This window comes from Suillus subalutaceus, assembly GCF_016647625.1.
Source record: "Suillus subalutaceus strain FC151 chromosome Unknown DFJ58scaffold_152, whole genome shotgun sequence".
Taxonomy (NCBI): domain Eukaryota; kingdom Fungi; phylum Basidiomycota; class Agaricomycetes; order Boletales; family Suillaceae; genus Suillus; species Suillus subalutaceus.
In genome coordinates this window covers 1-126,948 of record NW_024540401.1, presented here as the reverse complement: position 1 = coordinate 126,948, position 126,948 = coordinate 1, and the positions used below count along the sequence as shown (strand labels likewise).

The 126,948-nt window shown below is 42.8% G+C and overlaps 24 protein-coding genes across 24 annotated transcripts; 10 read left to right on the top strand and 14 right to left on the bottom strand.

Annotated features, from left to right (window-relative positions):
• Positions 1-3,875: 3,875 nt before the first annotated feature.
• Positions 3,876-4,601, top strand: DFJ58DRAFT_845915 (uncharacterized protein; the record flags this gene model as incomplete). Its single annotated transcript, XM_041393221.1, has 1 exon — positions 3,876-4,601. The coding sequence occupies one exon, from the start codon at positions 3,876-3,878 to the stop codon at positions 4,599-4,601; it is 726 nt and encodes a 241-aa protein (XP_041238354.1).
• Positions 4,602-5,467: 866 nt separating this feature from the next.
• Positions 5,468-6,249, bottom strand: DFJ58DRAFT_845914 (uncharacterized protein; the record flags this gene model as incomplete). The annotated part of the gene is made up of 3 exons (XM_041393220.1): positions 5,468-5,874; positions 5,929-6,211; positions 6,241-6,249. The coding sequence occupies 3 exons, from the start codon at positions 6,247-6,249 to the stop codon at positions 5,468-5,470; spliced, it is 699 nt and encodes a 232-aa protein (XP_041238353.1).
• Positions 6,250-11,909: 5,660 nt separating this feature from the next.
• Positions 11,910-13,752, bottom strand: DFJ58DRAFT_668129 (uncharacterized protein; the record flags this gene model as incomplete). The annotated part of the gene is made up of 2 exons (XM_041382670.1): positions 11,910-12,008; positions 12,958-13,752. Coding segments are annotated over 2 exons (894 nt in total), but the record flags the coding sequence as incomplete, so codon positions are not given.
• A 3,617-nt stretch (positions 13,753-17,369) lies between these two features.
• DFJ58DRAFT_845911 (uncharacterized protein) lies at positions 17,370-20,945 on the top strand (the record flags this gene model as incomplete). The annotated part of the gene is made up of 15 exons (XM_041393219.1): positions 17,370-17,399; positions 17,430-17,517; positions 17,821-17,906; positions 17,944-17,985; positions 18,345-18,404; positions 18,924-18,998; positions 19,045-19,150; positions 19,377-19,475; positions 19,529-19,591; positions 19,645-19,707; positions 19,764-20,253; positions 20,363-20,382; positions 20,519-20,556; positions 20,591-20,790; positions 20,861-20,945. 15 exons carry the CDS (start codon positions 17,370-17,372, stop codon positions 20,943-20,945), a joined length of 1,545 nt encoding a protein of 514 aa, XP_041238351.1.
• Positions 20,946-21,625: 680 nt separating this feature from the next.
• On the top strand, positions 21,626-24,426 carry DFJ58DRAFT_845910 (uncharacterized protein; the record flags this gene model as incomplete). The annotated part of the gene is made up of 12 exons (XM_041393218.1): positions 21,626-21,757; positions 21,780-22,188; positions 22,239-22,393; positions 22,643-22,995; positions 23,055-23,094; positions 23,598-23,640; positions 23,702-23,736; positions 23,969-24,037; positions 24,071-24,139; positions 24,190-24,231; positions 24,288-24,353; positions 24,400-24,426. The coding sequence occupies 12 exons, from the start codon at positions 21,626-21,628 to the stop codon at positions 24,424-24,426; spliced, it is 1,440 nt and encodes a 479-aa protein (XP_041238350.1).
• A 1,429-nt stretch (positions 24,427-25,855) lies between these two features.
• Positions 25,856-26,350, bottom strand: DFJ58DRAFT_845909 (uncharacterized protein; the record flags this gene model as incomplete). Its single annotated transcript, XM_041393217.1, has 1 exon — positions 25,856-26,350. One exon carries the CDS (start codon positions 26,348-26,350, stop codon positions 25,856-25,858), a length of 495 nt encoding a protein of 164 aa, XP_041238349.1.
• Positions 26,351-27,268: 918 nt separating this feature from the next.
• DFJ58DRAFT_845908 (uncharacterized protein) lies at positions 27,269-29,709 on the top strand (the record flags this gene model as incomplete). Its single annotated transcript, XM_041393216.1, has 11 exons — positions 27,269-27,460; positions 27,616-27,697; positions 27,888-27,916; positions 27,956-28,021; positions 28,064-28,104; positions 28,154-28,262; positions 28,469-28,551; positions 28,761-28,946; positions 29,026-29,068; positions 29,211-29,242; positions 29,511-29,709. The coding sequence occupies 11 exons, from the start codon at positions 27,269-27,271 to the stop codon at positions 29,707-29,709; spliced, it is 1,062 nt and encodes a 353-aa protein (XP_041238348.1).
• Positions 29,710-39,551: 9,842 nt separating this feature from the next.
• DFJ58DRAFT_668126 (kinase-like domain-containing protein) lies at positions 39,552-40,637 on the top strand (the record flags this gene model as incomplete). Its single annotated transcript, XM_041382669.1, has 3 exons — positions 39,552-39,600; positions 39,670-39,944; positions 39,996-40,637. Coding segments are annotated over 3 exons (966 nt in total), but the record flags the coding sequence as incomplete, so codon positions are not given.
• A 10,354-nt stretch (positions 40,638-50,991) lies between these two features.
• On the top strand, positions 50,992-52,067 carry DFJ58DRAFT_845906 (uncharacterized protein; the record flags this gene model as incomplete). Its single annotated transcript, XM_041393215.1, has 6 exons — positions 50,992-51,019; positions 51,072-51,100; positions 51,286-51,443; positions 51,497-51,599; positions 51,693-51,834; positions 51,886-52,067. The coding sequence occupies 6 exons, from the start codon at positions 50,992-50,994 to the stop codon at positions 52,065-52,067; spliced, it is 642 nt and encodes a 213-aa protein (XP_041238346.1).
• A 4,803-nt stretch (positions 52,068-56,870) lies between these two features.
• On the bottom strand, positions 56,871-57,651 carry DFJ58DRAFT_627362 (uncharacterized protein; the record flags this gene model as incomplete). Its single annotated transcript, XM_041381135.1, has 3 exons — positions 56,871-57,146; positions 57,187-57,324; positions 57,400-57,651. Coding segments are annotated over 3 exons (666 nt in total), but the record flags the coding sequence as incomplete, so codon positions are not given.
• A 1,207-nt stretch (positions 57,652-58,858) lies between these two features.
• DFJ58DRAFT_718667 (uncharacterized protein) lies at positions 58,859-62,883 on the bottom strand (the record flags this gene model as incomplete). The annotated part of the gene is made up of 17 exons (XM_041384506.1): positions 58,859-58,962; positions 59,513-59,585; positions 59,610-59,882; positions 59,938-59,993; positions 60,032-60,110; positions 60,153-60,461; positions 60,519-60,592; positions 60,629-60,698; positions 60,750-60,792; positions 60,826-60,846; positions 60,898-61,055; positions 61,111-61,318; positions 61,385-61,578; positions 61,627-61,806; positions 61,870-62,073; positions 62,125-62,489; positions 62,721-62,883. 17 exons carry the CDS (start codon positions 62,881-62,883, stop codon positions 58,859-58,861), a joined length of 2,574 nt encoding a protein of 857 aa, XP_041238344.1.
• Positions 62,884-65,624: 2,741 nt separating this feature from the next.
• Positions 65,625-67,124, bottom strand: DFJ58DRAFT_845903 (uncharacterized protein; the record flags this gene model as incomplete). The annotated part of the gene is made up of 6 exons (XM_041393214.1): positions 65,625-65,691; positions 65,752-65,827; positions 66,010-66,159; positions 66,203-66,277; positions 66,567-66,717; positions 66,738-67,124. 6 exons carry the CDS (start codon positions 67,122-67,124, stop codon positions 65,625-65,627), a joined length of 906 nt encoding a protein of 301 aa, XP_041238343.1.
• A 2,499-nt stretch (positions 67,125-69,623) lies between these two features.
• On the bottom strand, positions 69,624-70,279 carry DFJ58DRAFT_845902 (uncharacterized protein; the record flags this gene model as incomplete). Its single annotated transcript, XM_041393213.1, has 4 exons — positions 69,624-69,668; positions 69,789-69,976; positions 70,009-70,173; positions 70,267-70,279. 4 exons carry the CDS (start codon positions 70,277-70,279, stop codon positions 69,624-69,626), a joined length of 411 nt encoding a protein of 136 aa, XP_041238342.1.
• Positions 70,280-72,202: 1,923 nt separating this feature from the next.
• DFJ58DRAFT_845901 (uncharacterized protein) lies at positions 72,203-72,736 on the bottom strand (the record flags this gene model as incomplete). Its single annotated transcript, XM_041393212.1, has 4 exons — positions 72,203-72,300; positions 72,340-72,397; positions 72,418-72,435; positions 72,599-72,736. 4 exons carry the CDS (start codon positions 72,734-72,736, stop codon positions 72,203-72,205), a joined length of 312 nt encoding a protein of 103 aa, XP_041238341.1.
• A 6,562-nt stretch (positions 72,737-79,298) lies between these two features.
• DFJ58DRAFT_733594 (uncharacterized protein) lies at positions 79,299-79,988 on the bottom strand (the record flags this gene model as incomplete). Its single annotated transcript, XM_041386314.1, has 2 exons — positions 79,299-79,559; positions 79,629-79,988. The coding sequence occupies 2 exons, from the start codon at positions 79,986-79,988 to the stop codon at positions 79,299-79,301; spliced, it is 621 nt and encodes a 206-aa protein (XP_041238340.1).
• Positions 79,989-83,895: 3,907 nt separating this feature from the next.
• On the bottom strand, positions 83,896-85,349 carry DFJ58DRAFT_845900 (uncharacterized protein; the record flags this gene model as incomplete). Its single annotated transcript, XM_041393211.1, has 7 exons — positions 83,896-84,228; positions 84,275-84,407; positions 84,444-84,531; positions 84,586-84,597; positions 84,622-84,825; positions 84,986-84,998; positions 85,080-85,349. The coding sequence occupies 7 exons, from the start codon at positions 85,347-85,349 to the stop codon at positions 83,896-83,898; spliced, it is 1,053 nt and encodes a 350-aa protein (XP_041238339.1).
• A 15,744-nt stretch (positions 85,350-101,093) lies between these two features.
• DFJ58DRAFT_845899 (uncharacterized protein) lies at positions 101,094-102,611 on the bottom strand (the record flags this gene model as incomplete). The annotated part of the gene is made up of 7 exons (XM_041393210.1): positions 101,094-101,198; positions 101,250-101,534; positions 101,591-101,893; positions 101,962-102,169; positions 102,254-102,286; positions 102,329-102,434; positions 102,491-102,611. 7 exons carry the CDS (start codon positions 102,609-102,611, stop codon positions 101,094-101,096), a joined length of 1,161 nt encoding a protein of 386 aa, XP_041238338.1.
• A 416-nt stretch (positions 102,612-103,027) lies between these two features.
• DFJ58DRAFT_733590 (uncharacterized protein) lies at positions 103,028-103,442 on the top strand (the record flags this gene model as incomplete). The annotated part of the gene is made up of 2 exons (XM_041386313.1): positions 103,028-103,334; positions 103,384-103,442. 2 exons carry the CDS (start codon positions 103,028-103,030, stop codon positions 103,440-103,442), a joined length of 366 nt encoding a protein of 121 aa, XP_041238337.1.
• A 1,132-nt stretch (positions 103,443-104,574) lies between these two features.
• On the top strand, positions 104,575-106,600 carry DFJ58DRAFT_718665 (uncharacterized protein; the record flags this gene model as incomplete). Its single annotated transcript, XM_041384505.1, has 10 exons — positions 104,575-104,643; positions 104,692-104,897; positions 104,967-105,089; positions 105,135-105,251; positions 105,331-105,495; positions 105,557-105,653; positions 105,705-105,759; positions 105,796-106,047; positions 106,117-106,167; positions 106,443-106,600. The coding sequence occupies 10 exons, from the start codon at positions 104,575-104,577 to the stop codon at positions 106,598-106,600; spliced, it is 1,293 nt and encodes a 430-aa protein (XP_041238336.1).
• A 3,668-nt stretch (positions 106,601-110,268) lies between these two features.
• On the bottom strand, positions 110,269-111,130 carry DFJ58DRAFT_733588 (uncharacterized protein; the record flags this gene model as incomplete). The annotated part of the gene is made up of 3 exons (XM_041386312.1): positions 110,269-110,559; positions 110,657-111,019; positions 111,077-111,130. 3 exons carry the CDS (start codon positions 111,128-111,130, stop codon positions 110,269-110,271), a joined length of 708 nt encoding a protein of 235 aa, XP_041238335.1.
• Positions 111,131-117,078: 5,948 nt separating this feature from the next.
• Positions 117,079-117,620, bottom strand: DFJ58DRAFT_718664 (kinase-like domain-containing protein; the record flags this gene model as incomplete). The annotated part of the gene is made up of 2 exons (XM_041384504.1): positions 117,079-117,378; positions 117,435-117,620. The coding sequence occupies 2 exons, from the start codon at positions 117,618-117,620 to the stop codon at positions 117,079-117,081; spliced, it is 486 nt and encodes a 161-aa protein (XP_041238334.1).
• A 1,895-nt stretch (positions 117,621-119,515) lies between these two features.
• DFJ58DRAFT_733585 (uncharacterized protein) lies at positions 119,516-119,945 on the bottom strand (the record flags this gene model as incomplete). Its single annotated transcript, XM_041386311.1, has 3 exons — positions 119,516-119,552; positions 119,600-119,754; positions 119,808-119,945. The coding sequence occupies 3 exons, from the start codon at positions 119,943-119,945 to the stop codon at positions 119,516-119,518; spliced, it is 330 nt and encodes a 109-aa protein (XP_041238333.1).
• Positions 119,946-123,736: 3,791 nt separating this feature from the next.
• On the top strand, positions 123,737-124,183 carry DFJ58DRAFT_625869 (uncharacterized protein; the record flags this gene model as incomplete). Its single annotated transcript, XM_041381109.1, has 1 exon — positions 123,737-124,183. A coding segment is annotated over one exon (447 nt), but the record flags the coding sequence as incomplete, so codon positions are not given.
• Positions 124,184-126,658: 2,475 nt separating this feature from the next.
• On the top strand, positions 126,659-126,829 carry DFJ58DRAFT_640426 (uncharacterized protein; the record flags this gene model as incomplete). Its single annotated transcript, XM_041381340.1, has 1 exon — positions 126,659-126,829. A coding segment is annotated over one exon (171 nt), but the record flags the coding sequence as incomplete, so codon positions are not given.
• Between the last annotated feature and the right edge of the window lie 119 nt (positions 126,830-126,948).

Below are 126,948 nucleotides of genomic sequence, written 5' to 3'. Positions count from 1 at the left end.
CCTCCTCCATGTCAGGAATATCATCTAGATCTGGTGTTTCTCCCCACCATAGCACCCGACTCCGAAACAATTGACACATCTGCCATCACGCTCGCCAGTCCATCACCATCCAAGTCTGGGATATCATCGATCTCGCCTGGGTTTGCAGCAGAGTCCACTGTGGCATTTGCCCTGCATGCGTTTCTACCCACTCATCGGCTGTGCCCAAAGAATCTCCGAAGGAGAGAAGTCGCTTGGCATCTTCATCGGCATCTGTGTAAGTGAGTGAAGTTGCTCGTCGAAGGCAGGGGACACCATGAGTATGAGGTATTGTTTTTCAGCAGGGAGGTAATCATGGGCTTCGGACGCATCTCCTTTTTCCCTGGAGTATGGGGATGGGGTTTGGTGGGCTGTACTAGGATTGAGGAAGTGGTTGCATGCACCATGTCCATACTGGAACTTGTATGATAGGAAGTCTCCTGCTGTGACGAATTCCTCTGAAAGCGATGTGAAAGAGAAATAGTGACTAGGCTGTTTAGAAACTAGTGCTACTTATCCAAATAGGCATGAGTGTAGTATTCGACCCAAGAGGACTGCTATTGAAGCAACTCCCTACTAATAAGCAAGGGGAGTGATAGTGTGAAGGGCTAAAAACCTATAGCGACCTAAGACTAAAAACTAATGAGTAGTGCTGTAGCGATCAGCTACAAGTGAGTTCTGACAGAGAAACGTGCATATAAGTGAGAGGCACTATGCAAGTTGTTTTATGCAATAGTGCTGTGTGACGTCCGACTAGCGACAGCAAGAAGAAATCAAAGAGAGCGAGAGCAGAAAGTAAGATATGACAGTGCAAGTGAAATGCCTGGTAGCGACTAGATTGTAGCGTGACTACCGATAGCGATCCCGACATTGCGAAGTCAAACTTAAGAGGGAATCCTTAGCAACACGCACTTAAAGCAAGTCAAGCGACACGCGATCAAAGAGATTGGCAAGAGTGGAATCGATTGCTCCAAGACTAAGATATAGCGACTAAGGCAACTCCGACACACCAGCAAGGTCCGGGGAAAGGAAGTGATGTACTGTATGTGCAATGGGTCATTTTATGATACTGCGTAAGAGTTTGGAATTGCGTAGGAGAGTATAGTAGTGACACTGGCGAGGGCACAATGTAGCAACAGGTAATAAAACATGCAGGCCGCGGAACATGAGGATACAGGTAATAAGACCTGTGACTGATCAGTAGTGACATGTAAGGACAAATAACGCACCAGTGGAGGTAGGTGGACATAGGCAGGACATGGGAGGACGGAATACCTAGGTGTTGGACCAGGTAGCGCACTATGGGAGAAAAGTGGTTCCAAAGCGGAGAGCTTGGGAGTTGATAGCGCTGGTGACTAGCACTTTACTCTTTTCCTCTAGACAAGGCAAAACATGCCTATGACACTCATACGCGCCTAGCACTGGTATGATTGTCACAGCGAGATCAGGATGGGTATGCTTGTGGTTGGTGAAGATGGAGTATGTACCGGGAGTTATGCGTACATGTTCTTTGAACTTGCTTTCTTTGAGGACCTGGGTATTGCTTAGAATTAGCGATAGACAAGTGCAATGGCACGCACTGGGCTGAGATAGTCGCGAATGGCCCAATATTGTTGCTAGAAATGACCTTGAGCATCTTCGAGCATGATGCACTTTGGTCACCCCATTTCAGGTACCTCTTAGGTTGTATTATACCTATAAGGGTTTTCACCTAGGGGGTGCTTTCCAGGTGGTCTGGCCAATGTTTTCTGGTCTTTTCCCAAGTGCATAGGGTCCAAGATGAAATGTGTTGGGCATGGTCCCGGATCAAAATAATTTTTGTATGGGAAAGACCGCCAGCCAACATTGGACCACACATACATGGGAATTTCCCATGGTGTAGGGGTGTTAGGGGTCCTATTATGACCAAAAATTTTGCCCAAAAAAAAAGAAAATTGTAGGTTTTTTCTTGGTCCCCAAGCCAAGCCAAGCCAATGTGTCCCATAATGACTACAATGCCTATGAGATATTTTTCCAAAATAGGGTCAGAAAACTGAAAAATGATCATTCATTCACCCCACCCCCAGCCCAGGATCCCTCTCCCCTGAAAATCTTCACTCATTTACCTCACATCTATGCCAGCTGAACCAGGATGCTGCATGGGTTTTATGTGCCATGTTACCAATGTATAGCTGCAAACTGTCACACTCTAAAGGCCAATATAATCATGCTGCAACATGCCCAGAAACCTTTGTTGCCTACTAATACTGCTCATTATGCAGCTCACTTTAGGTGCATTTTTATCAAGTATGTATGTACACTTACCAGTTATATGTTCACACTTGTTTGACCCAAGTAAATGCACTTGAACTGTATCCTCCTAGTTGATCAGCAGCACTTGCACACTCTACTCACACCCCTTGTCCAAGTCATCAATGATGTCTTTATGCCATGATAGCATTCACAGTTGCACTTGTCATCACCCATGCACTGATTCGATGCCAAAGCTGCTTGCACTCCAATTCTGTGACAACATGCAGATAGGCATTAGCACGGGTCATGGGTAAGAGTACTGGTGGGTACGGGTGCGGGTCAGGATTTTGAGACCCATGACCTGTGTACCTGTCACTTCCACATATGGTCATCTGCTGCTCACCACCAAGGCAATGGTGAAGGCTTGGATCAGGCTATCGCCCTTCTCATGGAAGCACTGGCCTTGCACCTGGTCAGTCACACAGATCAGTCCATGTCATTAAATAACCTTGCAGTTCAACTCTCCACCCACTTTGACTACTGAGGCAATGATGAAGATTTAGTTACTATTATTGATCTGTAGTGACTAAATGTTTCCTAGTATAGTTTGAATCTATACCCACATGTTTACTACCATACCTGCGCAACCTGCCAATACCTGTTGGTACCCTTTGATACACAGGTACGGGTATATGGTATGTATGGGTGTGGGTAGGGCTCTGTACACCTGTATGTTTACTCATGCTAATCCCTACACGCAGATCCCTAAGCTGGATCCAGAATGATGACAATCTTGAACTTGAGGTTGACTATGGACAGCATGCAGATGCCAAAAAAAAACAAAAATATCCATGTACCTCCTTCAGATGCAATTGAATTGATGGATGATGAAAAAGTGTTTGATCATCTGGTTTGATCATCAGCATTTGTCGAGAAGATGAGAGAGACACTTACCTGCATACCGTGATTACTGCAGAATTCATAGGATCTGTTCTTTGATCTAGCCATTGGGGAAACAGTCTGCGAGACCACCAATGAGGCCATATCTTCCATCATTGGCCAAACATTGATGGATGAATTTGAGGATGCTGGGTACATGAGGGAGTAGACCAAGGTAGATTCTTGATCGGGTTGGGCCTGCTCAAAGTTCATGTGCACTTTACACACATGAAAGGGGTGAATTCCAGAGGTTGAATTTGATGATTTTGTTGTAGCATTGCACAAGAGCAGCACACAATAACAGAGTAATGCAAGCACATCACAGATGAAGTAGTCTCCTGGTCACTAGTACACATCATCATCAGTTTCTTCCATGTCTTAAGGTAGTATGGTGGTAGAATGGCAAAGAACATAACATTAGAAGGAGCGTAATTATGGAAGAGCCAGATTTCAGATTAGGGTGACATGGACAAAATGTTTGAAAGAAGCACGGTGGTGGAAGGGGCCAGATCTCCATGGTTGACACACACAAAATGTTGGAAGGAGAATGGTGATGGAAAGGACCAAATTTATTAGGGTTGACAGACACAGGAGGACCGCACTGCATGGAAAGCCCATAGTCAGACAGGGGAAGGACACAGTGCATAGGAAAGGCCCATAATCGGATATGGGAAGGACCACGGTGGATGGGAAAGGCCCATAATCAAATATGGGAAAGGCCACAGTGGATGGGAAAGACCCATAATCAAATACTGGAAGGACCACAGTGGATGGGAAAGGCCCATAATCAGATACGGGAAGGACCACGGTTGATGGGAAAGGACCATAATCAGATATGGGAAGGTCCACGGTGGATGGGAAAAGACCATAATCAGATATGGGAAGGACCATGGTGGATGAGAATTGCCCATAATCACATGTGGGAAGGACCATGGTCGATGGGAAAAGACCATAATCAGATATGGGAAGGACCACGGTGGACAGGAAAGCACTATAATCAGATACGGGAAGGACCATGGTCTATGGAAAAGACCAAAATCAGATATGGGAAGGACCAGTGGATGGGAAAAGACCATAATCAGATCCGGGAAGGACCATGGTGGATGGGAATGACCCATAATCACATGTGGGAAGGACAACGGTCGATTGGAAAAGACCATAATCAGATATGGGAAGGACCACGGTGGACAGGAAAGCACTATAATCAGATACAGGGAAGGACCACAGTCATGGGAAAAGACCAAAATCAGATATGGGAAGGACCACAATTGATAGGAAAGGCCCATAATCAGATTCAGGAAGGACCATGGTGGATGGGAATGGCCCAAAATCACATGTGGGAAGGACCACAGTTGATGGGAATGGACCATAATCAGATCCAGGAAGGACCATGGCGGATGAATGGCCCATAATCACATGTGGGAAGGACCACAGTTGATGGGAATGGACCATAATCAGATATGGGAAGGACCATGGTGGACAGGAAAGCACTATAATCAGATACGGGAAGGACCATGGTGGATGGGAAAAGACCATAATCAGATATGGGAAGGACCAGTGGATGGGAAAGGATTTTGTGGGGTTGACATGGACAAGAATTTTGGAAGAAGCACAGTGATGGAATGGGCTAGATCTCTGAGGGTTAATATACACCTGAATTTGGAAGGAGTGCGTGATGGAAACAACCAGTTGACATGGACAAGAATTTTGGAAGAAGCACGGTGGCGGAATAGGCTGGATCTCTGAGGGTTGATATACACCTGAATTTTGGAAGGAGTACAGTGATGGAAATAATCAGTTGACATGGACAAGAATTTTGGAAGAAGCACGGTGGCGAATCTGGATCTCTGAGGGTTGATATACACCTGAATTTTGGAAGATGCACAGTCTGTCAGTTGATACAGAGTAGAATTTTGGACGGAGCATGTAGTAATTGACCAAGTGAACATACTTATCTATATATCACATATCAAGTGTGATGGATAAGACTCAGGGGCATTCAAATAATTTATAGTTGATTCAGGTTGAAGACCCAACTCAAAAATCAGAGTCAGGATCAAGGTATGAACCACTAAGTCTGACTCCCACTAATAACACTATGTAAGGGCATCAAAGCTTTGATTAATATAATCAACTGGCCTCCCTAACATGGGAGTAGGGGATGTTATAGCAGCGGCGTGGCAGTATGTTGACTACGTAAGCTAACTAACACTATGTAAGAGCATCAAAGCTTTGATTAATAATCAACTGGCCTCCACTAACATGGGAGTAGGGAATGTTATATGCAGCACCGTTTTTTAAGTGACAATTTGGTAGGTGATGAAGGCATAAAACTATCCTCAATATCATCAACAAAATCCTCATCCTGATCCCTGTACTCATCAGCTAATGCAACCTCTTCAATTGCATCCATTAGTTCATCATCTCCAACCTCACAATATGCCGGATCACCTTCCTTGTCACTTTCTTCCTCTACTCCAACACTCTCATCATCATCGTCGTCCTGGAAAAATGATGAGTGCACCTGGTCTTGAGCAGCTCGAAGTAAGTCTTCATTTTGAGGACCCCAACTCTTGACTGGCCACACACAAGGGATCTCTCGAACTTTCTTCTTCCAGACAACACAAATGTGAAGAAGTTCGTCTGCGCGGCCCTGGATGTGGAATGACATTACAAGATCATCAGCTGCCAACAAATTAAGTGTGATTCACATTCACTGTCTACTGAGACTAGACACACCCGCATCCCTCAACACAGTTTTTATGGCCTCCCACTCTGTGAACATCCACTCCTGCATCACAGACCACTCTTGCATCAAACGAGTTTCTTCCTCAACGCACCAATCCACTTCAAGTTGTAAATGAATACCAGACCTAGTGGCCTCATCCAATAACCATGCCGGTGCATGCATACCATCGTCGTCAAGGCCAATATCCTGCCAGATCTTGTCATCAACATTGAGTAGAAAGATGCCCTCATGAGCAATAGGGTGAGGTGGAATAGCAGAGGGGGGAGCTCTTCCCTGATGTATGAGAGACTGTAGCTGAGTACATAGGCCATTGTAAGTCGAAACCAGTTTGAGAATCCCGGGTTCTCGGTGTTTGATTGAATACTGGGTGTTCACGTGAAGCTTATGTTCCACTGAAAACACATGAGACGTGCTGAGAGGAAGGCCAAATAGCATTAATGTACCATTAACTGTTGCTCAATATGATCTCTCTAGCCTCTCCAATTCAAATTTGCGTTGACGGAGACAGTCCCGAATACGAGTTTTTACTGCGTGAGCATTCAAGCGGACTGTAAGATAGATGTCGTTCTTCATCGTCTTAAGATTGGCCTTTCCTTGCGTTCCAAGAGCAGCTGTATGACGTCAAAGGGTATCTGCAATTTTGGCATGTCATGACCGAGCATCGGCGAGCTGCAGATTGAACTCCACAACATTAGCAACAGAGCCTACATAAAGCTGCATCTTTAGCTCACGGACAGAAGTCTCGTGAGCATCCAGGGTCTTCTCCAGTGCAAGGATAGTTGTGATGACCTCCGCCGCCTTGTTCTGGGATTGCCCTATACAATATAATCAGTGAGGCAGCGAGAACACTAGTAGAACTCTTACATGGGGTGGTGTTAAGACTGTACTCAAGAGGTATCGGATCCGAAGGGCTTTGGCCTCAGCTCGTGCACTGTGCCCCTTTCCCGAGTCTTACCCCTTATTTCAGAGTACTAGAGTATTGTGTCTAGTGAGATGGATAAGTATCATAACAGATCCATTAAGGCTTCTGGATATCGGACATGTAGAGTAACGGCTAATCCAGATCAGATCTGAACTAGAAACTAACAGGTGAGGACTGTCTGAAGACAGAGGCGGATATATAGACTATAGGAATCAATCCTAAGTCTCGGAGTAGACAAGAGTATTGTACTCAAGTCCGGACGGATAACAGAAGGACTTAGAGTCCAGATGGAATGAGTGCAATCTAAGAAGATATTCAAACTGATCTACTACAGTGCATGTACAAGGGTTTATATACTACGGATAACTAATGGAATGATCAAGAAGCAAAGGCACGAGGCTATGTACGAAGTATAAGCAAAATATGTGCACAGTGTATTGGTAAGTCGGATGGATCACAAATCATGAACCAGGAATGAAGTATAAGTTAAAGTGGATCAGTAAGTGTAGCGGATCAGTAAGCATAGCGGAAGTAAAGGATAACTGGTATACCGGTGTACAGGAATACCGAAAGGAGATGAACGCTAGTTAGAGTTATATGAACAGGACATGAAATAAGAATCAGATTGGATCTGTGGACTGGACGACAGATATGTCCATTGGATCTGAGATCTGGATCTTTGGATCTGTACCCAGATATATTGTCATATCCCGTATTCCGGACCTTCGTCCGATGATGTTCCCATGCCTTCCGGACGCCTTCCGGATGCACATCCGGACCTCCATACCCTTATCCATGACTCCATACCCTTATCCATGACTCCATACCCTTATCCATGACTCCATACCCTTATCCATGCCTTCAGTCCTCCAGTCCACTATTGGTTTGAATCCGTACACCTTCGTACATCCATATATCAATACCTTCGGACCTCCGCAGCTAAGCCTGCTTCATCCACCCTTGGTCCTATCGGATCCGAGCTCATTCCATCTCGGACTCTACCTTCCCTAGACTATCGGTCTATATCCATGATCCATATCCTAGTCTCGTATTCAGCTAGATCTCCGGATCCACTCATCCGATATCCAGACGCTTCATCCGATATCTCTAGACCTCCGGATCCGACCTATACTCATATCCGAGGCCCAAACCTTAAATCAGCGCCTATCTCCTTATGGTAATCCCCTTGACTCCGGACTTCGGTTATCTCTGTTTCCGTCTTGCTTATTGATCCTTGTACTCTGTTCATATCTGAGTTCATTTACTTATGTTCCGTTCATACTTACTAATATGTTTCCACATGCTCGTACATAGCATTTGTGTTCAGCTTACCTGATCCTCTCGGATCGCGTCCAGTATATAAACCTCTGTACAACTCCTGTAAAGTTTCCTTAGTTCGAATATCGCCTTAGACTTTGCTCTGTCTCAACATAGACTTGCTCTCTCGCACATTAGACTTCACTCATTCTTGTCTCGGACTTTGGTCCATCTGAGTTCTGCCTTTCCATTAAGGCCTAGGGATGGATTCCCTAGGCCGGAAATCCAGACCTTCAGATTTGTCCCCTATGTCTCTGTTCTGAAGTCTAGGGATTGATTCCCTAGACCGAAGTTTTGCCTTTCCGGCACTTCCTGTCTTTCCGAGACTTCTGTCTAAACCCGTCTATCCGACTCTACCATAGTGTAGTCTACCTCTGTTTGTTTCTACTCTGGACCTTGTCCATAGTAGCCTTTCCCCTCCTGTCCTAATCCTGTCCGCTCCTCCGGTCCTCGTAAACCTTCGGACCTTCGGACATCGTAACCTTCGGACGTCGTAACCTTTGGACGACGCAACCTTGGACGACGCAACCTTTGGACGACGCAACCTTTGGACGATGCAACCTTTGGACGACGCACCCTTTGGACGTCTTAACCTTCGGACCTCCGGACGTCCTGTCCTTCAGACCACTCCTCCTATCCTATCCTGCTTTGGACTCTGTCCCTTGCAGCCTATCCTCTATGTGTTTCTATCTAGGGAACTTACCTTGGGAAGTCTTACCTTCGGATCTGATACAGCGGATGAAACTCCTCTGGAGTTTCCTATACTCCTCCGGAAGTTTCTCGCACTCATCCGGAAGTCCTCTAGCACTCTACTAGAGTAGCCAGCCTCCGGAAGTCCTTCGGACTTTGTTGGATTCCATCTGGACTTCATTCTGAAATTAAGGGCATGTACTCGGGTAAGGGGCACAGCGCACGAGCTGAGGCCAAGCCCTTCGGATCTGTCTACCCTTGAGCTACGGTCTTAACATATATGGTATATGACAGGTGGGTTTGTGTCTGGTGAGCAATTTGCGCCTTCCATTCAGCACAAAGGATATCCTCGTCAATGTCTAAGTCCAGTAAACTGTCCAGAGCTGCGTTCTTCTTTGTCTGGCAATGTAGCCATCGCCGATGGAGCCAATGCCCGTAGCCTTGGATGGATTTTGTGTCCAGGTGGTGAATTTGAACATCGAGGATGAAAAGATGTTGATGGAACTACAGTAGAGTTAGAGATGCGATATAATACATGAATGTAGACTTACCCCAGAAACGCGCAACAATGGGATGAGTTGCTTAAGAGAACTCCACAATCATTCGCATCCCTCGCCATCAGACAATCCAAAAACCCTCACGCTTCCTCGGGTGGTAGATGACCTGACAGGGCCATTGATGACCATACGCATGGAATACCGCAACAGCGAAGGATATGCGCAATAGAGTGTTGTTATCGAGAAGTTTCCATTTTCGGCAGCTTCATTCGAGTTGACATCTGATGTCATAGAGAAGTCCTATGGTCATCTGAGGGGGTAGATGCTTGAACAACTGGTCCAGGAGAGCGAGTGCGTAGTGTTGCTTCTCTCCCCGCTGATGTGAGGTTGGCAAGCCAGAGCACACGGTCATGTCTACATAGCAGGGCCATCAGGCCTGTGTCGGTAAAAAAAACGAGTAGTGGCCTTTTCACACTTTTGTCTGCAGCGACAAAGGATTCTCCGCATCCATTCAACACAGACACTGGCACACGCATCCCTTCTTCATAGCAATCCTCGTCCCCTTCCACTCTAAAGGCCCGCATTTGACGTCTTTCTCTGCGACAACTTTGCACAAAATCCTCCATCACTTTGACATCGTCATTCGACAGAAAGAAGGTCGGAGTTGGATTAGGAGGGTTGATACTGCTAGCACCACAAGGATTAGTTGAACACTTTTGAGTAAAGCAAGCATCTATGCAAACAATAACGTCTGGGCTGGTATCATCAATTAAATGTGGTAGAATACGACCTGAGACACAGACTTACATGGAACGAGCATCTGCTCCATGGCAAACATTTCCTCCAAAACAAAGCAGGCAACAAGAACGAAGGTATCCATTTGGCTGATCGATGAGTGGGAGACGCGCCTGGCCCTTCCGAACGTCGGCGATGAGAGCAGAAATGTGATTGTGAGCCAAGATGCTCAGCACTCGGTACCAGTGAAAAGCATTGCCAAAACGACGATGCAAGTTATTCTGATGAAAGACTAAGCATCCTTGTACGCAAGAAGATTTGAAAGGCTAACCTTGCATGACAACTTGTACCCCATTCCATCTAGAAAGGTTTCCACCGCATCACACCACACGGTTTGGTTGGGAGACTGGCGTACAAAGAGAAGACGGATGAACTCTAAAATGCGCAAGTCCACTGCGAGTGAGGGAGTGATAGGAGCACATGGAAACAGACCACGACAAAGGAGTTGGAGGGGGGCAGGGAAACAAGGGCATGTGATGATGTTAATTTCTTTCAATGCTGGAGGGTACATGAGATAGATTGTGGAGAAGAGTGATAAATAACATACCGTTGAAGTGCACACATGCAACTGCAATACTCCGAGTCCTACATCCAGCTTGGCAAACTCCAAGATGTTGCTGAGTTTGTCCTGGCACGTTGGTATAACGTAGCGCCGAAGTTTGTTGGATATAGGATAGATATGGTACAAGGAGTGACAGAATGACATCTTGTGACCATCTACGCCACTTGTTGGCCCTTTTCTATGAGCTGGTGAGACGAAGGCGGATAGGATCATTGTAAAAATGTAGGGAGTCACTGAAGAGAACCTCGTCGGTGGTATGTTCTTGTGTTGCCATTGCCCTGGACACAGACAACGGATGGCAGACATTTTGCTGCATGAGGTGTTGGCGTCCGGGCAAGACCAACACAGGAGGCAGGGTAGGGAGATATAGGTCGAGCTTTCTAGTCTGACAAGGACGTTGCCATGCCGTGTTCATCCAAGACTCACAGACAATAGTGACTGGCTGCGGAATTGAAGGGCATTCTTCCTGTGTGAGGGATATCACCTTGGAGGTTGATGGTTCATGATGGCAGGGCTTTGGACGATGAACAGCTATAATGAATGCCGTGGACTCGAAGTCACATGGAAGGCCACCAACGACACAAAGTCAGTTGGAGGAACTGTCCACGGGCGCGCAGTCTGGGATAGTGCAAAGGAGAACAAATCTGAGGGGGATTAGTACTGGGGATTTGACTGACTGGCAGACTCTACTCTAGGAGTTAATGAGGGTGACGATAACGTCAAATTAATGGAAGAGAAAACTTACTGAATAACATAACTGCATAGCGGATGCTTTCGCATCTCCTGCCATAAGTATCGTAATGTAGGTGTTAGTGGAAATGTGAGTAGAGAAACATGCACAGTCAATCCCGATTTGCATGAGCGAATAGATCAATAATGGCTATGATAAAAATGAATAGAAAAATACAATAGCAGGACGACATGGATCACTGGCTATGACTTGGGAGTAAGATGCCTACAAAAACACATCAGATCGGAGTTAACTGAAGGAAGCACTCACCTTGCCACTAAATTGGGACTAGGGGACACTGCAACATATCCTACTAACACAAAGTATAACCTTATCTGACAGCACATTATGGTGATCAATAAGTAATGAAACATAGCAAAATTGTCATTTATAGTAGAAACTTAGAACGAAAGGGAATAAATGCTTAGTACAAAAGTGCTGCAATTATAGAGTATTGATTACAAAGGGATGGAATGGGGAACGATGGGGGGCCTGCCAAACCGACGAAAGAATGTCTCCACATAAAAGGCAGTCGCAGCATGCATGACTTCCCAATACTTAAGGTAGAGGTCTTGTGGATTCGACCAATGTCATGTGACAAAGTGTTACATTGAGTGACAAATTACAAAACGGAGGTTAACTGTTCAACCAGGAAACGAGAACAAAATCTGTAATATCAGAGGGTAGACAATGCATTTATGCAGACATTGATATTTTCTGAATGAGCAGAAGTGGAGATATGAGTTAGTTAACTATGTTTCAATAAATTCACCCTCCTAGCGGAGGCTTAAAGTCTGTCAAGACTCCGCATGCAGAGGTGCCGTGATGCTGAGAGTGTCACCCGGTGCAGAGCTCATGGTTGAACATTGAAACATTGACCAGCCGCACGCACGAAAGCATTGTGGTGCAGGCCTTAAAGCATGGTGGGCATCCAAGGAAAAAAAATAAGTTCAGACACCTCAGAAAATGATAAAAATGTGAGCAGCTCAACTTCCAATGCTACAAAAATGGCTGTATCGGGTGAAGGAGCAATTCTCATCAGAAGATGCTCTCAAGCGCAATGTTATTGCATCACTCGACGCTGTTCCATTGGAGTCGATACGACGGTGAGTGACTTCAATCCCACTTGAAAGTTGAAATTCAGGGGTTGATAAATATTTTGATCTTTGACAACCAATCTTCAGCTTCGCCATGCGGTCCACAAGATTTATCGAAGCTTATCATAATGGCCTCAACGGCGCACAGGCTGCGTGGGCAATAAAAAAAATTTCATGGTCATCGTGTTCTCCCGCAATCAAAACAAATTAGTATTCCACTTTTCTGAAACTCATTTGTTATTATGCAACCTCTTAATCTACCTTAACTTCACCGTGCCAAAGTCATTACACTTCTACTGTACTTACTGTAGCTTGGCATACCATTGCCATACATTCGGCATGGCTTATGCATGCAGTGTCACACCATGTCACACACACGTGATGTTGGTCGAATCCACAAGTCCTCTACCTTAGTATCTGTGAAGTTACCTGGGGTCAGTGGGGCAACCAGAAGCGGCAGAGCGTCGTCCCAAGCACAGATGAGTTTGCGGAATTTCTCCAGGTAAGGCAGGACACCAATTAAGGTGTTATTCCACATGCTGTAGTTGTCCTCCGGAAATTGCTCTGACCACATGACCAAACCAGCCTCACCCGGGAAGATAGAATGAAGAAGCTGCTCGCGACCAATTAGATCATCTGCCCAATGTTTGTGGGCCAGGTAGTGATCAAGATCCCTCAGCTCATAATGGAATCCAAGCTCAAACAGCTCCCATGTGATCCTTTGGGCGAGACACCGTGGAGGGTTAGCGAGACTGGCAACCGACACTTGTTCGCCGTGAAATTCTACCGATCCTTCTGGTGCAAACAGATCTCCCTGAGTCTCCAACACGTCATCACCAAATAAGTCCCTCATTACGGCCTTTCGCTTCTCCGCCGCTGTAAGACCCTTCTTTTCAGGATCCTTGCCTTTGGGCGCTGCGCCAAGCAATTGGGTTGTAAGTCCGCTGCCGAGGAAGTCGCACCAGAGCTGTGGCGAAGGGTAGTTGCGTGGCGGGTCATGATCAACTCGGCTGATCCATAGCAGACGACAGGTGAGCCAGGCGGCAATATAACCCTGGAGATGCTCTGGCAGCTTGGGACTGAGGAGGAGAGCAGGTTCAGGGAATCTGTATCCCCGATCAATGGTGTAGGGCATGTGCACGCGAGATGAATCCTTGTTGCAAGTCTTGAGGGCATCATCCCAATGCAAAAGAGAGGGCGGAAGATATGGGCTCTCAGAGTCTTTCCACTTGTCCCTGGATTCCCCTGACTGGGAGGGCTGGGTAGGCCGAGCCTCTTTTACATCTGATACAGTAGTAAGTAACGTAAAGCAATTAGTAGGGGTTCACTTACAAGGTTGTTGCCTATACTTTTTATTAGTTTTTTGGGGTGCTCTTCCAGCAGCAGATGGTTGAGAGGATGGCGCAAGAGCAGAAGAATTGGGGATAGAGATACTGCTTGATGAAGTGAATGAAGGAACTGTGACGTCGGGATTTCTGAAAGTTGTGCCGCAGTACAGGCAACGGACGTGAAGTTGGTGCTGGTGGCCACCTTGGCCACAATGAATAATGTCGTAAGGGTGGATTCTATTGCCCTCTGCATACATCGAGATGATGATGTCATCCGGATGTGTGATTAATGCAGGTTTGATCACCTTCATTTTAGCGGGTATGTACGCCATTGTACAGACATACCAGACAGGGACACTGGCCATATGGAGCTTGTTGCACATGTCACTCTCGTGCATGAAAGCGCCCATCCATTCCGAATTGACGGTGACAGTCCCGACGCCAGAGGAGATGCAAGGTTGGGCAATGAGAACCAATCCATAAAGGAGTAAATTTCGAGGAAGAGGCGTTGGGCATCCATGACGAAGATGAGGAGATCGCGAAGGGTCAAGGGATGTTTTTTGAGCCGGGAGATACCATGTCAAAGAGAGATGACGCAATTGACAATGACATCCTTTTTACCTTGTTGATTGGCCCTCCAGTCCTGTACACGCTTGTCTACCAATTTCAGGAGCGACTCCAATCCTTCGACCTTGTCAGAGGCAAGCATGCCTACAGGAAATGAATTGCCTGGAATGATCTTGAAGTCCTTTTGCTTGGGGGTGAACCACGCCCAGTGAAGTGGGTGTGGGAACGGGTAGACCTCCTTACGAGGAATGCAGACAGAATTGCAAAAGACATTATCATAGGCTTGAGGCCATTGAAAGCAGTCAACGACACCGAAACGACCATCGGCACAGTGTCATGCATGGTATGCAACTCATACCATGACAGATACACAAGAGGTGTGATAAGGAAGGTATAATAGACCCTACTGTATCCTATCACCAAGTTACCCCATCATTTTCCCCTTAGTTATTAGCTAGTATTTTCACTTTCAAACTTCACTTCCATTTTTCCATGTATTTCTATTTTGTTCTATGACATTCCATCTCTTTCTATTTTTCCTCAGGCATATTCAGCCAACAGACTTTCTTTTCAGCCACCAAGCATGTTTGTAAGCATGTCATGTGACTGGTAGATATCATGATTTGTAAAGATTGAGCTTGACTCATCATGTTTTGTCATGATTTGTCATGCTTTGTAAGATTCCTAACTGTATTTATAAGCTACTTAGTAAGAAGGCTGATTCAGCACACCAAATGGCATTGTTAGTAAGCACGTCCTTACCAATCCATGTGATGACTCATGCCATGATTTGTCATGCTTTGTAAACTACACTGTATATATAATGTAAATTAGTAAACAGGTTGACTCAACACACCAAATGGCATTGTTAGTAAGCACATTCTTACCAATACATGTGATGATTCATGCTTTGTAATCAGGGCCTCCAAAAGGTATATAAGGAGCCCAATTTTGCCATGTAATAAATGGAGCACTTCCCACCTTCACTCATCTCAAACAGTGTGAGATTAAGTAAGAACCTAAGTACAGGCAAATCATTAGCCTCAAAGTAAGACTAAGAAACATTTACTCAATTATATACTACCTTACAGGGGTTGATTATATAATCTATCAGCTAATCTAACTAAGTTTAACCCATACTATTTTCCTCTCTCTTTTACAGGAAGGGAGACATGATTCACGCTACACGATTCATGCTACACGATACACGAGCACGCTAACTCTCAGACACAATTCATACCGTAGACTCAGTATACAGAATCAAATTGTTTTAAACTAACCAAGGAACAAGGAAAGAAGGTATATTGAAATAAATCCTCCCAAGAACTCACACATTATCTACCACGAAAACTAGAAAAGTCGTAGACCATGTACTTAAGGACTGGCAATAAGTCTTATCCTATATAGTTGTGTTGTCACTATATAAGCGGCGTACATAAGACCCTTAAGTAAGAGGACAGCGGGCTTGTATGTTTTCTTCTTCGAAATGGTGGAACTTAGGAACAAAGTCCATGTTGGGCGTGGTGATGACTAAGTTGCCCTGGATGGCGATGGCGAGGGCATTGAAAGATTGTAACCAAGCTGCAGTACGCATGCACGTAAGTAAGTTAGAACGCTAAAAGACAAATATCACATACATGCACAAAGTGTCGGATCACCCTTGAACACTGTCAGAGCATTGGGCATGATGGGAAACTGCAAAGTAGTTTAGGAGGTGTGCTGACAGGCACAAGGCAAACACACCTCAGGATTTGATATGGTATGGTTAGAGTCTAAGCGCTGGTCAGTATACAATGAGTGATATAATGAAAAGGACACTTACCAAAAAGGAAGACGTAGCTAAAGTAATGAATGCTATAATGGGTGAAGTACGAAGATGCATCAGGAGACTATTATAGATCAAAGATATCGATAACTCACCAATTAGACCGACAAGTGAAATATGAATAGATTGGCACACCTGAAATATCAGAGAAAGTCTGCAGTAGTGTGTAGCACACCAGGCATAGGCCTAAGTGCAAAGATACAGCATGCCCAAGAGGGTCTTCAATCCCACTGGCGCAGCAACATATGAGCAACTGGGGCGACCCTCCAGACGTGAAGTCTAGGAGTGGAAGATCAGCGATGCGAAGTCAACTGATCAATGAGTGAACTGGCATGAAGCCAATTCAAAAGAGCCAGGGACCATTGTTGTTGGATCTATCGCAGTGATGAGCTTCATGAGCTGAGCGATGAGAGTGATGAGGGATGCGTGAAAGTTGTGATCTGAGGGCAATGAAGGAACTTTAAAGGAACTATGGAAAGGGAATGCAGAGAAGGAAATAGACGAGAAACAAGATTGTGGGAACTTCCAAATTGAGTCAAAGTCCAGTTGAAGTTTGCAGAAGTTTGTGGACCTGTGGGAAAGTCCCACAATGCAACACATTCACAGTTTCACTCATTGATAGAACATTTCATCCACATCAATAACACTCCGTCCTTTATACTATCCTCGCCACCCTTGATTATATCCTTCCCACCCTCAATCAGCTCATCACCGCCCTCGATAGATCCAACAACAACATTCCCTGGCGCTTTTGAACTGGCTTTGTGCCATTCACTCATTGATCAGTTGACTTTGCATTGCTGATCTTCCACTCCTAGACTTCACGTCTGGAGGGTTGCCCTGGTTGCTCATATGTTGCTGCGCCAGTGGGATTGAAGACCCTCTTGGGCATGCTGTATCTTTGCACTTGGCTTATTTCTGGTGCGCTACACGCTACTGCAGACTTTCTCTGATATTTCAGGTGTGCCAATCTATTCATATTTCACTTGTCGGTCTAATTGGTGAGTTATCGATATCTTTGATCTATAATGTCTCCTGATGTACATCGTACTTTACCCACTGTAGCACTTGTTACTTTACGATACCAAGTCCAATCTCACAATGAATCTTATACATTTATCTACATCATCGGTGAGTCACATCTGCGCTTCATTCGCTTAGCAACATCCCATTCACACCTCAACGCAGGATATCGCTGTCTTCCAAACCACCCAGCTACTTGGTGATCCATTAAAGACTTCACTAATTGGTGAGTGTATTTACTTTATTCACTTGCGACAAGCGCATAGACGTGACAGTTTAGGATACTGCTATCTTCCAACTCATCCGATCAATGTCACAAGTACCTGCGTCATGGTAAGGCCTCTTCAAATCATCACATACATCTTACACTTTGGCCATGCTAATGTCTTGAGCAGCCACCTCACACATAATTGCTCAATTGTTGGCCAAGTTCAACTGTGTACATCACACTCTTGATCTTATATTGTAACGTCCTGACTTATTCTTAGGAAATTAGCAGCCTTCCCATCTCTTGACGTTCATCTGCTAGTGGCTGGTGCTCAGCCAGGTATATCTTACACGGTCCCGCATATACTTTTAGCATCTGAGTTATTCTTAAGCAATCGGCAGGCCTGGGTGTGTCTCTGACCATCATGATATGCTGACCTACCAGCAATCTGTCTTCAAGATTCTAATTAGGCAGTCTTCTCAAAATGTAAGTTCTCAAAGCAGTTAGATTTTAGTCAATCATTGTTTGACTGTCAGATCTGTCCCGCTCATTTTTATATTAGTCAGGGCTGCCCTCCCAGAGATTCTCTTCCATTGGCCGATCTTGCTGTCAGGGTTGTATATCAGTGGGCCTCGACCTCTACAGTCTTGCGATCTCATTCCAGACTAGCTTTCATCTATGCATTTGTAATGTAGCTTTGTATGTGCTCATACCTCTGATCTGTCTATCCACTGACTTTCCTTGACTGCCAGATACAGTTCTCATTAGCTCATCTCCCAGCCAGAGACTCGTTTCTAAGACTTGACTGATCAATTACAATTTTTCTTTTTCTACTCGCATCAAAGGATCCGGCACTATACGTAGCCACCACCTCCAATCCACCATTGAAGACCAGTGTGGCCAAGGTCACCCTATTGCAATCATGGTTTCATTCTTTAGTGCTAACCAGGTTTAGCTTCAGGGCTATACCCTAATACTAGTAGCGCTGATGGCAACAATGTCCGTAGTTCAAAGTATAAAGGTAACGAGTCTCTCAAGTCCGATTGCGTCAAATTCTACTTTCTCAATCCAATATTGTTTGCAGTTTACCATCTTATATTATTCATACGTTGTCTGACTTTGTGTCGACCAAATATTGTTGAGCAAACCTTGAGCTCTCAACTTGTATTCCACGTATCTCCGTGATCATAGGAAATGCATCCCGTTACTACCCACTCAGGTTGTCATCTTAGGCATCCACCTCTGCCTGATACATGCAAGGTATTATTTTTCTTTCCTTGACATCTTCAGCAGCTGACTCCTCTGTCATGTGGAGACTCGCAGCAAGGCAGCGGACATTCATACCAAGTCTGATGCAGACAACATTGAGGCAAGTCTTCTTGTTGCAAAGTTTGTCAATCATGGTTGATTTTTCATTACTTTAGTCCCCTGACCCTCCAAAACGCCACCGCACCCGCCATCACGCTAGCCCCAAGAGTGTTGTCGATGATCCAGAAGAGGTAAGCTATGTCTGCCAATATGCTGGTATCCACACTAACTTCTTAGTCTTTTGCAACTTGTCATCGTCCTCCACCCAAGCCTCGTCCGCTTGCATGGTCCAAATGTTCTGGCCCCATGACTTCATCTGCTGAGGAGGAGATTTTCGAGGCCAGTTTCTCAAGGCACTCATCAATGATCCAAAAGACTCCCAATGTCGCTACAGATCAACAATCCCGCCCATCTCATGTTCAACTTGCTGATGGCACTTCATTGACACATGCCGAATTCTGCCTCCTTGCAGATGAATAAGTACCTACTGACATCCAAGATGGCAATGTAGAATCAAGTAAGGCTTTGATTGTGGTGTGAATGTCCTGCATTGACTTGTTGCTTACCAGCTCCTGCATTGGTTGCTGAAGCAAACACCACCGCTGCGAGTGAGGATCCCAATACTACCACCCAAAGTCAGTCAAACAACCCCAATGGTGGGACTTCAGGTGAGACAAAGTCATTCTTTCGTACTTCATAGCTGAACTAATCGTGAATGTAGCTACCTCTACCGAGTCACACAATGCAGGGCATGGCAGCAATGATCATTGCAAGGATACTTCAAGTGAGCCATAGTCATTCTTCTGTATTTAATAGCTCAACTAATTGTGAATGTAGCTATCTGTGCTGAGTCACACAGCACAGAGCATGGCGGAAATGATGATGGCCAAAAAACTTCCAGTGCGTCATTAACATCTTTCTATTTCATAGCTTAACTTAACTAATATCAAATGCAGCTACTTCTGCCAATGGCTGCCCATGTAGGTCAGGTGGCATCAAGTCATATGCACCTGATCGGAGCAACAGTGGAGAGAGCTCCCCATCTGACAGTGACTGGGCTGCCGGTCAAGAGCAGCTGAAGAAAGCATGGCAAGCTGCTGCCAATGCCGGTGTGAATGATGGTGACAATGATGAGGGCTCCCCTGCAACTGACCCTCCATCTCCACCACGGTTGACTTCCACGCAAAAGCAAAAGTCCAAGGTGATGGCGGAGGTCAATGAACATAACGGCAGCAAAGACGATGACGATGAGGATTTTGTGAAGACCAAAGGAAGATTACCTCAAGCAGGTATCTTGAAGGCACAGGAGCTTGGGAAGAATACATTGGAAGCCGCCAGAGCACTCGGCAAAGAATATGGGAAGAGTGTGAGGACAATCCTAATCGAGGCTGGGTTGACGATGAAGGCCACCCACCAGGAGTCTCCATGGAACCAACATCAGACGTGGTATGTGGCTGCCTGCCCCCCCACCCACCTAAAGGAGCATCAGGAGCTGTGTCGCCAGGTGTGTTGTCATCCTTGTTATTGTTCTAGTTGGTCCTAATGACTTTTGCAGTGGATTTAAAGGCTTGGAAGGTGAAGCAACAAGCTCATTACAAGGCCCACCCACACAGTGACCCTGAGCATGCATCAGTGTAGAAGGAGATCCAGGAGAACTAGGATCGTGCCGTCGTGGGTTCAACTGAGGACCTTACATCAAGATCTGCTGCAGGTCTTATGATGGCTGTTTGTGATGCCTTCACAAAATCGGTAAGTGTTGTATTCATGCGACCTTAATCCAAAGACTAACTACGATCAAGGCTGCGTACTGGCACCGCACCCCATGGCATTCACATTGCCGGTTGTCGCAATATTCCCTGGTGACGAAGAGGCAGGCTGCCAGGCATCAGGACTGTTCGCTGGCTCTGACATGGTCAAAGCCCTCATCAACTCACATCAACTGGATATTAAGCATTGGTTAGATGAGCTCACCACAATCCTTAAGTGCGCTGTAGAGACTCGATCCTGGGTAGCCTCACAATGGCACATATTGCAACATAGGTCGAGTCTACAGTATCATGCATGTAACACGACACTTGCGCGATAAACGCGATGTTCGCGTGACGCGCGCGACTTTAGGCGACACTTCCGCGACATAGGCGACACTTGCGCGACTTCCGCGCGCTTTAGGCGAATTTTCCCGCGCCTAAGCGCTATAGGGCGCCTGACTTCCCACTGTGTTTCCCATGTCCAACCAAGTTCCCAGGTATGCATTTCTCCATTTATCATTTATTTCAACATCGTACCATGTTTATTTTCGCTTGGTACACATTTTTCATTACACATTTTTTTTACTTTACACAACACACATTACCACGGACCACCATCATCATAGACAGTCACCATCTCCGAGTTTTTATTATGTTTTGAATAAATCATCACAAGCCCTAGTAGCAGTTAGCTCTAGTGGCCATATCCGCATCAGTTGTCTTATCAGCATCTCAGTACACGTCTTAACATCTCACTATCGCTCGCATACCGCTTTCACCCAGTTCCGCTTTTCGACGCGCGACTTTCCCCGCGCTTCGCGCGCCTATAGCGCCTTTGTTCCCGCGCTTTCGCCTTATCACACGCTTTGCGCATTCCCCTAGAGTTGACCAGTGGATATTTGCTTTCTTCGCTTCCCCTAAGGGACGAACATATCGCACTCATATTTTCCTCCCTTCAACAATTATATCAGCTGCAACCATCAGCTGAGTTGAAGATCCTTCAGCGCCTTTTGTTAATTATAGGGGTCGGTACTAAATCACTTCCAGGTACAAAGACTTGGAGGCCACACATGCTGAAGGCAAACACTTTCAGTTTGCTCCCCCCTTCTTCCACCACTCCAAATGGTACCCTTTTGTGCAACGGCAAGCCTGCCAGGGATAGGAACAGAAAGGTGGCGCCCATGATAACAGTGAGAAATTTGGTAGGTTTTTTTTTTGTTGCAGTATCCTTCTAATCTACTGACCAAATGTTGGGTAGCTGAGGCCGGTCACCTGCTTAAAACCTTGAACAGCAGGTGGTTGACCATGTTGGACATCTTGTATGCCGAGAAGCTTTGCATCCATGACTGGCCCGCCGGTGTTCCCCCGCCCGGCCCCGATTTTGATCTAAAGGCTTTATCTGCAAGTCAACTATGTGTGATGGTGGCTCCATATCTCAGGATTCATCTTGGAGCAATGTATGAGGCCAAGTTAGGTCTTGATGATGATGATGACGACAGCAAGGCGGAGGCAGCGAAGGCGAAGGCGAAGAAGCACAAAGGCAAGCCCAAGAAGTCAGGTGACAAGGGAAGGAAGAAGGGGCCGACAGTACAGGAGCCAAGTGTTGTATTGCATATCAGTGGATGGCCTGAAAGTATGTTTTTGCTACTGTAAATCATACATGAGCTGATATAACAACCACAGGTGATATTATTGCTCTTGAGACACAGGCCACAAACATGTGCCTCATCCCACTTGTCTTCAACACTGACGGCAGGGTCGTTCACTCCCTCCAAGACTCAGAGAAGTTCGTCAAGGACCTTCCACAAGACAACACTGTTAGACACCACACCAATCAGGTAACCAAAAAACCTCCAATGTCTAATCCAGCAGCTTCGCGCTCAACTGTGAGGGCTTCGTGCTCAACTATAGGAGCTTTGCGCTCCAATCAGGAAGCTTTGTGCTTCAGCCAGACAGCCTTGCGCTTCAGCCAGACAACTTCGCACTTCAACCATGAAGCTCTGAGCTCAAACCTTGAAGCTTCGCGCTCTCATCACCATACTAACTGAGCTATCTATGAAAATTACCCACCTTCGTCGCCACCCCAGGAAGCCCCACACTTGTGTCATCCTACTGACCGAGTCTTTGAGGAGCTCCCGCCTTCATCACCACCAACACCATCTTCGCAGTTCTCGTCTCCCCCTCCTATTTCACGCCAATCAAGTCCTGTGCCACCCTTGGATTATTCGCACATCCAGGACACGACATATTCCTCCTGCTCTCGATACAAGTGTTCACACGAAGAAGCACTTCGATATCAGCATCCATATGACGATGTTATGCCAACCTATAATCCAGATACTCGCAAACGGACTCGACCTCGTTATGAATCTGCTTGGGAGACTGAAGACTTGGAGCGTGAAATGGTAGAGGAGAGGCACCATGCCAGGGTGCATGACAAGTGTGTTGCTATACTCTGACTTTTAAGTGCATTTGCTAAATGTCAGACTATTGTATTAGTTCCCGTATACTGTCAGGCCAAGCCCAATCGCAGGCACATGTAAATTCAGTACAAATGGCTAGCACCTCTTGTTCTCGGTTGCCATTGTGTTCCTCTGTTGTGCCGACCTCCCATACTGGTTCCTCGCAGCGCCGCCATTATTCAACTGTCAGATCTCCGCATATCTGCCCAGCATCTCCCGATCGCCATCCAATCGTCGAGGAAGATGAGTCTTACTAACTTTGTAGCCCTTGTTCCTGCCCACTTTCAGTAACATCTACTAATTGTGCTCATCCCTTGCTTATGTTTTTGTATGTTTTTCTTATGCTTTTCTTATACTTTTCTTATGCTTTTCACATGTTTGTCTCGTCACTTATGCTTCGAGTTACTCATGATACATGTAGGCCTTATGCTCATTTCATTTCCTTGGACCTTACATTAGAATTTTGTCTTTGCTTAACAATTGATTGACATTGGGTGAGAACTCAATAATTTTGATAGATTTTCAAAATTACCGAGTTCTTGCACAATCTTACCGTGATTTATTTCTGACGTTTACCTAGTCTCTCGTCAAGCAAAGCATATCACATCCCATCTATTTCTCATGTACGTCTTGTCATTGCCGCCATTTATCTTTGCTTGTCATATCCATCTACCTTTACTTTAGACAACCATATCCATTTCACCCCGTCTATTTCTCGTGTACATGTGCTCATTGCCATCATTGATCTTTGCTTGCCATCCGTCCACCTTTGCTTTAGACAGCCATATCCTTTTACTTTGCTGAGAATCTACATAACTTCGCTAACTCTACAATCACCATCATCTCCTGTCTACACCAGCTATACAAAATGATTGAAGACATAACATATTTGGTTCATAAAACCTGTTCTACTCTCTCATTGTGAACTTGGTTTGACGTCTTTCGCTACAGGGAATGTTGAAGCCTGAAGACAAATCAGTCTGGAGTATGGACGTCGATTCGGACATCATAACCATTCATGTACCTATCCTACTCTGCCATATACTAATGTAGTATTGTTCGCTCCAGGAGATACCATCAGTCTGGAGTATGGACGTTGATTTGGACGTCATAATGGTTCATGTACCTATCCTACTCTTTGCCATATACTAATGTAATATTGTTCGCTACAGGAGATACCATCAGTCTGGAGTATGGTCGTCGATTCGGACGTTGTAAGTGCAGTTTCCTATCCTACTCTTTACTACTAATGTAACATCATTTACTACAGGAGACACCACTAAAGCCAGAGGAGGGATCAGACGGATGCATGAATGTTGATGGAGATGTCATAATGGTATCCCCTACCTCTACTCTTCTGATTTAGTTTAATATTGCTACAGGAAATACTTAAGCCGGAGGACGAATAGGAGGGGTGTATGGACGTCGATGTGGACATCATCACAGGTTAGCGCGTCTCACTCTATTCCACTGCCTGCAATTTACTACTATTTTAATTTTTGGCAGGAAAACATGCTTATTGAACAGATGGTGTAAAGTGTCATTGACGAATACATCCAGAAGATGAACGGTGAGTCTTACATATATTAACCGAAGTCTAAGTGCACAATAGTGTCCTGTATTCTACTCGGTTTCATACTCTATATATTTGTCTTGACATCTATATGGATATCACACACCCCACTCTTACATTTGCCCAGTTAGTCTTCGCTGCAGATATTACACCCCACTCATGACTTTAATTTTGTTGCCTCATGCTCATCAATACTTCCATACAACCAATGGTATTCAACCCCATCGATTTTGACTCTGTGTTGTGTTGAGAAAACATTATAGTAAGTACTAGCAAAATCAGAAAGTTCTCAACAATTCTAACAATTCTATATACATATACAGTATATAATCTTATCATGACTTTGGACCGCAGTGTCCACCCGCGTGCGTCTCACGTGCCAAAGCACGTACTTCAAGCCCACCACTCCACTATGCCTGCTGGAGGCCGATTACTATATTTTACTTTTGGAATAGCTTTTCTCCATCTTGCTCCAGCTCTAACAACATACTGCCACGGCACTGCATATAACATAGGCCGGTTGATTATTAATCAAAGCTTTGATGCTCTTACATAGTGTTAGTTAGCTTACGTAGTCAACATACTGCCACGCCGCTGCATATAACATCCCCTACTCCCATGTTAGTGGAGGCCAGTTGATTATATTAATCAAAGCTTTGATGCCCTTACATAGTGTTATTAGTGGGAGTCAGACTTAGTGGTTCATACCTTGATCCTGACTCTGATTTTTGAGTTGGGTCTTCAACCTGAATCAACTATAATTATTTGAATGCCCCTGAGTCTTATCCATCACACTTGATATGTGATATATAGATAAGTATGTTCACTTGGTCAATTACTACATGCTCCGTCCAAAATTCTACTCTGTATCAACTGACAGACTGTGCATCTTCCAAAATTCAGGTGTATATCAACCCTCAGAGATCCAGCCTATTCCGCCACCGTGCTTCTTCCAAAATTCTTGTCCATGTCAACTGATTATTTCCATCACTGTACTCCTTCCAAAATTCAGGTGTATATCAACCCTCAGAGATCCAGCCTATTCCGCCACCGTGCTTCTTCCAAAATTCTTGTCCATGTCAACTGATTATTTCCATCACTGTACTCCTTCCAAAATTCAGGTGTATATCAACCCTCAGAGATCCAGCCTATTCCGCCACCGTGCTTCTTCCAAAATTCTTGTCCATGTCAACTGGTTGTTTCCATCACCGCACTCCTTCCAAAATTCAGGTGTATATTAACCCTCAGAGATCTAGCCCATTCCATCACTGTGCTTCTTCCAAAATTCTTGTCCATGTCAACCCCACAAAATCCTTTCCCATCCACTGGTCCTCCCATATCTGATTATGGTCTTTTCCCATCCACCATGGTCCTTCCCGTATCTGATTATAGTGCTTTCCTGTCCACCATGGTCCTTCCCATATCTGATTATGGTCCATTCCCATCAACTGTGGTCCTTCCCACATGTGATTATGGGCCATTCTCATCCGCCATGGTCCTTCCCGGATCTGATTATGGTCCATTCCCATCAACTGTGGTCCTTCCCACATGTGATTTTGGGCCATTCCCATCCACCATGGTCCTTCCTGAATCTGATTATGGGCCTTTCCTATCAATTGTGGTCCTTCCCATATCTGATTTTGGTCTTTTCCCATCGACTGTGGTCCTTCCCGTATCTGATTATAGTGCTTTCCTGTCCACCGTGGTCCTTCCCATATCTGATTATGGTCTTTTCCAATCGACCGTTGTCCTTCCCACATGTGATTATGGGTCATTCCCATCCACCATGGTCCTTCCCGGATCTGATTATGGTCTTTTCCCATCCACTGGTCCTTCCCATATCTGATTTTGGTCTTTTCCCATAGACCATGGTCCTTCCCGTATCTGATTATAGTGCTTTCCTGTCCACCGTGGTCCTTCCCATATCTGATTATGGTCTTTTCCCATCGACCATGGTCCTTCCCACATGTGATTATGGGCAATTCTCATCCACCATGGTCCTTCCCATATCTGATTATGGTCTTTTCCCATCCACCGTGGACCTTCCCATATCTGATTATGGTCCTTTCCCATCAACCGTGGTCCTTCCCGTATCTGATTATGGGCCTTTCCCATCCACTGTGGTCCTTCCAGTATTTGATTATGGGTCTTTCCCATCCACTGTGGCCTTTCCCATATTTGATTATGGGCCTTTCCCATCCACCGTGGTCCTTCCCATATCCGATTATGGGCCTTTCCTATGCACTGTGTCCTTCCCCTGTCTGACTATGGGCTTTCCCATGCAGTGCGGTCCTCCTGTGTCTGTCAACCCTAATAAATTTGGTCCTTTCCATCACCATTCTCCTTCCAACATTATTGTGTGTGTCAACCATGGAGATCTGGCCCCTTCCACCACCGTGCTTCTTTCAAACATTTTGTCCATGTCAACCCTAATCTGAAATCTGGCTCTTTCCATAATTACGCTCCTTCTAATGTTATGTTCTTTGCCATTCTACCACCATACTACCTTAAGACATGGAAGAAACTGATGATGATGTGCTACTAGATGACCAGGAGACTACTTCATCTTTGATGTGCTTGCATTACTCTGTTATTGTGTGCTGCTCTTGTGCAATGCTACAACAAAATCATCAAATTCAACCTCTGGAATTCACCCCTTTCATGTGTGTAAAGTGCACATGAACTTTGAGCAGGCCCAACCCGATCAAGAATCTACCTTGGTCTACTCCCTCATGTACCCAGCATCCTCAAATTCATCCATCAATGTTTGGCCAATGATGGAAGATATGGCCTCATTGGTGGTCTCGCAGACTGTTTCCCCAATGGCTAGATCAAAGAACAGATCGCCTATGAATTCTGCAGTAATCACGGTATGCAGGTAAGTGTTCTCTCTCATCTTCTCGACAAATGCTGATGATCAAACCAGATGATCAAACACTTTTTCATCATCCATCAATTCAATTGACATCTGAAGGAGGTACATGGATATTTTTGTTTTTTTTTGGCATCTGCATGCTGTCCATAGTCAACCTCAAGTTCAAGATTGTCATCATTCTGGATCCAGCTTAGGGATCTGCGTGTAGGGATTAGCATGAGTAAACATACAGGTGTACAGAGCCCTACCCACACCCATACACACCATATACCCATACCTGTGTATCAAAGGGTACCAACAGGTATTGGCAGGTTGCGCGGGTATGGTAGTAAACATGTGGGTATAGATTCAAACTATACTAGGAAACATTTAGTCACTACAGATCAATAATAGTAACTAAATCTTCATCATTGCCTCAGTAGTCAAAGTGGGTGGAGAGTTGAACTGCAAGGTTATTTAATGACATGGACTGATCTGTGTGACTGACCAGGTGCAAGGCCAGTGCTTCCATGAGAAGGGCGATAGCCTGATCCAAGCCTTCACCATTGCCTTGGTGGTGAGCAGCAGATGACCATATGTGGAAGTGACAGGTACACAGGTCATGGGTCTCAAAATCCTGACCCGCACCCGTACCCACCAGTACTCTTACCCATGACCCGTGCTAATGCCTATCTGCATGTTGTCACAGAATTGGAGTGCAAGCAGCTTTGGCATCGAATCAGTGCATGGGTGATGACAAGTGCAACTGTGAATGCTATCATGGCATAAAGACATCATTGATGACTTGGACAAGGGGTGTGAGTAGAGTGTGCAAGTGCTGCTGATCAACTAGGAGGATACAGTTCAAGTGCATTTACTTGGGTCAAACAAGTGTGAACATATAACTGGTAAGTGTACATACATACTTGATAAAAATGCACCTAAAGTGAGCTGCATAATGAGCAGTATTAGTAGGCAACAAAGGTTTCTGGGCATGTTGCAGCATGATTATATTGGCCTTTAGAGTGTGACAGTTTGCAGCTATACATTGGTAACATGGCACATAAAACCCATGCAGCATCCTGGTTCAGCTGGCATAGATGTGAGGTAAATGAGTGAAGATTTTCAGGGGAGAGGGATCCTGGGCTGGGGGTGGGGTGAATGAATGATCATTTTTCAGTTTTCTGACCCTATTTTGGAAAAATATCTCATAGGCATTGTAGTCATTATGGGACACATTGGCTTGGCTTGGCTTGGGGACCAAGAAAAAACCTACAATTTTCTTTTTTTTTGGGCAAAATTTTTGGTCATAATAGGACCCCTAACACCCCTACACCATGGGAAATTCCCATGTATGTGTGGTCCAATGTTGGCTGGCGGTCTTTCCCATACAAAAATTATTTTGATCCGTGGACCATGCCCAACACATTTCATCTTGGACCCTATGCACTTGGGAAAAGACCAGAAAACATTGGCCAGACCACCTGGAAAGCACCCCCTAGGTGAAAACCCTTATAGGTATAATACAACCTAAGAGGTACCTGAAATGAGGTGACCAAACTGCATCATGCTGCTTTATAGTACAAACCTGATAGTGGTGGAGCTGATCATGTTTGATGTCAAGGTAGGGGTTATGTAAAGATATCCGTTGGACGTGTATGGACTGTTTGATGAGGATGTTGTCATCTCAAACTTGCCGTTCCTGGAAGAAATGCCAGTTACTCAATTCATCCCAAGTAGAAATTCACTGACCCAAATCCACCTAGCTGCACTTCATAGAACCTCATACAAAAGAAATGTGAGTGACACATGTTGACCCCTTTCTACCTCTACCTTTTGGCCTCGGTTGTGAGTCCAGCAGAGCAGCATATTGGGGATCACGAGTTTTCTGTGGAATCATGAGTAGAACAAGATGTGGCTGAAGTGGGATAACGTGCCTTGATATTGACAAAGTGCTTGAAAAGATTGGTCTGACTGAGAATCAAAGAATCACACGCGGCAGTTCAATTTCAGACTGTGTTGCAGGGTCAGTGATACTGTGCAAGGTTTTGAGTGCGACCTTACAGAGAGGTGTCAGTTGTCGAGTTACATAACATCATCAAGGAATGGCTTACTTTCTCTCCTAACAACTCAACTGATTCTCATGACATCAAGGGCATCCTGACTGCCAGTGTTGTGCCATTGGACAGCATCCCAAACCTGCTGTGGGGATATAGTCAGGTGCTAGCCTTTCCTCGGAGCAGTGCGATGATGATCGAGCTGTAGTCATACAGATGCTGTGAGTCTAGAGTCTAAGGAATTTACTTGTAATGAAAATGTCAGTGTTGTGGGGAAGGAGCTTGGTGAAAACACCACCCATAGTCTCAAGAGTCAAGAGCATGTCCTAAACCTCCTTGCTGGAGGGTTGAAATCAGAGGCGCACACTGTGCGGCTGTTGAGAAATAAATAAAGCATTGAGATCAAAATCAGCACAACAAAGAGCAAGATAGCGTGAACAAAAGGCGAGAGGTGAAACAGCAGATGGCAGATGAAAAGTCAGTTAAGAAGTAAGTGTCACTTGTCGTAAATGATAGCAGTGTCCTCAATATCGTCACACTCCTCCTCAGCAATGGCTCTGAGATGAGCATCATTTGTGCTGGCAGTGGCTGTCAACTGCTCATTAGAGCCTCAGTCATGTACCACCCCATGTTCCATGTTCCATTGAGAGGCTGCCCAACCTTTCATAAAGTTAAGCTGTTCTTTCTTCAGGAAAAACTTAACCATCTGTAATGCTTCCATCAAAATGGGGCTGAGGTGATTCCTTTTTTCATATGGGTTTCACTACTTGATGAAAATACCCATTCACATGGCACTGCAGAGGCTTGTACTGGGGCATAGTCCATAGCAATTGAGTATATAGTTGGGAACATGGACTGTGAAGCCTAGTCAACAGCTTGTGGTTAATGACAAAGGGGTGTGACTTGAAGGGGCAACGGACTCAGATTCCAAAATGCAAGTATATCTGTTCCAGGAGGACTAAATGTAGCCGTGGCATATGTTGTGAATTCCTGATCTACCATTTGACCACCATCATGGTGATGCAGCACATGTGCATGCGCCCCAGGAATTCCATAGTGACGTGAGCCTAGTGTGTGTGGCACTGTTCGTGGAACCACTACAGGTTGAGAATGCATAGAATTAGAGTTTTCCGCTCTCTTGCTCTGCATCTGCAGAACAAATCAATCCAATGTCGTGCTTTTATTTACTACACAGACATACCAGCTTCAATATAAACTCCTTTGCATCATCAATATGGTCCTGCTTCCATTGATCGTCCATCCAAGACATCCACGTTGTAGGATCAATACCACAAAAGTAATCATGAAATCAATATTTCTTAAAACAAAAGATGGGGCTGACACATAGCAACAGAATAAGCATGTGTCACACCCATCCGGTCAGTGTATTTGCTTGCCCAGGTTAAGCCTATGTCAACGACAGGCTTACAGTGAGGTACATGCAGGCCAATAGACTCCCAGCCATCAACCAACTCTTCAAAAGTTGGAATGGTATGGCTCAGCATGGGAGTGCTTTCACTGGAGAATTTTTGCTGGGCAGCGTGGGGTGCCTGGTATGACATGGTAAATTGGATCACAGGCTTCAAGCGCATTAGTACTTACCTCCAAGATCACTTCCAGGTCCTGGAGGAACCACCAATCCATCTCACTCAATCTTTTCTCGGATATGGCACATTAAGCCCAAGCATCAAAACATGCGGTTACCACCTGGGCCAGTATTAGTCTATGACATATGTTTAATGGTGTGGAATCTTACCTGGCACAGTGTCCACAAATGGTTGATCATAACATAGACTGAATCCCATCTAGTAGGCTCATCGAGGAGGAGTTCTACAACTGGGAGCTGTGTAGGGTCATCATTGTCATCCTGAACCACCCCTCCTCATTACCCCTAAGGATGGTCTCATGAAACCTGTCACACTGCTGGTTTGATGCGTGGATCAATCGCATGATATGCCTGGCTCGCTTGAGAGGCTTAGCTTGCACAGCCTGGACATAATCGACTTTCTTGATGATCTGATCTTTGACTGTCCATGTATCGTCCACAGTGGAATAGTCAGCAGTAGCGTATTCATCGATTATATGCTTCACGCATATGTTTATCACATGTGGGAAACATGGTATCCTGTGCTCAATAGGATCAAAATCAATCCCGCATTGCCCAAGTAGGGTGGAAAGCTCCTGCATTGTGGTATAATTGTTGCCCACATTGTTGAGAGTAAAATGCCCAGTCTGAACAATGTCAGAGCATGCAACACAATAGAGATAAGTACCGACCTTGGCCACAGTGTCTGCACGATCAAGGAGATATAGGATCATAGAACCAAGAGATTGCCCATCATGATTGCTGGGAACATGGTGGAAAGCAATGAGGGCCATCTTTAACATGAGCATCAAATCTCGATTGGCCCGGCAATCCAATGGGCCGTAATGGCCATGAATGGCCAGAGCTTTTTATCTGACCACAGGTCAGATGTAAAGTAGACTTTCCCCTGCGCATTCTAAAAGGAATAAGGTACTTCATATGAGGCTTGGCAACTATGCACTTACAGCAAGATCTTGCTTCAAGGCCAGGAAGTATTCCTGCCATTGCTCAATGACCATTTCATGAGCCTTCATGCAGTGAAATAGGCCAGACTCACCAATTTCTGGGCAGAGGAGACGTATGAGGCGGGGCAATTATTAATGGTGGCTATAGGCATGAACTGCGACCCACTTGATCATCAGTGACAATAAACTTCACAATTTGACAATGCATTCCATTAATTGTAAAGTCTGGAATTCTGTTTTCTGGGGAGCTCATTCCTATGAGCAAGGCACCAGATCCCTGGCTAGGGGGAGGACCAAGTGATTGCATTGTGCAAGGCAATTTCTTGAGCCATTCGCAAATTGTCGTCAGTGACCACCCTTCAGCAAGGCATTCATTTAGATCCTTTATCTGTATGCGCCAGCCAAAACGCTCTGCTGCTTCCAGATAAAGTTCAATGTGGTGAGTGAAAGCATGTGTACGGGGAGCTGAACTGGATGTTGAGCCTGCATATACCATGACCTTGTGCATTGTGTCGATTTTGTGAAGTGTTCTGATGAAGGGCATGAGAAACAACAAAAGATTGCAGATGTGATATTTACTCACAAGGGATGCAAGTTTTGCTCTTAGTATTGGTATCAATCCGGTAGAAGTGACTTATATCAGTTGGTTTTTTAGTCTGCTTGAGGTTGCCGGTGGCCAAAGGATCAGTCTGAACGGTGCTGGTGACAGTCTGGAGTGGGCTTGGATTAGAGCCTGCAGGTGCCACAGTGGTGAGTGCAAGAAGATTGCCCGGTTCCTCTTCATCCCTTAAAATATTGTTGAGGTCAAAGACTTCACCCTCGTCTGGACCAGCATGAGCTGCATCGGTGGTTCTGTATCTAACAGAAAGTTGTCGCCGATAGGGGTGTTGAAGAGTGGTAGTGTTTGCTGCTGCTGCAGCAGGAATAGCAGCGGGGGATAGCAGCATGGATGGCAGTGTGGATGGCAGCATGGATGGCAGTGGGGATAGCAGCATCAACAGCAGGAAAGGTAGCTGCCCGGGCCTTGTTCTGCCCACATCAACGACCTGGCATTTGTGATAGTGGTGATATTTGAATGGCAGAACCATCTGTCTATATAGGTGTGTTCTTTCCGGGAAACCCCAGAAAATGACAATGTGCGTGAGAAGTCATATAGGCCAAAGCCAATGCGGGAATTGAGTTGTAAGCACATATTGCAGGTAATAAAATAGTGGAATGGGGCAGGGCATCGATGAAAGGTCACCCATGCAGCATGTGAGAGCCTGTATGGTGGTTGTTAAGACCGTACTCAAGTAGTATCGGATCCGAAGGGCTTCGGCCTCAGCTCGTGCGCTGTGCCCCTTTCCCGAGTCTTGCCCCTTATTTCAGAGAGCTGAAGTATCGCGTCTAGTGGGACGGATAAGTATTGTAATGGATAAGTCTTGTATCGCAACGGATCCGTTAAGACTTCCGGATATCGAACGTATAGAGTAACGGCTAATCCGGATCGGATCCAGACTAGAAACTAACGGGTGAGGACTGTCCGAATGACAGAGGCGGATATGTAGACTATAGGAATCTATCCTAAGTCTCGGAGTAGACAAGAGTAGCGTACTCAAGTCCGGACGGATAACAGGGGGACTTAGAGTCCAGACGGAATGAGTGCAATCTAAGATGATATTCAAACTGATCTACTACAGCGCATATACAAAGGTTTATATACTACGGATAGCTAACGGAATGATCAATAAGCAAAGGTGCGAGGCTATGAACGAAAGTATAAGCAAAGTCTAAGTGGAGCGTATTGGTAAGTTGGATGGATCACGAATCATGAACCGGGAATGAAGTACAAGTAAAAGCGGATTCGTAAGTGTAGCGGATCAGTAAGCAAAGCAGAAGTAAAGGATAACCGGTATACCGGTGTACAGGAATACCGAAAGGAGATGAACGATAGTTAGAGTTATATGAACAGGAAATGAAATAAGAATCAAAGCGGATCTGTGGACCAGACGACGGATATGTTCATCGGATCTGGATCGGATCTGAGATCCGGATCATCGGATCTGTAACCGGATATATGGTATATGACAGTGGTGATATGAATTTTCTGATATATGAGAAGCGAACAGTAAAAGTGCAATGCACAAGTTTGGCGCCTGTCGGATGACTGACCAATGACAGGGTGTGGGCATAATTGGTCTTCTTGGTCTGTTTTCCATCAATGAATGCTCGCAAATCACTATAATTTGGTGGAGGTGAGAGTGGGGGGAATTTTGCTCAATGAAGGACATACCTGAAGTGAATTGGCTCCATGTGGCTTTCTAGATCACCATCAGATAGATAGCTTGATAAACAAACAGCTTACCTTCATCTTCAGGGTTTCAATTGCAAAGCCAGATCACAAGACAGTTCCACCAAAAGGTTAGCAATACATATATTGGAAAAAGTCCTCCATGTGGCCTCGCATGTAGGTGCAGATGTGACTACCACTCCTAAATTTTAATCACCGCAGAATACAGTTTTACGATCAATACAATCTACTGATCAGAATTGGTTGGATGAATCAACTTACCCTCGCACAAGAAGTTGAATTGTGATAGTCGCCTGATGTGGCAGCCTGTGTGAAAGTGGTTCAAAACTTTGGTGGTGAATAATTGTGAGTGCTAATGAGACCCTCACCTTGGTGATCAAGCATCAATCATGTTTAATCAGCACAAGCAAACACGATGGCAAAATATGTGGAATTCTAAGTGATGATGGTATGGTGCAAAGATTGACGGCTGTGCACTGTACAGCACGTTGAAGGGAAAATAGCCTGACCTAGACCGATTAGTAATTACTAATCACCACGCTGAAAGCAATGCACAATTACACATGATGCATTTGAGCTATTCATAACATATACAATGTATGTACTATGTACTACAGTGGCTCAAAAAAGTGTCCCAATGTTTGTGCATTTCATGTAATTGCTTCATAGTGAGTCAGGGTGTGGGAATATGACTAAGCTATAGGGAGGTGTCAAAATGCTCTGCTTCCCAGCATCATTTTAGTTCCCTATAGTGTGGGAATCAGATGTTATCGTGTGAAGATACAGACATTTTAATTAGGTGATACATTGGGACACTTTTTGAGTTGGATTTTATTATATACAATCTCTATAATTCTAGTACTTAGTGTTTCCCTCCCTTGGCTTTAATGACTGCTGCTACCCTCCTATGCATACTTTCTATCAATCTCTGGCATTCCTCCTTAGCAATCTTCTCCCACTCTTCTACAACTCTCTCCCATAGCTGAAATAGTCCATTTGGGAGGTCTTGGTAGGCAGAAAGCATTCTCTTGAGTAATTCCCAAAGATGTTCAATGGGGTTGAGGTCTGGAGACTGTGCTGGCCATGATAGGACAGTGATATCATGCTCCTCAAACCATTTGATTGCCAACTTTGAGGTATGCTTGGGGTCATTGTCTTGTTGAAAGATAATGTCTTCTTCATCAATACCAGATTCTTGCATGCTTTCGAGCAGACACTCCTCCAGAATGGACACATACTGCTCTGCATTCATCCTTCCCTCCACCTCACACAAAATTCCCACCCCATGCCACCCCATGCAACCACATACCATCATATTTCCTCCTCCAAACTTGAGAGTACCTTTTACTTCATTTTCTCTAAGTGGATCTCCTGCCTTTTTCCACACATACTCTTGACCATCTGACCCATCCTATTGATTTGGTCTCATCTGACCATATAACCCTCTTCCAGTCCTCTATAGTCTAGTGCTGGTACTTCAGAGCAAATGCTAGTCTCTTCTTCCTATGGGTTGGTGACAGCAGGGGTTTCTTCTTCTTGACTACAGCTTTAAGATTGGCTTTCTTAAGAGTGTTCCTGACTGTTTGGGTGGAGACAGTGGTAAGGGATGATGGAATTGATGTATTTTGTGGCTTGAACAGTAGTAGAGGCCTTTCCAGATATGATATAATGAACCAGAGCTCTTTTGTCATGCAAAGTAAGCTTAGAAGGACAACCCATTTTGATGTTTTCTTTATTGGGAGCATTCTGGTTGATGACCCTAGCAATATTTGACTTCCCAAGACCAGTTTTAGAAGCAATCTGCCTGATAGATAGACCAGAGGTAGAGAGAACAAGGATATTATCTCTTGGAAGGAGGAAATAGACTTCATGGTGATTATGAGAAGCATAGTGTTATTGTAGGGGTTTATATATGTCAAGGATATTAGAATCAGACCATATTTCTAATATAAAACTATTTTTACATATATTTATAAATGGTGTCATGTCTGAATGGCCTGATTGTTATATTTTAATAGCAACTCAAAAAAGTGTCCCAATGCATCACCTAATTTAAATGTCCATATCTTCACACGATAATGTCAGGTTCTCACACTATAGGAAACTACAATGACACCAGGAAGCAGGGCTTTCTGACACCTCCCTATAGCTTAGTCATATTCCCACACCCTGACTCACTATGAAGCAATTACATGAAAATGCACAAACATTGGGACACTTTTTTGAGCCACTGTAAGTATTGTAACAGATCCGTTAAGGCTTCCGGATATCGGACATATATAGTAACGGCTAATCTGGATCGGATCCAAACTAGAAACTAACAGATGAGGACTGTCCGAAGACAGAGGCGGAGATACAGACTATAGGAACCAATCCTAAGTCTTGGAGTAGACAAGAGTATCGTACTCAAGTCTGGACAGATAACGGAGGGACTTAGAGTCCAGACAGAATGAGTGCAATATAAGATGATATTCGAACTGATCTACTACAGCGCATGTACAAGGGTTTATATTCTACGGATAACTAACGGAATGATCAATAAACAAAGGTGCGAGGCTATGTAGGAAGTATAAGCAAAGTATGTGCACAGCGTATTGGTAAGTCAGATGGATCACGAATCATGAACCGGGAATGAAGTATAAGTTAAAGCGATCAGTAAGTGTAGCGGATCAGTAAGCATAGCAGAAGTAAAGGATAACCGGAATACTGGTGTACAGAAATACTGAAAGGAGATGAACGATAGTTAGAGTTATATGAACAGGACATGAAATAAGAATCAGATCAGATCTGTGGACTGGACAACAGATATGTTCATCAGATCTGGATCAGATCTGAGATCCGGATCTTTGGATCTATACCCAAATATATGGTCTATAACAACAAGAGGAGATGTAAATCTGTGGCAAGTTGTCTCTCTCCCTCTCATAGGGTCCTGCTGCATGTAGAGGAAGTAAAGTAAATTCAGCGGTGGGACACCATCAGATATATGAGCCAGGGCAAACATTCAACTTCTTAAGGGCTTGGACCATGGGGTCAATGATATGATGCCAAAGCTTGCAGAGGATGCCCACAAGCTTGTTCATGATCACACAAAATTTCCTTTTCTCATTTGAGTCATTCAACCATTACAGTGTGTGTGTGAAAAACCCTGTTACCAACATTACTTTTTCAAACTGCTGTAGGTAATTGTCTTGGTGAGGTTCAAATGTGTCTGAACCAGTTCTAGGTAGATTCGAGCCCCAAACAAGACTCAAGGTTTGGTCCAGGAGCCATGCCAGACCTGTGACTCGACCTTGAGTTCAGTTCGGAAAGGTTTAGGTTCAAACTAAGGTTCAGAACCAGGCTATGGCAGCACTAATAACTTGTCAGGCTCTTGTATGATAAGTTGAATATGCAAACACAGCACATTTCAAACACCTGACTCATTCATCTCAAGTATGTGGCCAGCCAAGGGAATCATTTACTCACCTTCTTGACTATGTCAACTTTATTAACTGTCATGAAAGCATCCCATAACTAGGTCATGCTGTGGTCTTGAAGGATGCTAATCTACTTATTGATGACAAAGTAACTCTCTTTGCAGGCAAGTTGCTCCAACATTTTCTATTGTTTTTCAGAGCTCTACTTCATATAAATACAATGCCAAAAAATATGGTGTTTTCACAGGCCACAAGCCCTAGTGTTGAGCTGTCAAATCAGTGTACAAGGTTGCAGTCACAGTAGGCTGTTGAATTGATTGTACTGGTACAGTACCATGTGCAGGTTGCATTTAGGTAGCTATTGGTGACCTTTGAAGTTGGGTCTTGAGCCACTCTGAATGTTGTGCTTGAGGGTATATGCAGGGCTGGTCACTGTAACTGTATATGGTTACAGCTGTACAATTTACAATGGGTTTATGGGTACTACCTGTATTGTACCATATGTCATACAATGCATTTGAAATGTTTGACAGTACAGTACAGATTACTGTATGGTCATATGACTAGCTTATATTGTCATATGAGAGATGTGGAAATTGAATTACAATACTAACTATGTAGTACTGCAATGTGAATATGAATCAAGTGATTACCGTGGTAACATTACAAGTGAGGTGCAGATGTTGCTTAAGCAATGTCAATAAGAACCTGGCACCATTCAATGTTCAGGTAAGACATGTCTCCATGTGTTGCATGCTTGTCTGAGTCTGGCTTCCTGTCTACTAGTAGCAACATATCAGGATTGCTTAATGTAACAGAAAAACATATATTACTGTAAGAAGGTCATGATGCTGGCACAGACAACCCAGCCAGCACCAACACACAAGATGTGAATGCACATGAAGATAGTGTGGGCAGTCATGTTCTTCAAAGATGGTCAACAGATCCTCACTGCTTCCAAGGTATAAGGATAAAACCCTGCAAATCTGGGACACAAAGAAAAGAACATTGGTAGGAGGGCTATGGCATTTGAAGGACAAAGTGATGATGTGAGAAGAGTGGGTTTGATGTGGCAGTGACAAGGCATAGGTAAGTGTGGAGGTTTACATTAGTATGGAGGCTGCAAAAATGTTGGGGAGAACTTGACATGGTACAGTGAGTGGTGCTTGACATGGTAGTACAGAGTATAGAGGGTGCACCAGACTTGACAAGGTGAGGTCGAGGATTGCCACAGTGAGACAATACTTCACATTGCCATCTGAAAACCAAACATTAGATCAACAGTTAGAGGTAATATAATACAAATACAAGATGCACACAACATTTCTCAAGTAGTACAAACACAGAGGACAAGCACTGTAAAATTGGTAAGAGGTGAATGTAGCATTCCAGGGTCATAAGATGGTGTTTGAACATGATCTATACCCTAGGATTTGTGACAGCACTGCATTAATTTCACCTGGCCTGGTAGCATGAGGAGCTTGTGAGTAGTAGTGTCACGGCTCGGTTCTGGCCAGTTCAGGCTCAGCTCTTACCAATTTCCCAGCAGTTTGGCGATCCTCATGAACCAAGTCACTCATGTGCAACTCGGTCTGGTCCGCAAGGCACCTAAATCAGCACAGATGACACAAGCCAAGAATGTGGGAACAATAGATTAAGCCGGCCTCAAGCCAGCTGGTGGGGTTTGGGTGGCGAACTCATTTTCAGGCTTTCTCCAACTTCCCTCTCCCCAGAGTCCCCACTATCTAGTTGGATTCACTGTAAGTTACCATGAATAAGGTCCCGGTTTGAGTGGACGGTAGATTTAGGCTGGCAGAGGTTTTAGGATCTGGTTCCTATGGTATGTAGTAATTTATTCAAATTTATTGTTCACATGCTGGTTCAGATCCACTTATATTATACCACTTAGCTGTCGTGTATTCTGCATGGAATATCATCAATGATGATCATGTTGCCCTCAAACTCAAAACCATTGTTGACCACTCATCTTATGTAGAGCATGAATACTGGATTATAAAACAACTTGAAGGCGGAGTTGGCATCCCCCGCACCCTCTGGTTCAGTAGAGAGTCAGCGTATCATGCTCTGGTTCTCGAACTCCTTGGGTCATCACTCCACCAACTCTTCCTCACGAACAATCAAAGATTCAGCCTTCTCAATGTTGTGAATCTAGGAGTCCAGTTGGTTAGTTGTTTGGTTTGAGGTCTTTGCAGATAGGTCGACTGACTTTCCTAGCTCTCATGTCTTGAGTACATTCACTCGCGCAATTATGTTCACGGCAACATCAAACTGCAAAACATCTTGGTCAGTCTTGGAAATCTGAGGCACACCGCCTTCATCATCAATTTTGGTATCACAAAGATGTACTGGAACACCACAACCAGTGACCATGTGCCATTTCACCATGGTCAAAGTCTCTCTGGTACTCCTGCATTTGCCTCAATCAACAACCACTTAGGAGTTGAGCCAGGTCATTGTGATGATTTCAAGTCGCTCACCTACATGTTAATCTATTTCTTATGTGGCTTCCTTCCATGGTTAACAAGTGATGACAAGAAGTTGTCCAACTCTACCATACTCGAGCGCAAAGCACATGCCACCATTGCAGATATATGTCATGACATCCCTGTTGAGTTCGCCAATATTCTTATTTACACCTGCACTCTCACATTTGCAGAAGATCCTGATTACGATCACTTGTGTTCATTACTTCATGGTCTTTGTGCCACATTGCCTGAACCAGCTACATGCATGTTGGATTTTAGCCAACCTGATGGTCCTGCCATACCTCCCCCTCTATCACCTGACCAGTGCTGTGTGGCCGAAGCAATGTCACCATGTCCACCAAAGGTAGTGTGCAGATCAACTCTTGTGTGAGTAATGTTTGTTCCATATCTTTGAACCGAACTTTGACTTATTTGCAAGGTTGCACCCATGTAATGGCTCTGCATGGCATGCTATGTCAACTCCACAACAGACATTGCGACCGGTTAACTAAATAACACTGTTGTAGACTTATCTGTACATACTGTATCCGTCTCACTAGACACAATATTTCAGTACTCTGAAATAAGGGGCAAGACTCGGGAAAGGGGCACAGCCCACAAGCTGAGGCCAAAGCCCTTTGGATCTGATACCTTTTGAGTATGGTCTTAACACTTATACTCCCACTTGTTCATGCAAGACAGCATTGTGAGAATCATTCTGGTGCTAGGTGTATAGACCTGCATAAGCCTTGAATAAGTAGACCAAAGTTAGCCCTGATATCATTCACTACTCCCTTATCAGCAGTCTTCACTTATCTCAGCTATAACCCTTGTCTGACACTAGTCTGCACTTTCCCACACTATGCACGCACATCCCGTGGTGCTATTCCTGTGCTTAGAGTGCTACTAGAACAACCAGCAATGTGTTTTAGGTCCATTAGTGCATGTCCACTCCATCTAGTGCTTTTCCTATGCTTAGCGTGTATCTAGTGTGCTGTTCTCATGCTCTAGGAACCACTTGGAATGTCAGAATCTATCTATTACCTATCCTACCTCATTGGTACATATTTTGCCTTGCTTCATGTTTTGTAACAGGTGTTGTAGTCTTACTACATGTACATCCCATCCCTTCTGAGTCCAACATGGTATAGTCTACTAGTATAAGAAGCCTATGGTAACCACTTCAATATTACTACCCTTCAACTGTATTTCCTTCCCCTTAGGTTTTACTTAGAAGTAGTCACCTTTAGTTGCGCTCTATAGCCCCTATTGGTTCCCTTATACCTGAACCCTATACCTTGACTTTCCCTTACTCTTGAGGTATTGACCTCACTTGCTATCTACTACCCTCCTTTAACTCTTGACCTCTGCTTTTCCTGTGCATAGCGCTTATCTGCATCTCTGCTATAGCGCTCATCTAGCACTATACACTTCTGCTTTTTCATACTTTCCCATGTATTAGTGCAGTATCTTGTGATCCACTTTCCCATACATAGCACTCTTTTGGGTCTTTCTATCTTAAGTTGTTCTCAGTAACTATTCCCTTAGGTTGAACGTTCTTGCTTCATTGTTTGCAAGTATAGCAGCATAGGCAGTGCATTAGACATATATTTACACTGGGTGTTTACACATGACATTTGTGGTGTTGAGAATGATGTGGTGGAGCTTAGATATCAATTGCATAAAGACACATGGTCCTGAAAGACCTCTATGACACAACAGATGTCACATCATCTACAAGCTTACAGTTTGGTGATTGAACCTGGTTCAAACATGAACCAGACCTCCCAAACATGTTTGGTGACATCTAGTCCAGGGTTCAATCAAATGGCTGAACCTGAACCTGTGGTTTGGTTTGGTATTCAGAAAATTTGCCCAAAGAACTGGACTGAACTGGACTTTGGCAGCACTACAAGTTATGCCATGCAGGTGAAGTTGAGGAACCTCACAGTTGATGATTTACAGTTTGGGGATGACCTCACAAGCCATGTGCCCCAAGAGATGAAGGACAGCACCCAAAATGAAAACAAGAATGAAACTGGAATACTAGGTGAGGCTATGGAAATTGATGGTATTGACCCATCCAATGACACTGATGTACTGTGTGCATCTGTCATTGCTAATATGCTGCTGGTCAATGCTCCAAGTGTTTAAGGAGTTGAAAAATTGAATGGAAGACTGATTTCAAAGGCTGACATAGAGAGTGCAGAGTTTGTAGTGGATATTGGGGCTATAGAGGACACTGACTGTGAGCCAGATATTCAAGTAGCATTAGGGTAAGGAAAAAGGAAGAAAATGGTAAATGACCTATAACTGAGACTTATTTTTAACACTGACATGTACCAGCAAGCTTAATTAGGCTTGATTACAGTAAACCTCCAACACCAGCATTAAATATTGCTCAAAATACCTTTTTACCTTATACTGGCTGGGATCTAAATATATGGAGTATGACATTTGGATACAGAGTGGACACAGATGTGTGAAAGCATCCGCCAATTCTCCCCATCTCAGTTGGGTTACTTGGTGAATGATGAGCTCTCTGTGGAGGTGCATGGATGGGTCCTCTACATGATGACCTGCTAAACATATCTCCTACATCTATTCAAGCTCCATAATTCAGGATGTAACTTGGAATGAGGTCAAAATGTCTCACTTGGCAAACATGAATACCAAGTTTCACTTCCCTTGTTTATGTACCATTGCTTTCAGTATTGGAGATACTCTGAATATGGGGCAAAACCAACTCAAAGCTATCTATCAACATTGTGCTTCTTGCAGTTCTTCAAAACTGCTTCTTCAGTCAATGTTATCTCACAGTACATATTGTATTTTCTGATCCAGAATAAAATATATGATTTGTGCATGTTCTGAGAAGGAATATACTGCAAATATTATTTATTTATTCTGACAAAACTTGGAGCATGTTTCACAAATTTCCTCTTACCAAATATACAAAGTAATTTGTGAGAGTTTCTTTGCTTTTCCTCAACAAAACATTTTTAAAAAAAATTGTTATCATTTTTCTCAATGTTCCTGGATCAAACATGTAGTGAACTGGATGAAGTAATTGAGACTCTTCATATACAGAACATTTGAAAAACATAGAAAAGAAAATCAACATTATTATAAGCTGTTATTTGAAAATAATAAATGGAAAATTTAGCATTCTCCTTGAAGAAAAATTTACTAATTTTTGAATCATGTCCTATGTACAGAAAATCTTTGATATACCAAAAAAAAAATTCATTGTTTTAATAAGTAAAATACAAGGAATTTCTATCTTCTAATTCAATGTTTTTTGAATGTTTGGTGGAGAAAAATGAGTAAATGCCTGCAGTGACTAGGTTTGGTAGAATGACCTCCAGAAATAGTTGCCTTTCAACCATATTCATCTACTACCTTCTTGGTACAGGAGAAATATAAAATCTCTTACTAATGTGGTGAAAGAAATACTAGTCAGCTAATGATTGCAAGTACAATACTTCAACCCAAGAGAAATGCTATTGAAGTACTTCCTTCTAGATTAGTACAAGGGAAGGGAAGGAAACAAATTTAGATCTAATTGATTGTTAATAGATAGAGCAGACAATTGCCTGTTGTCCATATTTGAAGGTATCTGGTATGGGTAGAACATGGATAGGTCATTTGAAAGTGTAGCAGCTGAAATGGATGAGAAGATTCAAGAATAGAAGACTAGGTAAGGCTAGAGCTTTGCAAGGGGAGGACTAGGTAGGACTAGGCATGTCAAGGTAAACTAGGTATGGGTTACCTGAGCAAAGACCACTGATAGTGGTCCAGGCCTTGAAAGGGCCTAGGTATGAGGACCCTAGATAGTACACACTTAAAGTGGCCTAAGGTGCATCTGAAGGTAATGAGCAAGGATAAATTACACAAAGTCAAAGGCTAACTAAGGTGACTTCACATGTAAGTTCAGAGAAGGGAAATAAGCTAGAATATGAGCAGGACAACTTTTTATCTTACTACATGAATGTCCAGGATCATATAGACAAGAACAGTAGTGAAACACAGAGCATGCAGTTAATATGAAATAAGGCTTGCATGTGTTGTGGCCATAGCAATACATGTAATAACACCTATTGCACATTTAGTAATAATAAGGATAAGCTACTAATGCACCAATGGAGATAGGTGGACATGAGCAGGATATGGGAAGATGGAGTGCTTATAGAATGGAAGTGTGTGATGGCTGCAATAAATATGAATGGTCGAGATGGATACCATGGCTGAAGACAATAGATGAAATAGATAAGGCTGGTCATCTAGAAAGTGATGAATGTAAGACAGGTACTTTCTTGATAGTCTCTCCTCTATATGAAAATGAGGTCATATGAGGCTGGAGCCAGAATGATTGTTACATCTGTGAAAGACTCCAATACTGACCATCTCTAGTCAGGGAGATATGGATTGGACTTAGTCAAATTTTTCATCAATAAAGGCACAATCAAACAGCAGCTGACTAAGTCAGCACTGGGAGGTACATTTGGAGGCCAGGAGTTTCACACAATTTATGTAAATAGATAGATCATCCATAGAAAATACTTTAAATATGCAGAATGCAGTGTAAGACTCAATATCAACAAGGTCATGCTACCTGTCCTGCCCCAGAGGACAGTAAGATGTCATACCCACTAAAACCCCTGACTGCCTGATCCAGTTGTTGGGCAAGTTTTCTTTATTGAGTAGGATTCCACTTTAGGTTCTTAGAACCTTATCTACTTTAGTAGCTTTTTTTCTAAATCTTGTAGTGTTGGTGAGTAATTTGTCAAGTTTTAATCTATTATTTACGGCTTTGAACTATCTGTTGTGTATTTCTTTATGTTGCCAAATTGATTGTACACTCCTATTGAATCTTCCAAATTAAGTGTGTAGATTTGAGGACTAGAATTAAGAAGAGACAATGTTTCCTTTCCTTTTTTCTATCCTTTTCATCTCTGAAGATAGCTATGTTACATCCTAGGATGGTTCCAAATTTTATGAATGGCCATGAAGTTTCTCCCTTAAGCTAAAGTTCTTATGCAGTGTCCGAGATGATCTTAGATACAGTAGATTTGTGACATTCTAGCAGGATTATGCTCCAAGGTGTCTGAGGCTTTACATTTGCCTTGGTTTTAGTGATTAGGTATGTTATTGCAAAAGTCATCTATTGTAAAGGTGTTATGAATACTTTCCAGAGAAATCCCCAAATAGATCTCAGTATGTCAGTCTCTAAATGAGTTTTATATCTGTGTTGGGGTTGGAGTCAATAAGTTGATGCCACAGATGGCATATTGGATTTTTACAAGGTTCATTCTTGTTGAACAGTATTGATGGGGGTTTGGTTTTTTTTTCCGTCTTATTGCTTAGTAGAACAGGCACTGATTGCCAATTTGCAACTTGATACCACTCAAGTGGAATGCTAGTTTTATATCAGTTTTGATGTTGTTATAGGCTACTTTCTGACTACCTCTCAGGCTAGTTTGAATGCACTCTTTTTGTCCAATGTGGCAATGAATTGGCTTCATTGTTGAAGTGTGATAGGTGCACTTCATTCTCATAATTAAGCTACTGTCACCCTCATTGGGTCTGCATTGGAGTGTGTCATCCAGTCTATATCTTTATGGCTGTGAAGGTTAGTAGATAGATCTTTGATGAGATTTTTGGAGTTGACTATGAGTTTCAAAGGGAATAGCTTCAGCATAGTGTGAGCTACATGGAGTAGAGCACTAATTTCCCTAATGCCAGGTGCAGCCAAATGGTCTGGTAATCTGAGGGATATATTCTGGCTGTTATTGTTGTTAAACCATATACCAGCTCTAGATATGTATTTTCTGTCTTGGGCAATAAGGTAAGAGCTATCTAATATAACTGTTGTCATCTCAGGATGGGAGCTGTTAGAGGGGGGGAAGCTTGTAGAGCTGGTATGGTATGGGCTGGATCAGTTTTGATAAAGACTCTAAAGTTGTCTTTCTTCAAGGTATCATTCTATTAAAGAGTACACTTTCTTTCGCTCTTAAGGCTTTCTCATTAGAGGTTGGTTGTTAGTTAGTTAGGTCTGGAATGAATTTGATTTGTTCCATGCTGGAGTGTCATTTCGATTGGATACATTTGAGAATTTCTTCAGTGAGTTCTTACATTTGAAGAGTTTCATATAATATAGGGAGACATGGTTAGGGATGCAGTGCTCACATAAGCAGTTGTTTTTTTTGATAAAACAGATAATATCTACCAGGAATCATTTCTATTTGACCAATTGTGTTTGCAAGGTTGTTTTTCCTCAAACAGGTTGCATAGAAACTATTATTCAGCTTGTTGAGTCCATTGGTGGTGCCAATATGGAACCAGGAAGGTAGTTGCCTTGAAACATTACTTTTGACTGATATACAGCTTTCTCATGAAACGTGCCATAGGCATAATAGTGTAGTCTACCTCTGTTTGTTTTTACTTTGGACTGCAGTCTGATGTAGCCCCTATCTCTACTCTGTACCTCCAGAACTATATCCTGTTCTCCTGTCCTTTATACCTTTCGAATTCCCTGTCCTTTGTACCTTCATACCTTCAGACCTCCTGTCCTCCAGTCCTCCTGACCTTTGGACCTCTGGACCTATCCTCCTGATGTAGTTCCACTCTATCCTGCTTGAGACTTTGTCTCTTGTAGTCCCCCTTCCATTCTATTTCCTCTAGAGGCATTGCCTAGGGATCTCTCTGCTTCCTGTGCAGTGGAAACTCCTCCAGACTTTCCTGTACTCCTCTGGAACTCTCCCATGTTCCTCTGGACATTTCCCACACTCCTCTGGAAGTCCTTTAGACTTCGTCAGACCATCATTGGACTTCATCCGAAATCAAGGGCACCATACTTGGGTAAGGGGTACAGCGTACAAGCTGAGGCCAAGCCCTTCGGATCTGTCAACCCTTGAGCATGGTCTTAACAACCAGTTTCTCACCAGGTATTTGTATATTGACCAACACAAGCTTTGGTCATTGTAGTCATATTGGAGACCAGCTTCTCAACAGTTTGTGAGACCAGTCTCTCACCAGTATTTTGTATATTGACCAACATGAGCCTTGGTCAATGCTAATGTATCTGAGACTGTTGTCTCATCAGAAAGTCATATATTCAAGAAACCAGCTCAAGTGTCTAGACGGTATATCCTAGACAAGTTTATAGTTTCAATCAGAGATAATAAAGCTCCAGCTAAGTTAATCTAACTGATTAGTTTAGCAAGCCTCCTAAGAACTTCTATATTATCTACCATGAAAGAAGAAAAGTCATAGACCATGTTAATCAAGGACTGGCAAGAAGTCTTATCAAGTGTAATTGAGGTGTCATTACATTCTTACACGTATTCATATAAGACCCTCGGTTATTAAGACACTGAATATCCTGCATCTTGCTACTACTCTTACCTATACGATCCATACATCATAGTTAGATAAAAAGGACCCAAGTCTCATATTATATCTCACTTCCCTTTCCCAGACTTACCTGCTATTGCTGTGGAGTCACCCTAGTTAGCCTGTGATTAGTGCAATTTATCCTTTGCTCTCTATCTTCAGACATGCCTTGACCGCTCTAAGTGTGCACTATCTAGGGTTTCTATACCTAGGCCCTTGTGAGATTCAGATTGTTACCGGTAGTATTCTCTTCTTTCCTATTATCATTACATCAGCTCCATTTCTCTAACTTTGCTAAAATTTGCTCTACTTTCTACTTAGTGTTCTATACCTCAAAAATTAATTAATTGCTTTATTTTATTCTTTCCACTCATCTTGCAAATATCAAGGTCTTGTTCACAGCTATGAAAATCTCTACTTCATATAGCACAACTGGAAGTAGAATATAGAAAAGGTTGATGCAATAAAGAGAGAATAATAAATCACAACTCTGTGCAGCTATGATCCTCCACATACTTTAAAACTTCTTCACACAATTCTCAACACCCTGTTCTTTTGTCTTCCTCAAGCTGTCTTAACAACGTCAAAGTTACATTTTGCAAGTAAATATTTGGTATCTAACATAGGAATAATTTGGCATTAAATGAATACAGTGAAAGGAATGTGGTACTGACATGACTGATCAGAGGTGCTAATGTGTGCCATTGATTTATATACCCTGCAGTCATGTCTCTGCTCATTGTGACTCAGTAGAGCCTGCAATCAAGTTGAACTGACACAGTGAACAGACATGTGGAACCTACAGCACTTTTTATGACAATAAGAGTTGTAGAAGACAGATGCAATGTGGAGTTCACTTAAGTTCGAAGTTGGTATATAACATTTCAATAAAAATATCATGGTCAATCTTTACTAGCTGCAGAAGTTCATTGAGGAGTGGTAAAATTGCACCAACAACTACTCTAACGGTGAGCCCTCCATTTTCAATGTGTAGCTCTGGATCCTCTATCTGATTGACAAGATATCTGAATGATCCTTTATTGATATGCAGATCTACCATCAAATGTACTATTAAGCTAGGGTGCAGACTTTTAATACATGGTAGAAAAGGCTTATGTATCACTGGTAGCTAGTACAGTATGACAATGTTGTATCATAGTAATACTAACTTAAAGAGGTGGCAGGTGTCATTGTATGGATCTCAGAGTCTAAGTCAGAACAGCTGTGGGGTGACTCAGTAATCTGAGTCATCAACTTGAAAAAGCCTCACCTGGTTCTGAACCTATCTTAACACTAACTTTAATACAATCAATGTATTCTATTGACATTCCTGAAGATATTATGCACTTACTGGATAGCAGCTACCAAGTATCATTGAGTATCACTCAGAATGACACCTGACTCGGATAGGAGTCAACATGCCCTTGTATTCCCTAAGGGTCCATTCTCAGTATAAAATTTGTTGCTGGGATGAAGAAAAGCTTGATTATTTTGAAGGACCTCCTAAGAAAAGACTGCACTTGAAGCATGACCTGGAGAAGAAAGAGTGGGAGGCAGCAGAAGGGGGAGGGGAAGCAGAGGGAGCAGAAAGTAGAAAGCAGTAGCAACCACAGATCCTACTGGTGCAGTTCAGTGGATCTATTGTATCCATCTACAGAGTCTGACATTTTAACTAGGATTGTAGAGCTAGCAAACCTTTTCTTTTCAGTGCATATGAAAAATATAAATTCAGATGTCCACTACCTTTGTTTCAGCCTATAGCAGGGACCATTGCCTGCATGCCTTGGTTTGGAAGTGCAGGTTTAATGTTGATTCTTGTCATTATTTTTTATTCATATCCATAGTGGACTATATAAAACTAGCCTTTCACCTTGCAAAGTAAGTTCTTTGTATTTTACTTGTTTGGTTATTGACATTTGTACAGAATCAAAGACAAAAACATCCTATATGCTTATCTAGATAAAGAAGCAGGTGTGAACTCAGGTACTGTAGCTGAATTTGCCAAGCATGAAAGCTGATTGGCTTTCATTGCATGTGCAAGTAAGTGATATTGTTCTTTTTGTCAGCTTTACATGCTAATGTTTACCAGGGACTCTATATATATGGCTTCTTATAGCAGCATCAGGCATGACTGGTCACCTGACCTATAGGAGCAAGATTTGCCACCAAATAGTATCCTACTTCTGTAATATTCTTCATTTATCTAAATGTGTGTAGAGATTTTTATTTTTCCTCAGCTGATACTGATTTTGGATAGTTTTTGCCACTGAAAATGAGACTGTCAGTTATGTGGCAAGAATTGTAGCACTTTTATGGAAGATTCACACTTTATGCATATCCAAACCTATTGACTGTCCAATCTTCATAAAGGATGTTAGTAGTAGTGATAAAGATGTCACTCTATCTTTTAGAGATTTTCTCCAGTGTGAAAGAACACTATCTAGGCTTCCATACAAGCATGTTTTAATCACTTAATTACTAAGGATATCTAAAGAGCATATCTTCTCTTCTTTAGCACATTTCAGCTGCCATCCAGAGAGTCTACTGGTATCCTCTGGTTTCATTTGCAGTTAAAGGCCCTCCTCCTCCTATAACATTGACTTCTGGCTTGTAGAGATGGCTAATCGCCTACTTCAGACAATATCATCTCCACTCTGTATACAGGACTTTGCTACTTCTCCTGTCAGTAAAACTACCTGGGTAACACCATATATAGTACATATTAGTAACACTTATGACATACAATACCTGTTACTAAGTAGGGGTGAAATTATATGCTGTAGCACTCAGCAGTGACCTTGATAGAGCTATAGAGGGACCGGTACCATAGATAACAGGGTAGATAGGTAGATATGATAAGATCTCATCTAATCTGATCACATGCTTTTTAGACTCTGCACAATCAACACTGCCACAGTCATGCCATTATGCCTGCCACATTTACACTATTTCCCACACTTCTCTTCCCTTCATGCTCTTCGGTATGCATGATGAGCACCATATATCACTCATTTCACACCATTCTTTTTGTACCTATCTGACATTTTCATTGCTATTATAACTGTCAACATCCACAACACTCCCATGCCTCCCAAATCTTCAACATTGGAGACATTCTCAACCTTGTGTATACCCTCTGCTGTGCCACCTCATGTCATTATGCTTGTGCCCATCCTCTGCCGTGCCACTTCATGTCATCATGCCTGTGCCTATTCTCATGCCATTCCTCTGCTGTGCTACCTTGTGAGAAATATGGCATAATATATAGGTATGTAGCTTAATATCTTCCTCACTTACTTTCTTTTCACTACTGTCATGGGCCACTGCAAGCAGAACATGTCAACCTCCTCATGGGTTACAATGTTTCTAGTGGATTTAGTATTTAAGATTTGTACTAGTACTGCATCTCTCACCAAAATTTGCTATTAAGAGAGACGAGGCACCATCAAGAAACACGAGGTATGTGTAGTTGTAGTTACTTTTAAAATTTATGATCTACACTTTGACAAGTGGGACATGAACAAGTACTTTGAGATAAGTATGAATCAGTTTGCTATGTTACATCTTGCTTAATGTTCTTAGGTTATTTTCTTTATAACAACTATGTTCAAGCCCTGCAAATCATCAAGTGATACTCTGTTGAGCTTGAGGAATTCAAGCAATGCCAGGAACTTGTCAATGTGGACTTTCTCAAATGGCAAGACAAGGAATCTGAATACCTAGGCCAAGTGGCCACCAAGCCCATGGCAGATGCTATTGCTGTCGCTTACATTGAGCAGCTCAAGAAGTTAAAACTTGCAGAGTTTGTTTTTGGTGTCAGATGTAGTGCGATTTTTCTGATTTTGGCATCCCTAGGGTAATGTATGACAGTGTCACTTCAGTTCTATTCCTCACTTACATGCCTACCAACTTTACACATACCTCAGATCTCAATGCACCCACACATCATCATTCAAAGGTATTTGAAGCCGATTATGCTGCCACACTTTGAAGATATGAGTTACAATTAAACATTGTTGCTGATTTTGAGCACTAGCATGATATTTGGCAGTGCTGGACACCAGAATGTCCTGAGTATGCTATGGCTTTGAAGTACTTCCATGAATGCCACTTTGTTCGTGTGGTGGAGGAATTGGAAGGATTAGTTGTGCAATGCCTGTTTGAACTGTCAAAGGCCAATCTCACTGGTACAGGTAGATGCACAATTTTCAGTGGCAGGGTTCACTAATATTTGATTCCTATAGGATATCAGATGTGCAAGTACATTTCCAAAGCCATCATGCGCTGTTCAGCAGCCATCTGCTCAGCATTGGAGAAGTACAGTGCTCAGGCTATAGTAACTTCTTCAAGTTGCCTGCTGCACATGAAATTCAATTCTATGAGAACTTTCTATCACCCTGAGTCAATTCGAGGTTCTCAGGCCTAATCAGTGAGCATAGAGGATTTGCTTCAACCCATGAGTCATATCATTGAACTCATTACCTTACACTAGCTGCACCAGCTAATTCAGACTCGTTTAATTGCCAATTTCATTTACATAAACAATGCTATAGGAATGTTACACATGGAAAACCCTATTTCAAGGTCAATCAAAATGTGCCTTCAAGTTGTACCAATACTGAAAGCCAAATTAGGGATGTCTATTTCAGCATCAACACCTCGTTGTTCAGCAGTACAGTTGAAATTAGTCGAAGCATTTTCATTAGACATTTTCCCTATCAGACTTGCAGACTCAAGTGTTTGATTGAGATAATGTAGTGACTTAAAGTTCCCAGCAGGACTCGGGCTCTGCTGCTATAGAACTCATCTACTGCCAGTGATGTATTCTGGTGCAGATGATCCACAATTCAACTTCATTGATGCGTAGGCGGGCCAAACTCATCATGGTCCAGGCTACCATGCCTACTATGGAGAGTCTGACGATCAGCCACAGCAGCCGGCACCACTAGCATCCTTTTCCAGACCTATTCAAGTTTCTGCTCCATCTCTGACACACTCCCACTTGCCAGTGAACATGATCACAGCAGACAGTCAATTTCTACTAAAGCTTGTATTATAAAAGGCCATCATGATCAGGATTTGGATGTGGGAGATTCAGATGAATGATCTCATTCTTGTCCTTTGTTAGTCTTAGTTTAATGTCTGTTGGGCAAAGCCCTATGGTAGACAGTACATAGTACTTGACTGTAATGTATCTGCTGAGGGTTCATGTGTTTGCTCTAATATTGGTCCAAGTTGTGAAATAAGGTTGATAAATGATGTCTTAAGGTATTTGAGGGAAGTTGGATAGCTTGCTAGTTGACTAGTAGGTTCTGTATTCATTTTCTTTCTCTAGTGGAATGATATCTCCAAAGGTGATAGTGATGCACTTGGTGTTGGCTATGAACTTCAGTAGTGGACCTATACACTTCTTGTTATTGAATAGGTGTTTTAGCTGTTGAGTTTGAGTGCCAAGTTCAGATTTTAGCCTTTGTAGCTGTCTAGCATATATTGGACATGTAAGTAGGTAGTGGTAGAATGGATCTGTAAGGTAAGTGGAAGTACAGATAACTGGAGTACTGGTAGTCAAAGAATTACCAAAAGGAGATAGACACTGTATTAAGGTTATATGAATAGGAAATGAATAGTGGACCAAATGATGGAATAGAACAATATTGTCCACATTATCTAACAATTAGTCTCCTCTTCCCTATCCTCTTCTCCCTGATATCCTTACTATGTAGACAACCAAGATGTATAATCATACCAAGCTTGATGTATAAGTTACTAACAACATGCTGCACTTAGCCTTTGTACAGATACATCAGCACACAGTCAACTGTTTACAATGTTGTCCAGGGTGCAAAATTGTTAAGACATTTAGGTGTTATTTTCACACATGAATGAAGAACAAGAGATGTGGAATGTGGTATACTTCTCATTACTACTGTAAATCAATCTGTAGACTATACCACTGGCAGGCAGATCACTTGTATATTCATATTATAGCATCTCTTAGTACAGAGTACATTTCAAAACATAAAAACATGCTTTAACACACAAGGCAAGTGCAAAAGCTAGCATAAAAAGTATCTCCCAGATCTCAATGTTAAAGGCAATAGTCCCTGGGAACATGGATAGCCTAAAAGACATGGATGGCCAAGACAATCAATCTAAAAAACTAACATCAAGTCAAATATTGCAAGTAATAAAAAGAGACTGACCTCAAGGTGCACTATCAAGCACAGCTGTGAATATTAAACAGCAAGTTAGTATTGTAAAGCAGGTGTAAAAAAAACTTACTTTGCAATATTGTGCACTGGAAAATCACTATAGCATTGCCTTCGACTACTTGCAGCTGCAGTCTGCAAGTGGACAAAGGATAGGCACAGAACAAGTTGAGAATAGTAGCACAATAAGGGGCAAAAATGATAGAGGAGTGAATATAGTTAAAGTGGAGAAATATGACACAGAAATGCTGGACTTTGTGGAAAAAAACCACCAACCAAATGTACATGTGGCATCTGCCAGCAAATTCTGATTTTGGACTTGCACAAATCCACTGACAAACAAGTTAATAATTGGACTTCACTGGTAGATGTCATGTGTATAATTGGGTTGGTTTTGATGTTTTTTAACCTGTCTCTTTTGCTAACTTGTCTCTTTTATCATGTGAGTTTGTTTTGTTTATTTTGTATGGCATTTGTAAGTGTGGTATACTGACTACAGTGTCAGCTTTTCTGCCTGCTCTTTTGTCAATGTGTCCACATCTTTTGATCAATGTGCCTCTTCTGCTAATGCATCTCTTTTATCATATGAGTTTGTCTTGTTAATTTTTGTGTAGTGTAAGTAAGCCTGGTATACTGACTATAGTCTTGGCTTTTCTACCTGCTCTCCCCCATCACTGCCCTTCAATGACCCTCATCAACCATGGCCTACACTAAAATGACCACCAAGAAGTCCAACAGTGGCTCAGCGCCATGTGTCCTCCTTAAGATCTCAAAAACACATGTTTCTGGAGGAGAAGGCCAGCACAAGAAGGTTTGACGACCACCAAGAGTACCTTACCTGTGGCAGGTGGGGACTTGGAAAAGATAAATATTCATAATGAGGTGTGTCTATTTTCTCTGTCCTCTGTTTGCTAATTTACTTAGTCTTTCTTCTGTATAGTTTTGCATTATCTACAGGGATGGTGCAGAGCACTATGAAGAGAATACTCTATTCATATGTGCACTGTGAGCTTCCATGAAGGCTGGCAAAGTGTAAAGTTTGCCTTGAATATTTACTTCATGAGGTAGATGTAGAGGCTTCCATTGCATTTTATAAGGTTCATAATGAAAATGTTTGTTATCCTCAACATTTGCAAGCTTTTCATGAATAACCAAAATGAGAGATCAATGGTAAAGATCTGCTGCAATCAAGTGTCCAGCTCAGCTGTGGTCTGAGAGAAAGGGACTTTGATGGTCACTTTGTACCTAACTGCAAGTTCATCTTGTCCCAGTTACATCACAACCTCCATTGTTAAATGCTGCTGGTACAGGTAACATTATAGTGCCAACAGAAGCATCAGAGCCTAGGAACAGGGAACTATAGGGTTGGTAGAATCATCTGCCTCAATTGTCGCAAATTCTTAATTTAAGCTTCAGTGCCTTTTATGGCATTTCAACATTCAAAGACCAAACAGAAATTGAAAGTGCTTACAATAGCAGAGTCACAATTGTAATCAAATTGGAATGACGGTTGCAATTGAGATGACAACCGCTGTCACAACGCGTGGCAATCTGTCTTAGTCATTGAAATGAGCTGTTTGGCTGGGAGTTGCAACGGGCAATTGCAATGTCAAACAGCAGCTTGCAAGTCAGATTGTAATGTTTATTTGTCAGTTTTAATACATTATTTATATTTTAATATTAATATAATACTAGTAACTCATCTGCGGCGTTAGTATTCCGTCATAATATGGGGGGAAAGCCTGAGGAATTCTGACTTGACGGATTTGATCACTGGGAGGACATGGTTTGAGTTCGAGTAGCACTGGAGGGTGCGGTTGGATGAAGGTAGGGTTCTGGAGGATATGGTTTGTTGTTAGTGGTAGGGTTCACATTCCACATCAATGAAATCATTCACCAATCGACTGAGTGCGAGTCAGCCGCATATCTCTCCCGTTGGCTTCAACTCCACTTAGGCAATGACCCGGTCGAATGTCTGGTAAGATGGACTTATTCGAGTAGTATGCGGCAAGTGGCCATGGCGTTATGAACATGCATGAAGAATGTGAGCAATGAGTTGGCTTGGAATTGAATGGACCACTTACCAATTAAATGACCCGGTCAAATGCCTCTCTGGTAAGATGGAACTGTTCGAGTATGAGCGAGCGGCCATGGTGGCTTGGATGTGCATGTGGAATGTGAGTGATGAGTTGGTTTGAAATTGAATGGACCACTTACCGATGACCCGGTCAAATGCCTCTCTGGTAAGATAGAACTGTATGACGCGACCTTCATCTATGAGATCATCAGGGTCTTCATTTGATATCTTTGTTTCTAGGGTGATTATGTTGCGGTAAGAATGACTTACCGTTGTTTAGTTGATTTTTGCTGCTGGAGGTCTTTGTCGCTAACTTCACATCCTTGTCCTTGAAGAACAATGCGACCTTCATCTATAAGATCATCCCAGGGGTCTTCATTCAATATCTTTGTTTTGTTAAAGGCGGAGGGTCCAAGGAAAAGTTATCATCTACTAATAGCGGATGGTGGTGGGAGCTGCTGTAGTGGTGTTTAAATTGAGTATCAGAACAGTTGTAACATGATTGCTACAGAATTAAAGTCTCTGAAAAAATTTGCAATCTCGTTGTTATGTAAGCATTGTCAGTCACATCTGATTGAAATCAATTGTAATGACATTTTCACGTTCAAATTCAAATGCAATGCACTACACTAAATGGTGGATCACTAACTGTAACGATTTTCTATGGGACTCTTTGGGAACGACCACGACAAATATTGCTATGAGTCGCTACTGCCCTTTTCCCCCTAGTCTTTGCCTTCCCTCGGCCCCTGCCTATTATCTGACCATCAGCTTCGTCTGCCTCAACATTATTACGAGCAGCCACTCGAGATGCTGATTCAGATGCTTCTTCTGCAGGTTGGTTGACGAGACCTGCATTGAGACCTGGACCTTCAGGTAGCGCTAATGATACTGGTGCTGACAAGACTGGTGCTGGGAGCATCAATAAGGCTGGTGGAACCTCATCTGCTTCACTGTCTGATGATATGTCGAGTGCGAGCATAGCGCGATTGATTTCATTTAAAAAGTCTTCACCACCAGCGGGATTGAGGGTGGACAACTTTGCGGCGCCAAAAATGTGGTTGTGGATACTGGCCATAATATTCTTGATGCGCCTCGTGTCCCACTTCGTAATGAGCATCTTCTTGTATTGAAAGAACAGGTCTGTGTAACTGATGGTTGATGATTTCCCCACTCCCGAACCAGGAAATTCTGAGTCAGGTGAGAGCAGAAATATTGCCTGTGTTCAAACATCAGTAGATATATTTGATGCAATATACACGACGTATGATAACTGCCACCCATGTGATAGATCCTGGAGTGACTTGTTGAAAGTTCCACTTCCGAGCATTAGTCTTTGATCTGCCACAAGGCTCTTGATGAAGCAAGGTGATGCCATGCAGTGATGCTCTCAGAATCTAATAGATAGACCATTGTCATAGTAAGTAGCGTACATGATATAACAATTATACAAGCAGCAAATGATAGCGCACCTTGGCGAAAAGTATCCAGTTGCCGAAAACAGTCTTGAGGGTCGTGTCTTCTTGCAGACCTGGGAACAAAAGAGGCGGAAAGATTTTATAAGCCTGTGTCTTGCCAGACACTCCAAGCATCTTTTGGATTTCGACAACACTGGCTCTGTCAAAACTAGGATTGGCAAAGTACTTCGCAGGAAGGTCAAAAATATCTCCAGCAACACCACGTAATTTTTTGATCTCGTTTGAACGAGCATCGCTGATGCACTTATGTACCTACCATAGTTAAAGAATACATTAGATGATAGTTAGAACAAAACAAAATATGTGACGTACAAGGTCTTTGAAGTACACACTCTGTATGGCTCGATGGACGCGTTCTGGGAAATGGCTATAAAGTTCGTCTAAGAAGGCCGATTCCTGAGTTGCAGCAGTCTTGTAACGGTCATGGCTATTGAATGGCGTAGGCGAATCTGGCAGCTTCTTAGTGATAAGTTCGTTGTCTGGAAACATCTCCACTGTCATGCCACATTTACGAGCATACAGTGAGATGGTCTGTTCGTGAGTAACGAGTTCATCAGGTGCCTCAACACGCTGTTTCCGTTTGGGCTTCTCGGCAAGTAGAACCTTGTTCTTCTCCTTAAGAGCGCGATTTTCTGCGCACAGACGCTGAACTTCAAGCTGCAGTGCTTTGACTGCCTAGAGCATATCAAGTTGAATTCAGCCAAACTCGAGGCTCTCGGTGTGCATAGTTAAGATGATAAGTTGTAGCTAGTACGTACCTCCATGAAATATCCCTTGGAGGCGTTGGGCCCTGGAATGGAGATTTGCTCAATGTTGCCCTCATCGAAGTCATCATTGGAGTTGCTGTCCGATATGTGCGCTGAGAGATGAGACATTGTCCTACAAGATGTTCAGTGGCAAGACAGCGAAGGAAGAAATGGTGTGACGCACCTTATATACAAGTTGACATGTTGCCTACCCACATCTTCTTACATCTTCAGGAATGACCATGGTGGCCCGGCATTATAATTAATAGCGGCAAACTGCTGCGGGGCACGTAAACGAGCGCATGACTAGAGGGTGCCCTCGCAAGATATAAACTTTAAAAGGGTGAACCTTAATACATGCGCATCAGAAGGGCTCATCACAAACCAGCTGATAGTCTGATTGCTAATTCAGACCCTTGAGGTAATTAAGAATCCCCCAGGATGATGGATGCTTCGTGCCATGGAAGGTCTGGTTGGTGAGTAATTGAGAATTCCCCAGGACGATGGACCCTCCAGTTCATGGAACATCTGGTTGAAGAATCAAATCATCGCGCCCCATGCAGTCTGAAATCCTGGACTTACCACCGGTCTACTAGAGGTAGGATTGCTGTCATGTATTTTCAGTATCGGGAGGACACGTCTGGTGACTGAGATGGGGTTAGGAGGATGCATCTGGTGGCAACTAAGATGGGGTTGGGAGGATGCGTCTAGTGACGGTGATGACCAGTGACATGGAGTTGGGAGGATGCGTCCAGTGACGGAAATGGCCGGTAACTGAGGTAACAGAGATGGAGTTGGAAGGATGTGTTTGCTGGTGACTAAGATGGGGCCGGGAGGATGCATCTAGTGACGGAGATGAGGAGGATGTGTCTGGTGATTAAGATAGGGTCGGGAGATACAGTGATCTCTGCGTCTTGCAAAAAGGGTGGATTTCAATAATACAGGGCCTGTACAAGCAGTCAATTAAACACATGCAAAGATGAATGTGTTATAATACTTACTAGGCACTGGTTGCCCATGATAGAGTTGTTGATGCTAGTGCTGATGAGTGCTAGGCGATCTTGGGGGTTCTTTGAAGAGAGCTTGATCATCGATGGCAAGAAAGTCTTGAAGGCGTTCATGCATTGAACAGAGTGAAGTCGGTGCTGAGGAAAATGAGGTATATCGTGAGGCAGAGCATGTGGAATGTATATCTAGAGGCGGTGATGATATCATACTTGCCTGGGATTTATGAGGCAAAAGCAGACCGTCAGACCAACGAGTGAAGACAATACTAGTAAGCAGGCATACCGTCTGTAAGGGGAGGAAGACAACGTGTGGCATCAAACACGTACAAGATGCCCTGCCTCAAGATGCAGCACCTTCACATGAAGTGCTACCATCCAGCACTAGGAAAGCTCCCCGGATAATTGACCTTACTGAAAAAAACTCAGCCTGCGCCCGGGGTCTTGCTCAAACACAAAAGATGGAGAGATGCTTGTCTTTTCGGATGCGAACACCAGTGGGAGTATCAAATGGGTGAATAAGGGCAAGGGAGAAGGCTGTATTCTCCAGTGTACATCCAAAAACAAAGAGCAGGCGACCGAATATGATCTTGTCGGTTGTCTGGACGAACACACAGTCAAAGCGTGGAGCACCAAAGAACTTGGGATTACAATGAAGGAAGTCGGTATGTTGGCGCCAATCTACCAATGACTCATAGTTAACCTTTAAGAAACGGCACTCGGTAATCTATCCCTTCATGTCAGTATAGCAGAACGCAACCAAACTGGACAATGATCATCACCTTGTCATCTGCTTTGAGTTGGACCCGCTTTCCGCCTGGTAGAGGGACTTGAATGGCTAGTAAAAGTTAGTTAAAAATTCATTGAGCTTGATACAAAAGTTAGTAAATGCGCTGTCATGTCTGTGAGTGTTCTTGACAGATTCAAAAGTCTGTTGAGCTTGTCTGGATCCAAGCTTTACATGAGGTGAGTCATTCAAAACAACCAAATCATCCACCACAGAATTGTCTTCATCCAGTACATTGTTGGCATCACGCAACTGATACTCATTGAAGTCAGATATGTTCCGGCAAATGCTCTCGGAGACCACTTGCCAATGATTGATGCGAAGAATCTGTACATTCCTGAAGTTGGTGTGCATTTGATATGAATCTTTCAGCGGCCCGTGCATATTCTCGTTTGGCTTCATGTTGCAGTGACATGTAGCTCCTTTAGCTTCGATGTTGTCAAAGATATGCACACTCATGTGCAATTTGGGGAAGTTCCAGTTCTTGTCACTCGTGTCAGCTGTTTTAGCTATATATTGCTATTATAATAAGATTCATTAACGAACAATTTCCAGGGAAAAGTCGAGAAAACACACCTGGAGATAGGTTGAGAACGCTTGAACTGCATGCCGGCCTGCACGGATAGTATCAGCTGTGTGAACCTCGAGTGCTGCATATAAATCGACTTCAAGACAGAGTCAAATACAACAAAGTAAGAGGTAGCCGATTGGACACTCGTCCCCAGTCACAATGATATGTGCAGCATAGATCACCATCTCAGAGAACCATCAGACTCAAGTCGTCAATAAGAACCTATGAAAACATACCTTTGAAATGTCTTCATACACACTACTATCCGCAAATGAAATGCTCATGACTTGCGATAGATGTTTGAGATTTCACCACTGTGGAAACGCCTTGTAGCTAGTAACATGAAATCAAAAAAGTCCGTTAAATTGCAAGTTATAGACTTACTTGTGGTCCATCTGCGCTACACTTGCTCTCCCAAGACTAGTGATCAATCTCTGCAGTTCGGCCCACAAATGATCGCGGTACAGGCCACCATTGAAATGGAGCCTATCCCACGAGAGTGTGTAATGTACACAAGTAAGCCTGACAATCCAAAAAGCGTTCTAACATGCTTGGGTTAGTAATAAAACACCACTGGTATAGATAACAGAATTTTACCTGGACATCACGAAGTCCATATTGTTTGAGTGTATCATCTCTCTCTTCAGCGGTCTGCTTGCCCCGCGCAACCTGCAAGATGTTCTGTAACTGATCGGATGTTCGACGAGGATAGGTCTTCAAAGCATCCAAAAGGTTGTCATGGGGAACGAGACAAACTGGGCATGGCCACAGGGACTTAATCCCTCGAGTGAGCGACATAACACATCTAACACATTGACAAGTAGTCAATTATTTATATGTACAGATAATAATTTGAAACGAATACACTGACTGTTCGTAATCGGCCGACAAGATTAATATTGAAGGAAAGAACCAGCGTTGGATGCTGTCAAGACATTCAAACCATTGACCTGTACTAGATTTCGATGCTAGCGGTGAGAGAATCTTCAAGAACACCTTGTGCCAAACAGCATTCTTGAAATTGACCCAGCTTGGCTTGCCAGCATGGTCCTTCTCGTCCTTCACCTAGAACTACAATCAGTGCTAACCGCTAACTAAGAAAACACTCCATACAATAGGAAGCCACCCAACAACATTGCTGCCACCCATACCTTGACCGTTGCGAATGTCGGTGGGAAGATTCGCAAGGCGTGCAATGACGGGGTAACCTCTTGCGGTACCAAACAAGGACAACTTAGTCTTGTCCGCATACAGAATAAAAGCCAGAGGTTTGGCGCCCTCTGGTAGCTGAGACTACGAGGTAAAAGGATAGATCAATTCATGAATACAAGAAATCACTATAGTGGTATTACATACTTGAACATTCCAAAAAGGTTCATCCACAAAGGTTACAAATGTCTTGCCATCAAATTTTGAGAAGCGCTGCGCATCAAATACCATGTGTGGAAAGAGCTGAGGATCACGAAGGAGATCGGTAGTCCACTCCCAGAGATTGCGGTAGTGTAGATCAAACTCTCGTACAGTACCGTCATATGGTACTGAAATCATGTCTTGAGTAAACTAAACTTGAGTGTTGTCAGAAGCTAAAGATCAGAGAAATGAAGAAATAACCCCCGTGAGGCGATGGGAAGCAGTCTCCCACCTGTCGTGAATGTCCTTGTGGGTCTGGAATGTGAACTTCTCCTGTCGGGAAGTGCACCGGTTGCAAAGTCGTATGAGCCGATCAGTCTGCTCGTTGTTCAAACAAGCCTCCAGGGCAAGTTCAGCAAGTTCAAACTCTAGTCGCGACTTGAATGGCGCCCAGGGGTGCTTGTTAGGCGGGATAGATGCCAGTGGGGTTGGATGCCGTTTGAAGTCCTCAAAAGCATGGACCTCAGGTGGGATCCCACTGCTTGGATGATACTCACACCTAATGTCATCAACCCGAAATCTGGGAGTGCTTGCATGTTCAGAGACATCAGTATCAGCAAAGTGATCTGTCAACAGTGAGTCGTGAATTATAATACATAACAATTGTTATTAAGATTCTGACTTACTGTCAATATACCCCATGCCATCATCCATCTCGTTTCCCATAAATTCATCGGCACGCTCTGAATCGTTGACGCTTGCGTATGATCGATGTCTCACTGAATTTGAAGGGCCTATGAGTCAATTTAAATACAAAAACTTAGACTAATAGACAACTGAATTGAACTTGGACATACCTGCTTCTGCCTCTAGATCTTCCCTTTGAATGGATTCCGCAACAAGCTGATTTTGACGCTGCTTCTCGGCCTTCTTCTCACAGGCCTTGCAATGAGTGGTCCACCCACGTGGTTTGAGGTCTTGTTTGCACAGATTGCAGAATTTTGTGTGTTCGGGGGCCATGTCCTGGATAGATGTGCAATATATAAGTATGGGCAAGGGAGGGAAACTGTTGAGAACACGATCAAAGGCGAGTTGTAGGATATCCATAATGTTGTAACCGCATTGTAATCGATTGAAACTCCGCTATAATGATTACATGAAGGTTGATAATGTCATTGTAATGCAATTGTAATGTGATACAAACGGTTCCTGATTACAATCAATTTCGGAAATTTGCGACAATGAATATAACCTTGGAGAATGTCCTTCCTTCTCCTTTTCCTGTATCTACTTTCTGCACTTAGTGACTTTCTCAAGGAACAACTTGGTACATCTGATGATATCTTATTTTTATTGTTATGGAGATGGAAGCTTCATCACAAATTCCCAAAACATCAGACTTGTTAGTGCCTACATTGGACTTCATCCTATACCTTCAGACTTGACCCTTCTACTATTAGGGTCAAACACTCTTGCTTACCTTGACAGCTAGGTAGAGCTTTGACTCACTTATACTAGTTGAGTACTTTTACCAAGTACCTAACTGGGTTGTAAATTTCACATTGGTCTTGTGAATAATCTTCATTTGCAGAAGACTGAGCATTACCTTCACTCTCTTTTGTCCTGGCTCTAACCATATAAATCTTTCTTTGAGCTAGATGCTTCGAAGCAAATGAGCATACAGATTTCAACATGGTATGGAGTGTTAACAAGGCAAAACAAAGTGTTTCAGTAGGTAGTCATTTATGAGACCTCTCCTTCTTATCTGGTAGAGTGTCAGCCACTGGGCATTGCTATTGATAGCTGTGGGACAGTGTCGTAAATTGATCTCACAATGATATAGAGAGAGGAAGAAAACAATTGTGGGATATACAAATGCCATATGGATTCTGGAAGGAAATATCTGTCATATGAAAGTTGTTAGAGTGGATACACAACAAAGGGGAGAAACATATGCCCACTCTGTAAGAATTCAAAGAAAGTGACAAATTAGTGTACTCTTACTCCAGCATGCTCCATCTCAGTGAGAAGCACTGACATGCCATACCTGTTTTTTTTGAGCTTTTGGCTCTAGATCATTATGGTAAAAATCTGCTAGCTGCTTGAGAGGCAGAATTGAGAGGGAGCTTGGGCAAATTCTTGGTTGGATCTACTATCAGTGGTCATGACCAGGGCTTCTGATTGGGTATCCCCACTCTTATTATCTGTAATCAAGCTAGGAGCTGACAGAGACTTTGGTTTACATCATGCTTCCTCCCCCAAGCCGCTCTAGGGTACCTAGTAAGCTGTAATATTTTAAGGTGGTTTTGTCAAACAGCTGGTAATAGAACTCCTCCTTGAGTTTCAATTAGGTGTTCCCATTCTGACTGGAAGATGTGAAATGATGATTGTCTACATGGTAGAGTCTTTGTTGGTAGAGTTTACAATTTTTTCTTCTGATATCTTCCCAAAAGGCACACCCATTACCTTGCTACCTTGAGCTTTACCTCCTCTGTTATTAGGGAGGGATAGCTTTTGAAGTCTTTGCATCTGTATCTAGTCTGACTGATACATTACTAGGTATTGGATGATTCCAACTTTTGGGTGTGGTACTATTTAGCAGTTCCACAGTAATGTATTCCTTATGAAGAAACTTGCCACAAGAGACTCTGAAGATCTCCTTCAGGTATGTCAAATTTGACACTTGTAAACTATGCTATCATATAATTATGCAGTGTGCCCTCTATGTATTTGAGGATCTTCTGCCCAAAGAGCATTACTCAATTATCCTCAACCTTCTCTTTGACCTAGCTGTATGGCATGGATGTGCAAAACTCTGATTGCATAATGATGACACTAGCTTTTTGATGCTGTGACCATGGTCCTGTGTCAATACATTGGAAGACCTAGCTATCATGTGAGTGGAGATTTTGGTATGTCTTCTTACCTGCTCACCCACTCCCTCCATAGGTATCCTGCACTTAAATATGAGTTGGGAGTTGTTTTAGTATCAACACACTCAACATACCTGATTCAGTGCAGGAGCTGGGTTTAACCGGCTGCCATTGGGGTGGACCTGGATTGTGATAATCACATTGGGTTGGCTGCCGTTCTGGTGACTCAGGTTGTGAGCAGGATGGGGCTGAGAGTTCATGCTTTAAGTGATTTGTAGATGGCTGCTGTGTGGTTGATAGAAAAGGTATCACATCGCCCTCTAACATCTTAGTGTGTATACACAGTATATTGCTAGCTAGGAATGTTGTATTGATACCCAGCTGGTTCAGTTCATGGTGTATCTCATTCACTCTGTAAACTCCTTGTAGCCCTAGGAGACTATTCCACCATGTATTTTGCCTACAATTTCACATCATTAAAACCTATACCTGGAACATCCCACTGGTGCACCTACTACAATCAACAGGGAAAGACCTGCCACTCAGTATGACATCTAGCATGTGTTCTTTCTGGGCATTCAGGAACTGGCACATTAAACGATTGCTGAGTTGATGTAATGCACAAAGCTCTTTAATACAAACAAACCACTACTCATTGATATCCTTACTTGGCCTGAGTGCAGTCCTTCAGACTTCATCAGACCATCATTGGACTTCATTCAAAATGAGGGGCACATACTTGGGTAAGGGGCACAGCACACAAGCTGAGGTCAAGCCCCTTGGACATCAGTTCCAGTTAGAACCCACAAGTTGTTGAGTGAGGCTGAGATTATGGGACAAACATAAATAGAGGCTGCACCCATGCTCTACTTCCAAGGCTTCTACTTCTCAGAACCTTCCTAGTAAGGTAAAGTGCTTCTGCTGGCCTCTGAACATCCTGTGCGCCAACTCGAAACTTTGAATGGGTCATGTAGATTTATATAAACTACAACAAGAAAGATAGCATGTAGGTTACCACTGATCAGCATTACTAATCTGATCATCTTCGTTATTGGAGAAATCCCACACAACAAGACCGTCGTGATCGAGCCCTACGAGGTTGACATCTCCATCAACAGAGACATCAGGCTCGTCCTCTTCAACGAGGCTCCCCAATTGTCAATGGTGCACTGTATCTAACATGAGAATGTCAGTTGAAAAGGAACCTTGAGAGTAAGGATGGATGTTATACCCAGCCCCAACCCACCACCAACACTATCCATGTATTACCCACCCTCGTTGATCCATGCTGAGCCACAGTCAACAATGGGACAGCCCATTTGTTCATAGCACTGTTGGATATAATTGTTCAGGTTGGCAGGTACAAGGTCGAAGACAGTGTGGCTTGGATTAATGTAGACTCCTCGAACATGGTCAATCACATCTCCCAAGTCCATAACATTCAGTGTCAAAATGTTTCCACAAACCATCCATGATCTGCTTGCCTGTTTGACGTGTCTTCCATAACTGAAGGATATGAGGTGCGATCTCATCAAGCGGCGCTAGGGTCGATTCTCAACAGCAAAATCTGAAATGATCAAAAAGAGATAGTGCACACTTAGAGCGGTCAAATGTAAACAAACAAGCCATACCAAAATGAGACAAACTTTGACTTCGTTGCATAGTGACAGTCACAAACTCGTAGTATTGTACATACATAAAAACAAAAATGAGCAGTAAAGAACAAGGTAACACATAGTATTGTGATCAGCTTCTGTATAAATGGACACCTGGTTTCTTTGTCTGTGAGGGAGACATAGAACTTTAGGAAATGCTCATTGTCCTTCTCACCAAGAACCATTATCAATACAGCCTGCTGCTCGGGAGGCATGTTGACATCCTCAGTCTGTAATAGCTGTGTGGCATGCACCACCAAGTCCATATTACCCTCAGGCACAGGCCCAGGTGGAGGCAGAGTGTAAGCTGCATGCTGCCTGCCATGCTGCCTGTCATGGAGCTAACAATGAATCTTTCAAAGACATCAGCCAAGCGGTTGATAGTGCCCTGCATTCCCATTGCAGCAGCAGGCATGATCTTGGCAGCCTGTGTTGCACTGCTCATTTTCACCACATTACTCATCTTCTGAGAGATATGTGTGCTGGCCTGTGAAGGTGCTTTCTTTGCAGGGAGAGACACAAAGGTGGTGGAGACTGGCTGAACTGAATCATGGGTTGATGTGAATGACCTGGTCTTGACAGAATTGATAGTGGTGCCCTCATAAGGGCGCTTGGCACTGGCAGAGCTGAGTAAAAGAAGGACCAGCCATAGAGGAAGGATGAGAGATAGAGGAAGGACCAGCAGAAGACAGGGCTGGAGCCTAAGCAGGGCCAGGCTTGTCCTCATCACCATCTGGTACTGGTGGAGGACCCATAACACCTGGGTGGAAGGCATAGCGCCCTCTAGCGCCACCCAAGGGTATTATTTCCTGCATTTTTCAAAGCCAGTCCAGCCTATGTTGTGGAGTGGATGCATATGATATTGGACTAGTGTATGTTAGCTTTTATTAAAAAAATAGCGGGGCTGACATACACTGAGTGCAACATATGAATCTCACACAGCAGATGCTGCAGGGCCATGGATCCCAGCTCTAATGGCACTGTCCCAATGTGTACCGGTCTGGTCGCAGTATTTATTGATAGCATGGTGTATGGACTTGAGCTAAAACATTCAATCAGTAAACTGATTGAAGGGACGGACTTGGATGGATGCACTGATGCCCTCTTGCTCTTCACCATCTTGATGGTCTTTGTTGGCCTGATCCACAAGTGTAGACCTGCAGCTTGAAGTTGCCAGAGCCATCACCACTTGTGTGATTGTCCTAGATTGATCTCCTCATTTATCCAGTGTGCAGGCGGCCTTGTAGGAATTTTGTGGCCTTCAGGTTGAGCCATGATCAGATTTCTGTACAGATTGCAGTGATTGCAATGCCACTAGCAATGAGTGTATTGTGCTGTGGTATATTGAGAGAGTAAGAGATATCCATTGATTAGTATGTACAGTAGGAGACAAGGAAGGTTTAAGCTCCAACCAACATTCTGGACAATGCTGACAAAATTGCATGTTCAATATTTCAGAAGCCAGCCAAATACCTGGATCCGAACATGCTAGTTTTAAAATTTGTATCAGCAAACTTTGCAGTCACATATGATCTGAGTCATAGCAGATAGTTTGACAAGTGTAGCAATATTTTATTGACAGTTATCAATTTATAACTATAATCTCTGTGTTATCGATAGTAAGTATAGAGTTTCTTCTCTCAATAAAGAGATACTTTGTCCACGGCGCAGATGGATGTGGCAAGACATGTCTTTGTAAGGATTCTTAAAGATTGTTTTAAGGACAAGCATACACTACGTGAAAGGAATTATAAGTGGCAGCAGGCTGCTTAGAAAAATCATGAGTAGTTTCACAACATCATACAGCCAACATATCAGATGGAAGTAGTGATAACTGTAGCATCATGATTGTCAGTTGGCTGATCCACATAGCAAAGACTAGACATCTCCCATGTCAGTAATGTATGTTCTCTGTTTGTTCATATATATACTATGCATATTGCTAAGTACCATGATCTGCTTAGAGCACTTTTATACAAGCATCACTGTTCTTGTCCCTTTATGTGTTTCTTTGCCTGTGTATTATAAATGGACTAGCCTAAATATACTATTGGTTATTAAGGTGATGTCACAGGGGACATAAGTAACTAATGTTGACACTCATAGTGGGATTGTAGACTGTGAACAGTGCTTTACCAGTGACAGTGTTCGACCATAAGTTGAGAAGGAGAAGCGCATGGACAAATTTTCAGTGCAGAGTGATTATAGAGTACTGTAGAGTATTAGTGCAAAATGTTGAGTGCTGGGAGTGTGTTGAAAAGAGGCATAGACTCACCTTTGCCTCATCCACACAGTCCACCCAGAAGGATAATTGGGGCCATGACTTCAGAACAGGAGCTGCAGGCAGCGAGATTTTTCATGTGGGGTAATGGTAGAATGCTATAGAGTAGGATGACAGAAGGATAAGTGCATGGAGTGAATGAGAGTGGTGGGTGGTGAGGTTGTGGTGAGGGGTGATCATAGAACACTGTAGAGTAGGAGACTAGAATGATGAGATGAGGGAGTTTGCAAGAAGGGAGATACAGCAGTGAGAGAGAGAGATGGCAGGAAGAGAAAACAGCAGAAAGGAAGAGATGACAGGAAGAAACAGATGGCAGGCAAGGAGACACTGCAGTGAGAGAGTGACAGTAGGAATACATGGCCAGCAGGATAGGACAGACACTGGCAAGAGAGAGATGGCGGGAAGGAAGAGACAGTGAGAAGAGAATGTCCATCGAGATGGAAAAACTCGTTAAGTCCACCTATGTGGAACTGTTAAACTTCAAGTTCTGCAATGTTACAGATAATATGTGGAACACCAATTTGACTCTGTAATATGTCACAAATACAACCGAACATACCACAACTGTATATGGCTTATCACTAAACCTTCATTCATCCATCACACATCTCAACCTTATCGAACACACCAGTTTCCTACCTTGTCATATTTAGTTGATTTATATGGCACCTCTTAAACAACCACACAGACCATTCAACCAGATGCCATCAATGAAGGGCAGGTGCCTCTGACTCATGTCCAATCAGATGAAGTAAAAGAGAGCAGTTAGAGCTGACTCTTGCTAAGGTGGAGGAGGTAATCAATCCTCATGATATTTTTCAGACCACAAAGTGGGAGACCACCAAGGAAGAGATAAGTATAGTGGCGCTTAGAATCAAGACTGAGGGAGATTAATAGATTACTAGAAATTTGCCTTTCTATTTTTCTTCAATCTTTATATTAGGTTATCCATTAGGGAGCTGCATAATGCAGAATCCAGCCAATTTGTTGTTGACACTGTGCATTCATCCACCATTGAATTAACAGTGATGTCGAAATTTTTCACTACAAAGTACCACAGATCCATGTCATGAGTAAACACAATGGGTGATAGTCAGCCTGACATATATTGCATACCACAAGAACATCCGCACTGTCATGGTTTAATAGATCACACCAGTACTTTACTACCTTTGCCTTGTCCATGAACACATGGTTGAATGGCCAGGCTCCCTTGGCATAAGCAACAATGTGTTCATTAAGTTTTATGAGAGCAATGCCAGCATTGAGGTCATGTATTGTGCTGTCCTTAGATCTGACGGAGCCTTGTTGATAGTTTTATTAAAACAATAATTACAAAGATGGAAAATCTTCTCAAGGACAGTGACAGGTAGCTTCACCATGTTTTTTTTGCTGACTTCTTCATATATGTTGGCAGCATTCGAAAATGATGGCTCCAGGTACTTGATTGCCTTGGTGGGCCTCTGCTGTATCAGGCATGAATGACTTGCAACTTGACATCCTAGTGATGAAGTTGGTATCAGTGACTGTCAATGATTTTACACAAGTCCATATTGTACCAGGACTATTATGGCTTCATTTCCACATGACACACCAGAGAAGTACATGGTTCCTAGACATGTTTTCCTGATGGAGACCAAAGTGCAAGTCACCTTGAATGTTTCGCAGGTAATTTTATGTTAAGATGGGAATGAAGTGGGCCGCTTCTAGAGGCTAATAAGTGACCAGATATGATCAGGACTAGAGTCCAGAGTAAGTTGCCAATGTATTGGAGTATAGTAAGAGTATACAGTACCTAGAGTCCAGAGTAAGTTGACAGAGAGGAAGCACTGGACTCTAGGGTATGGGCGATGTTTGGTAAACAAACATAAACAGACAAGCCACAATCCAAAGGTAAGAAATAACTCGACCTAGGGATGTCCTAGGGAGGTCAGGAAGTCATGTAGATAGTCAGAGAAATGAGAGGAATGATACTGTAAGTATATATAGAGATAAAACACATAGGAAAGCGTACTGTAGAGGTGAATAATTATACAACCAACATTTTAGGTGTGAATTCACATGCATTGATTTTTCGAAGAATTTGATCACACAGCATGTTGTTCTTGATAGGGAGTTGGAAGAAGGAGATTGTGCAGATGTCCTTCACAAGCAAGTTCATTTGGGCATGGATCTAGTGTGTTCAAGATCCATGAACATTTCTTTTAAACTTTCTCATTGCTGAGTGTGATGTAGTGACTTGGCCTGCTAGCTGTATAAACAATTGGCTGATACAGAGACAACGTGCAGATTTGAACATGTCAGAAGCATTTCAATTAAGAAAATTGTGAGTGGGAAACACACACTACGCAAGGTGCAGAACACGCAAATAATAAATGTGTAGGTGTTACACTGTATGAAAGGGTGAGAGCTAAAGTAGCGCAAGCCTCAGTCAATGATAAAGGAGACTGAGGTGCAATGACAGAGCCCATAGGTGACATGCAGTAACAGCCATGGTATATTGAAGTGGCACCAGTAATTTTTGTGTGGTGTCTCTTGATCATGACTTCAATTCATCACTCTCCAAAGTTTTGTTGTAACACCAGCATACCACTCAACTCTGATGTATAATTACTATGCCATAAATGTTCCATTTATTCACTAGGCTAAAAGACAAAGAATAAATACACAACTTGAACACCTGTAGAACAAGGTTGCTGCTGGTGAAGCTTGGCCTTTTTCTAGTACAGTATTTTTACTAGCAATGGATATAACTTAGAATGAGATAACTGTTATTGTTGCCATGGGTTTGGGTAGACAACTCTGCAGCTGCAAAGAATTTGTATAGCCCATTTGCAATTCCTTGAATTTCAGCTTGAATGTGCGACTCTTAACTCTGACTATGGAAAGATCAAAAAGATCAATGGGATATGCATTTTGAGTTGGAAGTGGTATTACTTTGCTTTGGAGAAGCCAGGTCACTTGTGCAAGATGGCTTTCAGCAGCTGCTGAGTTTTTATACCAGGCATCCTAGGACACTAGATAATCTATCTTGTAGCCAGAGGGTTCAATGCTTCTGCCTTTGCTAACTACTTTAAATTCTTAGGGAGGGCTGCTGAGCAGGCAGCTTCTTGCAGTGAAGGTGGCCACAGTAGAATAATCGAGGATCTGTCATTGATCCAGCCAGTGATTCCATGGACTGCTCTGCTGAATTGGCTGAGAGTCAGATTTCCAATTCAGATGTGTCCACTTCAACATGAATTACCTACACTGGGCAACTGAGTAGTTACCACTTTTCCCTCTGGAGCAATGATGGCTTTGACAACCTACCTGACCTTAGCTGCCATCCGGCTTCATGTCTTTGACCTATTTAATACAAATAAAAAGAAAGATCCAAACAGAAAGTACTGCTCATTGACATTGCCTCCAGTTATACTCACCTGATTCAAGTGTGTTACAATAACATGTTCAAAGGTTGGCCCAATGTCCAAGGAATGTTGACAGCATGATTGCTTCCAAGACACATTACCAAGCAAAGATAAGCTGTAATACTAATTGTATTGACGGCCAGCCTGAGTGGCTTGTGGGTGGATATTGAGTCTGGGATGTTCTGGCTGATGGTTAAGGGAAATGTTCGGTTGTTGGCAAGCTGTCAGTGCATCACTAGACATCAATAAATGATGCTCACAGTAATGTATCATTTTCACTGAGATGTTTGTTGGCTGATATGCAGCAACCAAGGGTGACTGTGAATGCTGGCACTAACCAGGTGTGATTCAAAATACTAACAGTTAATACAAGGTAGCAAGATAATTCTATAATAATCAGAGTGTGTCTGTAATACAAGCCCTTAGAGCCCTCAAGTTGGATTTTAACTTCCAGCATTCTTCCTCCACCTGCTAGCATGTCTCATATATGTTTATTAAACTCTATTCAACTCAGCCTACCTTTTCCTGAAGTTTGTCAACTTCATTGACATTGAGCTTCCTTCTCTTCCTGAGAGGCTCCACCCAGTTGGTCAGCATCTTTTCTAAGATTTCAAAGCCATCTGAGGAGTCAGAAGACTTATATTCATTGTTGGACATGCTCAGTGTCTTTGGCCACTGTGTAATTTTCCACTGAAATATATGAATGATACATGATACATGATTCTCCCACCCAAGCCCCAGACTTTACCCATAGTTGTGCGATACTGGCAGCCAGGGAATTGTCAGCACCATGCTCTTATGACTGCCTGAAGCTACTGTTGTGGGCCTACACATGACATTAAAGCATGAAAGACAATATCTATAGAAAAGATAGTCTTACTCTGCATGAAGGAACAATGGCGGCAGCATTCTTTACAGGCAGCTTTGGCTGGACTTCCAAGGCATAGATTATTGTCATTCAAGCAGGAGATACATGCAGGGTTTCTCAACTTTGGTATAGAGACTGATGCCATAGTTGAGGGATGAGATGAGTGATTGATAGTTGTAGTTTTGGATGAAGATGGATCATGTTGTGAGAATCTTTTATAGTTAATTGATTGGGACTTAGTCATTCCCAATGGTGTGGACTTAGTGGCCCAGCCTGAATGGGTGGGACTTGTAGCCATTTCAGATGACAACATTTGTGGTGACAAGGGCAATGACATGTCAAGTCCATACTATGTTAGTGCAATAAGAAGTTTATGCCTCAGTAAAACCAACTTCTGTGTCTAGTACTTTTACTACATTTCAAGCAAGGAGCTGGAAAAGCTTCTGTCAGTCAAGAACACTGCAGAATTGGCTTAAAAACAAGAGAAAAAGGTGTAAGTTGATTTTCTGATAGAAACATATGGCTAAATATTTTTTTGTAGTTACTGGAAAGCATACAGCTGCCATGCTTGAGAAAGAGGTGGTGGAAAGTGAGGAGAAACTAGACACTTCTGAAGATGATGATAGTCCTCTACTGCATTAAGCGTAGCAATCACTTGTATAGTCCTTCCTCCTTTATAGTTAGTCCCTTCAAAAAACCGCATTTGCAACATCTTCACATCAAAAGGTCAATATCATTTCTAATTTACTGACTCATAATAGTGTTTTCTCAGAGGAAGAAGGCAGTGATAATACTAGGATAGTAGAAAATGAGGATAGGAATGAGTCTTTGCTATCAGTAGTACAATCTGAAGATGAATAGGACACCTGATGTCATTGTTCTGTCTTCATATAACACAAGTACCAGTCTCAATGAAATTGATTCATCATCAAGGTCCAAAAGAAAGCTTTCCAAAGAACTCATTCCCATGCACTATATGCAAACTTCTAGAAATATCCTTTTCCTCTAATGAAGGATCAATAATTCCAAATGTACCAGGATATCCAAGAGTTCAGCTTGGCACAGGAGATATTGGGGTTGAAGTGGATAGGTGTTTTCAATTAGAGTTTTGATCCCGCCACTATGTGAAGTTGGAAAATTGAATTGCACAAGTGGGCAATTGTCACTCTGCTAACAAAACACACATTAGAAAGGACTATTATTGTATGTCTCTCTTATGTTTCTCTATATGCAGATCCAGGAAATAATCCCAGAACCAGAAGAGTGAAATGACATAGAATGGTGGGGCATCCACCTGAATCCAGAGTTTCAGAATGGGGTCAGCCAAACGGTTGTTAGCCCTGCCCCTATCTAAAATATCAACTTCTGGAGGCTGATTCAAGGGCTGCCCCGCTGCATCAGTGCAGAACACAGAGCCAATGTGTTGTCCTGTGCAGACTATGACAAGTCTAGCAATGGTGACATGGTTTGGTTGAGTAATTACACTCGGCTTCGTCCTATGTTCTTGGTTGAGAAGGAACCAATAAACATAATCACAGGAGAAAAAATGACATTGAATAAAGCTTCTGCTACTATATAAACTACAGTCAATTAGGGCACAAATAGCTAGGAATAGAATAGATCTGCATCATCCTTCCTTAGCTGTGGATTTGCAGGAGCTATCATGGGATCCACACCGCATGCGCGACAGAAATCATGATGTTATGCACCTCATTAAATTAGAGTTCGCGCGTCATGGGTGGAGCAAAGATTATAACTTGATGATATAGTTATAGTGCTGCAGCTGTTCAGTATCAGTACTGATTACATAATTGATTACTGGTCAATTGAATATATATTGATGAATGATTAGTGTTTCTTTATCGTATGATAATGATCATATACTATCTGTATAGTCAGATTAATACAGGGTGTGATCAGATTAACATGAGGCATAGTCAGGCTACATGGAGTATAGTCAGATTAACAAGGGGCATGGAGGGCATAGTCTGACTGTCAGCAGGTCTAATGGGACATAGTCAGATTAACACAGGCCATGTTATAGTCAGACTTATGTGGGCCATAGTTAAACTAATGCACTGGGTGAGTCTAACTATGCCCTCCATTAGTCTGACTATGCCCCATGTTAGTCTGACCTTTCATGTGATATTTTGAATATATTTAACATTGCTATCACATCTTATCTTTAATATGGTTAGAATATCTTTTACTCATCATTTTGAATATATATTGGCATTTCTTAGAAAGTACTGGTTTTCTACAAACACCTTCCCAAAGCTTTGCAATTCTTGCTGAAGCCTTTCAATTGAGCCTGGATGGTAGCCTTTTTACTACCAGTGTTGAGTCCAAATTAGCAGCAACACTCTTGTAGGACTTTAACTAATAATTTCATGCTAAACATAAGTGTTAGTAAGCATTATGTTCATGCAGATCAATTCTGTGTGATCTTACATTGACAAATACTTAACTGGGAATTCTGTATCTGCAGGTACAGTACTAAACTATGCTAGGAAAGGCAACTTGATGTCTCCATCCAGGCCATCACTGCCAAACATGGTCATAGTAGACTGTGGGTGTAGTCTGGATGTTTGGCTGGCTAGGGCCTGGGTGTTATCTTCCACAGCCCAGTGAAAGTGGATCATACTTTCCTCCCTGGCAGTTTCAGTCATAATCAATGATAGAGTTCTGTTTCTTGATGCTTCCTGTCAGCCTTGGCTCATCCAAGTCTGCATATTGTGCTTGAAGTTGCAATAGGCAAAGATCACAAACTCACAGGTTTGTTTCAAGCATTTCAATTTTTAAGTGCATCTAATTGACTCCATTCAAGGCATACTTGTCAGACTCTGAAAAGGCATTGTGCTCTCTCACTTCATTCTCAATTGAAATCCAAAAACCCATACCTCACCCTTGCTACTATGTGCAATTGACATTTATGAGTGGCAAAAAATAAAAAATACCTAATTCAGTATGGTGTAATTTTGAGAGCTGAGAAAGAGAAAATTACTTATGAGAGTAGGGAGATAAGACATATTGCAAGTTCAGTGAGATGGGGAGGATCAAAGGCTGAATTTGAGGAGACATTATGATAAGACTATGTTTTGATGTCCATTGAACTGTCTTAGCACTTGTCAGAGCCTTTTTGTTGCCTACAGGGTCTAGTTCTGAGTAGGACACACCTAAATTTTGTGGAGAAACTGTTTATTCTACCAGTAGTTTCCTGCATGAAAAAAGACAATTCAAGGAGGCATTACAAGCCTAGTCTATGATCAGGACCACACAAAGGCCAACATATACTTTATCACTATCAAGGATGAGACCCCATTTAGTTGACAGTTTCATGTAGTTTTGATTATGCATTTAAAACTACTTCCATTTACCTGCAACTACATTGCCCTTTTTCCCCCAGCCTCTGCAAGACAAAATATACTCTCTCTTTTGTCTTATCTCCCACAAGCAAGCATACATGCACACACACACCAATTTGCACTAGTATCACTTTCAATATATTTCTACTATGTCATCCATAGTATAGATATCATAGTGGAAACATCAGTTAGCACAATCTGAGGCTATGTACAAAGTATATGGAAAGCTTATTAGTAAGTGCAAAGATCATAGTAAAATAAAATTGAAAATGAGAGCAGAGAATGTCTCATTAAGCAGAGTGGAAAGGAATATAACTAGAGAGCTGGATGTCTAAATGAAGATGGAAACAAGATTAAATTTGGGTCCAGAAATGAAGCAGGGACCTAATCCAGAGATTGGGTGGAGATGGAATCAGAAATCCAAAGATTCACAAATTACAGAGCAGAGATCAGAGTTCAGAATGTTGAATATGACAGTCTTGCTCAATGAGCACAAGAGCCTATGAAATTATTGTATAAAGTTGGACACTATAAATAAGCTAAACAGGCCAAACCGAGTATGGTAACTCAGATAATAACTCTCCAATACCAATAACATTGATAATAAGCCATTTGCTCCTAGTGATAATAAGATTTTTGCTTCTGCTTGCAATGACTTTCATACTGTGCCTCCAATATTGTCCCTGACTTATCATGCCTGCAGTTTTTGCATATGTGCTTTGGGTGTCTTGGAAGTCTATATAAACAGCAGGTTGAACAGATCCAAAGAAGGCTTATCACCATAAGCTTCCTAAATTGTTGTTAGTTATATTTTTTATTCAGCTCTGAAGAATATTCTTATTGAAAGACAGTGGTATCCCTTTATGACACTTTGTGAGGACATGCACTTTCTTTCCACGATTACTTGTTCAGATATCAGAGTCCTTAACCTGCTCTGGAATGCAACTTATAGCTTTGCTATGCAAAGGTATCCATATGACTGACTATGACCAGTGTCTCAAGAAGCACTGATGAGTAGCTGCAACCACTGCCATACCTCATCTATGCCTACAAGCATATATGGAAATTTGTCTTTGATACCATGAGTTTAAACTCTAAGTAGTTTATGAATATACATAGAAGCTTATATGGGCTGGTTAGGTGGAGTTTGCTAACAATATTCAGGTGCCCTGCTTGGCTCTGAGTGATTATCCTATGTCTCTCTTGCACCTATATTAGTTTTCCTACTATATAATTAAAAATGTGGAGTTAAACATACTTTTGATACACATTGTGTATCAGTCTATTGGGCAACCACAGCCTTGCAGTTACTCTTTTGTCTAATCTTACCTTCCTAACATCCACCCAGTTGTGCAAAAACCCACAATTTAATATACTCATCTAGTTCTTAGCTTTTCAGTGTCTTTCCCTTAGGATAGACTTGAGAGTTTTCACTACATCATCAACTTGACCGTCTAATCTTCGATCTTAACCCCTGCTAATATCTAGGCAAGTCTAAGACCACATTAGTAAATTCACACATTCCTTGATCACACTTGCTTCATAAATTAAGACTTACTTCCACCTTAATTTCACTTATTTTGCTTTATTAATGGTCTTTATTGTAACATGTGTAGTGTCTCAATTAGTATACATGTATCAACTTTTATTCTTGTCTCCTTTGCCCCACATCCTATATTACACATCAGCATTGTTGGTTTATGCATGGGTCTGTGAACTCCTTACAGGCCACCCAGACTGCATCAAAAATAATCTTGGTGTCAACCTAGAGGTGTTTGAAGCATTGGTGCAAGTTCTCAAGATCAACGGCTTTACATATTCTCACAATGGTGTATCTGTGGAGGAACAGCTTGCTATATTCCTATACACCTGTGTTACAGGACTTTCAACTTGCCGTCTAGGTGAACAATTCCAGTGTTCACCCGATACAATTTCAAGGTAATTCTCCTATGATTCATTTTATTGTGGATATCTGATGTTGTGTCAGATACTTTAGGCGCTTGCTTGTTTTGTTTTCTGGAAATGAATTCTATGATACCCAAGTCTGGTTCCCCACTAGTGAAACACCCATCTCTTCAACCATATACAATGACCTGCACTACTGCTTCTTTCATGACTATATCAGCACTATTGATGGTACTCATATTCAGGTATTCTCAGCAGACAAAGATCATGATACCATGCATAACCAGAAAGGCTACCTGTCACAAAACTGTCTCTTCATCTGTGATTTCAACTTCTTGTTTATATATTCACTTTGCAGGTGGGACAGATTGGTTGCAGATGTATAGCTTTGGCACAACGCATGCCAAAATGACCTATGGATCCCAGAAGGGCTTGCAGACACAGGTTTTGGGTCCTGTGATGCTCTGTTGGTCCCATACCAGAGTGTATGCTATCACCTGAAAGAATGGCGGCAAGCAAATGTCTTATGAGTTTTCATTCTCTCTCTCTGGGATTTCTTTCTAATTAGGTACCTATGTAGCCCTCAAACTCCCAAAGAACTCTTCAACCATCACCATGCTTGTCTACACAATATCATTGAACAGATTTTTGGGGTCATGAAGCACCAGTGGTGCATTCTATAATTGCCCCCAGAGTATGGAATGGAACTCCAAGCATGTATACCTGCAGCACTTTGCGTATTACATAACTTTATTTGTAGGTATGACCCAGCTGTATTCAATATAGATGACGATTTGGAGGTCTTTGGAGGTAATGGAGGTGATGTTGGAAAGTTGGCTGAAGGCCCTGCTGATAGAGCAGAATGGCAAAGAGCAGAGTAATATTAGGAGGCGATCACTGCCAAAATGTGGGAGGATTATTGTGCAGAACATGTACATTGTGGTCTACCTGTACCTGGTCAACAATAGTCTACTTTGTACTCAATGAATTGAATGAATGAAATGAATCAAAATTTGAGATTGCAACAAGGGAGGACATGGAATTGTACTACAAACTATCTAATTATTCAAGGGAGTAGACACTACTTGGATTTGGCATAAAGCTTCTTGAGTTTCCTCAATATCCACATGGACCTAAGTTGAACGTCACTCAGAGCAACACATGCAACTGCACTGGCCTTGTTTTCAGCACACAAGAAGTGATTGACCATGTTGAGAATGTCCTCTGCTGACAACTCTGGGTCATGACGAACAATGTCAATGGCTTGTGCCAAATGAGATGCAGGGTTGGAGTTTGGTGAGTGGTATGGAAATGGGGGCATGTGTGAGCTTTTGGCAAATGTCTTGCTCAAGTCTCATACAATGTTGATGAGCTTTGACATTGCAGTGCTCCCCTCCTGTTAGGCCTGTACACCAGCAGATGAAGTGCATAGCTTCATCTGAGAAGTGTCACTGGCTCCAGTGTTGCACTTATTGCCACTATGGCTGGCACTGGTCATTACAGAGGAGTTGGTAGAGGTGATGAATGAGTAGGGAGAGGTGGGACTAGGAACTGGTGAGCTGTTGGAAGGGGAACCGGCAGTTAATAGTATATTATTTGCAGAGGTAGATAGGGAGGAAAGATCGAGCGTGTTCCAGGGTTCAGGAAACATGGCACGACTGGATGCAGGAACAGGTGGAGGAAGCATAAGAGAGCTGGAGGCGGGTGCCTTCTTTCTGCGAAGAACAAACACCCCTTTGGCTTTGTTCTTCCCATGTTTCTTGCATATCATTTCCAAAGTGAATGAAGCCTTTGTTGGAAAAGGGCTTTGCTGTAGGGCGGCTCTTTTTTAAAAAAATAGGACTGATTACAAGTAGACCACAGTATACTCACCCTCACAAGTTCATTCCATACACTCTGGTTCTCAGGTAACACCCCTACTCCATCTGCATGACTCCATGTAAGACTGGAAGTACTCTTGATGAACTGAACTTGAAGAAATGTGCCCTTAAGGTTCCCCAATTTGCTCTTGCAGGATCCAGGTAGTTTGTTGGAGCACATCTTGGACCCAGATAGATCCGGAGGATCGGACGATAGAGAAGCAGATCGGAGATCGACACCGGATGGTCGAAGGTATGTATATACTGAACTGGACCGATCCTTCTAACTTGCAGGCCCGGCAAAAGGCAACTGCATTGATTAGGGATATATTAGGAACAGTGTTATCAGCGGAGGGTATGGATGTAGTCGGAGGAGGTATGGTTTCTGTCGGAGGAGGGATATCCGAGGACGGAAGTGACGTCGGAGGGGTCGATGGCATTCCATGAGATGTCGTCCGGAATTCAATGCTGCCCAAAACCCAGTCAATCAACGGATTGTGTCGGGTGAGCCAGCTATATCCAAGAACGATAAAACAAGATGAATCCAAAGGGGTAACGTAGAACGTATCAGAGGTGACTACACCGGACGGAAAGCGGACGGACAAATCTATAGCTTCGGAAATAGTATTATTACAAGTACCATCAAACAAGCGGAGCGGAATCGTAGGTATCGGATATGTAGGGATTTTATGTTTTGGATGAACGCAGTATCTATGAAACAATGAGAAGAACCACAATCTACAAGAGCTGGAAATTCGGATACGGATGGAAGTAACGGAAGTGAAACATATGGACAGAGGGAAGTCGGATCCGAGAGCGCGACAGCATTGAGTCTTAACTCCTTTGTGCAGGCAGAGTCAATGCGACCCTCTTCCTGCACGGAGCTAGGAGAGTCGCAGACTATTTTTTGTCTCAGTAGAGACATCCGGTTTGACTTCCGGAGCGACTACTGCAGCGCGGCCTTTGGCAGCACGCGAAGTAGACTTGGTGCATTCCCGAGCTGTATGGCCGGGTCCGCCACAGAATAAGCAGAGTTTTTTGTCCATCCTTCTCTGCCGCTCTTCGGACGTTAACTTTCCGTCCTTACCCAGCTTGGAAGTAAGATCCGGAACCTTAGGAGCGGACGAGTTCGAGGACGCGGATGGCTTTGTAGACTTCTGATCATTGGAGTTTCCGGATTTGTGATTTCCGGATCCGGACGTATTGGAGTTCGTCCGGTCAGAAGCGGATTGCTTAGGGGTAGTGGATGAAGTGGGTTTAGCTTCTCGAGAGATCTCTCCCTTCCGTTCCCAGTATCGGGCGTCGATAGTCTGAGCGAGGACTTTGTACTCGGAAAGAGTAGAGGGTTTACCCATGCGACTGATTTCATCCTTGATACGGGCCAGGAGTCCGTTGTAGAATTGGCGTCGTAAGGCTCCGTCGCCCCAGCCACGAACCTGTGAAGCAAGACGCTGGAATTCCACAACGTACTTGTTGATGCGCTGTCCATCGCGCATGTGGAGCTGTTCCAATCCGGATGATCGTCCGAATCATCGGACAGGAGATCCGGTTCAAACCATTCAAGGGCCATACCCTTAAGGTAGGATTGGGCGAAGTTGACTTTAGCCCTTCCGGTACGGAAAGCCTTAGGCTTGCTCTGGAAGTTAAGCTCACACTGGACAAAGAACGCATGGAGCTTCCGTGGTTCGGATCCGTCGAAGGTATCCGGTTCTCGGACCTTGACTCTAGAATCTTCGGATGCGGGCGCGCGACGATTATTGCGAGCAAGGTTATCGATGGCTTCTGAGAGTCGAAGCATAACGCGGTCTTGTGGGTTTAGGCCGTCATTTTCATCATCCTCAACATCCGGATCATCATCCTCAACATCCGGATCATCATCCGGATCATCATCCGGATCACCACCGTTATCATCAGGTGGATTACCAGGGAAATCATCATCACCATCATCGGGATCATCATCGTCCGGAGGTCCTACGGCAGGAGTGCGTGTTGGGGCTTCTGGGTGTCGACGATTAAGGAGTTCGGATATGGTTTGAGCGGTTCCGTGGGTGCTAACACGGCGCTGAGAGAAACTGGTGAAGGTGTTGACTATAGGTGTCGGATCACGACGGAGGGAGGTTAGTCCGACCGCGTGCAGAGTTGTTTGTGTCTTGGTAGGAGGCATGATAGATGTTAAGTAACTCGGAAAGGTATGAGTTCGAATATACTGTTAAGACCGTACTCAAGTAGTATCGGATCCAAAGGGCTTCGGCCTCAGCTCGTGCGCTGTGCCCCTTTCCCGAGTCTTGCCCCTTATTTCAGAGAGCTAAAGTATCGCGTCTAGTGAGACGGATAAGTATCGTAACGGATAAGTCTTGTATTGCAACGGATAAGTATTGCAATGGATCCGTTAAGACTTCCGGATATCGAACGTATAGAGTAACGGCTAATCCGGATCGGATCTGGACTAGAAACTAACGGGTGAGGACTGTCCAAAGACAGAGGCGGATATGTAGACTATAGGAATCTATCCTAAGTCTCGGAGTAGACAAGAGTAGCGTACTCAAGTCCGGACGGATAACGGAGGGACTTAGAGTCCAGACGGAATGAGTGCAATCTAAGATGATATTTGAACTGATCTACTACAGCGCATATACAAAGGTTTATATACTACGGATAGCTAACGGAATGATCAATAAGCAAAGGTGCGAGGCTATGTACGAAAGTATAAGCAAAGTCTAAGTGGAGCGTATTGGTAAGTTGGATGGATCACGAATCATGAACCGGGAATGAAGTACAAGTAAAAGCGGATTCGTAAGTGTAGCGGATCAGTAAGCATAGCGGATCAGTAAGCAAAGCGGAAGTAAAGGATAACCGGTATACCGGTGTACAGGAATACCGAAAGGAGATGAACGATAGTTAGAGTTATATGAACAGGAAATGAAATAAGAATCAAAGCGGATCTGTGGACCGGACGACGGATATGTTCATCGGATCTGGATCGGATCTGAGATCCAGATCATCGGATCTGTAACCGGATATATGGTATATGACAAGTGGGCAGATTGTGAAGATGAAGGCGAAAACAACCTTCCAAACTCCTTCAGGTCTATCATGTACTTGAACTGCACATTTATTCTGAAGCTGAAAAGAGTCAGATAAACATTATTAGCTATGGTACGTGGCCCATATCAGGGTATGCATTGCTACAAAATGAAAAAAAGTGAAAGAACAACAACATGCTAATGTCTTCTGAGTGTGATCAAAGGAGTATTGTGAAAATAATAGTAAAAATACTGGACACCAATAAGTGATGGGTCGACAAGTGAATGTTTGGGATCAAGTTTTGCAACATTTGCCACAACCTCCAGATGCACGGCCAGAGGTACAGCTGTCTGAGGCATTACCAGTGGCGGTCCCAGATCACTGTGCCCTGATGTGAAGATTCACCTGCTTGTAGTAAAGGTCCACTAGTTGGTTGTCCAAAGGGCATTTCTGAGATGTATGGCGCACAGTGTCGAAATTATATGGGACAAATTGGAGGAAAGATAGGGCGGGTGATGTTGCCAGCATGAGAAGGGTCAGATGATGGGGGTGGGAGTGAAGCTCCAGCCACATTCACCAAGCATGTCATGGATGATGAGTACCTCTGTCGAGCATTGTCAACCACCACCTTGCTGGGTGCTCTATCATCAGCAGGGGGTATCAAGAGTATCATCTCTCTTATCACACTAATGAGCACAGTGTGGGTCAAGTGTGGGTGTTCATGTTAATCGTGCAAGTGTCCTACAGGGTCAGTCCACAGCTGTAAGGAACCTATTTTTGCCCACTCCAGGACTATCACATTCCACCTTTCAGATTCTTCATCAGCACATTTGGTAGGAGTATGTTGCATTGCAGGAAACCGCTCAAATGAGGAAGGAGGTTTGCCTTGCCAGGCCAGTTGAAGGTGGGTAGGTGTAATTTGCTGGAGATCAGGTTGCTGTTGTTGTTGTTCATAGAATTGTCAAGAATAGGTCTTATCTTTGGAGGAGGAAGCCAGTGTTTGACCTGATGGTACAGATCCTTGAGATTGATGTCAATGACCCAAAGAAGAAAGATGTACAACTCTAGGTTATGTGTCATGTGGAGAGCCTCATTTGAGTCGGCCATGGTGCCAAAAGGAAAAGTTCCCTGGAAAAAATGAGTACAAAGAGACATAAATGACATAAAGACACACAGTGATAGTCACAGCATTAGCTGTGCCATCTTTATCCAATAAGTTCAGGCCAAGGCCAAAATCTCTAGTCATCCCTGTATGCTTAGGAAACCAGGGTGTAGGGACTTCCAGAGTGGCGAAGTGCGGTTTACCACTTTGTAGTGATAGATACTATTCTGGAACTGCATACTGGGGGTTGGTTTGAGGAACCCAGAACCAAATGTTACTGTTGCTGATGTTACGGTACATAATGCCACGCCTGCATGCTTCAAGATGACCTGCAAATAATGTATGACATGAGATAGGAGGCTTGATAGAGATTGCATATGTACCTTGTAGTGAATCTAATATACAATGTAAAAACTTACAGCGGCAAGAGAACCAAGTGCATTTGACAACTGGGGTGTGAAATACTGTGCAATAGTGGATCCAGATATCACAGTCTACAGTCATTGCCTTCAAAATGGATGGCAAGCTGTCTGCAACTTGGTGGCCACTAATGCCATCCATCATCAAGAGAGCCTGCACAGAGAACTGATCGTCTTGTATGGGAAGGTGCCAGGGGTGCATCCCTTCAGCACCCAGATTATCTCATTCAGGTTGAGTGCCCCAGGACTGGAGTAGCTCCTCCATAGGTCTGACTTCTTTGGGCATTTTAGAAATATGATTGGGGAATGTGCCTGTTATCTCAATCAGATCAATGTGCGCATTATGGATCTAGGTTGGACTTACTAACTAAAAATGCCTATGTCCGAGTGATACATTCACTATTCTCCAGCAATTTGTGAATTTCTCCATCTGAGGCAAGCTCATAGTACTGCTACACATCCTTTACGACCAAGTAGTCAGTCTGAGTAGGGGAGGGTTGGTAGGTAAGGCCCATGATCCTGGTCAATTGGCCAATTGTCAAATTGCTGTTGTAGATCACTGATACAATATTGGCCATTGCCACATGTGCTGACTTAACTTCCCCCTGCAAGGCCATTTTGAAGCCACAGTCAACTCTTGTGATAGACTTGTCATAACCCAGGCACTCCAAGTCAGCATGCTTGAACCACGCAATGCAATTGAGGAAGTTGTTAGTGTCACAATACATGTCGATCGGAGTAGTTATGGACGATCCGCCACAAGTGTATATACACAAAGAGATCAGCACCCAGCAGGAGCAGGCCTACAAAGTACCGCTGATTAAGTTGATTCATCAAAACGAGTTGTGCAATCTCCGACAGGTAATTGGTCACTTCCTCTATGAGACTCTTAGTGTTGCGATACTTGATCTCCAACATAGAGATGATGTCTGTTCATTCAATGGAGTTGATAGGCCTCATTTCATCCATCAATACAGCATCAGGTTTGTGACAACTGGGCCTAAACCAACTGATCATGTCAGCACCAGTTTTGGGATGAATCAATGTGTTGCTAGTGTGAAGCCATGTATGATTACGAAGTTTTAACAGCACCAACATGCCCTGCTCTTGGGTAATGACTTCATCAACCCAAGAATTTGCCTACACAACGATGGTCAAGAAAAACAATGATACCAAGTACATTTGCTGCATAGAATGGTACTGACTTGGTTAAAAAATCTACCATGCCCTTCTTTTTTATAATGTCCCTTTGCTTATCATACAACCAAGGGGCATGCAGAGGTCAACCAATGACCAATCATATGCCCTTGCAGCTCTACAGCTTGAAACTGTTGAACATTGTTAGTGGATGATTTGTGAAATAACAATAGGCATACACCTGATTATACTACATGTTTGCCACATTCACAGCCTTATTTTCAAAGACCCACAGCTCTATAAGAGCATCTTATATCCTACGCTTGGCTATCACATGATATCTTACCTTTGGATCGTGGCTTGTCTATTTACATGTGTTTATCAAACATTGCCCATATCCTAGAGTCCTAGGTACTGTATACTCTTAGAACTGTCTGTAGTTGCAGTGGGGACCATACCATTGTTGTCCATATTGTGGAAGTTAAGCTTCACATCACCTAGACTCTTGTTGGTCCAATAATACAGTTCTATGAATTGAGCTTTATCAAATTTTTGCAAGGCAAAATTGCAAATGAGAAGAGACACTGCTGCTTGAATAGAGTGGGGCCAATCTGGAATTGAGATGTGGTGAATATGGTCCTTGTTTTCATCTTCTTTGGCTATAACTGCATCTTGCAATTTTTTAGGCAGCAGGGTGCTTGCTTTATCACCTGAAATACTGTAGTTGGTGTTAAAGAGATTAGTATATGACTTCAGTGTATCATCTGAGACCTTATTGTACACTGTTATACACATTGAATGCTTGGAAATGTTCTCCTTCAGCTGACTAAGGAGGCGAACCAAGGCAGGTCTAACAATGCCCAGAAAAAATTGATAGGGGTTGTTAGAGAGAGGGGTAAAACCCATGGGCATTCCTGTATGTTCTTCCTCTGCTGTTTTACAGCAGGATTGGCTAGCACCACCATTGCTAAAACAATGAAAAGATTTCTTAAGGAGCCTGTCTCTAATGTAGGGTGTGGTATGTCTAACGTCCACAGTAGGCTGCATGAACATTTATTCTCCAGGAGAAGTAATTAGTGTTAAGAAGTGGATCAAATTGTATGATAGCTCACTTTAGAATCAAATCAAATGCTACGTTGTCATCAGACTGCTAAGCTACTGCTTGTTCCTCAAGAGAACAGGGGAGACAAGGTGTATAACCACCATTCAGGTTCTGGCCAACCAGTTCTAGAACTTCCGCTGAAAAATCCATACTCTAGTTATTTTCTCTGCCTTCCACCTCACAAAGTATCTCTGGCTGAAGTGCATTGATGATGTTGCAAATGTGAGACTTGCTGAGGCCAGATTCAAGAAGTATGTGAGAAGGAGAAGGCAGCTGCTCTCGCGCATTTGAGCTGGCCGTGTTATATCTCCACAGAACTCCTCCATAAAACAAATTCAATAATCCTAGAAGACTGTGAAACGCCAGTCTGGATCTCTTGGTACAAAGCAAAGCGTAACAATGAGTCCTGTGATTGTAGAGGTAACTATAAGAGGAGGGGAGTGGTATATGCCAAAATCCATGGGGAGTAGGGCATAGGAGCTGAAGACAGAAGCAGCTTGGTAGAGGGTGTTCTTATTGATGCAAAGTGAATCTCAACTAAAATATTTCTTCAGAGTCTGGATCTTTGTACTTGAAGTCATCTTTAACTGATGAGAAGGATGGGCACACTGTCTGTGTGGCTGAAAATGGGACAGAATCAACTGCCTTTACATAGGAAAGTTGTGGGTGGGTTTGGATGATCTTGATTGATAATGAGCAATTATTTAGGATTAAGTGTCATAATTGCTATCTTGCCATCACTAGATAATCTATTCTTGTTATCTTTGACCTGTCCTTTATCTCTGACTTGTCTCTTATCTCTGACTCATTCTTGCTTTCATGCTTGCCCTAAAGCAAGTTATCGTTTACTATATAAATTTGCTCGCTACACTGTAGTCACAGACTACAAAACCTTAAGTACTTCGCAACCACAAAACTCCTCTCCCACCATCAGGCCTGCCGGTCGGAATTTCTCCATCAGTTCAATCTTATCATCCACTTTCATCCTAGAAAACTCGGAGCTAAACTGGATTCCCTTACTATTTCCGTCCAGTATTCACATCCGAACAGGTAGCTTCATCCCTATGAGCCTCAACCCTAGCAACTCCGGTTCTTAGAGCAGCTGTTCTAATTGATATTGATGACCTTAGGAAAGACATCCTGACCACTGTGAAAATCACAATCTGACTAGGCACTTGTAAAAGTACTCAGCCAGTATATGTGGTCTTAGTTCTGCCTAGCTGCTACATCTGCAAGCAAGAGTGTTTGACTCTAAAGGGGCCTGCTGTCATATACCATACTTCCAGTCCAGGTCCAGACATTCAGATCTGTTATTTCCTTACATTGTCCAGTCTACTGATCTGATCTGGTCTACTATTCATTTCCTGTTCATATAACCTTAATACAGCATCTATCTCCTTTTGGTAATTCTTTGACTACCGGTACTCCAGTTATCTGTACTTCTGTTTGTCTTACTAATCTGTTACATACCTTTCATCTCCAATTCATGATTGGTGATCAATCCTACTTACCAATAGACTTTGCATATGCTTCATACATAGCCTTGGACATTGCTGATTGATCATTCCATCAGGTACCTATAGTATATAAACTCTAGTACAACTCTGTAACACCTCAGTTCAAATATCATCTTAGATTATACTCATTCTTGTCTCGGACTTCAAGTCCTCCTCTGTCTATCTTCTGTCCTCCATCTGGACTTGAGTTACTTTAACTCTGGTCTACTCTGAGACTTAGGATTAATTCCTATAGTCTATATCTCCACCTCTGTCTTAGGACAGTCTACCTCTGATAGTTTCTAGTTTGGACTCTGTCTGGATTAATTGTTATGCTACTTCTCTGATATTTGGAAGTCATCCGGAATGGACTATAATTAGGACAGTCTACCTCTGATAGTTTCTAGTTTGGACTCTGTCTGGATTAATTGTTATGCTACTTCTCTGATATTTGGAAGTCATCCGGAATGAACTATAATTAGGACAGTCTACCTCTGATAGTTTCTAGTTTGGACTCTGTCTGGATTAATTGTTATGCTACTTCTCTGATATTTGGAAGTCATCCGGAATGGACTATAATACTTGTCTGTCCCTCTGGATGCGATATCCTTAGCCTTCTTAAATAAGGGACAATACTCAGGAAAGGGGCACAGCGCACGAGCTGAGACCAAAGCCCTTCAGATCTATTACCATTTTAGTATAACCTTAACTAAAACACAACCACCATGATACTCCCCAATTTGTTGGATGTATTCACACATCCACCTAGTCATTTGCCATCTAAGGATTCAGAGACATGTTTCGATGAATATCCTTGAGAACATCCTCTGCTAGCCCAGACCTTTGGTTCATGAACATCCAATTGGACATCCATATAAGTACAAAGCTAGGTCAAAGACACAATTGAACTGTCTGGCGGTATTGCTCGATGAAGACTTCCATATATCAAGCATGCCCAGAACAAGGGACTTCATATATAAGGACATTATGAACATCCCACCAAAGCAATGTAGCCAGTTCAATCACTACCTCTAGGTACATCCATTTGTCCTGCACAAAGATTCAACACCTGATTCCCAACTGCATTATGCAGCAAAGGCCCAAGACCACTTGGTGAACAAGATTTGACTGTGCTGTAGGTGAAAGCACCAAATCAAATTATATGAGTCTCCTGCTCTGCCTAGCTGCTATTCCTGCTAGCAAAAATTTTGACCCTAAAGGATCTCTGACTAGGCTCAGGCTCAAAGGTAGTAAATGAAGAAAGTATACTAAGACCAGGCCAACTCCAAACCCAAGTTCCCCTTCTCCTGTTTTTATGAAAACCAGCTTAAACCATTGTCTTACCTTATATACCACCACAAGCCTATTTAAACCATTATTTTCCAAGCTATGGGCTCAAATCCTAAACAGTTTATCATCTTCACTACTTACACTAAATGGCTAACTCAGCAGGATCCTCACCCTGAGGCCCTACCTAACATATTAGAGTTGATTATTGTCTATATAAATCTGAAGTTAGCAAATCATCTGCCTGGTGAGCCATTAGCCTTATCTCAACTCTCAGAATACTGACTGTTATCTAGCTCTAATGATTACCCTGACAACTGCTACATTGCATTTTAAATGTCCATCCATCCTTCTGATAATCCTAGTATTTTGTTGAACACTCCACAGTGATGAAATATGATTTGAATGAGATCCTCTAAGAATATGAGGTCCTCAAGTTCAATAGGTTGATTGAATAGGAGGTAAACAGATGTTGCTACCTAGTGATTTTGACTAAACCTCTTAGATAAAAACCTCTGTAGGTGACAATCAATCTAAGAGGTGTCTGTAAGGAGGTGACCAAAGTGTAATTTTTCTCAGGCTGGCTCTTTCAATGTGATTATACATAATATTTACATATGATATTGGGGAGATGTATTAATCAAGAAAGATTCTCCACATAAAAGTTGCTATGAGTACTGTACCATTATTGCAATGTACAAGTGACTCTTGTAAGAAAAAGAATTAGGCAGTATAATACTAGATCTACAGTTAGATGTACATTATGACAGAATACCATAGCACTACCTTTTCTGAGTACAAGTGTTGAGTGCTGGTCCATTCACTTGAATCACAGCCATATTAGTGGCCTAGGTGCACTTTCTGGGTTGGGGTGCATTACTATGCCAGTATAAATAATAGACATATGCTATTTCACTCATAGCCTTCAAAAGACTGTCAATAAAATCTTCATTCTCCAATTGAAGCCTCATAGTAGGATTTCAGAGGGGGGCAAGGTCCATCTTAGAAGCCATGCTTTGGCAAAGCTCAATGAGGCTCTCCCTGATTTCCTTAGCACCCCTGTTAATCATGGAATGCACAGTAGTTATATCACTGTCAGCTAGAACGAAAGACTGACACATACAATTAGCTACATATAACTTTTGAGAGGAAGGAATATCACACCCTGGTGAATAGATTTGGATCAATGCTATCAAGATCAATTCTTTCTGTCCCTCTGAGCCACACCTTGAGGCACACTAATTTGAGCAAGCACCATGTGTGCCCCTCAACAACTATTAGTTGATTGAGAGCCAGGTTTCCATGTCAATCATAAGGTAGAAGTTGTCCCAACTGTATTTTGGCTCTTTGAGCAATACCTTGAATGCAATGGAGCCTTTCAAGTGTATAATACAGATGGACTTCTTAGATCATGACCATAATGATCATTAGTAGTGCTAGATTGGCTGCAATAGCTGTCCTCAATTTTACTATTGTAGAAGCAAGAGACTGAAAATATTCTCTTACTAATGGCAGGGATGATTAGGGTAAGTTTGGAATTGCATATATTCTGTATCAATATTCTGAGATTGGGTATGGTGCTGTCCTTTGTAATATTGGTTCACAAGTTCACATGGATCAACCATCTTTAGGGTAGGATATGTCATAAAAGAAGTTATGAAATACAGATTGAATCATGGCCATTGGAGCTTCATGGACCATCATGGGCATTTCAATGAACAAAGTGAGTCAATATAGGTTAATCTGACATTCAAATAAGGTGTATCTCATTGAGAGCTTCAAGTTGTGATTGGTCTTTGCAGCACAACAATAAAAACATTTTAGCAAGCTTTCACTTAATAGATTTAATTCACTTGGATCAGGATTTGCAATTGACTTGATATAATTTGCTCTAGGTAGACTTGGGGTGTGTAATGTTGTGATGGGAGGTAGGACTGTACCACTGAATATTGAGATTGATCTGAGGCTGAACTATATTTGTTTTGGGGCTCAATAGTGTTTTCCTCCACAGTTGATTCAATACCAGCAGGATTGGGGAGTAGATACATAGAGAAAACTACATTAGTTTTTGACATAATGATGAATGTCAAAAACCTATTCAAATGATTCCAAAATATTACAATGATCATCCAGTGGCTCAAAGTCTTATATAATATAATATATATTTATTGCCATAGAGACATGATGTCACAACTTTTATAACAAATGAATGTAAGGGCAGAGACTAGGACTCAAACTAAAGAATAATCACAAGAGGGAATAAAGCAAGTATGCCTTGGGTTGATTCAATAATAAATACACAACAGGTTTGAACTAAGGAACTACTGACTACAATCAACTACCTATATACATATATTGAAACCGAGATTGAAACTAGGTTCTAACTATTAGCCAATTATAAAATAGAATGAGAATCATATAATGTTTACATAATGGAATTTTCCAGAAATGAGTCACATGATATTATCTAATCTAATCTAATCGCAATCATAGAACACATCTTCATCTTTAGTCATAGGAGTTATCTGAGTAGTGAGGTGCTAATGGAATAAAAGAGTCTTTAAATGGTTTTTTAGGAGTTTGACAAGCAGTTTGTGACACATGATAGACAATAACAGGAACATGACAGATGGAAAAGAGGGCAAAAACAGGCATGAGGATAAGGACAAGAGCAGAAGAGAACAAGACCAATTCAGTATAAGCAGCATTATAATAATTATCTGGTATGTGACATAAGCTTCATAAAACATTAATAATACAAGTAATCATCTTTATAAACAATGTAAGTGATTGTGCAAGAAGTAAAATTCCATATGCTGATGTATGTGGGCACTGGATACTATCAGTAAGAGTTGTAAGTCAGAGTCTAATCACTTGACTAGAGGTAATGGGTGAAGCAAGGTAATTGCTCACCTTGTTAGTCTTTCCTTTCTTGTCCTCCTTCTATGACTCTACAAAGTAGGAAAGATTCTGCTGGGGATATGCTGATGTATATAGGCACTGAGCAAAACATTACATAATTCTCATTCTAATTAATAATTGGCTAATTAGAACTCAGATTGTATCTCAGTTTCAATAGTTGTATATAGTTAGATGATTGTAGTCAGTAGTTCCTTAGTTCAAACCTCTTGTGTATTTATCATTGAATTGACCCAAGGTGTACTTGCTGTATTCTATTGTTGTAATACTCTGTCTTAGCTCATTTTAACAGTCTCTTCATCAAATTTTATCACTATTGCTGATAGTCTTTATTATCATAGCATTGCTAATTCTCTGTCATCATCACTAATAGTCATTTTTGTCTATTTCTGAGTGAGAGCACTGTTGAGTAAGATACAGTCATACAAACTTCCAGTGATTTTCATTTGAGTGCAAGTATCAAATCTTGATATCACTCTTATATGTACTTCATCCTTTTCTTTTTCATATACAATCACTCCTCATTACACATCTCATACATATTCTGATTCTCAGTCTCAATTAATATATTAATTCCTCTCTCCATTAAATATTCTCCTTTATTCTTTTGATCCAAGACTAGGGTTTTATTTACAGTTTAATAAAAGACTGATAATTGTAATTATGAAACTAGTAGAATTTGGAGTGATGCAGTTTAAATAAGGTATTGTGATAAAGCTACAAAGAAATTAACTACCAGACAGTCAGGTCTGAATAATATAATCAACAGTCAGAGTTTGAAATAGAGAATCTTGACTATGACTTGGATAGATCTGTGTTTACTGTGCCACCTTAAAAATCATTAACATTGTCATTAACTTTTACATCATTTACTCTTCTCTGCTATCTTTTATCCAGTCCAGGTGAGCAACAAATTGATCACTTTTTATTATGCTAATCACTTTATCATCTGTGCAAATAGTCTTTCATACATTTTTTGTAAAGTTGATGTGGAGGATGGAGTCATGATATCTGTATCAATGATGGCTACAAGTATAAAAAGTGTAGGCCAAATTAATGAGTGACCATGTTAAAGGTAGACTATATAGGGGATAGTAAATAGAGCTCTAATATATCCACAATAAGGGCATAAAATCCAACAGATGAAACTACAAAGAATTTGTCACTTGAACTCTCTGTCTCCCTTCATATGTATATTACTCTGTATAATAATATGAATACATTAACTCTAGTACCTGCAGGTGAGCTATCTTCAGCACTAATGTCACTGTGTTCACTGCCAGCTCGGCAGCTTGCACCTACCTCATATTTCTGCTATCTTATTTCCTTAAATCTGAGATCCTAATGAATTTCTTGCTAATGCCTTTGCAATCTCCCTCAACATTAATTCAAAATTCAGCAGACCTTTGATAGACACTTAGTCTTACTTTTAGCTCACTTCACACATCAGAGCCAGCCTTCTTTGACATGAAAGCTGTCAACCTTGAGACTACAGAATATGGTAATCCTGTGAAGAAGGTTAAATATCTATTAATAAAAATCTCTTGGGGGACCAGTAAGTGTCCTCAATTACAAACTTCTGGATAAATTGCCAGGCAATTTTTATAAGTATCACAAACACATATCAAGCATAATTCTACTCATGAGGCATAGAATCTTATTCTGTACCAGAACACACTACTAACTGCCTCATAAAGTTGATCCATATTGAAGTACCTTCTTTCCTGGATCTCAAACAAAACTACATTTACATCATTCAATGAAATTTCTCAGTAGAAAAAGGACTGGTCAGAAATGCATGTAAGTACATGATTATACTACATTGTTGATTTATTGAAGTCTAACTTCTCAATACTGTCATATCCCGTGCCACGGACCTATATCCCATGATATTCCCATGCCTTCCGGACGCACATCCGGATCTCCATACACCCTGTCCAAGCCTCCATCTGCATATCCTGATCCACGTACCTCCATACTTCCACATATCAATACTCCCATGTTCCGTATCTACATCCAATAACATTCCCACACCTTCCGGACATGCATCCAGACCTCCATACCCTTATCCATGCCCCCAGACTTCCAGTCCACTATCGGCCCAGATCCGTTTACCTTCGCACATCCAATATCCAGACGCCTGATCCGATATCCGGATCTGTACCTTCATATCCAGATCTCTGGATATCATCTGTACCCATCCCCGAACCCAGAACCTTAAATCAGCATCTATCCCCTTATGGTAATCCCCTTGACTCCAGACTTCGGTTATCTCTGTATCTGTCTTGCTGATTGATCCTTGTGCATATCTCATCTCCGAGTTCATTTACTTATGTTCTGTCTCACTTACTAATGTGTTTCCATATGCTCATACATAGCCTTAGTCCCTCTGCTTACTGATCCTTTCATACGTCCTCCAGTATATAAACCTCTGTACAACTCCTGTAGAGTCTCCTTAGTTCGAATATCATCTTAGACTTCACTCATTCTGCTCTCAGACTTTGGTCCATCTTAGTCTGACCTTTTCTAAGGCCTAGGGAAGGATTCCCTAGGCCGACTCTCTGGTCCTCCAGATTTATCCTTCTGTCTCCATCCAGCTTAGGTATTGATTCCCTAAGCTGGAGTTTTGCCTTTCCGACACTTCCTGTCTTTCCAAGACTGTCGTCTAATCCCTGTCTTTCTGACTCTACCTAGTGTCGTCTACCTCTGTTTGTTTCTACTTCGGACTGTGTCCAATGTAGCCCCTATCCATACTCTGTACCCCCGGAACTATATCCTGTCCTTTACACCTTTGGACCTCCTGTCCTTCGTACTTTCGGACCTCTGGTCCTCCTGACCTTCAGACCTCCTGTCCTCCTGACCTTTGGACCTCTGGACCTATTCTCCTGATGTAGTTCCACTCTATCCTGCTTTGGACTTTGTCCCTTGCAGTCCCCCTTCCATTTTGTTTCCTCTAGAGGCAATGCCTTAGGGTCTCTCTACTTCTGTGCAGTGGAAACTCCTCCGGACTTTCCTGTACTCCTCCAGAACTCTCCCACATTTCTCCAGATGTTTCCCGTGCTCCTCCAGAAGTCCTCCAGAAGTCCTCCAGCGCTCTACTAGAGTAGCCAGCCTCCGGAAGTCCTTCGGACTTTGTCGGACCATTATCGAACTTCATCTGAAATCAAGAGCACCATACTCGGGTAAGGGGCACAGCGTACGAGCTGAGGCCAAGCCCTACAGATCCCGTCTACCCTTGAGCACGGTCTTAACAAATACATCCAAAATGGTTTCCTCCATGACTCAATATACAATTGCTTTTAATAGTTATCAAAGACTGATTCTAGCATAAACTGTACTTAACTTGTGAATAGATTCCTTTGCCCATGGTTAATTGTATATATCATTGTCAAGAGAGAGAATGTAAAGAGACACTATTTATAGAAGTAAATGAAAAATAAGACTACACTAATATCATATGTCCTAAATTGCTACTATGAATATAATTTATTATAATCTAATCATTACTGTAAGTACAGTATACCATTCAAAAGGTGACTGTTGGGAAGTTATTGTGTCTTATATAGATATCAACAAGCAATACACTCAATAGTTGACTTCACAATTGACTGACCAGTAGTTATTGATTGCTTTAGCTTATGTAATATACAAAGTCCATTTCTATAAAGAAACATTGTATCACAGCTTATATAATATCTTTCTCTTGCTCTTAACCTCCATCATTTCCCAAATATAAGCTATCATTGTATGTTACTCTGGCTGCTGATGATTTAAACTACCTTCTTATTTCTTATTTATTTCAGCTCACCCTTCAAACCCTATCTCCTTGCATGCCACCACTCTCAAAAATGCACTGCTTGTCTTATAGAGTTAGGGTTTAGGTTAGGATTAAAGATGATAATCCTAATTCATTAGATATGCTCATATACCCATCTAGTAATTTGCCACTCAACAATGTAGAGACATATTCAGATGGATATCATTAAAAATACCCTCCACTAGATCAAACCTTTGGTTTATAAACATCCAATTAGACACCTATTTGAGTGCAAACCTAGGTTAAAGAGTCTGGTGGTGTTGCTTCATGAAGGCCACTAAAGGCTAAGGATAGATTAACTTGAGAGATAACATTATGAAGGCTTGGAAAAAGTAATGCACTAAGTCTAAGTACTACCTCCAGGTACATTCACATTACACAACATTCTTCACCTAATGCCTAAGTCCAGTATAGTTATGACATCAGACCCGGAAATGTTGTTAGCATTGCTTGTGGACCCAAATTTTGCATAAAGGAGGCTGTACTCAGCATAGACTTCCCTAATGTGCAATTAATACTAGAGACCAATAAGAAACAGGAGTTTGTAAGTCTAACCCTACAGAATCCTAACATGGGAGGCCCTTGAACTGAAACCATCACTATGGCCAGTTTTTTCTATGTAAAATCTTACAGGCAAGATTGAGTATACAAATTCACAGGCAACACCTGGCCACTATCCTATGAAAACTTCCTATGCCATGTACCCTGAACAAAAATGAACACCCTAATAACACACTTACACCAAAGACCCAAATGGTAAAACATAATGAAGTACAACAGCCAAGTACCATAAAACCCTGCAATGACATGAAGTCACCTGCACCCCTATCACCTTGACTTAACCATAGACAGAACACCCTAGTGATGTGTTGTAAAATAAAACACAATAAACCATTGAAATGACTGTATCCTAAACCATCCTTGAGAATTCACTGCTAATCCTAACTCCAACTAACTTAACACATCTCCATATCTTTTACTTATACACCCATCTTCACCCTAAGACCCCATGACCCACTATACTCCTCCAAACTAACACAGACAGTGCTGATAGAACCTCCAGATATATAAGCCATCTACTAACATCTTAAAATGCTGCCCACTGGGAATATAAGAGACAAGGAGATTACACCCATTAAATCATCCTCCCGAGCAACTTGCCCTTACCTCTTCACTCCATATTTACCTCCAACCACCCCCTATGCTGGGTCACATTTCTTCCCTTCCAATGTACTCACTAATGACAACAATATGTAATATATGTACCAAAATGTGACATACACCCCTGTGTCCCCTTCCTCCCCAGTTAGTTCCATTTAGTGTTGCTATGGCTCCAGCTTATTGCCAGTTTGAGCTATGGACTGAACCATGAATGGCCAAGCTAACACGTGACTTTAGCTTATATAATTTACAGTTCGGCTTGGCTCGAATACCAACAGTTAAGTTGATTTAAGGCTTAGAACCAGCTTAAATATATATTTTGACAAAAATATATTAGAAATTAGAGTTATCACTCAAGAGCTGAAAACAGTGTTCATAGCACAAACTCTGCATCTACAACTAACCGACAACTAGTAATAATGGGTCCCCAAGATGATGTGAGTGATTCTTTTGATGTTTGATGAAAACTAAAACAAAGGTTAGCTATATGTCAGTGCTATTCATGCACAAAAATTGCAAGAGCAAGCCAGGTTACAGAAGGCTGAGGAGCACCACATGCAAAGAATCAAAAGAGAAGCTGAGGGACAAAGAAGAGCTGAGATGACTGCTCAAAGGCAAACAGGAGGGGAAAGAGTGCAAACATCAAGGAGATTGAGGTGACCATGTTGGTTATTGAAAATGCTAGGTCATGATGGGCAGGAGTAGATGTCGAAATTGCATGGATGATTGAACTGTTACGTTACATTTTATCAATAAGTGTTAAACTTATGTGCAGGGTATATACTATGGATGCCTATGGGGGTGAGTGTGTTCACATGTTATGAATGAACAGTGGGCAACGTCGATCAGCACACTGCAAGCAACAACCTGGCTAGGCACATGAAATAAAATGTTCAACCAATATAAGTGAGTCTAAGCTCTGCCTAGCTGCTATACTTGCAGAATGCAAGAGTGTTCAATCCTAAAGGGGAAGCAAGAAAAGCAAGGATCCACAGAATGATGCTGATCAACCCTGATGAAAGGCGGTGAAAGTGCAAGAAGCATGCTGAAGGCATGTGTGGGAAAGCAAAACGCAAAAGTGCGCAGAGCATGGGGAGGTAGTGCGAGCAGTGCACAAGTGTAGAGAAGACTTGCAAAGGCATTAAGACATGACTGAGATGATAATATGATGAAAAGTGAGGATATAGATGGATACTGATAGTGCCACTGGCTATAGACTGATGCTAGGGCCTTAAGATGATGACAGATACATGCATTGCATGGAACTAATTGGTGATAGATGGTGACTGCCAGAAGCTAAGTTGTAAAATGAACATGAAGGTATGTAAGTTCTACCTAAGCACTTTCCCAGGGCTCAGAGCTAAATAGGGAGCGCTCTAAGTATGTAAGTGATGTAAAGTAAGGGTCCATAATGAAATAGGAAGTATAATATGCCAAATATAGTCAGATAATGAAAAGGGACATACCAAGGGACTGGTTGGATGATGGATGGGACATGTGGAGGATAGGTGACGGATCCTACGGAAGTGTGATGAAGTGCATCGTAACACGCCCAGATGTGCTGGTATATATCATTGTGCGCATTATGTGCATTTGTGTGGAGATCATATTTGGAGCACATTGCAAGGATTGTGAGTGTGTTGTGAAAAGGTGTGAATCATGCCTATCTGTGCCTGTTCAAACTCCAGTCTCTACAGCATATATAGTGACAATACAACTATATAGGATAAGACTCTTGCCAGTCCTTAAGTACACAGTCTACAACTTTTCTAGTTTTCATGGTAGATGATGTGTGAGTTCTTGGGAGGGTTTACTTAAAAATGTCCCCTTCTTGTTTTCTCTCTGTAGGTTTGCTTTGAGGCCTTTGTCAATTGAACAGGTTTATTTCACCCTAAGAAAGTTTGCCTCAGTGTGAAGTAGTTCTTTTAGCTTGTGTCTCCCTTCCTATAAAGAGAGAGGTTATTTGTATGAGTGAAGTTTAGTTTAAGTTTAGTAGATTAGTTTGTTATATAGTCAACCCCTGTAAGGTAGTATATAACTCAGATAGATATTTCTTAGTCTTACTTCAAGGCACTAGTTTTGCCTGCACTTTATTTCTTAGGTAATCTTACTTGATTTGAGAACAGGGTTTAAAGTGGGAAGTCTAGATTCACAGTGACAAAATGAGCTCTTTTTATACCTTTTTGGAGGGAGAACAGGGTTTAAAGTGGGAAGTCTAGATTCACAGTGGCAAAATGGGCTCCTTTTATACCTTTTTGGAGGCCATTTTACTAAGCATGATTCAGCACATGGATTGGTAAGAACATTCTTACAAATCAAACCTTTTGGTGTGTTGAGTCAGCTTATTTATTAACTAGCTTATTAATACAATGTAATTTTACAAAGAAAGATGAATAAAAGACATGAGTCATCCCATGGATTGGTAAGAATATGCTTACAAACCAATCTTTTGAGTGAGCTGAATCAGCCTTCTTACTAAGTGAATTATAAATACACTTGTAAGTCTTATAAATCCTGACAAATCATGACAAAAACATGATAAGTCGAGTTAAACCCTTACAAATCAGATTATTAACCAGTCACATGACAAGCTTACAAACATGCTTTGTGGCTAGAGAGGAAGTCTGATGGTTAAATATGCCTAGAAAAATGGAAAGAGATAGAATCTCATGGAACAAAAATAGGAATACATGGAAAAATAGAAGTGAAGTTATAAAGTGAAAATACTAGCTAATGATTAAGGGGAAAATGATGGGGTAACTTGGTGATAGGATACAGTAGGGTCTATTATACCTTCCTTATCACACATCTTGTATATATGTCATGGTATGAGTCACATACCATGCATGACACCACTTCTTAACTTCCTTCAAATCCACTTCCTCACTTCTGCTCAAACACCATATACCCTCCAAAGTGTGGTCTGACGTCCTCTGGTGGCATGCCTAGCTCAGCTTTGAAGAATATGCATGCATCTTGTGTCCTGTACCCCCTCCCCTCTCTCTTCAAATCTCTGTGGATGCCTCTACCACCTTGAGAATTGGCTTCTTGGCAGATGGTCGCTGGCTTGGCTGATGCTTGCTCCCAGGATGGAAGACAGATGGACATGATATTGGCTGGGCAGAGATGGTGGCCATGGACCTTGGTCTTCATGCTCTTGTTCACTCCAGCTTTCATGATGTTCATTTATGCTTCTGTTCTGACAATCAGGGAGTGGTGGGTGCCCTCAAAGCAGGTCATTCTTAGAGTCTTGCTCAAAACAATATCCTGCGCAGGCTATCTGCATTTGCTCTGGACCATGGTGTTTGGTTTTCCATTCAATGGGTCAAATCAGCAGAAAATATTTCAGATGGCATCTCCAGGGTTGTTTTTCCCCAGTCTAAATCTCATTTTAGCCATCCTCCTTCTCTCCCTTCCTATCTTAAGGCCTTCATCCAGTTAGCTTAATTGTCTGTTGCATGTATTTTTATTTTATTCTGCCTTCCTGCACTTCATGTTTTTCATAGCTCCTTGCACACCTTTCAGTAGTCTCATAGCTCGTTTACATGCTTTCTCAATTTTGGGTCTTGTATTCAGGCTCTGAAGAAAAAAACACCATTAAAATGCTGATGGCAGTTGAGCTGAATGTAGCCTGCCATTCATAGATCCTTTGTGTTGCCTGTAAATTTGTGAATGAACTGTTGCATCTAGATTGTGTTAGAATACCCACCACAGCAAATGCACGCCCTCCAGCATTGAAAGAACTGGGACCTTGTTCACACGATTGCACTGCATCAAATATGTCCTCAAGGGCAACCTCAAGTTCATTTTCTGGGATGCTCCTCCCATAATCACTATTACCAATCCAGTAAATCACACAAGGAATGAATTTTGCCCGCCACTGGTCATACACTCCGACAGGCAGGTTTGAATTTTTCAGTTTTCTTTTTTTGATATTTGTGTAAAAGTTGTCGGTCTTGCTTGTCGTGTTCTCACTTGTTATACTAACTGGCATCTATTATCATATTTCATGCACTTGTTATGACAATCTGGCAACATGAATAAGCTCACCGAACTAGTGACCCGACTCTCAATTTTAATCCGACTTGCTTCAACCTTAGTGACCTGAGTCTTAGCCTCAGCCTCCATGTCAATGCTTTTGCCATCATCATCCTCCATCATATCATCTTGACCTGCATCTGATTCCACATCATCCAAGTTGCTTTGCTCAATTGCCAAATTCTCATCTTCAGCGGCCTCCAGGTCTTTGAGGATTTTAAGGTCTTCTTCAGTATCAGCAAGTGACCCAAGATCATCTGGAGCTTCTATTACAGCATTTGAACACTTTTTGATTCTCACAGCACCTTTTGGTTTCTGGATGATGTTCACAATGTCTTAACTTATGTGAGTATCTATCTAAGACTTCAAAAGCGGCTGCTTACCTTTGTGCCTTGCCTTCTAGGTTGCTCATCAAACTCTTCAGGTGGTTCCTTGAGGTCCAGTTGTACAAGATAGTGTATCTTGGAGGGTTGGGTAGTACTGGGTGGCATGGATGGCTTCAACTGAGGCCAGGATGCAATTTTGTCCACCCAAGCTGTGATTGGCCCTTCAAGTTCAGAGTCTAGACCATCCAGTCCCTTCTGATTGGCACTGGTTTGTAACGCCCATATCCAATCAAAGTAGTAAAGTGTGAGTTCTGATAGAATCAACATCATGGTTCAAAAAAAAACTTACCATTCTTTGATTTTCCCATTGCCAACAATTGTGCTTCCAACATGTGTGTTAGTTGTGTCACTGACAGAAACTGACACTCCATCATTCGTAACCTTGTGATTGGTAACGACACTCTCCCTAAAGGTAAGCTTCAGGCCTGGATGTCTCCTCTTTATCACTGCAGTTGACTTTGGATTTGCCACTATACAAGGATCAATAAATGGGTGAGTCATTTAAGCACTAATTAATATGACTCACATGTGACAATAGGTTCGAAGGAATTCACTTTTGATGGCTGCTTGTTCTTACTCACCATGCGTAGCCATGGTTGAACAAGCTTTGGAGGGCCATTGACTTGAACACTTTGCTTGACAGCCATAGCATCTTTGGCTGCTGCAATTTTCATACATGCTTTTTCTACTGCTGCAGCATGAGCATCTTTCTCAGCTTGCTTTCAACCTTTTTCAACTGCAACTTCTTCTTTAGACCATTGTACTTTGTTTGCATCCTGGACAATTTTTTCAGGATGCTTGTCAGCATTACCTGGACTCATTTTTGGATGAGACATCAGGAAACAAGTGACAGGAAAACAAGCCTATAAAAAATGAATGACAAAAAAGAGCGTCACAGGTGAAAATTAAAAATGACTTAGGGCATTGATGTTGGTAGTGAAAACAAGTTCAACCATTCAGGGTGCATTATAATTCAATCTGACCCAAAACAAATAAGTTCACACAGTCACTGTTGGACTTAGCTTTAAACTTCAATTTGTCATATTTGCCAGTCCTACCAGCAATGTCAATAACCCAACTTCCTTGTCACATATCTGGTTGCAAACAGATCTTCAAGAACAAGTCAGGCCTAACCAAGCACCTGCATACCCTACACCCAGATCCTCTGCATCATCATAGGACCTTTCATCAAGCAGCGCCTCCCCCACCTCACTTTCCAAGTCCTGAGCATCATAATTTTGATGATGCACCCCTTCCAGCTACAGCTGATACTCTGGAACACCAAGGAGATGCTAATGGATTTATTCTGGAAGAGGGCACTTATGTGCAGTTTGGGCCACTTTTACGGGCATTCCATCCTCGTCTTACAGGTAACCCTAAATTACACCATTCATGCATTTAAATCTGACATACTAGCAGGACTCAAGTGTGATATTGATGGCAATACTATTGACCAGACTACACCACCACCACCATGAACCAAAGCATTGCCCACCAACTGGACTCCTCATGACAGCCATGTTGCATTCAAGACTGGCTGAATTCCTCTTTACGCACAACCAGATGTCTGCAGGACAGATTGATACCCTTCTTGACCTTTAGGGCATCAACACTCATCAAACATCAAGATACTCCACTGTTTTCCAGCCACTGTGACCTATACAACACAATTGATGCGACTCCTCTTGGTGGGGTGACCTGGGAGAATTTTTTGATGTCCTATAATGGTGTCAGACCAGCTGAAAATGTACCTCCATGGATGATGAGTACATATGAAGTATGGTTTCGTGATCCACAGCTTCTTATACATAATATGCTTGCCAATCCTGATTTTGACGGCAAGATTGAGTATGTTCCATACTGGGACTATAATGACAAGGACCAACACTGCTGTCATATCCATGCATTCGGATCTCAGATCAGATCCAGATCTGAACCACTAATCAGATCTGGACTACTAATCAGATCCAGACCACTGATCCGCTATCCAGTCCACAACGCAGTTTACCGGTCCACAACTCATTCCAAACCCAGAACCTTAAATCAGTGTCTATCCCCTTTTGGACATACCTTCTCCGGTACACTGATTATCTTCCCTTCCACTTTGCTTATTGATCCACCCTATGTATTCATGTCTGAACTTCATTTCCTCTGATCTGTTAGACTTACCAACAGACTTTCCACATGCTTCGTACATAGCTTTGTTTCATGCTGACTGACCATTCCATTATGCTACCTACAGTATATAAACTTGTGTATAACTCTGTAACACCTCAGTTTGAATATCATCTTAGATTCTGCTCATTCCTGTCTCCATCTGAACTTGAGTTCTCTCTCGTTCACCTCTGGTCTTAGAACTGATTCCTTTGATTTATCTCCGGCTCTACCTTAGGGTAGTCTTACTCTGTTCTGTTTCCAGTCTTGGACTTTATCCGGATTAGCCTTTCCGCTACTCGTCCGATATCTGGAAGTCATCCAGATTGACTCTATGGTACTTGTCTGCTCTTCCGAACACAGTACTTTAGCCTTCTGAAATCAAGGGCAGCACTCAGGGTAAGGGACACAGCATATAAGCTGAGGCCAAGCCCTTCGGATCCAATACCTTTGAGCATGTTCTTAACAGCTGCTTTAAAATTTTCCTTCCTGGCAACTGGGCTTGGAACCAAGATATATATTACAGTCCTCAATTTGTACCTTTCCTCAAACTAATACTACATCGCTACACAGGACATTATTTCAGAGGACCCAGCAAACCACGGATCAACATTTGTGCCCCTTATTGTTGGCAGCGACAAAACTACAGTATCTGTCACTACAGGGCATACTGAGTACCACCCTCTCTACCTATCCATTGGTAATAACATTTTTAATAGTGTTCGGCATGCACACTGTAATGGTGTTGTGTTAGTGGGATTTTTGGACTATCCCAGAAAGTGAGTCAATAGTGCATTGGTGTATTTTTATGATCACTCATTTGTTTCATTTATATTATAAGTATGAAGGAACATCTACAAGACAGTCGACTTTTGTAATTACCACTGGCAACTATTCGGCTTAGGGCCATATATAGCAGACTATCCAGAGCAGGTGCTACTGTCAGGTATTGTTACAGGATGGTGCCTAAAGTATGTATGCTATTTGAAAATTATTCCATAGACTTACTGTTTAAGATATTTGAACAATTGCAAAGATCTCAATGGAGAAGGACTATCTTTGCTCCAGTGTAGAGAGCACACCGACTTGCTCATTGAAGAGCTCAATCGGATGAAGCTATGGATTCAAATACGGTATCATTTACCATGTTGTGGTATGTTTTTCAGTTCTTCATAATATTGATTTCTCATTATCTTTCAAGCCATTCACAAGTGATTTTCCCCGAGGAGATATACATGAACTCCTTTCTCCGGATCTCCTACATCAGATCATTAAGGATACCTTCAAGGACCATCTTGTTACTTGGGTTGAACAGTACCTGGAGCATACACATGGTGCTTTGTGCGCAGCAGAAATTCTGGATGATATTGATCGAAAGTGAGTCTTTGTCCTGACCCTAGTACTATGTCACATCTTGCTCACCTTACTACTCAATCAGGATCACTTCCATTGCTCCTTTTGCAGGCCTGTGCCATTTTCCAGAAGGGTGCAGATTCAATCAGTGGACAGGCAACAATTCCAAGGTGCTGATGAAGGTGCATCAATGTATTCTCTTATAATGTGCGAGCTAATCCTACAGTATGTAGGTCTATCTGCCTGCCATCAGAGGCCATGTCCCTCAGGATGTCATTTGTACATTTAGTGTCTTCCTTGACTTCTGTTATATCATTCAATGAGATGCACTTACTGAGGATGACCTTACACAGCTTCAAGATGCACTGGACCATTTTCACCAGTATTGTGAAGTGTTCAAGACCATGGGAGTCATACCCACCTTCTCACTTCCACACCAACATTCCTTGAAGTATTACCTCCTCATGATCCAGCGCTTTGGAGCCCCCAATGGCCTCTGTTCTTCAATAACAGAGTCAAAACATATCAAGGCAGTCAAAGAGCCCTGGCACCGCTCTAGTCGGTACAAAGCACTGGGTCAAATGCTCCTCACAAATCAATGCCTGGATAAACTAGCTACTGCATGAAGCAATTTTGAGGCTTGAGGTATGCTTCAAGGTTCGTGTATGTCAGACGCTTTCCGGGCACTGAGACAAGGTGAGTTTTTGAGTACAGAAATACTGCATAAATGTTTCTAATCTATTACACAGGCCATAAATCTCTTAATGATGATGACAATGACAATGCAGTTGCAGTTGCGCCTCAAGTTCTCCCCAATTGTTTACATATCAATAAACCACAAGATCAATCTGTTGAGGGAGACATGGACTGATATGATTGACAGACCTACCATCGAGGCTCACATGGAGCTTGCTGCAACACCTGGTATGTCTTATGTCTTTTGATAAGCTTGATTTTATAATGTTTCATAGTGTCAGGCGGTGCACGTGACATTTCTGACCTGGCACTTGAGCTTGGGCTTCCAAACTTCCCTACTATTCTCCAACAGTTTCTTTATGATCAACTTCATATCACGGATCCTGACCCTCCTATATTTGACCCTGCAACAGCACCAGCCTTCATGGGCTGAGTTTCAGTTTTTAGCTCAGCAGCAGCATCATTCTATGCCCCCAGTGACCTCAGCAGGTACTGGAGGCATGCGACTGCAAACATATATGGGCAACACACTCTTGGTGAGGAGGTCCTGCAAGAAATGACTATGTTCTTGTCAACATAAACGATAACTTCAAATGTGGTGTGGATGGACTCGCCGTCACCAGGGTACTACAGTTTTGCGCCTTCAAATATCAGACATAATATTTACCATGTGCTCTCATTCACTGGTTCTCATACACATCGAATACCCACGATCCTGACACAGGAATGTTCATTGTTGTGCCATCAATCAATGATGACCGCACACCAGACATCTCAATCATCCATATTTATTGCATAGTCCATGCAGCTCATCTTATCCCGGTCTATGGCATCAACTTTTTGCCTCATGCCTATCACACTTCATGACAGCTATAACGTGTTTCATGCTTACTACATCAACAAGTATGCTGACCATCACATATTTGAGGTAGCATGATATCACTTGTTTCAGTGAGTTCTTAATTCTGCTCATGAGTTCAAAATGCTAAACATCCATAGGCACCAGCTCCAGCGACTCCAAGTGTACCTTCCCACTGCTCGAGGATCCTTAGGTCATCACCCAGCTAAACATCATGTGATCAGTTCATTCCTCCTCCAGCAAGTCAAAGCACATTTTCCCACTGCTCAAGGATCCTTGGGCCATCACCCAGCTAAATGTCAGCCTACTCTGACCCATGAGCAGGTTGCCTGTTTATGTGAAGCCTACTCTGACCCACAAGCAGGTTGCTCATTTATGCATTCAGTTCATTCCTCCTTTGACCCATGAGTAGGTTGCCTGTTTATGTGAAGCCTACTCTGACCCACAAGCAGGTTGCCCATTTATGCGATCAGTTCATTCCTCCTCCAGCAACTCAAAGCACATTTTCCCACTGCTCAAGATCCTCAGGTCACCACCTAGCTAAATGTCAGCCTACTCTGACCCACAAGCAGGTTGCCTGTTTATGTACTCAATTCATCACCCATCTTTTCACTTGAGTACCCCCTTCATCTTCTAACTCACAGGTTAAACTTCCCCATTTTGGCCTACACCGCACAAATCCCCATCCTTCAGTGATGTTCACTACTCTCATCCTCCTTCACCAACTCAAGTTAGTGTTGCCACAGCTCCAGCTTATTGCCAGTTTTAGCCGTGGCTAGAGTTATTAATAGCTGAGCTGACACATGGTTCCAGCTTATATAATTTATGGTCCGACTCAGCTCATGTAACTACAGTTAAGTCAAGTTAAGGGCTTAAACCAACTCCAATATATTTTTAAAACTATAACTCAGAAAAAAAAATTAATTGAATGGAGAGTCGAAAAGCAAAGTAGCGCTCGTAACTCCAATGCGCTCTACATCTACAATTGACAGCATAACTAAGACTAATGGGTCCCAAAGATAACGTGGGTGATTCCATTAACATTTAATCAAAAACTAACACAAACATTAGCTATGTGGTAGCGCTGCTTGTGCAAAAAAATTACAAGAACAAATGGTGTTATGGAATACTGAGGAAAACCGCACATCAAGGCGAAGAACCAAAAGAGTCAGGTGAAAGGCAAAGAGGAGGGGAGAGAGTCATGCAAACACTGCGAAGACCAAAATGGTGAAGTTGGTTGCTGAAGATGTTAGGTCACGATAGGCAGGAATAGGTGTGATCCATCGAGATTGAATAAGTGGGAAGTGCTGGATGTTTGGGTTGTGAGGTGCAGGAATAGATGTTGAAATCAGTGTTTGTGCAATTGCATGTATGATTGAACTTTACCTAAGCTGCTGTTGCTGAATATGACATTTTTCTCGAGTGGGTATGTTCACGCACTGCGAATGATAGGCAATGACTTCAATCAGCATATCTCAAGTTTGAGGGAGGATTGACACGCTCATAAATTGTAAATGGTGGGGATTAGAATGTGTTGAGTTTGAAGGAGGACCGGCACACTCACATACAGCAAATGGTAGGTGACGACTCTGATCAGCATGGTCAGAGCTCAAGGGAGGATCGACACACTCACCAACTGCAAATGGTGGGCAATAACTTCGATCAGGATGACTCGAGTTTGAAGGAGGATGAACACACTCACATACTGCGAACGCTGGGCAGCAACTTTGATCAGCATGGCCCAAGCTCGAGTGAGGATCGAGACACTCACAACTTGTGAATGGTGGACAACAACTTTTAGGTGCTGTTCGGACACCAAATCATATTTTTCAAAATCATCATTCGCATCATGTGATGCAACCGTGGGATGTTCAGGAAAACCCCAGATACACAAGATATGCGCCTAGATAATGACACATTGATAATGACTCAATGCTGGACATAGAGATGGGCGCACCTCCTGAGCTCAATGATGAGCAGTTTCAGCAACAACTGGAACATTTACGGCGCCTTGTAATGATACTAATATGTGCTATTGGCCAGGTATTAACAATATATAAATCAGTATTCTTATTAGCAACTGCAGCCGATACCTTACCACACATCTGCACTTAGTGGTGAAGCATGAGTGCTTGAGCTCATGACCGGTCATCCCGAGCGTATCCGGCACAATTTGGGTGTTGGCTTGGATGTTTTCCAGTCATTGTTGCAGTGTTCTATATACAAATGGTTATGTGCGGTCCTGCAATGGTGTTTCTGTTGAAGAACAACTTGCCATTTTTCTCTACACCTGTACAACTGGACTATCAACACGCCTTACAGGTGAAAGGTTCCAGCACTCCCCAGAAACTATCTCAAGGTATTGTTTTCATTATCTATATCATGTTGAACTAATCGCACTTAGTAGATATTTCAAGAAAATTTTGTTGTTCTTTGCATCACCGCCCTTCTACTCATCGCAAGTTCAACTCCCTACTCAACACTCTCCAATCCCATTCTTAATCCAAAACGACCATGCTATAAATTCTTCGAAAACTGCATTGGCGCTGTTGACGGCACACATATCCTGCGCCTTTGCACCACTCGAGGACCATCCATTCATGCGCAATCAGCAAAGGTTTTATATCACAGAACTGCCTTTTCATCTGTAACTTCGATTTCTTGTTCATTTTCTCACTCTGTGGATGGGACGGCTCTGCTGCAGATGCAACTTTATGGCATGATGCACACACACACAGGCTTATACATGCCCCCTGGAAGATACTTTCTTGCCGACGCTGGGTTTGGGACATCGGACACACTCCTTGTACCATATAGAAATGTATGCTATCATCTGAAGGAGTGGTGTCAATCAAATATTGGGTGAGTTCAGTTGCCTTTAGTACATTCAAAGTTCATTTTCTAAAAAAATCTTCAAGCCCAGCATCCTGCAGCTGCCGCCTGAATATAGCATGGCTACTCAGGCTCGCTTACCAGCAGCACTATGCACCCTGCACAATTTTATTCACAGGCACGATCCTGACCTTTTTGACCATCTCTATGACAGTCAAGTTGTGGAACATGATGGTATTGATGATGTAGCGCTAGGAGAACTTGATGGTGGACCTGCAGATGCTGCAGAGAGGGGTCAAGCAGACCGACTGCCATGATGCTATTGCATCTGCAATGTGGGAAGATTATACTGCGGAAGTACATGCGACAGGGAATTGTATTGGCAGCTTAAGTACAAGAATACAATATTTTTATTCCTTCATTGCAGACAGAGTCTGAAGAGCCTGCCGCAGCCACAGCACCCCGACCTCAGCATCGCTATTCACGTACAATGTAGTGTCTCTCGGATTCCTCCCCAAAAAACTCCCCATGTCCATCTGTTCCTGTGGTGATAACCCCATTGCAGCAGCGTCATCTTGGAGCAGTTTGATTGCATGAGTGTACTTGGAGTTTGGTGATAATGTGGAATCATTGAATTTCTCTGTAAACGTCTCAAAGATATTGTTGAACCTTACAAGCTCATCACGACTCTCCTGCTGTGCCTTTGCAGCAACCGAAATAGGTTGAGAACACCTTGGTGCACCCCCCCCCCCCACACATGAAGCGACTGCTGACTCAATGGCGCTTTGAATGTCATACTTGCACTTTGATGTGTGCACTGATGCTGGTGATGACCGAACTTGTAGAAGTTGAGCCAGAGAGAAAGGTGGATGGAATGCTGCCAGGTGATGACATTGGTGCGCTGGGTCCAGTTGCCTCAGGGGGTGCATCATACTGCATGCTAGAGCTGGTGTTGATTTCATTTAGGGAAGGAGCGAGCGGAGAAAGATCTAGGGCATCAAGTGCGCCGCTAGTGATGATAGAGGGTATGCCATCAAGGCCTGAGGGGGAGCAGTAAATATTCGAGTTGTTTCCCTGTCTCTTGGTGCACGGCTGTATGCTGTCAATGATGTCAAAGTAAGGGAAGCCCTTGTTCTTGAATGGCTTTTCTGCTGCACGACCCTTTAAACAAAGGCTTCAGTTATAAATAACAGGAAGGGGTATGATCACAGTACAGACCTTTACAAAAGCCGCCCATGCACTCTCTGCTCTCCAGAGTAATTCCAGTGCCATGATCATCACTCCAAGTAAATCCAAAAGCCCTCTTAATTTCCACAACAGCGGTGTGAAAGAGTAATAGCGACTAGGCTGGTTAGAAACTAGCACTACTTATCCAAATAGGCGCGAGTGTAGTATTCGACTCAAGAGGACTGCTATTGAAGCAACTCCCTTCAAATATGCAAGGGTAGCGATGATGCGAAGGGCTAATAACCTATAGCGACCTAAGACCAAAAAAACCAATGAGTAGCATTGTAGTGATCAGCTGACTTGCGACAAGTGAGTTCCGACAGAGAAACGTGCGTATAAGTGAGGAGCGCTATGCAAGTTGTCCTATGCGATAGCACTATGCAACGTCCGACTAGCGACAGCGAGAAGAAATCAAAAGAAGGGAAAGCGAGGAATAAGGTATGATAGTGCAAGTGGAATGCCCGATAGTGACTAGATTATAGCTCGACTACAGATAGCGATCCCAACATTGTGAAAATCAAACTTATGAGGGAACTTTAGCGACGCGCACTCAAAGCAAGTCAAGCGACACGCGATCAGAGAGATTGGCAAGAGCGGGATCAATTGCACCAAAACTAGGATATAGCGACTAAAGTGACTCCGACACCAGCAAAGGTCCGGGGAAGGGAAGTACTGTACTGTATGTGCAACAGGTCATTTTATCATACTGCGTAAAGGTTCGGGAATGCGTAGGCGAGAATAGTAGCGACACTGATGAAGGCACAATGTAGCGACAGGTAATAAGACATGCAGCGCAGCGGAACACGAGGATGCATGTAATAAGACCTGCAACTGATGAGTAGCGACATTTAAGGAAAAATAACGCACCAGCAGAGGTAGGTGGACATAGGCAGGACATGGGAGGACGGAATACCTAGGCGTCGGGCCGGGCAGCACGCTATGGGAGAAAAGCGGTTCCAAAGCGGATAGCTTGGGAGTTGAATAGTGCTGATGACTAGTGCCTTACTCTTTTCCTCTATGCAAGGCAAAATATGCCTATGGCACTCATACGCGCCTAGCGCTGGTATGATTGTCACAGCGGTGTAGGCAGATTTGAGCTGATAGAACCAGGTCAGTCAGTCAGTACACTAGATAGAGCGGCAGGAGCAGCCTAACACCACTTACATTTGTCCATTTTGAATTGCAAACTGAGCTGTGTCTTCTCAGCACCCTTCTGCTTTGGGAATTTTTCCTTGAGATGATTGGAAGCGTCATTGAAGGTCTTTAGTTTTGAAGTTACCATCGCCAGTGATTGACTTCTGTTCAGATAAGAATTGAAGGAAAGATTCTTCTTCTTGCTTAGTCCAGTAAGCTGCAGGTTTGCGAGATCGGACAGCGGTAGCCTTGGTAGGATGTTGTGCATCACTTTCATTGTCTATATGACCCACAGAACGAAGAGATCTTGCCGGGCCTTGGCTGGACGAGTCTAATATCATATCAACGATGGTGGTAGTACAAGACAATCCAGGGTTTTCCTGCACATCCCACGGTTGCATCGCATGATGCGAATGATGATTTTGAAAAATATGATTTGGTGTTCAAACAGCACCTTAGTCATCTTTGCCATTGAACTCCTCATCTAGAAGCTTGTCTAGGGTGAGTTCAACGGTCAGATGAAAAATGCTAAAGTCAGTTGCATGGGCACTACTAATGCCTTTGCTGTCGCTTGTGTGGTTAGTTATGGGGAGAAAGATGCATTGGGAAGAGAAATAAATCGACAGATGAGGTCAGCCTAATGACAACAGCAAAGCAGTATGAGTGACATCATAGAAACAGTAATGGTGATAGTCAAAAGCAAGAATTAAGAGATGGGTATAAATATGGTTGCGATATCATCTGGAATATCATCGCATTCATCCTCCATGATGACTCTGAGAAGGGCCTCATAGTCGTGACTGCCGGAAGTAGTTCCACTGATTGCAGATATCAGTAAATCCCCAGAGCCAGATGTCAAGAGATCTTCATGGCTTGCGGAGCCTGTGACACACATCAAGTTATACTCCATATCCTTTTGGAATGCTGCCCAACCCTTGGTGAAGTGAAGTTATTCCTTTTTCAGCACAAACTTAACCATCTGTAGGGCTTCCATCATGTACAGGCTGAGACGATTGTGCTTCTTGGTAAATGTGTCACTGCTGGAGGAGAATACACACTCACATGGGACAGCAGAGGCTTGAATCGGCAGGAAGTCCATTGCAATTTTGTACAGCATCGGGAACATTGGTTCCAAAACCTAGTCTGCCCATCATCAACAAATCCTGTAATCAACATAGTACTCCTACCTTCCAAAAAGATAATATGTTTATTCCTGTGGGGCTAAGAACGCCTGTGCTATAAGCATTGAACTTATCTTCGACTGATTGCGGGCCACCCTGGGGACATGGCAGCATGTCTATCTCAGGAAGTCCATAGATCATTGAGCCCAATGTCGCAGGGTGTGGCTGATGAATCAATTGATCAGATTGCACGGAGGCATTTATTGCTCTCTTGCTTGGAATCTGTAGGACATATCAGTTCAAAGTTTAGCTATTGTTATAATCAGGCAGACATACCAGTTTGAGAATATAGTTTTTAGCCTCTGTGATCAGCGGGATTGGCCAATTTTTATTCATCCACAATAGACGTCTTATGGGGTCAACAACTATATACAACCATGAGAATTCACCTTTATCAAAACATGCAGGACTGACACATTGCAACAGTGTATGCTCCTGTGAGGCTCATTTGGTCATTGTACTTAGCTGCTCATGTTAAACCTATGGCAACGAAAGGTGCACAGTGCGGGACAAGGTCCACCACAAGCCTTCATCTTTGTATCAACCCTTTGAAGGCCGGAACAGCCGTTGCCCAGCAGAGGACTGGTTTTTCTGGACATGCATTGTTAGGCATGGTGCGGTGCCTAATGTAGAACAGTAAATGTGTTATAAGTTTCAGACATATTAAAATGTACCTCTAGAATAACCTTGAGATCCTGCAGGACTTGCCAATCCATGGGACTCAATTTATGACGAGCTATGCTACATTGAGCAGGAAGATCAATCCAATGGTCGATGGCCCAGGCAAACCATTAGCATGAAAATTCTAATGAGATGAAATGTTACCTGTCATAGGATCCTTGAATGGTTGAACATGATATATGTCGAATCCCAATGAGTAGGCTCATCGCATAGCAATTCAACTATTGGCAGGGTCATGCGCTTGCCCTTGTCATTTACAAACCATCCCTCTGCATTGCCAGAAGTAATAGCAGCTCAAAATCATCACGACGCTGGCCTGATGCACGAATCACATGGACAACATCTCTGGCTCAATCAATAACTTTGCTTTGCAGAGCCTTGACATACTCTGCCTTCTTGAAAGTGTAAAGGCCAGCTGCAAATGTGTTAGCCAAATGTGAAAAGTCTATAGTAGAATGTTCATCCAAGATGTGTTGGATGCATATGTTCACTATATGCAGAAAGCATGGGATCCAGTGATCAACCACATCAAACGCAATCCCATCTTTTCTGCAATAGTTGTGATAGTTCGTCCATCGTGGTCCTGTTGTTACTGGCGTTGTCCAAGGTAAAGTGTTCAATCTAGATGAAATCAGAGCATGCTACGGAGTACAACAAAACACTAATGTTATGTTTCACTTCAGCGCAATCAATCAGGTCCAATATTTTTGAAGCAAGTGCCTTCCCTGTATGACTACCAGGGATGTGATGAAAGGCAATTAGAGCAGCCTTCAAAACAAGTGTCACATTTTCACTTTCTTTCGCAATCCAATGTGCGGCCACTGAAAGGAAGAGACAGAGCTTAGAATCAGACCAGATGTCAGATGTGAATGAAATTTGTCCTTGGGCAGTCTGCAAGACATGAGAATACTATATTCAATCAGTAGCTGTGCACTTACAGCAAGGTCAAGTTTAATAGCTGTGAAGTATTCATCCCATGTGTCGATAATCAGTTGCCGAAACTTTGAACGATAGGGTATATTGGAATCCTTAAGGTCTTGCTGCAAGAGGCAGAGCAGTCAATGAAACTCTGGACATTCAACAATACTGATTGCCTAGAGATGGTGGTTAATGAGAGCACATAGAAAATAGACAGTACTCACTTGGTCATCAGCTACAATAAACTTCACAATCTGTCTATGCATCTCCTCGATGGAGAAGTCTGGTAAGTTACAATTCGAAGGTGCTGACTTCCCAACACCAGGCCGTGGACCACTATGTGTGAGATTGGGGGGAGAGCTAAGTGTCTCAGGTTGTGCAAGTAGGGTCTTTAAGTCATTCCAGCATCTGGGCAAAAGTCCAGCCTTCATCAAGGCAGTCCGCTACAGGATGAATGCCAATCGGCCATTGCTGTTTTCTCGGATTCCTGGAGATAAAGGTCTATGTGAGTTTTGTATATGTGGGAGCAAAGAGGGATATTGCCCATTGATGGACCATAAACAGTAAGGGGACAGGATGAGTTGATCTTATTTAAACCCCTGGTAAAGGAGGTGAGAAATAGCACAAAAGACTCCTGGATGTGTTACTCACTTGCATGGTACACAAATGCACTCGCTGGTGTCTGAATTTTTCCTAAAGAAAAACAGGACATCAGCAGTAGTCTTAACACCTCTTTTTCTTGTTGCAAAGGGATTGGTGTAGAGGGTGCTAGTCGCTGTCTGCAGTGGGCTCGGGTGTGTGCAAGTGTCATCTATGACTTCAGGTGAGGCATGGGTGTTGGCCATGACTTCAGGTGGGTTGTCCTCGTCTTCACTGCTGCCAATGTTATTCATGTCGATCCACTCACCATTGTCCGGACGAGCAGCTGCAGTGTCCTCCCTATATCTTTGAGGAAGCTGTTGCTGTCTCCTAGGACGGTGAAGGGCAGTAGCAATCACAGCTGCTGCAGTGGTAGTTGCAGCAGCAGGAGTGACATGCGTGGGAGCAGCAGGAGCGGGAGCTACAGGTACAGGAGCAGGAGAGACAGGAGCAGGCGCAGGAGCAGCTTCAACCTGGAGGGTACCAATGTTTTGTCGACAACGACCACAACAGTTCATGTTGGTAATAAAAGTGCTGGAGATGTAATGACAGACTCACCTATAATATACATACCTTTATCCTGGGGAGACCCTGGAAATCACTGATGTGCAGAATAGCACGGAATCACTTGACCCTTAGTGTTGTAGCCTGCAGGACCTAAACACAATAGTTAGTCAATTAATGGTGATACACTTCGCTTAGCGGCTCTCCATAGCACCATAACTCATCCTTACTGTATTGGCCAGGTCAGGGTGACTGATTCTTCAATGTAGATGTGGATCTCCATGAGGAGGACACAAGTATTAATGTGATCATCACAGCTGCAAGGTTGCAACTTGCAGGGTACCATTGAAACACTAGATCAGCATGGGAGTCACTACACAGGAATTACACAGCATGTGCATGGACCACGTACAATATATACACATATGTAGATATCTAACAAACATGCACAGATGTAGTATTGAAAAAAAAGGCTATCCAACTTGTTTCTTTATCCAACACAAGGTGGGAGTAGTTGCAGGCGTTAGGGTACCATTGCATGGACGTAATCTTGCAAACGATGGGTTCGTGAATCATGAGTACAGTATGTGATGATAAATGAAACTACTTACATGCAAGTTGATCTGCAAGGAGGCATTGCCTTCGGCAGACAAGGGTGCAACAATTCAGAGACTTGCGGATATTGAGGGGACTAGTGTGATAGGGCAATCAAATTCTAGGGAATGCATAGCTGGTGGTGCAGGCCCTGCAGTGCGAAGATCGTGAAGTAACGAACGAAAGATATTCATAATTGGGATCTTCTGAAAACGAGAGAGAGTGCTGAGTAGACAAGAATGTTTGCAAATGCCACAGGAATTCTGTCACATAAATCAGCAATGGTGGTATCCACTTTGCACTCAAGTATCAAGGAGCCGGAGAGCCTCTCATGGTCACTATTTAGCCATGGAGGGAGCCACATAAGAAATAAATCAACATATACGCAAGTGATTCAAGATCATCACAGCGACCTGGCTCCAATCCCAAGTGATTGTTGATGGAAGCAAAGGCGGGGGTGCCTGTGAGATGTTGGCCTTGGTGAAACGGGATGTGGAATTTGGTTGTAGTGTTCCAGTATCTCTTTGCGATACCAAAATTGATAATATAAGCAATTTGCCTCAAACTGTCTACCAAAACATTCTGCAGTTTGACATCACCATGGACATAGTTGTGTGAATGAATGTACATGAGACACGACAGCTGGAAAATATGTCAGTGTCTGCAGACTGCAATACAACAAATTTGAACTACAGTACCAGCTGGTCTCCTAAGTTGACAATGGTTTGAAGGCTAAATTTGTGGTTGCATGCAAGGAAGAGATCGTACAACGATGGCCCAAGGAGGTCAAGAGCCAAGGCATGATATATTGACTCCCTGCCGAACCAAAGGGCATGGGGGATACCAACACCACCTTTCAAGTTGCTTGAGAATGTAGTGTTCATGCTCCACAGAAGATGGGTTATCAGTAACCAGTTCAAGTTTGATAGCAACAACATCATCATTGAGGAAGTTTTGTGTATGATACATGACAGCTAGAAATATATGTTGAAAACCTGAATATGAATCAATTGAGTATCAACATCATACAGACATACCGTATGAACTGCCCCTAAAATATTTTCCAGCCTGAATCTACCATCAATTCAAATTGGGACCTAATCCATGCTATGCGACAAGACCAAATGTTACAGCGACAGATTCAATGGTACACACTGACACTGCACACTGCACAGTGCACACAGCGAGAAGGTTGATGTTTGACTCCCACGTGACTGAAGCCGACTGCAGCCAGTTTGAACTGGCTCGAGTCGATGTTTCTGATAAATGGCTCATAGCCAATTCATGCGGCTAGTAAGTCGAACCAAGCTGGACAATGTGGTTCAACTTACAAGGATAGCCGAGCTACAGGTGTAGCCGGTAAAAGCCGAGTCCAAGCAGACCGGAGCTGAGCTGTGACATAACTAACTCAAGTAGCCATTTTTGTATTTCTATCACTTCCATGGTCACTTTTACCTGTCTCGATGACACCACTAACATATACATGGCTGCTTATAGCTGTCTCGATGATGCCGCTAACATATACATGGCCACATCACCAAAATTACTCAAATCAGACATGGCCAGACATGGGGGTAACTGACAATGGCTAGGGCATTACATGTGTCGACAGTGTCAGCCCCAAACCCAGCCCTGTCTAGCAATCTATAGGAACAACTAATGACTTGTGAGGCAAAGTTAATGTTGTCACTGCAGTCGAAGTATTTTATGTCACTGAGACTTATTCAGATATTGTGTATCACAGGGACTCACTCATATATCAAGCGTCACTCAGAGATATTCAGACATTCCGTTCTCATTCCGATACAACATGAAATTGATTGCCTGTCAGCTAGTACTGGTGTGAGCTCCAGTAGTCGCTTATAGTTCTTCTGGTACTGATCCTGTGTTTTCTGGGATCTATAGAAGACAAAGTTAGTTCATCAGCCATCAGTAGGATACTTCCTAGCCATACAACTTTGACAGCTGCTTCTCTTGATGAGCTGCATCATCCTCATATTTGGATAAGTCTCCAGAATCGGCAAGTTCATGCTTTTGAGTAGGGTGCTGATGTTGATAACCTTGTTGATCTTGCAGAACATGTCGACGCATCGCGTAATGCAGCGTGCAACTGCAAGGTATTCTTCATATAAATCTAATTTTGATTCTTTCTTTTCCGGCCTATTGAGAGTGAGAATCAGTGACTCAGGTCAGATATATAAGAGCTTACTTTTGTTTATCATCATTGGACTTTGATGAACATTGTTTCTTCTGCTTAGAAGAATGTTTGCAAGTGGGTCGGGAGTCTTCTGAGTCACTTGAGGAGATGGTTTATGACCCTGACGGACTTGGAGAACACTTCTGCCGTGCCATAGTGATTGATGGTAAAGGAGGGATACAGGATTGAGGGGAAGATTGGGGAACTTTGTTTGGGGTAAAAGATCATGTGATTATTGATTTCACACAATTTCGATGCGCAATTGTGACAAGAAATACAATTGAATGCTGCAAGTATTAGTACTACACAAGAATGTCCATGGAAAGTGATATAGCAACAGTGCAGAGACAGCAACTTGAAGTACAGTAATATGATAACAATAATAATAGGACACAAAAACTTAATCTAACTTTAATGCCACTACAGCAGCAGGTGTTGTCATGAAGGAACTAACACGAGTGAGTGGTTCCACATCCATCCTCCTGAAGCCGGGTTCGAGGGGGCCAAGTATAACCATTCTCCTGCATGAACTTCTCCTGCAAGCGAAACAATCGAAGAAGCTTCCTTGAATATGCCATGTAGTTACACAGGGTTTGCACTAACATGCCAAGTTCCATCCCTATAGTAGGGTCAATTCGAAAATCAAATATACAAAAAAAAACGCACTTGGAGGTGGCCTCACAGGCCATGGTAACACCCGGGTCCTCCTCGATGGCTAGTGGTGTGCATTTGACTTTCGCCATTCCCTCTGCCTCATCCGCGCTATCATCATCTTCGGTGGACCGATAGCTTGAAGCATCCTTCAAGCGCAGAACAAGTTTCTGTATGTAGATGTAAGCTGTATTGAGTAATTTGGACAATAAAAATAACTTACTAATGGTCCCAGATGCTCAGGTGTGAAATCAATAGTGTATGTAGGCCATCTTGCAAGAAGGTTATTGTCATATACCATATACCCAGGTACAGATCCTGAAGATCCGGATCTCAGATTCGATCCAGATCCGATGGACATATCCAGTCGTCCGGTCCACAGATCTGATCTGATTCTTATTTCATGTCCTGTTCATATAACTCTAACTATCGTTCATCTCCTTTCGGTATTCCTGTACACTGGTATACCGGTTATCCTTTACTTCTGCTATGCTTACTGATCCACTACACTTACTGATCCGCTTTAACTTATACTTCATTCCCGGTGTGGTGACAAGAAATGGCTGGGCTGTAGGTAAAAGCACCAAACCAATATATATGAGTCTCCTGCTCTCCTAGCTGCTACTCTTGCTAGCAAGAACAGTTCGACCCTAAAGGATCTCTGACTAGGCTCAGGCTCAAAGAAAGAGAGTGGAGAAGGTACTCCAAGTCAAGGTAAGAAAACTATGTTCCAGGAGCTATCTGGTGAGCTAAGAAGCTACAACTAGGGAAGCTACAACTAGGGGATGCTACTGAATAACCCAAGTGAATGGGGAGCAACCAAAGAACTGGAAACAAGGGAAAACTAGGTAATGACTGTAGAGTCCTAGGTAAAGGGAAGATGATTATGTAAGCAGCAAAAGTGCGAACCTAATCTAAGGAAAGTGTCAATAAGAGATGCATAGTGAAAAGATGCCTCTGCAAGGCTACAGAAAGTTTGAACACCACACCGGTTCATGATTCGTGATCCATCCAACTTACCAATACGCTGTGCACATACTTTGCTTATTGATCATTCTGTTAGTTATCTGTAGTATATAAGCCCTTGTACATGCGCTGTAGTAGATCAGTTTGAATATCATCTTAGATTGCACTCATTCTGTCTGGACTCTAAGTCCTTCCGTTATCCGTCCAGACTTGAGTACGATACTCTTGTCTACCCCTGAGACATAGGATTGATTCCTATAGTCTATATATTCGCCTCTGTCTTTGGACAGTCCTCACCCGTTAGTTTCTAGTTCGGATCTGATCCGGATTAGCCGTTACTCTACATGTCCGATATCCAGAAGCCTTAATGGATCTGTTACGATACTTATCCGTCTCACTAGACGCGATACTCTAGCACTCTGAAATAAGACTCGGGAAAGGGGCACAGCGCACAAGCTGAGGCCAAAGCCCTTCAGATCCGATACATCTTGAGTACGGTCTTAACAGTTATCAACTTCCATGACAACAACATTGTCATGAACGAAAGTAGTTTGGTTAGACAAGTCGAGAGTTTCACGGGTATCAATGAAATGCATTGGGAATATGTGGATAGAAAGAAAGGGGAGTTTGAAGATGCATTTACTACTTGACCGGCATTTGCTGACTGACTTTGAATTGCAGCTCAAGCCGAGAACAATCACGTGCCTTAGCACCTTTCTAAGCTTTCCTCTGCTGGTGTTCTGTTTGCTTGCAGGCCTCAAATGAATCCAACTTCCGAACTTAACACTCACAGCTTGTAGATTGGTGAGTGTTCCTTCTTTTTCTTTGCTTAAACTCCCCTCCCTATGATGCCCGGTATGGCCTGTCCCCGCCCCAAGGCTGAATAGTGGAGCACTGCTCCCCCTTCCACCACATCCATATTTTGACTGTTTTTTTTGCTCACTCTCTATCTAGATTACGCATTTCAGCGCTGAGAACGTGCTCCGTTCAAATCCGGGCTGGATTTGCACCATACATTCAAGCCTTTCTGCCAATCCTGTATCCCGCCCTCAAAGCACACGAAGATACCCAGTTGTGCATGGTCGCTGTTGGCATCAGTTCTCACCCCTCCTGGTGAATTTTTTATTTTATTTATATTTGCACTTCACTTCCTGGTCCAACACGCCTCTAGGAGGCGACTTGGACCAGAGGCTGTCAGGCTGTGAGGACACGCCTCTAGGAGGTGACTCTGAGCGCTTAAGCCTCACAGCTTCTAACTTTTACTACCTACTATATGTACTGACTTCAAGCAGCTTAGCCCCACACTCATTCTCACAGCCCGCCCTCGCATCCTCACTGCATTCTCTTTACATATTGTCCCACTCAACTACCGTCGGCATCCACACTGCATTCTCTTTACATGTTGTCACCCCATCTTATCAGCCAAGTCTTTCAGAATGACAAGGTGTGCCCATTGGTGTGCAAGATACCTGTGAGAACTTCTGTGGAGGGTGGCATCATTTCATTGGATGGCACAGACGTTGACAACAATATATGTACTTTCTTGCGGCATTCCTTTGAAGAGCTGAAAAGTCGCCATCCCGATTTCCTGCAGCCATCGGAGGTTGACCTGGCGAGGCTGGAAAGCCGAGCGGGCAGATGTTTCATGGTGGCATCTACCTTAATGGAGGTGTACACCCATGAAAATTTCTGGGGAGGGTATTGCTACCATCATCTTGCTTGATGGTGCCGATATTGACAAAGACATCTATATTTTCTTCCAGCATTCCTTCGCAGAGCTGGCAGGTCACCATACTGATTTCCCTCAGCCATCGAAGGATGATCTTGCAAAGCTGGCGATTTGAGCAGGCAGATGTTTTATTGTGGCATCTATGATGAAGACAATGATTCCTGTGATAGGTTACAGCTGATGCTCGAGCTCACGAGCTCGCTGCTACCAGGAATGGATTTGTACAAGTTATACGATTGTATCCTCTCCATGTGTGCCGACGCCAAGTGTGCTTACATGCACTTGTCCATCATCGCCGCCCTCGCAGACCCTCTTCCCATCTCACAAATCTTGTCCCTTCTTGGCCCTGGTTTGGGCAGGGATGCGAACTGGAAAAACGGAGCCAAACTATGCAATGATGCATTCTATTTCTCACAACCACTGTCAGCTGTCCCAACACAGAATGATCCTGCAGGTTGGAGTATGCAATACCAGTGACATCTCATGACATCTCGATGGGTCTTGGTGATGCTCATGTCTAGTCCATGCTCTCTCTCACATCTTCCATATTCTTACCATATCTTGCCATCGTGATCATTTTGTACTCTCCTGCTCCTATTTGAGATATCAAATATTATATCTGATATTATAACTTATATTGTCTCAAGAGATTTAGCCAACAGTGGATCACCTGATGACACTCAGAATCCAGTATAATAGTTTGCATGTCTCCAACCAACTTTCTCGTTTCTTTCCTAACCCTTATGGATGACCTTACCTGTCTCGGCTGTGGCAGGACATTGGAACAGTGCTAGAAGCACTGAGGCTCAAGCAGGGAAAACGCAAGGAAAACCTCCGAGATGAGAATGTGAGACGAGAAGGCCAAAGTGAAGCACAATGCTAAAACCTCCGAGGCAAGCAGAGAGCCTCAAAGCAAAGACAAGCCTCACACAGCAGACACACAGCAAATGCTGGTGGGGAGAAACAACCTGCTGAAAACCTAACCCTAAAGACATGGCTATACATGACTACCTACGACTCCGAACACCTCTATGAGACCCCTGGCACCTGCTGCTGGCACTCTCCCTGCCAAACCTAACTGCTTCAATGTTTGCTTCTCAGAAACGTCTCAGCAGCCACGAGACTCAATGTGCTGAGACAGCACGCTCTCAAGAAAAGCCTTGACAAGGCATGCCAGCACCTTGACAAGAAAAAGAGGCGAAAAATGCACCACGAAGAACCAATGGATATTAGAGACAAAATTCCAGCTGATGATATGCAGGTAAGTCTGTCGTATGTATATGGGTCTTACTGATATCGATTTCTCTAAGGTTTCACCTCATCAGTCTCCTCCCTTACCAGAACCAGTACCTCACACCCCTACTCCTGCTGTCCAGTCTGCTCATTCTGGCTGTGCGATATGCATGCCAAATCGTTACATTGACTATCTTCCAGGCTCTGCGACTCATCTTGAGCATATGCCTCCAACATGGCAGCAAGCTCATGGTCACCACTTAGCTCAGGCTAATGAGCCCATTGCAGAGCCTGAGGCTCCACAAATTGAAGACAATGATGCTCACCCCCTGCTTATCCCATTCAAAACGGAACCTGATTCAATGGGCCTCTACTGCATGTATTGTGCACACCCCACCTTGATTCCCAATGGCGGAGGTGCGCTTGACAATGTTTGTGATGCTCCCACATTGGATGCTGCAGATAACGCAGCCGAGCAGGCTTCTCAGAGACTCACTGGCGTCCCACTTCCACCACCTGAAATCATGTACAATAACCTATATGATGCCTTCAGTAGTTCAACCACAGGTCTTATGATGTTTTGGCATTTCTCTGGTTCAACTGCCAAGTCAATGGCCAAAACACACTGTCTTATGAAATTCCTGGACAATGACAAATATAAGAGAGAGGATGCTCGTATATTTAACATTCCGCATGAGAAGAAGCTCCTCAAAGACTACCTCACAGATACCTCAAACCCTTTCCACGCAGACAATGGCTGGCGGAAGTCGTCAGTCAAGATACCTCTGCCGAAAGAGAAGGTAAAATGGCTGTCTGAAGATGCTGCTCCTCAACTCGAAATCAAGGATGTGCACCACCAATCCCTAACCAGCATTATCACCTCAGTGTTTGAAGACAGTGTTTTGTCGACATTCCATATGACCCTTCTTCCAGCAAATGTGGGAAACCTCAGATGGCCACAAGATTGAGATATTTTGGAGACTTATTTGTCTGTTGGAATGTGAGAGGCTTATGCTGAAGTTCATTCCCTTCCTCACACAGCTGATGATAATCTTGAGCATGTCGTGGCTTCGCTAATGATGTGGTCTGATGCAACCCACTTTGCTAGTTTTGGTGATGCATCACTCTGGCCATTCTATCTCTTCTTCGGAAACCAATCAAAGTACACCCATGGCAAGCCAACTGCCTCTGCATGTCACCATGTAGCCTATATTCCAACTGTATGTTGTGTTCCATTAGACCTATGCATGTGCTGATTCATTGGCTACATACAGCTACCAGATAACTTTCAAGATACCTACAAGAGGATCTTTGGTGAAGCCTTGACAGCGGAGATACATACTCACTGCAAAGTGTGAATTAATTCATGTGATATGGGAGCTTCTTCTTGATGAGGAGTTCATGCATGCATATGAGCATGGTATTATCATTTGTTGTGGAGATGGAGTCACACGAAGAGTCTTTCCACATTTTTTTCAGCTATTCTGCTGATCATCCAGAAAAGTTTGTCACCTGTTGATTTGTCAATGCTATCTGACATTTCCTGCCAGGATTCTTCTTGCCAATATCAAGTTCCTTGGCCAGTGTCTGTGCCCTCAGTGTCTCATCAAGAAGGCTGCCGTCCCAAAGATGGGCACAAAGCCTGACATGAAGCATTGTGAAACGACTGCGCATGTCGATGACCAAGCTTGCCATTACAATATTGAGAGAGCCCAGCAGTTTATATTCAAGAATGGAGCTCAAATTGATGGCAAGCATGTTAGAGATCTTTTAGGCCCGCAATCTCTTGTTCCAGCCCGAGTAAGTGTCTCCCCTACCTCACATCACATGCTTAGCTCACATTATCCTCAGAACACTTTTTCAAAGCGCTTTTTCCAATTCTTATTCAACTTTTTCACGCTGTTTGTTATTGACTTACTGCACGAGTTTGAACTTAGGTGTTTGGAAGGCGATATTCACTCATCTGATGAGAATCCTATTCACTGCAGGAGGTTCAGCAGTCCAGGATCTTAACTGGAGGTAAGTAAAAGCTTGTACTTTGGCCTCAACAGTACTGAACCATTTCCATAGATATCAACATGTGCCCACCTTCGGAAGGGGAAACGATTCGGCATTTTCACAAAAATGCATCATCAATGAAATGTCTTGCTGCCTGTGACTTTGAAGACCTTCTACAGGTATGTAACCTGAGTTTGTCTTGTCCAGTTCTTGATATTTTGTAGTGCGCAATACCTGTATTTGAAGGCCTTCTTCCAGAGGACGACAGTGAAGACAAACCCTTAAACAAAATTATATTGGATTTGTTGTTTGATCTAGCAACTTGGCACGCTTATCCAAAGCTCCACTTGCATACCGAGGACACCCTGTCGTTCTTCGACTCTGCAACTGTTGTACTGGGTGAAACAGTCCACAAATTTTCTTGAACTGTGTGCTCTCACTATCACACCACTGAGCTTCCCTCATGAGCATGCAGCACATGGCCGCTGCAAAGCTGCACTTGCTGCTAAACATCCTCATGTCACCCAATGAAGGATTGCTGGAGTGAAGGCCAAGTCACTGAACCTTCAGACATATAAGTATTACGCACTTGGTGACTATCCAAATACAATTTGGCACATGGGGACTACGGACAGTCACAGCACCCAACCAGTAAGTGTTTCTTTCATTAAAGCAACTTTAATTCACATTTGCTTGCTAGGGTGAACTGCAGCACCACTGTTTGAAACGATGGTACCCACAGACTTCGAAAACCAAGGCAACAACAATCCAAAGCATTGCATCACAGGAAGTCATCAAATGATTCTGTGAAAAGGTAATTACCTCTTGTGAACACTTTGTGAATGAAGACCCGACTCACCCATGATGCCGGCATGAGCGTACTTTGCCATCTGACCATTATTACATTGCAAAATATTCACAAGCGACTCATGACCTCACATCTTGGCTAGGTGACCTAGGCAATGATCCTGCAACTGAGGTAAGTTGTTCTTGCTTTCAGTCATTGCAGGTCACTCAGGTTTCAGATAGAATTTTATACCTTGACTCAAGGACCATTTACTTGCCCACCTTCATAATATCGATGTGATGGTGATGAACACAACTTCTCCAATGCAGATTGTGACACAGTCCTTTTCACCAACAACAAAATCTTCAAACACAGCATTCTGCATGTCAATTATACTACATACAACCTGCAACGCAAGCAAGATACAATTAATCCTTGTACTCATGCTGATATCATGGTGCTTGCTCATGAAGATGAGTGCACACATCCATATTGGTATGCTTGTGTCATGAAAATTTTCCACATGAATGTGGAGTATCGTGAGCATCACATAGCATTGCGAACTCCCCCAACTCGCATGGACATGCTGTTCGTTTGATAGTTCTGTCATGACATCTCACCTGCAGGCTGGGCTGCAAAATGTTTGCAGTG